At 41.9% G+C, this 144,179-nt stretch overlaps 2 protein-coding genes across 2 annotated transcripts; both read left to right on the forward strand.

Annotated features, from left to right (window-relative positions):
- The first annotated feature begins 1,746 nt into the window (after positions 1–1,746).
- RRP15 (ribosomal RNA processing 15 homolog) lies at positions 1,747–26,976 on the forward strand. The gene is made up of 5 exons (XM_049833802.1): positions 1,747–1,840; positions 5,024–5,298; positions 7,199–7,296; positions 8,141–8,342; positions 23,897–26,976. The coding sequence occupies exons 1-5, from the start codon at positions 1,777–1,779 to the stop codon at positions 24,047–24,049; spliced, it is 792 nt and encodes a 263-aa protein (XP_049689759.1). The 5' UTR covers positions 1,747–1,776; the 3' UTR covers positions 24,050–26,976.
- An 11,681-nt stretch (positions 26,977–38,657) lies between these two features.
- TGFB2 (transforming growth factor beta 2) lies at positions 38,658–104,612 on the forward strand. The gene is made up of 7 exons (XM_049833801.1): positions 38,658–39,396; positions 81,747–81,910; positions 95,565–95,697; positions 95,811–95,921; positions 98,261–98,435; positions 99,007–99,160; positions 101,066–104,612. The coding sequence occupies exons 1-7, from the start codon at positions 39,054–39,056 to the stop codon at positions 101,222–101,224; spliced, it is 1,239 nt and encodes a 412-aa protein (XP_049689758.1). The 5' UTR covers positions 38,658–39,053; the 3' UTR covers positions 101,225–104,612.
- The last annotated feature ends 39,567 nt before the right edge of the window (positions 104,613–144,179 follow it).

A 144,179-nucleotide genomic window follows, 5' to 3' on the forward strand; every position in this document is an offset into this window, starting at 1 on the left:
TATGACCACGCTTAATGATTATGACCTAAGACAGCAAGTGTTTTGGGCAAATCTTCTCAGATGCATTACTGGCTGTATTCCTATCTACAGACATACTTTTCAATGTCCAAGGTTATTTGTACTGCACCTTTAGGGCTCCAAGGAACCCTGCAGCTTCTGCCTACCAGCATATTTAATTGTTACAATAACAACAGTTCTTGATAACCAACTTTTGTTTGTTTAGTTTAGAGTGCTTTTAAGTAAGAAGTTGCCTAAAAAGATTTCCTTTTTTTACAGTTTTGGTGTTCTAGCTGGTGCTTTTTTCAAGACGTACTTAGAGATGCATCAAATTGAGTAACTGGATAACTGGTAGTGCTACAGTCTGGCCTTAAAATCTGTGTGTCCATTTACTGGTTATGAAGTGACAGAAATTCTCTAACTTTTTAAGTAAGAGACTTTTTTTTTTTTATCTACACATGGTGGACAGCCTGCTCTTCTGAACACCCAATGCTAAAAACAAATACTACCATTAAAAGAAAGGGATTTGAGTACATCAACAAAACAGGAGTTTGCAAAAATTTCTAGCGTACTAAGCTCTTAATCTGAAAAAAATGTAAAAGAATGTAAAGCACAGCCAGTGATTTAGGACTTAAACTACTCATGCTAAGCATTAGATCAATGTAGTTTGGGTGAATACAGTAACTGTCATGTGAAGGATAATACCTCAGAGGAGACTTGTGGTGGACCGTGTCCTTTTGGATACGCAGAACAAAAGCAGAATAGTTTACAGAGGGTCCAGGACTCACCCACCTATCTGGGGCCCATGTGCCCTTTGGTATCTGAGGGGGTTTGAGCCCATTGACCCCCCAGATATCAGCTAGCGCAGTTACTTTAAAGATTGAGAGCACCCTCCCATGAGTAGCCTCAGAGAACATCTCTAGCGTAGAAAAACCATATTCAAAAGAGCATGTGGAAGCATCAGTGTGCAAATGGTATATCTTCAAGAGGTTGTAATAAATGTTTGGGGTGGTTTGTTTCAATTTTTTAAATCTAGCTGAAAGAAAAGCCAACAGAAGATAATTACAGACTTTCATTCTTCTCCATGTTAAAAATTGTCCTCCTTTTGGTCCTTGACCTACGTTTTCTTAGGGCCGCCAGCACTGTGAAGGCAGGACTTCAAAATTCTTCTTCCCGCTCTGCAATCTACAGCAAACACGGCGTCAATTTATTTTTATCATTGCCATGTTCACTGCGGCTCCCAAAGGTGGAAGAGAGCAACCAGCAGAGAATAACCAGCCCGGGCTTTGCTGGGTTTGAGCTTTTGCGGGGGGTGCTCTCCACGCTTCGGCCGACACAGCCTTTCTCAGTGCACGGCAACGCGAGGCCCTGCGCCAGTGCCGGGGTGGTGGTGACCCCAAAATGGCGACGCTGAAGGCCTGAACAGCCGGCGGAGGAGAGGCCCGCAGGGTCTCGCTGGGCTTTGCCCACTCCTGGGAAGAGCAGCAGCCCAGTGCCCGAGACCCACGGACCTCCCCGGGCCTGAGGGAGAGGAGAAGCCCAGGCAGACCTCTCGGCTTTAGTTATTTATTTTTTATTATTATTTCTGTCGCTCGTTCAGTGAAAAAAACCCGCCAGACCCCCTCTCGTTTGCCGAGGTGCCTACGCGCCTCGCCGGGCCCGCGGCCCGCCCCGGAAGCCGCCGGCTCCGCTAGCCTGCCCGGAACCTTTGCACACGGAACGCAGATTCGCGGCGCGGGGGCCGGGCCGGGAGACGGTACTGGGTGGACCGTGGGGAAGATGGCGGCGGCCGTGGCGGGCCCACGTGGATGCGGCGCTGCGGTGGGCGAGGAGGCGGACAGCGGTAACGGGCGCCGCTGCCCCAACGGGAGCGGTTAGGGGTTTGGGTCCCTCTCTGCTCGGACGGGCTGCTGAGGCCTCCCCGGCCCCCCCCCCCCCCCCTCTCTGCCCCGTCCGAGCCCGCCGGTGGGCCTGAGCCCCTTCTCCCCTCCCTTGCCCCTCGGGAGTCTGGCCCGAGGGTTGGAGCCGGTTGTCGGGGACGGCGGGAGCTAAGGCCCCGGCCCAGCCGCCTGCCGAAGCCGCTTGCCGGCGGGGCGGAGGCCGCGGGGCGCGGGGTGCCCGCGGGGCTCCGTCGGGGTGGGTTTCCCGACTGTGTGTCTGTCTGTACGAGACGAGGATCGGCTTCCTGCTCCGGAGGAAACCCCCGAGATACGCCAATTACAGTAACCTACCAGGAGAGCACGGAGCATAAACACAGCACAAACGTACTCGTACTCCATCCTTTCTGCGTGGTTTTCTCCACTCGTTTTTGCTTCCTCGTGTGTTGTGAGGGGATACCGAACTAGTTGTGATCGCTTCTTAATTACATCATGGAACTGGATTATTATTTTTTTTAACTCTTTATTCTGGCAGGAATCAAGGTTGTGGCCATTGGAGCCGTAGTTCTCAGTGGTTCTGTTTGGTTTGAGGGTCAAAACTGAACTCAAGGGGAGGCCTTGTGTGAGAGCTTCTTTCAGAGCTCATTTCTGAACGATTGCTGGTTTTAACTGTATCTGTCTACACCTAGATCACCAGGCAAGTTTAGAAGAATGAAGTATGGCAATATATGTGTATATGTATCCCCCCCCAATTGGGACATTAAATCTATGCCAGGCTTCAATCTTTGCAATTCAGAATAGAGCCCCCAGCTCCTATTTCTGATAGAGTTAATCTAGTTTACTTTGAAATACCTCTGCTTTATGTCATGCTGTTGACAGATCCTCGGATGTATTAAAGAATAAGTCATGGCTGGTTTCTGTAATTGTTGAAAGCAAAATGTTGTTGGCATTATCCTCCTATTTTATTGCCAGAAAATATCAAGTAAAGGAGATTAATACGTGCTTTTGTACTTTCTTTTTTATAAGTCTGATCTGGTTTTTATAGCTAACTGTGGAAATTGGTCCTAAGCAGTGTGTGGAATTCAGGTTTGGACTTTTGTAGCTGTTAGCTTTTGTATGTATAAAAAGTTGCAAGTAGGGGTTAATTCCTTCTTTAAAAACTAGGTAGCAATATTCTATCATGGACAAGGCCTAGGGGTGAAAACTTGACAAATTGTTTTGCATGTAGGAACCAGGATGTGGTGATGCACTTCTTTACATGCAATAGTTTGAATTTTTTTTTTTAAATTTGGAAATCAGGATATGGAGACATACTGGTATCATAAAAAGGATGCCTTTAGTAGTTTCTGAATGCATTGAACAAATTTGCCACTTCTAAATCACCAATTTTAGTAAGGACTGTTGAAAAAACACCTGTAATTTATCCTGTGTGGAGTATGACACAACACTGTTCACCTTCGTGGTAGTAAAAATCATACTGATACAGATAATGAGCAAGTATTCAGTATTTCTCTTCCACATTTGTGATGTAAACATACAATCTTGCTTCTTTCCATGATGATAACTAAATGCTCTCAGTCTTTAAATATGCCTGGGCATTAGAGGCTTTGTTTAAAATTGGTTAACACCACTGTTTTGCTGCTACGTTGTTTTTTTTTTGCTGGTTCAAAAAGGCATGTAGAGAAGGCACAGTAAAGGGTTAGTCTGGCAACAGAGTGTATATTTATGTTTGTTAAGTAATTAAATAGGCAGTTGATTAATAAGGAATATTAACAGCTGTCTGCATGGTTTTACGGAAAATGGATCTGCTGAAGCAGTCCTGACTTCATCTTCTTAATAATTTGCTTGATGAAGGCAGATCACGGGATATAGTAATGCTTAAAAGAAAAGCACTTGGCTCTCTAGTACTTAACATTGTGATTTTAAAATACTTTTTTTAAAGTAGTGTGAGAGTAGTAGATGGATGAAAGCCAGTCAGCTGGTATCTCAGAGTTGGTGGGGAATTGTCCCCTTGCTGGTTGGACTTGCAGTGTCAGAGACCAGCCTCCTTCTGTCGAGCGCTTGATTTGCAGCCTTGAAAGTTGTATACAACATAATTTAAAACTTTTGAGTGGCATAAGTATTAGTGGAATGGTACTTAATAGTGGCAGCACACTTTTATGCTCTGCTCTTGATTATGTGATAAAGTGGGTCCACTGAAATAACCAAACATATTTTAGCAGACCCTAAACTTGCAGCCTGTTTCATTCTAGTTAGTCATCTGCACCGTTAAAGACTTTATTTGTGCTATTTGACCCACTGAACAGACTAATGAGGGAAGTGGTGTATTCTTCATGTGTTTGATTTGCTGTCTAGTTGGCTGTTCTCTCCTGTCTTGCTGTTGCTTGATTCCAAACTTCAGTATTTTAACTTTAATTCCTTCTTTTTTGTTTTGAAGGGGGCATAGGGTAAGGAAACTTGAAATTGGGGGTGTTTTATTTGTCTCAAAACCTTGAGCAGTTACTTATACCAGAAAAGCTCAGTGCTTCTGGTTTCTTTTGAAATACCCAACAACTGTCTTGATTCTATTTCACAAAGCAGTCTCCCCTCTGTGTTCATTATGCTTAGGTAATTGTATTTTTGCTGGCATTATTTTTCTTGAGCAGATTCTGCTTTCATGTAAGAAATGCTGCCCTACCTTCAATTTAATTCATGTGGCTGTTTGCATTTAAACACTAGATGTCACTGTTGCAGTTTGTGTATGAGTATGTACGTGCATACATAAATGCATACGTGTGTGTGTCCATATGCATTTATAAATTATAGGTTTTGAACTGGAAAACATAGGTTTTTTTCCCCAAACTTGCCACTCCTAAACGTCAAAGTATTCATTAATAATAAATTTTAAAGCCTGCCTTTTCCCTTTTACTCAACCTCTTAAATCACTTTAAATCATCACTGAGATGAGCAAGCATTTACACTGGATACTTTCTAATAAATTCGTTATGGTGGTGTGTGCCTGCTTGAGGAATTAATTTTAACAGCAAGTAGTACATGGCCCTGAACTCGGATAACATTTGCAAATGGAGCAAGTTAAACTAGTGATGGATCCTTACTAGAAACAGAACTCCTGATACTTTTTTTGTTCCTTTTTTTTTTTTAACCCCTAGATTCTGAGTTAAGCTCAGGACTTCCAGAAGACAGCTACTCTTCAGGAGGTGAAGCCCTGGATGGTGATGATGAAGATGAAACAGCAGCCCTTGGTGATGTGGTTGAAAAGGCAACAAGCTCCAAAGCTGGCCCAGGTGCAGGCTGGGCAGATGCCATGGCAAAAGTGCTCAACAAAAAGATTCCACAAAATAAGTCCACCATCTTGGCCAAGAATAAAAAACTGGAGGAGGAGAGAGAAAAGGAAAAACAAGAAAGGCTGGAGAAGAGAATGAAGGTGAGAAAAAGATGCAGTATCTTGTTGTACAATCAGTCAGATGGGGTACATGCAAGATCCCCTCAGGGTTGATTTGGGAGAGTGCTCTGAGACTTGTCTTCTGTTTCGGAATCTCTCCTCCACTGTGATGTGAAGTAGCTTCGATTTTTTTACTTTCCAGACAGTCATGCTGGAGGGCTTTTTCCTTCACTGCTTTTTCTGGGCCATCAAGCAGGCTGATCTTTGGCAGCAGGACTGTTCCAGTCTGTCAGCTTAAGATGTTTTGTTGTTGAGAGGGTGAAAGCAGCTGCTTTTCTAATTGCTTTTGTTAATTTGGGGTATAATTCACTTTGTCAGCATTACAAGTTGAAATAGTTCTCTCTCATTGAAAGTGAGAGGGAGAAGGAGAAAACTGCTTTCGTTTAAGTTCTGTTGTGACTTCCAAAATCAAAGGCCTCTAGGTTGAGATTGTAGTAATCATTGATGTGGTTGTGAATTGTTTGCTCCCCTCAGTGATTTTCCTGGTAGGAGTTTTTTTTTACAGTGTCTGTGCCTTAAATTGCTTTTGGTTCTGAAACTGCTATGAAGAGAACAAAACTATGTTGGCAGTTAAGTCATTTGTTTGTGTGTCTTTAGTGGAACTTTTAATTCCAGGCTGTGATTAATTTACCCTCAGGCTAAAAATACATTAATAGTTCTAATGTCTCATCTTACCAGTTCTGTTTCAATAGGATAACCAGGTTATCCACCTGACAGTCTGGGACATGCTGTTGTTAGGCCACGGCCTGCCTTTTAAATACAGAGCTTCAGTGCAGCATCTGCTTAGTTATGATTGTCCCAAATACCTGTTCTCATCCAGTAAATATGTGGCAGTACTGCAAAGCAGAGTTGGGCTGCAGGTCCCCAAACTGTCTTGTTTACCTTTGGAAAAACATGAGAACAGTCTGCCTTCTATTAATTTCGTGCTGGTGAAGGCTAGAATAGGACAGTTCTTTTGGTAAAAGGCCAAAACGTGGTCATAAACTCACAAATTCATGGTAGTCTGCCTGGAATTACAAAGATAAGGACTCTGAAATTCCGTGAAAGACTTCTTGCGTAAAACAGACTTAATGCAACATCACCGCACCTAGAACACTGTTAAATTGTTAAAAGGGGAAAAAAAATATTTCATTACCTTACTCTTGAAGCAGAGGCTGGGGAAATACAGTATTCTCCTATTGTAGCAGAAAAGAAGCTGGTGGTGGTGTGGCCCTTGGTAATGGGAAAATGTATCAGTTTGCTTTTGAAAGAGAGCACCTCAAAAAAAAAAAAAAAAAAAAAAAGGACAAAAATCAGTGTTGTGCACAGGAGTTGTTCTCCAGTGGGCGCTTGATGCTCTTCCGGGTGTTTGAATTCTGCCTCTTACAGACTGCCATGCGTTACTGTCTGTCACAAAGCTGTACCACAATTAATTCAGCTGGGGAAGTCAAATTCCCAAGGCTCAAAATGTGACATACCTGTCTTGATTGATCCAGGATTTTGTTATGTGTAAATTTCTCTGTGATCAACTTGTGAGTCTTGGAGTTGAAAGATGTCTTTGAATAATTTCCTTGTTTGTAGCAGTCAGTGTGAAAGCATTTGCATTTTTCTAGACTCCTTTTGCTTGTCTTGAGCCAGAGGCATCACACTGGTGCAACTTTTCTAGTTTTTGTTACTGAAGGCAAGTGACTCTTTGAGATTTGACTGTGGCCTCCGGTGTGTCAGTGCAAGAGACTTGCCTCAGACCTATTGTCCAGACCTATACTGGAACTCCCCTTAGCCTCAAACCAAACTTAGTTTTGTAGATTTATCTTTTTTTTTTACTCTTGCTACGTACTCTATCAGAGTATGCTGCATTCTCCAATGCTCCATGTTGTTTCACATAACAATATTTATAACGCAGCTTGATAAAAAGCGGGAGTGGGAAATGATGTGCCGAGTGAAGCCAGATGTTGTCAAAGACCGAGACAGAGAAAGAAATCTTCAGAGAATTGCCACAAGGTAAGAGTTTTTCTGAATGCTTTCCTTCAATATATGTATATTGAAAAAAGGAAGAAAAGGAGAAGAATTGGCCTGTGCAGGTAATCTGTTTCTAATCAGATTGAACTCTTAAGAGGTGACTAGCAGGAGCAGAGAGATTTATATACAGGTCTGCATTGTACAGTATCAAGTTCAACAAAAGATTTCAGAAGCTTTATGAAAGAGTAAAAATTTAGATGGGAATGTAATGTTTGCTTAACAGAAGTGCTTTGTTGGATCCCCTCATTTTGTTCATTTAATGGTTTAAAAATGCAGAACATTTGTTTCTACTACTGTTTTTTCCTTCTCCGCAGAGGATTCACCAGATCCACGTTTAAGTTCAGTTGCCTGTTCTGTGTTGCAGTAGTTTGGTTCACCTAGTTCCGTGACGTACCTTGATGTGCTGTCTGTATCTGTCTCCTTACTCATTCCTCTGCCTTGTCCCCTGCTTTAGCTGCTCTTAAGATCTTGCCTGAGGAATTTAATGGCTGATTGTAGATGAGTAACATGCTTCTGGGGATGAAACATGCTCTTGCACTGGTCTCAGTGCCATGTTACTTTGCTTAGGTTGGGGTCTGAATAGTTATTTGTGGATTTGTTAATTTCTGGATCCTAGCAATAAGTGCGAAGGAAAAGTGAAAATTTAAAGCCTGCTACATTATAATAAATGTTACTTCTTAACTGAAATGAGGTTCAAAGTAACCATTTTGGGGAGTTAGAAGCCATCCAGCATCTGCCCTGATTAGTTGCTTTGGTAGAGGGTTAATTTCTGTAAAGGGAACTTGAGTTAAAAACTTTGTTTTGTTGTTGTTTTTCGCCATCCTAGAGGTGTTGTACAATTATTTAATGCTGTCAGGACACACCAAAAGAATGTTGATGAGAAGGTGAAGAAAGCTGGGAGCTCTGACAGGCAGCGTGCTAAACTACTGTCATCTGTGTCAAAGAAAGATTTCATCAGTGTTTTAAGAAACATGGAGGGTGCTAAGGGAAGGAAGAATCCTGCTGGAAAGGCCACAAAAAGTAAACAGGTAGGCTTTGGCTGGGAGAAGAAATACATACAAGTTACCTTCTCAGTATAATTGCTGTCCATTAATGTGCCTGCTCTTCAGAGCACCTGTGGTCCAAGTGCCTGGGTTTCTTTGAAACAACTTACGAAGGGAGCAAGTAGCTCTTAGCCTGTTTTCCTTGTCTTTTTGAGTGTCAAGGTACAAAACACTGGAAGCTCTTCTGATAAGACATCAAACCTTGTGTACAAATAACTTGGCTTAGCTGTGTGTTTAAAAAAAGAATATGAAAAATTGGATTTTATCTTGGATTTTGCACCAACCACAGAACAAACTGCTAGATTTTAGTGGGTTGTGACATTCAGAATTTGGCCAATAGTTGTTAATCAGCTCTTTAAAATTGTTAAAGGTGTGGGGGCTTTTCATCTTACATGCTGTATTAAACTGTACTACTTTTGTGTACCCATAGTTTTGGACATTTCAAACTCGCTTCCTCTGGATGATTATGGTATATGGAACAGAAGGGCTTTGCCATGCAAGTGAATACCACAACAGAAAGAAACTGAGATGTACTAAACATTCTATGTAGGCTTTTCTTTCCCTAATTCTATGTGTGTGTGTTAAGCTGATGTGGCTTTATTGCTGTAATGATGTTTTGGAAAGAAGTATTTTAACACATTGCACTTTTTCCAAATGTGCTCAAGAGACACACAGCGTAGTTGGACTCGTGCTACTCTTTATCGGTTCTTTCAACTCACCAAGTAGCTCAGGGTTGAAAACAAGTTGCTCAGACATACTCTTTCTCATATTTCAGAAGCTGCACGTTTTTGAAGCGTATTTGTGTTCAGGTTTGAACTTTGTGCTTAGTAGTGGGTGGAATACTTCTGTTGGCTGAGACTCATAGCAGTTAACTAAGTGCTTTTCTGTGCCAGAAAGAAATACTTTAATCAGTTGGGAGACAACAGTTTGTCATATGTTTTTTGTTTGTGTGCACTTGGGGAGCATGCTGAAACACTGCCTGGCATGAACAGCTCATACAATTTTCATGCAAGTGTAATATTAAAGTGTTTTTTTTAAATTCTTCGGATAACGAGAACAATTTAGCTTGGTGCTGACACTTTATTTCTCCTTAAATAATTCCAGCTTGCTTGTTTGGGGGGGTGTGTGTGTGTGGTTCTTCTTTCCCCCACTTCCCCGCCCCCCTACCCTGGAATAGCAGAAGAGTGATAGCAGTAGCAGTGCCAACTACTATTGTAGTAGGCATTGAATCAACAGCTGAGAAAAAATTAGGACCCTTTTTTCTTTGTGTCAGATTGTAGCAGGGCAATTTTCTAATTACTAGGTCAGAAAATATAGATTACAAATGTTTCTATACTATAAAAAAAAAGTCATATTTTGGCAGCATCAGTAACAGCATATTTTCATTAAAGTGCTCTGGAGATGCTTTAGATGCTGGCTGGTTAGTGTTGATTTTGAGTATTGATACAGGTGCTGTTTTCACATTGCTCGTCAACAAAAACTTCAGATTTTGGAGTTTTTCATTAATATAAGTCTATACTTGTGGATTTGTTTTTTTTGTTTGGGAAGGGGGTTGGTTTTTTTTGATTAGCCGTCTGCCTGGGTAGACCACCCTCTTCCATCTCTCCCTTGTTGCATTTGCTTCAGTGACTCTCCATTCAGTACTGAAGCAAACTCTTTAATAACTCCTTTTTCAAGCTGTTCTTAATCTGTCTTATTTTCTCTTGAGAACATATCTTACACGTTTAGTGGGCTCCCATCCTTGTAGTTTGTTGATGCCTGAGGTTGAGGCCAAAATCTGATCTTCAGTCTCCTCCTCAGAATTACACAAATATTTAGCCACTGAACAGTACTGCTGGCCTCCACTGTCATATCTCTACTTGGTCTTTGAGGGTTTTTCAGAGAGTAGTAAGCAGGGATGAGGCTTTTGGGTGGTGAATTCCTTGCAGCAGGAGCTTGGTAGATTGTTTGTGCCACCTGAAAGCTTTTCTTTGTTAGTTTTGTGGGTTTGGATTTTTGGGTGGTTTTTTTGTGTTTTTGGTGGTTGTTTTTTTTTTCTAGCAGCCTCTTTTTTTTAGCAATTGAGAGTATGGCGTGTATTTCATTTTTAACAAACGGGGGGAAATACATTTATTTATCGCAACAAAAACAGTGGAAGAGATGCCAATCCCAAACTCCAGGCACTCTGCCATCAATTAAAATGCAGTCCAGAACAATAAAAACACTACCCCACCCACATAAAGCAAGCAGTCAGCAGGAAAAATAGCAGAATAAAGTTTTACCAGTGAAAGCAAACCTTTCTTGACTCAAGCCTTGCACCATAGAAGGAGACTTGACTCTGTTTGTGAGAATGGGCAAATGCTTTTTCTTATTCTACAGTGGATTTTGGATGCGAGGTTTGCTGCCGTATTTTTGAAAGCTTGGTGGCTTCTTCCAAATGTCAGGGGTTGTTGAAGAAACCCCTTGTAAAGCTTTGCTGTGGTTGACTATGTATACGTGTGCATGAGAAAAAGAGATTAAACGCTCTGTAAAGGCCAATCAGTAGCAGTGGGATTTCATGGTAGCATAACCACCTAAAAATGTTTGTTCTCTATCAGATTCATGCATGGATGGGAAGGACAGGTAAGCTGTGCCCTGTGAGAACATTGCTTATAGTCTTGTATACCTTCAGCCATTGGCCTAAATATTACTTGGTATACACCCACCCAATGTAGCTATGAAAAAAAGACTCTAAGGCTGTGAAATTTTTCCTGTGCCGTGTGAAACTGTAGCCCTTCTTGGGGTTTTGCGTACCCAGATGGGAGTAATTACTTTTCTGAGCTGGAGCCAAAAGCTTTGCCTTTCATATCATTAGCTGTTTATCAAGGTATTTCTTAATCCTTGCTGAGCCAGCTGACTTGTGTAATATTTTTCCCTGTTTTTTTTCTAAGGTACTGTACATGATGCTTGCCTCAGGGTAAGATCCTCTAATTTACTTCCCCTCACCACCTTATCTGAAAGCCTTGCAGCATGGGAGGAAAATGTAATATTTTTATTTTTTTAAAAAATCCCACTTGTTTGTTGTTTGGGTGATTTTGGGGGGAAGCATTTATTGGGAGATATGAAAGCTTTCAATCTTGTCCAACACAATCCTTCCAGACCAGATTTTTGTTTCAGTATGTGTTGGTTGTATTTTGCAGCTTCCCACCTATAGGATACTATAAGAAATGTTATTAAACTAGAGGTTTAAAAAAGGTACATATCAGAGATGCTGTCTTTCCAGCCCTAGAAGCTGAAGTCATCTTTATGTCTATAGAAGAAATACAGAAGTAGGTAGTGGTGGTAAAGGATTCCTTGCAGGAATCCTTTGTTTTCTTTAGGTCCTTAAGAAATTTCTGGGTGCTCTTAGGATTGTGGGTTAGGGAAGTAGTTTTGCTTGAAGGGTTGTGTGAAGTTTCTGTTCTCTTAGAGGTGCACAGACGTGTTGGCTGATGTAGTGAATTACATGAGGTCTTGAAATCTTAATGGTAGGAAGACAAAAAAATTCAGAGTTAACATTCCCAGAATAGCCTCAACTCTTCTCCCTTGCTGCATGTCAGTTACAACAGGGTCATTCAGTACCGGGAGCTCTGATCTTGACTTTGTCGCTTGTCATTTGTGCAAGTCCTTGTAAAGCATTACTGGGTGGTAAAACATTTTCTAGTGACATACAAATAACTGGCATGGAAGTTACAATCATTCTTCGTGATAAGCATAACCTGCACTCATTGACCTTTAATTTTGAATTAGGCCTTTGTGGCATGGTTTTCTGAATCACCTGTGTTTGCTCAAACTTGTAAGTTTTCTTACACCAGATCTGTTGCAGAGCATTTCAATGGTGGAAGTGAGAGCAGGATTTGCTGGTCTACTTAAGTAGCCATGATCCAAATTCTGCAAGGTAATTTTTCTGTAAACTGTGCTGACTACATGACTTGGAGGTACAATTTGCTTCCTGTGTCGTGACGGCATCTGGAAAAAATTGGTGTATTGGTCTCAAAATAGTACCTATTCTAAAATAATTCATTGGTGGGAAGGAAGATGAGCGGAGAAGGATACGAGCACTATTTCATATCAGCTATTGCTCATATGGGACTTGAAATAAAATGCTTTTCCAGAGAAGTTCCTTCTGCCTGCAGTGTATTTTATAAATGCTTCTAGTGTTTGGTAAGTAATTTGTAAACACAGTGGTTAGTCAGGTTTACTATAGATTTTTCTTTTGTTTGTAAGACACTTAATATTTATAAATACTTTAATTTTAAACAGTAGTTTGAGGATTGTTCAAGGGCAGGAGGAGTACTGTGCTTCTGACTTTGACTGCTGTTCTTGCTGGGACACAAGAAGTGGCATGGGGGCTTTCATTTTTCAAGTTAGATGGGGATATAAATGTGCTTTCCAGCTTAAAAATTAGATCTGTTTAAAGCCTGTTACAGTGACTGCTTTCTTCTTCTTGCAGCTGGGTTACTTACTGGCCATTGGCATATTCTGCTTTTTTCCACAATGTAGAAATGGGGAGGGGAAAAAAACCCAACAGATTATTTTCATCCATATACCTGTTTGGAGGGACAGTAGTCTGAACAATTGTTTCAACCAGCTGTAGGAAATAGTTTGTTTCTGATGTATGGGTGAAGGCATAGGTGACTTCTAGAAATTTGGTAAGGTGTATCAACACTTCTTTTAATCTTAAAAGGAAACTTTTTTTCTTAGGTGAGAATGACATTGCAGAGTAGCAGAAGTTTATTACTACAGCTGTTGTGTGCTGGTTTTACAGAACTAATTGAAGGAGTAACCAAGTGCGTATGTATTCAGCAGATTTGAGGGGGCAGCCAAGTATTAATTTAGTTCAGCTGCAGCCAGAGTAGATATGTTCTCCCAATTTTAATAAATGTCTTCCCATCACATGCACAGAAACTTTTAATTTGGATTCCTTTATAAATTGTGCATTTGTATCTGTTTTTCCCAAATATATGTACATTTTTGTGAAGGTCACCTCATATATGTTTGGAGCTGATGCTTTTAATGTAGTTTTTTGGTTTTGTACCAAAAGGTTGCTGACTACCTAATTGCATGCTGTATTCAGATTTTTATCCTGAGGGGTAAATGCAGTGCAGCCTGCCACCAGTTTGCTATATTCTAAATTTCTTAAATTCTTTAAGGTATAGGGTTGTTGTGCAGTATTAGAAGTTGTTTGATGGTGACATTTTTACTTTAAATCTGTTTACAGGAAGATATATTAACTTACCCGGTTTGGGTCGTCAGCAGGGTTAGGTTTTTAAGATGTACAAGCTCAGTTCACTATCTGTTGCCATAGCTGGTAACACACGTCTGTGTTAACATGGGAATGTAGGTCTTTGTCAATATTTAAATGTGTATTTGATTGATAGATGTCAAGAACTTGACACAGTGAGTTCAACTCCAGATAAGAGGATTAAGGGCTGTGTGACGGCTGTATTTCAGTAGGTTCCCCCTTTTTCCTATCCTAAGATTTCCTTTTCTGCTCTCTTTTTCAAATACTTGATCAGAAGTCAGGAAGGGAAAAAGATTGTGATTTTCGTACTCTGTGTCTGTCAATGTCTTTTTTTTAAATCTTCTTCATGTTTTATGTGTCTGACAAGTTCTTTCCCCCTGCACCTGAGGACCAAGCGTGCAGCCCAGCATCCTGGTGCCTAATGCGAGTGCAGCCCTGACAAGCACTCGCACAGAAAGACCAGTTCCCTGTTTGTCATCATGCGTCACGCATGGTCTGGTTTAATGCTGTCTTCTAAGATGTAGATAGTGTGTGATCGGGGAGGACAGATATTTTAAGAGAGTTTGGATCCTAAATGCCTATCGTATCTACTGAGGTGATGACCTCAGGTTTGGGGAGGGCAGTCCTCCAGATGTTTATTACTTGGCCAGATCCAGGAAAATGTTTGTGGAGATAGCAAAAGACATGTTCCCAGCTCCAAAATACATCTTTAACTGATTTTTAAGTTCAAAAAGAATGAATGATGCGAGGTTTTAATGGATGCCTGTAGGAAATGTCTCTTTCCTTCCTCCTTAGAGCTGTAGACAAAATTTTAAGTTCGTCTTTCTGTGAAAATGGATGAAGTGATTTTAGTTGAAACATAGTGAAAGCCTTCAGCATGAAGTAGTTGAAGTTTGGCAAATTTTGTAAATGAATATCAAAAGGGACTTGTGATTGAAATGTCAGGCAATACTGAGACAGCTCCATCTGTCGTATTTGAAACTAACTTGCCTTGCTATTTGATTATTAGTGCACAGGATACTATGATGGTATTGTTTTCCAGAAGATGTTGCAAGGCTTTTTTTCAGTAAAACTATGTCTAAAACAACCACATTTGAAAAACTTGTGGTATACATCTTCTTTGATCTTCCTGTAAGTATACAAAGCACAAAAAGTCAAATCCTATTAGACTTTTTATCTGGTAAATTGAGTTGGAAGCCTTACAAAAGCAGCTTTTCACTTTTGGCTTTGTTCATAACTCTTACAGGCAGGGCAGTGTACTTAGACAAAAATGTATCAAAAATGTATTTTTTAAAAAAATGTTCTCTGGAAGTAAGAAAGATTGGGTGGAGCTTGTCTGTCTTAACCAGTTTGTTTCCTCCATCTAAGCATTTTCTATTGGAAATTATCTTGAAAAGTGATTCCCTTACTTTGAAGTTGTATTAAGGTAAAAACCATTCTGACTTCCAGAGTGTTGAACTAGCAGATGTGTATTATAAATGACCTCTGTGGGCACCTACTCATACTCATCTGTTTATCTTGGTAGACTTCAGGAGTGGTGGGTCAAACTGCTTCTAGCTTGCAATGGTTAGAGGGTTGCTGAATTCAGTATTTTTTTTTCTATGGGAAAATCTGGCCAGTTTTTAATAAATGTTCCTGAAATTTGCCGAAATCTTAGCAAAATATACTTTTTTTTTTTTTCTTACCTACTGTTATTACAAGGGATACTAAAGCTGTCTTCCTGGGAAGATCTGACCTCTTTTTGGTTTGTTGCTGAACCCTGGACGGTGTTCTGCATGTGGTCTGAGTCATTTTTCCCTCTACCTGCGGGTGTTGGGAAAACCCATACAGAAACATAAAAGGAAATGGAAGGGTTGGAAATGGAGAGAAAAAGTAGCCAGATGGCTAAGACAAGGGATTGGGATCATGGCAGTTTACATATTCCCTCTTCAGGTTTAAACTGCTTCTAGAAAGCAGCCTAGGAGTGTTGAGGGGTATGGTCTGTTCCTTAATGAGTTTACCACTCACCCACGACAGTGTGAGGGAAATCACAGGAATATAAAATCAAAGAGACTTGGATTTGCAGACATTTAGGATATGTTGCAAAAGCCATTTAAGTAGGAGCAGGGGCAATGAGGGTAGGGAAGGTTTAGCCAGACAAGCTGCTTACTAGTCATAAAAACTTCAGTATTTCATACTTAGTAATAAAAAATACACAAAACCTAGTTCTTTGTGGGTTGTTGTTTTTTTTTTTTTTTGTTCTCCCCCTCCTGCCTTATACTTTTTTGGATCCCTATACTTGTTTTGGGACTCAAATGTAAGTGGAAGTCCTGAGACAGGAAGAGGAGGCTTTTTAATAGCCCCAGTTCTTCCTCATCAGCTACTCTGTGAGATGATTTCTTAAGTGCTGGAAGTGAAGGACTTGGTCATTAGTGTAGCCTTCGTTGTTTGAGACAACCTTTTGGGACTCACTTTGTTATGCCTCTTGCTGAATCATAATGAAAAACAGTGGATGATTTCAGCAAACAGCTGTGGGCCTGTGTGTTTCCTTACTGTGCCAACAGGCAAGCTTTTATGAAAACCTGCAGAAAATTCTAGGTACCCAGCTGAGACAGTGCATAAGTGTCTTGCATAAATGGGTGACATCTGAGAAAAATCTGTTGTGACTTGGAAATGTTTGTCTAAAGTAGACTGTTGAAAGACATTAGTACTTGACTTCTGAGGGATAGCACATTGAAGGCCTTAGTCTTGACCGGATGCTTCCTACTAGGCACTTTTGCTGTATCTGCATATTTTCCAGGTACAACTTGATGGTTTGGGAACTGTGCAACTTGCAACAGGGATGTTGTGCATCTGCGTAATGTTTAGGCTGATCTTTAAACTCTGTCATGTCTTCAGTACTGCAGGAAATACACATTAAGAAATGTAGGACCAGCTGGCAGAGAGAATTCTTTTTTATCACTTGTGAGAAGTTGTGTGGCATTTCTTTCAGGGTTGAAAGGCTAAGTATCTAGAAAAGTTCTTTCTTCCTTGAATTTGAATCCCATCCAAACAGGAAAAATTCCTGGTTCTTTATTTTCCTTTTAGGAGTAACGATGAAAGCTAGTAAGGAGACTTCCATGTAAGTTTGCTCTTGGTAATGAGCCAATATGCTTCCTGGTACAAAATGAACAATATTTTGCGGACTGCTTACCTGAGGCTCATAGCTAGCTAGCATGAAAAGCTATTCTTTCTGATGGACAGCATTGTCTTTTCCAAGTCAGAATTATGATTCAGCTACTTTGAATACCATAACTTGCTATACAAATTTTTGTCTGATAAGTAATTAAAGTATAACTTGTTGCTTTAAATAGAAGTCTGGATCATATGTTGTTTTCAGCCACAGTACTCATTGGGAGTTAATTGATCTTGGTGCTCTGCAGTCTTTGCTCTAAGGATCCTATCATTCAAGTGGATGAAATGTGAAAGTTGTGTGGAGACTTACAGATGAAGAAAGGGTAGGAATAACAGGTGAATACTGAGATAGTAGTAGCCAGTATGGTAGACAGTAATTTTACTGTCAGTAGTATAACTGCTGATAAACAGGCATTGCAGATGTGAAGGTAAAAGCATATAGATGAGGATAATGAAGCAGTTTTGTTTTTACAGTAGAAAAAAACAAACATGACTGAAAAAGAGCAGTGATGGCATACTGAAAGAGTATACTGTCTGGAAACTTTCTGTCCTGATGTGTTGCCTGATAACTTAATACAGGGAATGTGTTATTTCTCTCTTTCCAGGTATTTTCTCTGTAATAATTTGCAGTCTACTTTGAGCTAATTTTTATTTGGTACCTACTTAAAAATGCTTGCTTGTGGACTTTTTTTTTTTCCTTTTTATGTCAGTGGAGTGTTTTGGCCTGACAGTTGGAAAGACAGTGATGTAGTTACTCAATATTCACAACATTGTCATTTTTCCTTGTATTTTACAGAACATGAGTTACAAATTACGGAATATATCCCACAAGGAGAATTGTTAGTATGGGTAAAGGTAACAGTTCATATCTGTGTTGTAGCTTAACTCTAAGATCGTTTCATTAGGTGAGGCCTATTTTCAAGTGAGTTTTTATTTTACGAGCTTTTATTTTCTGTGAGTAGTTCCTGGGTGTTGTATGCCCATGCTGTTCATCCTGTCATTAAACTGTGTAAAGGGAATCTTGATGCCAGTATGGCCAGGCATTGTCTTGCAGCAGCGTGTGGTAAAATTCCTTGTGCAGCGGAAGGATTTCTGAGACAGCTGCTATTGGAGCTGGAGCACAGCACAGGCTTGAGGAGTTCCAGAGCGTCCTGTAGGCAGAAGGGCCCTGTGTTACGCTTGAATTCTTAAAATATTTTTGCTTTTTCTGACAGATACTGATTTATGAGGTTTCTGATGAACTAAGGCTGAGGAAATCTGTTCTCTCATAAGCTCTTTCTGTGATTCTTTGCAACTGAGCATTTAATAACAATGCTAATGATTTTACTTCTTTGCTTAAGTCCAGATGAATGCTTGTTTTTTGAAATTCTGTAGTTCAGTTCTGACCCCTCTAAGGTTGGGGCATGTTTAAGCCTCTCCGTGCCAACCCAAAGCATTCCTTCTCATTCATACATCCCCAGTTGTAGTAAACCCTAGAGGAGGATGTGAGGATGGGGAGATTCCTCATGCAGGTCATTAAGCTCTGGGTGGTCTTCTGGCTGTGCTCAAAAGGAAAATCAGTATTTGTTGTGCTTGTAGTAATAATTCCAGTGCGTTACTTGCAAAGAAGTTTGAATAGGAACAGCAGGTTTCAAAACACTGTAAAAAAAAAAAAAAAAATCATTCTTAGATTTATTTACTAGAAATGCCAGTGTAGATTCTGGTGTGCACAAGAGACCTTGTGCTCTAAGTAAATCTCCTGTGCCCCTGTTGATATCCACAGTATAGCATCAGTTCAGATACACTAAGGCAATTTAGTTCAGTTGCTCTAATTTCTCTTTCTGAGAGAGGATGCAAATGGGTATTGAATAATTCTCACCCTAAGGAATAAATGATTGTGCAGAATTATGCTGCAGTAGAATAGACTTCTGTTGTGCAGCTCATATGTTCTGCAAGCTTGAAAATGCTTCCCAAAGTGAGTTGCTGTGAGACTTCAGCTCAGAAGTTCAAGATTGTAGCAGTACAGGATATGCTCTTAATTTCCAGATCCGTGTGTTTTTGTCTGCTTGGCATCAGACGTACATAGGAACCTTATAGTCAAGAACTCACTGTAATTCAAATTAGATGAAGTGGCAAGTGGCACTGATGATTAAACCCAAGTGTCATTTGTCTGTTAAAAATAATTACATTATGTTTCTGCTTCTATTGCTGCTTTAGATACTTAAGCTGCAGTTTTCTTTATTTCTTCCTAGCCTAGAGGGAATTTACTGTCTTAGCCTGTGATCTTGGATATTCCTGAAAACGAATTAGGAGGAATGATTATGCTGGTGTTCTTTGTTTTCCATTTCCTCTCTCTGCTTCTGCCAAGTGATTTTTTTTCTTTTTTTTCTTTCTTTTTTTTTTTTTTTTAAATTTATATTTAACACACCTCAGTGTATACCTATCCTGGGTTTTTTTGAGCTAGGTTTAAACCAACTTGCTTGGGGATAAGAAACAGAATAGCAGCAGTTGTTCGGAGCAAGATGCAGGCTGGCAGGGAAGGTAATTGTCAGATGTATGCGACAATAGGTTTTGGCAGTTACTTTTTAACTTCTTTGTCATAAAGCCTCCCTGTATTTCAAGGTCTGAGATGTTTGTATTGAGCAAAATAGAGGAACCTGGGGAGGCAGTTCAAATTAATTAGACATGTTAGAATTGTTTTCTCAGGGCTTAAATTTGTTGTTTGAGAGATATTTATGTTAGAAATTCCTTCCCTGACAGGTACAAATAAACATTTATTGTATGTAATGGTAAAGAGAGATGCCCCTGCAAGCTCTGGCATTTCATCTTGTACACAGAGCAAAGGCGTGGGAGCCCAGTGTGCTGATTGTAATTCCTAGGTCTGAAAAATGTTCATTTGTTAATACCCTGCAGTTATTGTCTTCTGGATGCAGGCTGTAGGGGAATCTCTATGGTGATGTAGGCATGGTTGCTATTTTACAGATGCAGAAACTAGGGTATGTTCAAGTGACACGAGCTGGTGGAAAGCAGAGTGAAATGCTGTCTTTAATCTGTGGGCTCTGATTTCAAGACATATCTTTTAATGCTGTTACTTACCAGTAAGCATTATGGGACTTTGGTCTGCTTATGCGTAAGGTTCTGAAAAGCTCTGGCAAAATTTCTGGCTCTGGTTTTAGGATGTTGCTGTGCCAGTAAAGCAACAGATGAAAATGACAACATCCTGTGACTTAGGCAGACTGAACTTAATTCCCTTAAGCTTTCAAAGGAAGCAGCCTTTGAGCTAAGGCACTCATTTGCAGACTGAAGCAGCTATGCGCAGTTACAAGTATCCTGCTGCTGCTTCTGACTTCAGAAGGGGTAGACAGGATCGATCTCCCACCCGAGGGAGTGGCAGTGCAGTCTGCTGCAACTCCAGCATTGAGTTTGGCAGGGCTCACCTGAAAATACTTACTGTAACGTCGGTTATCAAGAGTGAATTATTTAACTCCAAATTTTTGCAGTGGTAAAGAAATGAACCAAATCAGGGAGATTTCTAACTTGATCTTGATCATATAGCTGCTGCTGGTGCCGCGAGGCTTTCATAGACGGCTTCCTCCCAAAGCATCCAGGAGGCAATTCCAGCCCAGATCCTGCAAGGGATGGCTGTTTGTTCTAGGTGACAGACCTAAGCTTTGTTGTTGGGTGGGTGGGTGGTTTTGTTAGGGCTTGGCTAAGAATTTCACTTCATCTTGTCCTGGTGCAGATTTTAGAGGGTATGTCTTCAAACCAGAATTCATTTGGGAAGTATGTCCCCACTACAGAGCCCTACTTGTGTCAGACTTGAGCTAATGCTGTGATAGCTTAGGTGGCATACCAAGCAGGGAAGATGGTGTTTGTTTTATTTATATGATCTCTTTTCAACTGGACTATCAGTCTGTCCCAGCAAATAAGTATCCGCACTAGAGTAACCACACTGCGCGTTTTGGTCTTACTTCAGCTCATGATAACAAGTGCATCACCATGTAACCAGTGACTCCTGAGATACTTTACTAACTGCTGCCTCTCAGACCTTTTGAAATAGGTTGCCACACCTTCAGGCAAAAAGCAAACCCATTCAAATGTATGTGTAAAAAAAAAAAAAAAAAAAAAAAAGGGGGGGGGGGAGAGGGGTAAAAAAGCAACACCAGAACTTTTCACTCCCCGCCTTACTGAAGGATCCACTTTATGTAGTGTTACACACTAATGTTTATATAGCCTGCTTTGTTTTCATTTGGGGATGTTCAAAGGGGACTTCAGTGTTTTAGTGATATGTGGGAGGTGTGGATGAACAGCTGATGGGAAGTACAAAAGCGGTTGTACAGAATGAAAGCTGGTTTATTTTCCATGTGCCAAGAATCAGGTTTGTTTTATTTAGATGAAACCAGATTATGGCATTGAAAAACCAAGTGTATTAACATTCTTACATAAAGCAAGTTGGGAAGCAATGTTACAGTTGAACTAATTGTTAATTATACAAATAGTCTTCCTGTGTAATTTCTTTACTCTGGCAATGTTTTGTGATACGATAGATTTGGGGAGTTTTTATTCTGAAAGGAAAATAGACCAGTAAATGAGTTAGGAATGAAGATACTAAACGTGGGGGTTTCTTCACTTGCGAGCATGCTTAAAATTGTTTAAATATTTGCTTTCGATCATTTAATCTCCATCTTTGAGGAATGGACATGCTACCTCTGTCTTTCTCTTTAGGGCTTGTTGTAAAACTATTCAAACCTTTTGTGGTGCCTTACATAGTCGGTAATGCTATGGAGGATCAGCATCCCTCTTTTGTTGAGGTCCTGCTTTTGTTCTGTTGTTCCCTTGACATAGCCAGAAAGAACAGCTAATGGTTGCTGAATAGTAGCTTGTGATGAATTTGAGCATTGGGCTTTTAAACCCGGAGCCTTTCACTGTCATTGCTGACAGTAATCTACTGCTTCTGTGGTGTTTAAAAAACAAACAAACAAAAAAATGCCTGTTCTGTGCATTTGGGGGGGGGGGGGGGGCGGGCTGGGGACACCTCTGTTGGTTTTATTATTATTGAAAAAAATAAGAAAATTGGATTGTTTTGTAAGAAAGGTGGGATCTTTCCATGTAGGTATTTCAAATTTTACTCTGTGGCATGTTCAAACAGTGCTTTATAAAAGGTCTGGGATTAAAAAAAAAAAGCTTGGTGACTTTTGTAATCTTTCTGACTTTTCTGTACTCTGCAAAGGTAAACATATAAAACAACTGAAAATACAGTTAAAAGGGCGGGGGGGGGGGGGGGGGGAAGCTACCCTCTCCTTGTGTCCCAGAACAGAGTAGCTGTGTTTGCACTAAAATAGATTATTCCCATGTGAACATCTTAAGGTCTGCCTAGGGATCTATCTAATCTGTAACTCTTTAATTCCAGGTAACTGATTACCCAGTCTGAGATATTTCAGGCTTTACTGGTATAGCATTTGAAGTAAATTGCTGCAAGAGTGGAAAGTGGATAGGACACACAACCCTGGGGAAAAGGGGGATTGTTGGGATGGGAGAGCTACTCTTAAGAGTAGGCATTAATGAGAGCAGCTGTGAAGACAAAAGAAAAAACCAAACAAAAAAAACCACACAAAAGAAAACACAGTGCAAACATCTTGAGGAACAGCTGTAGAGTTTCTCTTTTTTTGAACTGGGCCCTGAGAGATTCCTTTTGGGACTTGTTACCCTATTTTTGTGAGACTAGTCTTTGAAAAAGAACTGCAGAAGTCACACTTAGCACTTCTGCTTTGATTAGCTATTAAAAATACAAATCTTGTTTGGCAGACTTTTTGCACTCAGATAACTTCTGTTGGTGCGATATGATGTGTTAAATTTACAGTGATGGACCTGCATTCTCTATTCTTTATTTCCCCTGCTATTGAATTCTGTATGCTGCTCTCTCCCAAAGATTGCATGGACATCAGCTTATATATGCTATGATTCTATGTATCGCATATTCCTAGAGGCATGAACAAATGTCTACAGTGATCATACATTTACTACGGGTTTTGCATCTGGTAGGCAAATCTGCATCTCCAGAGGATGCTGTAAAGGATAACCACCATCCACTGTACAGTATCAGGAGGTGCTGGTTACTTAAACTAGGGTAAGTCAGTTGAGGTCTGTCCTTTTGAGCAGGGTAGTGAGAAAAGCACACCTCAGATGCCTGTATTAACTTTGTTTCAAGGACCCTGCAAAAGTAAATTACAGTTTTCAGTGTCCCTGATTCCGTTTTGGTAGGACAATTTTTTGCTTGCCTGCTGGACGCTGAGACATGTTGTTCCTCAGAAGTATTTTGCTACTAATTAAACCACTGAAATCCTTCTTCAGTATATTGAACAGTTTTTAGTATTTTCCTTCAGCAATAGCTTCAAGCTGTTCTTTAAAACTGTTGCCACAGGATGGGGCTGTTGCACTGCCCAAATATGAACAGTCACTGAGATGAACTGCATCCAAGTCCTGTTTTCAGTGCTAAACTAAAACTACACTCGTGTCACTTTATTATTCACCAGTTTGTGTAGTGTGGCCTCTGTTTATCCACTTTCAAGAGGTAGGAAATTTGGAGTAAGGTGTTGTTTGGCTTGCTGAGTGTAGATCAACTTTGTTTCTTGTAGAGGCAGCTTTGCACCATATGACAAGCCCAGGTAGTGAGGTAATAATCCACATAAAGGGGATTTGGTTCACGTATCACAGAATATGTTAAATATTAAGTTTGGGGGGTTTTAAGCTTTTATTAAATCCATATTTGTGTTTTAGAAATGTGCCAAAAAGTGTTCTAATGAAGCAGCACCTGGGGGTTAATAAATGATATCATGAATCCATTCTGATTGCCAAGAAAGATTTTAATAAAGGAAGCTGTGCCCAGGGTTGAGTGTTTCATCTATGAGGAATAATTGTTTTGTTTCTATATTTCTTTTATTCATTGGTTAAAACAAGTTTGCTTTTTAGCATCAAGTCACTTTTGATTGTCCCATGTTTTTCTGCATACCATTTACATAAAAAGCTAGCCCTCAGTAGGTCTGCAGATGCAAATTGTAAGAGTGAGAGGTGTTATCTGATTGCATGAAGAGCTTCCATCTTTTACTGCCTTTCACATTCATCTCATCTTCCTCTGTTCCCTCTTCTCCCCCACTCAAACATGCAGGGTGAAGTGAAGTCCGAGGAGGGGCCAGAATGGAATATACTGCGTGATGACTTCATGATGGGAGCATCTATGAAAGACTGGGACAAGGAAAGCGACGGAGAGGACAATACTGAACAAGGAGGTGGTCTGAAACAAGAAGATGACAGTGACTGAATGAAACTGAAAACCATTCAAGATAATGTTTTATCTTCTTAACTTTGTTTGGATAAAAAGTCAGCATTCTGTGAATGTACAACACTTGGAGGATATCTCTTTATTATTTTTTTTAAAAGACTTGCACAACTTCGGAGTGTTTTCTCCTCCATGTCAAACTTTTATTAAATATAGCTTCATTTGCTATATTGAAATCCTGAAATATTTTCCAAAACATGTATAATTTTCAAGATATTTCCAAAACATTTTGTACAGTCAAAATAGTGGCACCTGCCCAATGAAAGAAAGATTTTGCCAAGGTCATTAAAAGTTTATACATTAGTCATGGCAATTGATGTATTAATGTGCCTGCATTTCCAAATCAGTGTTGCACTTTGAAAAGTTGTTAGCGATTCGCAGTAGAAATGGCTTACAATAAACACAGAAATGCCGTCACCTTGTAAAGTTATCGGACTCCTATAGAGTCTTTACTACTTTGGCCAGAAAAGGTTTTGTAGATAATAAAGAAAAGTAACCATTAATGTGATAGTTCTGGTCTTGGAGGATTAGTTTGATTGGAGACAACTTTGGAAACATAACTGTAAAAAGAAAGACTTGACCCTACTGATTGGCTTTTATATTTTTATATGTACGTATGTATTTTTTCTGCAGTGCAAGTCTTAAATTGTATAAGTTAAGATACTTGTAAGAGAGGAAAGGACAGTCATTGCTGTTATTTTTGTTGCGGGAAGGAGGGCTTTTCTATCACTACTGCATAAAATCATATGCAGTGTTGCTTCATTTGCAGTTCTGGTGTTCTGGCCTTTTTCAGTAAGGAGCTGGACCTCTGACATACATCCTGTGGGTTTAGTCAGCTATAATGCTAATTCGTCAGGTCTGTAAAGGGTCAGACAAAAGCCTTTCCTCTTAGGTGCGTACTGGAACAGTACCAAATTTTGGAAGATGTCTGTCAGCATAACACTGTTGGCTTTGTTCAAGCTACAGCAATTTCTCCTAATTAGTTGTTGCTTGCAAAGGTGCAGAAGCTAACATACGTGATAAGAATATATTCTATATAAGCATATGCATACAGAAGGAAGTGCATTGTGATTAAGGTGTTCTAAATGAGAGGCTGGGACTGAATTCTGCTTCCTTCACTGTTCCAAACTGGCTGTCTAATGCCGTGTCATTTGTTTAACTTTGCTGTTGCATTTACCCATTTGCTATGTGAAGAAAATGCTTTGGGGCCTATTAATTGAAACTTAAAATACATAGTACTATTCTGTCTTACGTACAAACCTTTCTTCGTACCTGCTTATATGCCAGATAGGATTAGGAGCGACTTTCAGGTTTTCAGTCTTCAGCATTGAAATGTGTGGTACGACAGTGGATTCAGATTTTTGTAATGAAGGCGTTGAGAAGGGGAGGGGGTTTGAACTTTGTGTATGCTGCAGGATAAAAAATACGCATACAAAATGGCAGAGAAACCCATCCTAACAACTGGCAATGGTTGTGTTATCCCTAGCCTATTCATCTGGTATATATTGCAGCATAATTCTTTGAGGAGAACTCAAAGCTAACAGCAGAAATGTTTAGACTTTCAAGCTGTTTTGAGTGTTAAACATATTAGGTATCTGAGGAGACATTAGTTTGTGGCCTGATATTTATTATCACAAACGAAGGCATACACCCAAAATATCAAGTGGCAAAACCACAGAAGTTTGACATATGGTTATCCCGGCTTCTGAAGGCTAGACATCTGTATAGCTGTTCAGCAAGAGTTGGCATCTCATTAGTGCAGTACAAAAATATACTACATTGAATTTTCAGTCCATAAAGCAGCATAGTAGTCTAATCTGACATAGCTTGCTTTCTACAGAGTTCAGTTACTTTGTGTGGAAAAATTACATCAGCACCCTTAAATCTGTAGTCGTTCTTGAGTTTGATATCATCAATCTCTGAGATCAAACTTTTGGAAAAGTTTTTCTTAGGAACTATGACATATTGAGGTGATTATTAAAAATTTCAAAATCCTTTCAGAATGCTTTGAGAATACTTGTGTGTTTGAGTTTTATTTGTGCATTTTTGAAGTAATGTGTTGGTTAAAGCATTGAAGTGTCACTTGTGTATTTAAGAAAAACATGGAATATATGGATATTGCTAAAAATATCTTCAGCTTCCATCTCATTTAGAGTGCATAGCAGTACTTTTTGCCTATGAGTGGAGAGTGTTTCTTGCCTTTTAAGAAGTATAATACTCCAATTTTTATGTGTATTGGATAGGTTTTTAATTTTGATACTGTACCTTGTCTTTGCCTTGTCCTTTGATTGTGCCATGTGCAGAGAAACTCAGAATAACTTAAGTTGGTAATTACCTCCAAAGAGAAATAATAAGCTCAGGACTCTTATGGCAGGTGGGAGTGGTGTATTTTAATTTTGGGCATTTGGTGGCCGGTTTATTTCACAAGTTTTGTTTTAATTGACTAGCAGTTCAAAAGAAAAGCTAAACCCTGCTTGGCCCCAACACCTTCCAGTCTTCTCTCTCAGCTGTGGGATCAGCTGCCCTACTCGCCTGCCTACCTGCTTTTTCAGTAATGTTCTTCCTTTTCGATAGCTACCAAGAACAACCTTCATCGGCTTTTCCTAGCTGTCAGAGTACTCGGTCTGTTTTGCCTGCTCCCTTGAATATCTCTGCTTAAGCAAAGCTGCACTACTGCCCTTCATTCCAGAAAGCATGAATCATCTCAACTTTGTATATTTCTGTACCTATCTATATAAAGCCAATAAGGATGGGGTGGTTCCAGTTTTGTTAGGCTTCAAGCCAACTCCAGAGTATGTAGAGTTTAATATTCTATGGATTGCATGCAAAGAAACAAAGGGGTTTTTTAATAGGAGAAGGTACAGGGTCAGCTCTTCCCCATGTCTCTTACCCTCTGGTCTAATTTCTCTTCACATTAATCGTGCTAACTTTTTTCAGCAAGGAAAGCACGAGTTGGCCTATGGAGAGAAAAAAAAAAAAAAAAAAAGAACGAACCATCTTCCCCCTGCTTTTCTTCAGCCTGCTGTTAGGGAAACACTTTGGGAGTGGTGGTGGGATATCCTTGTTGTGCCTGATGCTACTGCAGCACAGCGTCTTCCCTGCTAAAATACGGTGGGAAGAGCTCCTACTTCTGCAGCTGTGAGGCAGGTTCTCCTGGGCTCACAAGTTAAGCAGAACAAAAGTGCTGGAAGCTACTTCCTAGTGGAGATAGGGCTTTTTTTGTGTGTGTTTTGTTTTGAAGAGAAAAATTAATTGTTTGGAGACCATAAAAGTGTTTTGACTATCTGATGCTTCCAGAAGAAGGTGGTCTGTAAAGCTGCATCTGTTCATAGCTGGCTCAGTAGCAGTCTCCAGGGAGGAAGGCAGAAGTCATCTGGCACAGAACACTCTGCACATCTTAAAATGACAAACTCCTCATTCTTATGAAATGAGTCCTGGCATAGTTAATATCCACACAGAGCAGTCATCAATGTTGTTCACTTCCAACCCCTGCAAATTGCTCAATGATTTCTTCAAGACTTGCTGAGGTAAGGGGTAAGAGAGCCAGGAGAAGCTTGAGGTAGTGAAGATTCTTAGGATCTTGTTAAATAGATAGGATCCTAGTGCTAAATAAGTTGTTAAACTTAGACTGTAGGACCTCAGTGGCAGACACTGGAGACCAAACAAGTCCTTGGGCAACAGGTGGTGGAAGACTCGATTTCATTTACTACTGTTCTAAAGCAGTGGCTTTTAAGCTCTTGTCAGTATGCAAACCTCAAAGGTTTCACCTCTGTAGATGCTCTCCAGGTAGAGCAGATAAGGGCTTTTCCTTGATCATGTTTTTTCAGACTGATAGGGGTGGCTGATACTTCTTAGACAAAGCACTTTGTTTTCAAATTCATGTTTTTAACTGCTTTTCTGTCTTAAGGAATATGTTGAAATAAAGCTCCAGTCAAACTGACTAGCTTCTACACCAGAGATGCTTGTGTTAGTGTAATGCTTCATCCTTTGGAATGATTTCGTTTAAATCCATGTGTAATCTGTTGGATATCAAATTGTAGAATGAATTGGGGCACTTTCGTCAAGCCTTCAGATGTGACCTCGTGTGCACAAATGGCTTCCAGGAGGCATTTTGGAAGGTGATTTTAGGAATACTCATGAAGAGCATTATTTCTTAACAGTGCCTCAGTCTTTTCAATAGCCCGTTCTCTCATGCCCGTGCGTGAACTTTTTGAGCATTATTTTGCAACATTTTCTTAGTGTTTCTTAATTCTTTTTTCAGTATATTTGGTTTTAATTGTGAACTGCTAACCAGGATCAGGCTTGCATTGAGGTTTGATATGACTAGGATTTCTTTGAAACATAAGTATTCTCAGAAGTAGCTAAATAATTAATAGAAATAGCTCGTTTAAAAGATAGACTGGTTACACCTCTTATCAGAAACTTAATGCGTAGTTTAACATACTATATATACTATTATATTACTTAAAATACTAATATACTACATATACATACTATTAATATAGCCACCATAAACATACATACAACCTGCTGATGTTACGTACTAATCTTGTCTTTAAATCACGTCTGTTATAGGCATGTGTGATCACAAGTAGAAGGTGGGAGGGTGGTTTGCCATAGTTTTAAAACCTGTTTGAATATTGAAGTACTTAAAGATTCCAGTAGCCATTTATGAGCCGTTTATTAACTGCATTATGAATGCAATCTTGGAGATTGTGACTGAGAGCCTGTGGCTATTCAGTCACTTTGTTGCTTTTAACTTGGTTTTTCTATCCCAGTAAAAGAGGACATTCCTATTCTTGTCGAGAACAGAAATACGAGTGTTGCTTGATCCGAGCAAAATGGTAGTGAAAAGCTTTCTTGATCATATGGACGTTGCATTGACTTTCAGGTTGTGTACAGTTTATTTACAGAGGATTTTGTTTTTCAAGCGATCCATAAATCGCAGTTTGTGGGCAATGATGTATTAGGAGAGTAAGGAAGTTGCCGGTAGGCGTAGAGGTATCAACAGTCCTGGGCTTCATTCCCAGCTCTGCCAATGGCAGAGATTTCTAAGAGTATGCTTTTGAAACAGCCTTGTACTGAGGGTACCCTACGTCCAGGGTCAAATACTGGTCTGCATCCATTTCAGGAAGGGTGCCTGAAGTCAGGTAGCTGAAGGAAAACTGCTACTGGAGGGCTGAGTACCTGAGCTTACTGCTTTTTGTAACTGAGACTTCGACGTACCTGCCTGTCACATCCATACAGTCACCCCCTCGCAGTGCTCCTTAGAGGTGAAGGGCGATCAAAACCACATTGTCAGCCTTTCCACCATTGTGTAGGTCTGCTTCCTCAGTTATCCCAGTGAGTTTCAAAAGAGCTTAAGGTTCATAAATAAAGGACGTCACACAGCTACGTGTTGGTAACAATAGTGTAGTTTTGTACACGGTTGCTTTTTAGTTGAGTGAAATGCTTGACAGTATCTGCTGAAATCTTATGTGCTTATGAAAGAATTTTTTTTTATTAAGCAAAGGCTTCATAAAATTCTCAAGTGGGTGTCAGTTCATGATAACAGAAAAAGACTATGAAGATTTTTCAGAACTGTCAAGCAAGATCCTCAGTTTAAGGACTCGTTACTCTGCCAAAACAATGTATCAGACCTAAGTATAAATATACTTCTAGTAAGCACATTGACCAAACAAAGCCAGCTTGGGGAGATGAAATATGGATATTCATTCTTGTGGACTACATTAGCAAAGGGACCAATTGGGCCTTGCAAGATGTTGAACGCCTTTCTGACGTTGTACCAGTACAAGCAGCAGGTCAGATCAGGATTGCCAGTGCCACTGCCGTTCTCTCCATCTGCTACGTTAGTTACTTTGTTGTCTTTTTTTTTTTTTTTTTTTAAAAACTGCTGGAGCATTGTTTTATTTTAAGTTTTGGTGTCATTGCCTAGAATTAAAGCAGAACTGAAATACATTTTCTGTAAAGAAGATGGTTCAAGTAAGAAGGGAAATTAATTACCATTGTGTCTTTCTATAATGTCAATATTATGCTTACTGGAGACAGACCATTGTCTTTGGTTCTCATTCAGTTCAGTTACTGTTGAAGCATATTGCTGGACCATCTGCCTTGTAACAAATTAATTTCTTTTAATTTCTTAAGAGATTGGAGTGATGGGTCTGTGGACTCAGGTCCTTTATGTGAGATGGTACTGGGTCTGGCATCTGCATTGTCAGCCACTGTGTAGGCTTTTCTAAGCTCTGACTTGCCTGTTAATAAGGTGGATGTTGAAATGACACTTATATTTGTGAGAGTAGGCATTTCAGCTGTCAGTCTATATCCATGATGGAGAAGTCTAGAAGTTAATGTCTGAGGGGCAGATTGGGCTTTGATACGTTTAATGAAGATAGTTCTCTCATTCTTGGTATCTTTTGTTTGTAAATCTTGTTTGCACAATAGCTTTCTCTTGTTTTTCTAGAAAATATAGGACTCTTAAATTTATGGAAAACCACAGCAATTCTTTCAATCTTCCTTACGGTTTTAAAGATCTTTCTCCTTAACCCAGAGCCTGGCTTGGATGATAGGGGAGGTGCTCTTAGGTGGTCCTCCTGGAGAACACTTCACTGAGCACACTCCCAAGGCAAACAGGGTGTTGCATGAATTTTTCATGTGGTGTATGGCCGGACGGGGCACTGTGCTCAGGCCCATGGTGGGATGTGCAGGTGGAGCTGCTCCTCAGCTTCCCGGGGGCAGCCTGGACCTAAGCTGGTGCCTCTGGGTGGCACAAGTCAGGAAAGTACAGAGCATCTCTGTCTGGGTACAGGGCTTGGAAGCCCTGCTGCTGGGAAAGCCGAGCAGTTGCGTAAATCTTGTAGCCCACTGGGTCTGCAGGGCCCAGCTAAAAACCAGGAGAGTAGGTGTCTTTAACTGCAATCCCATCTAAAAGATCGTCGATTCAGAAGTAGACATTGAACACCTTTGCCACTCCATATAGGTGCCTGTTCTAGATCTGGCTCTAAAATTGAGTTCTGGCTCAGAATTACCACTATCACAGAAATGGATCTTTCTGTTCTTATTTCTAGATTGAGTCGCCAAGCTGAAACCATCTGGCTGGAAGGATGTAGTTTGTTCAGCCATTCAAGAATACTGCTTTCATTGATTTCAGTAGCCAGGCATAGAAAACAGGTTTAAAAATGTGTAAGGCTGAGAGGCAACACAAAGACCTTCTCCAGAGCTAGTTTGGTGAGTGCAGCACAAAAGCTTGGTATTGCATGAGTTTTTTGGGTTTTGGTTTTGGTTTTTTTTTCCCCGAGGTAATGTAAAACAATGCATTGCTTTCTGTAAACTCGCTAGGATTATCTTGAAAATGTGTTGCTTAAATACCATTAGGAAAAAAACATTTCTGAAGCTTCATTAGCTTATCAGAGGTTTTCTTCTGTCCAGACTGCACAGGCAACTTGTGAAGAAGACAGGACTCTGGACCCAGGGCTGTTTGTTTTTTGTAGCTGCAGAATATGACTTAAAACGTGGCATTACTGGCTGGCCCACTTTTGAAGTTGCTGCCAATTAATCTTGCTCTATATGTAATCTTATTAAAACTTCAGCAGTGCAGTCTGGGTGCATATTCTAAATTGAGTTACGTAATTTTAATTTGTTGAATAAGCTCCTATAGATGCTCTGTTAGGAATACAATATTTATAGATATCATTTGTGTGTTACTTAATGAGGCATAACCCAAATCATCACTGAGCAGTTTAGAAATAGAAGGCAACAGCTGTAATACTGAGAAAGAGATGCAGGTCAGGAGTTCAAACACTGAGATTAAAGGGATGACTTCACTGTCTTTACTTTGTCATGCTTGCTATAAGTGCATGTCAAGACCCTCTGGTATAGAAACCACTGCACTTATAATCCCCCCCGCCCTTTTTTTTTAATTATTTATTTTTAGTTAGTGAATCTGATCATTTTCCTCTTCTGATACTTAAGTCTTACTGACTTTAGTGGAAACAGGATTTCCTGTGGTGATTAAAACCACAGGTGCTAGGATTAAGGAAAACCTGTTTTTTGGTGGTACATAGACTAAAACTGGAATGATACAGAGAAGATTAGTGTGGCATCCTCAGGGCTGACAAGCAGATTTGGAAGAGCACATGAGGGGATCAAACTCTGGGAGGTGTAACCATGGGGGAACTTCTCTGGCATACACAAAATTTTTATCAAGACTTCAGTCTTAACCGATTTAAAGATGGGAATTGGCCGTTGGAAGTAGAAACCTCTTTGGATGCAGCACTGATGTGTGCAGCCTTTGTAGAAAAAGTGTGTATTTTTAGGATAGGCGGCTTGGACCATTGATCGTTGCATTGCTTCCCTAGACCCCCTAATGTCCAGCTGTGCTCTCTGGAGAGAGAAGGCAACTTCACTACAGGGAAGCTATTTTCTGGGTTGTTAAATCCAAGCCATGTAAGATGTGAATAATAACTCTAGCACTGAAATGCAGGCTAATGGTCACATTCCTTTTTCTTATCCATAAGGTCTCTTTTTTTTTTGGGGGGGGGGGGGGGGGGGCGGGGGGCGGGGAGTTATTCTAAGGGACAGCTATAATAACTCAGCACCTCCTGAACATTGCCCTTTCCTTCAAATTTTAGTCATTCTGGCTTGAGGTGCCTTGGGATCAGGGTCCTGTCTAAAGTTCCTTTTTGTTTGTTTGTAATTGCATTCTAGGTGTCTTTTTGTTAAGGTACAGTTTTAAACACACGGACTATATATGCTGCAGTGGGGACATTACAGCTTGCTGCAGTACTGTGTTCCCACTCGGTGGTGAAGGTGGTGCCATTCTGTAAGATCACGGAGGTGACACATGAATGGCTTTTTGAACCAGATCCTGTTGATTACTGTCTTGGGAGTCTTTCCGCTGAAGTTATTGAATCTATTTGTAAGAACAAGAACTTTTATTTTATATATATATGTGTGTGTGTATAAAATATATATTTAGAAAATACATAAAATTGTGTGTGTATATCTATAGATATATATAATACATATATAAAAAAAAGTTTTCATTCCTACTATATATAATATATATTACATATTTGTTTCTCTCTATATAAAATACATAAAAAATTAAAAGTTCTCATTCCTACAAATAGGTTTTCCCTCTCTCTATATATATATCAGAAACAAACCTTTTGATTTGCAAGTTGACAAGTAGTTAACATATGTGTATGTATATATGGATAGCAGTCTTGCGTGTCAAACAGCATGTTCCATAAAGTAGCCTTTATCTTCTGGAACATGAGCGTTGCAGGAGTGGGCTGGAGTTGTGTGAAATGCAATCCTAGGGGCAGTGGGGCTGCTTGTATTAGTAAGGTTAGCAGGATTTGCTCTCAAATTCATCCAGGCATTAGTGTGCACACTAATGAAATGTGCAGCACAGAAGTATGGACTTCTACTTCACTAAGGATAATAAACAGTACAATCTAAGGTTTTATTATGGTATATATTACAATTTTCCATTATTTGTCATCTCCTCTTTGCCTCGCCTTTATTAGGTGTCACCTTGGCTCTATGAGTTGAACCTTCGTACGTGTATTTTCATAAAAGGGAGAATTCAAAAGTTTTTTCCCTAGCACCCTGCATCAGAATAACTGAGATTCTACACGAGCACTGTTACGGCTGCAGACTTCTGTGCGTGCCACAAAGAATTAATTGTGCAATCATCCTGCACTCGTCATCAGTGTGTGAGTTTACAAAAGTCACCTCTTAACTTTAAAAAGTTATTCCTCTTCCAACAATGTTCTTTAGTTTGTGAAATGTGGCCAGCCACCTTACTTAATGACCTGGTCGTCAGCAGTTTTAGAAAGATTATTGCCTTTGTATTTCGCACAGCACATTTGCGTATAACCAAAACAATCTAAAAAGAAACCACAAATTGTAAAATCCTGACCACGTAATTTTTAAGTTAATAGGAAACATGAAACCTTTACGTTTAGTGAAGTAACTTTCCAGGTGTCCCTGTTTTTCTAATAAACAGTTACTGTTTATTAAAAAAAAATATCAATATATAAAAAGACAGTATTGTGTTGAATTAAAAGCTCCAAAACAGATAAGTTCTGTTCTTTCCTTGTATACACGCTAAGTTCCTGCTTTTTGACTTACAAAGGTTCCACTGACAGCAGCCCCACAGGGTAAGTCCGTTTCATAAAGGCCCAGGGAACAGATAAGTGTAAGTTGAGTTTAACTTTAGTGTCTGATAATCCCAGCAGCTAACTAACAGGTAATCGTTAAATAAAAACTATTTCAGAACGAATAAAAAGTAAAAAGCTTTTTAGGCTAAAATACAAAGCCATAATTGGGATGATTTTGACAGACATATCAGTCCTGAAAATTAAAGGTAGAATGTGCAAGCTGGATTACTTGTGCAGAAGGGCATGTGATTATTGAATTCTGATGATATTACTCTTTATCCAGCTTTGTAGAGCGCACACGGTTTGGCTTTTGTCATTTCTGACAATTTTTGATTGCCTTTTCTGTGCGTTGCTCACTTTGGCGAGGTAGAAATGGCTCCTGTTTAGAGTCTAGTTTGCAGGACTTTTACAGCAAAGAAAAACCCTTTAAATGTGCAGGGGAGGGATTTTAGAAATAAGATCGGGTATTTCATGGTGTACATCATGACGTATATGCTCCAGATATTTTCCATTTACAAAATGGAAAGTTGGTGTTCATGAATGTTGATGTATATTTGAATGATTTGGCTAGCAGGTAGGTGTCCCTTCCCGGGCTGAAGTGGAGCTGCTCAGGCATGTGTGATGGGCTTTCTGCAGCTGCTGGGGATTTAGCTCAAGTGGCCGGGGCTTTTGGGACAGAGAAGCCGAAGCCTGTCTCTTCTGCTGCGCCTGGGAAGTTCTGCCTGGCAAAACCAGCACAATGGTGATACCAGAAAGTTTTAGGGAATCGAGCTTTGTCGCAGCAGTGAGGCAAAACAGAGGCCTGCACCTGGATAAGCCTGACAGTCGGTGTCACACTAAAAGGGTCAGAAGAGAAGCAAACGGGTTGTCAAGAATGAGAACAAACCCAAGATTTACTGTAATTCTTTTTTTTTGTTATCCTTTTTTTTTTTTCCTAGCTGGTCTGAAAGGCTCTGAGGAAACATTGCCAAATCAGAAGGAATCTCAGCAACTTTCAAAATCTAGTTGGACTGGTTTGCTGTCAGCCTGGCTGGATCCGTGGCGGCTTACGCGGAGTGCCCCTCTGGAGCTTGGACCTCCAGCACCTGGGGCTGTGTGGGCTGCCTGGCCGGCCAGGCACCGAGCACGTGGGGTCTGACAGCCCCCAGCAGGGCATCTCTAAAGCTCAAGGATTTGTGAAAGTCACTGCAAAGTTTGTTTTTTGTTTTTTTTCCCTCTAAATTGGAAAAAAAATAAACTTACAAGACTCAAAACACTTGGCGAGATCTGGCAGGGCTATGTCTGCGGAGGTCTCCTTAGAGATGGGGGAAGTTTCCTACAGACGGAGGGTGTTGACCACTGGTCCCTATGGCTGCTCTGAAGCCCCCAAGGCAAGTGGCGGGCAGTGCATTTCCAGCAGCAAAGTGTTACAGGGCCATAGATGCTGTGTAAGGAATTTCTCCATGGTTTCAGCTGTAGCTTTTGGAGGAAATAATTTAATAACCCTTTTCTTTAGAAGTATTTGTGGTTGAGGTACCTCGTGTAACAGAGCTGATTCCTCAGCTGGTTAGCAGCGGCAGCAGAGCTGTGAGATGTAACAGCTCAAGGAACCGTCCCACTGGTTTTGTACAGGTGTGTTGCAGAAGTGAAACCAGCTGAGTCTACATGTTGAGCTTGCTTGTTTATTTGAGTAATTTTGGAAACTTTGCCATTCCTGACACTGCAGCTGTGTTTTTGAGGTCAGTAGGAGCAGGACGTTGACATGTACAGCAGTAAAAGCATGATGCTGCGGCAGAGATGTTTAATCTGGCCTTGCAGGAATTCATAGATTTAAGTGGAAAGCACCTTTAACTCTTGCATCAGGAGGGCGCAGCCTTGGTTGTGTCTGCAGTGCTGTGCATACCCACGCACTTTTAAAGAATGAAGAGTAAGTTTATTTTCAGAGTCTGTGCGTGTGTGTGCGTACCTGTAAATAAGATACTGTCTTCGCTCCTTCCTCTCTCAGAGATCTCATCTTTGCTGGTACTCACAGCAGCACTAGGTTAGCTGGCCGTGCTGGTGCAAGATTCCCCTACAGCAGAGCCCTGCCAATGCAAACAGCACGCAGCAGCTCCGTGCTGCCGGGTGCCTCCCTCACCCCAGCGCACAGCCACGGCTGCTCGGAGGAAGCACTCTCCTTTGCAGACGTGCTGGGAAGGAAAAACTCTCTTTTGATTTTGGGGCTGCCATTCTCGAGCTTCAGAAAAACATCCGAACGTTTTGCAGAAGGAAGGTGGTTCCCGAGACGCGGTCAGCCAGAGAGAGTCTTTGGTGGTGTTGGGCTGGTTTATGTCTTGCGTGATTCTCATTGTGCTTTCAGATAGATCCCAGACATCCTATCTCACTTCTGGTCTGTGTGTTTACCTGTAATACCGTGGGCAGTGGCCCAGCTGTGCTTCTGAATGCCTGTGGCCCGGCCCTTCAGCTACCTCTGCTACGTGTTTCTTCATCTCCGGAAACAAAGCAGAGGTTCCTCAGAAACAGCCTTGTCCTACCTAGGAGGGTGTGATCGGAAACTCCTGGCAAGTAAAACCTCTGACGACTTCATTCGGAAGGGAATATAGGGCTACAGGGGGTGAGGGTAAGGAAAAAGGCTACTTGATCGCTTTATAAAGCTGATGCTGATGTACAGGGGTGATAAATGGACTGTGAAAGGAAAGCTTTACGGCATAACATCGAGGGCTGCCTAGCGTACTGTAGGGTAAGTTCCCTGGGGCAGAGGAGGGCGGCTGTCCCGCGGAGGTCAAGGCACGAGGCGTTCCCCATCGCCACGCGCTGGAGCAGGCAGGGATGGAGCCTGTGAAGTCTGTCGTGGCCAAAAGAGGCAGCGGAAAAATCGAATTACAGGCGCAGCCTGAGCCTTCGGGGTTTGAGAGTTTCTGTCAAGTGCAGACGAGGACGTATTTGCACGCTTCCGACGGGAGAGGAGACCTCGGCGAAGGAGCAAATCCTCCTCCTCCTCCTCCTCTCTCATCCCCTCCCTGCTCGGCGGGTAGCACCCGTTACCAGGCGGCCCGTCCGCGGGGAGCGAGGAGACTTGCCCGGGGCGCGCTTGGAAGCGAAACCTTAGGAGCAAGGCGAGGGGCAGCGCGAAGCCTGAAGCCCTCCGGCTGCCGGAGCTCCTCAGCCCCGCGCCCTTGAGCAGAAACGCATCCCAGCGCTTCCCGAGCGGCACGCAGCTCTTCCTCTGAAGCCGGGGCGGTAGCCGGCCCCCAGACTTTAGTAATAGGGGCAAGAGAGGTGAAGTTAGAGCCTTCCTTTTCACAAGTAATAATAAAAAAAGCTGGGAAAAAGCCTGCCTGCCTGCCGGGAGGTGCCTTTTCTTCTCGGCCCCGGGCCGCCTTCCCCCCCCCCCCCGGCCGGGGGTGAGGCACCGAGTCCCCCGCCGGTTGCGCGGCGGGGAATAAATAGCGGGGCGGCGGCGCGGCCGGCGGAGCCCTCCGCTCCCCGCAGCCCCCTCCACGTCACTTCGCGGCGAGGCGAGCACGTGGGGCGGGCGGGGAGACCTTATAAATCTCCCTCTCCCTGCGCGGCCGTGATGTTATCTGCTGGCACCCGTCCCCTCCGCGCAGGGAGAGCCGAGGGGCCGGGGGCGGCGGGCGGGGGGCGCCGGGCGGAGCGCTAGATCCGCCGGGAGCCGCGCGGCCGCGCCGCTCCGCTCCGCTCCGCACCGCCGGGGCCAGCCCCAGCCCCAGCCTCCGCGGGGGGACAGCCCGGGGGTGGGTGGGTGGGGGGGGCGGGGGCGGGCGGGCGGAGAGCGGCGCCGCGGCCAGCGGCGGGCGGCCGCTCCGCGCCTGCGACCCGCGGGGAGGCTGTCGGGGCGGCGGCGGCGCTGCCTCGCTGACTGCGGCGTGTGGGGTTGGCGTTTCGGAAGGAGGAGGAAGAGGAGGGAGCTGGAAGCAGCTCTGCAGCACAGCGCAGCCGGCGCGGGCGGGGGTGGGTCGGTGCATGCGGCGCGGGGCGCACGCAGCAGCCTGCGGGACGCGGCCGGACGGAGGATCAGCGCCGCCGCCGCCGCTCGCCGCCGCCGCGGGGGCAAGGCGCCGCCGCCGGGCCGCCGCCGCCGCCGCCTGCCGCTCCGCCCGGCCGCGGGGACCGGGGCTCGGCGCAGCCGGGCGCACACGTGCGCGCCTCTGCCGGCGCCGCCGCGGGGGCTGAGCGCCGCCGGGAGCGGGAGCGGCAGCGGGAGCGGGAGCGGGAGCGGGGCGGTGCCGCTGCCCGCCGGGAGCCGCCGGGCGCCGCGGGCGCACGGCGGGGCTCAGCGCCGCGCCGGCACCCGCTCCCCCGCCGGCTGCGGCAGCGCCCTGTAATAGCCATCGCTGCGCGTTCTCCCCCTCCTTTTTTTTTTTTTTTTTTTTTTTTTTTTTTTCCTTCTTTCCCTTCTTCTCCCTCCCTTCAATTTTTGGTTTCCAGCCTGCTCCGCCAGCGCGCTGAGAACAGTCTCTCTTCCATTTACTTGATTCGCAGGTTTGTTTTATCTCCTTGGGGTTTTTTCCCTCCCCTCTTTTTGCTGCCCGGCTCACTCCACCCCCGAATTTTACCTAGTTGTGGTGGCAGCTCGCTTCGTTTATTTTTAATGGTTATTGGTGTTTTTTTTCACTGACGCCTCCCGCGCGTTCTTCGATTGCGAGTCGTCCTTGCAGTCCGGTTTTTAACTGCATTTTGTCTGCAGATCTTCCCTTTGTTTGCACACATCCCCTTTTGATTTTTAATTTTTTTTTTTTATTTTTTTTTTTTTCGTTGTTGTTGTTCGTTGTTAAAGTCACTCTTCTTTTGGGGGGCGCTGTATTTAAACACTTAAAATGCACTGCTATCTCCTGAGCGTGTTTCTCACCGTGGATCTGGCCACCGTGGCTTTCAGCCTGTCTACCTGCAGCACCCTCGACATGGATCAGTTTATGCGCAAGAGGATCGAGGCGATCCGGGGGCAGATCTTGAGCAAACTGAAGCTCACCAGCCCCCCGGACGAGTACCCCGAGCCCGAGGAGGTGCCCCCGGAGGTCATCTCCATCTACAACAGCACCAGGGACCTGCTGCAGGAGAAAGCCAACCACAGAGCCGCCACTTGCGAAAGGGAGAGGAGCGACGAGGAGTATTATGCCAAAGAAGTTTACAAAATAGACATGCAGCCTTTTTATCCCGAAAGTAAGTCCGCTGTGTTTGTGCATGTGCGTGTAATTTCGCCCCCGAGGCTTGGCAGTGCCCGGCGCCTCCAAATACCAGCCCCATGCATCATAAGCTGCCGCCTTTGCTCGGTCCGCTCTTCCCCTCAGCATCTCAGGTGGTGGCTTCGAGGGTTTCGTTTAGGTGGCGGGGCATACGTATGCCGGGGTGGGTGGGTGGGTGGGTGGGGGTGCCAGCTGTCCCCCCCCTCCCAGCCGCGAGAGGTTTCCGATCCCCTTGGAAGTCACCCAGGAGTCCCTCCAGGTGCCTCTGAAATCCACCACCATGTACCTGAGCAAAGCTCTCTTCCCCCCGCCCAGGATCCCACTCCCTCCCCAGCACTGGGTTTAGCTCCCCCGCAGCCCCCTGTGCAGCCTCCAAAAAGAGCCGATATCTTTCCACTGCTGTTGTTTCCCTTGGAGTGTCTGGATCGGGCAGGTTTCCATCTCTCCATAACTGAAAAGAAAAGGAGGTCTTTAAAAAAAAAAAAAAAAAAGAGTCACCGGCTCCTCTTCTATCTGTGCCCCTCCAGAACATTGTCCCGCAGACCGCTATTCAGATTGGTGCTCAGGGAGGACAGACGCACAGACATCCTCCCTCCTCTTCCCACTTTAACTAGCCTCTCGTTTCAGTTCATGGGCGCTTTCATTTCAGGTACAGAAAAAGTTTTCCCTTCTGGGTAGCCTCGGTTCTTGGAACCTGCCTCAGCCCGTCTGCCTTTTGCTGTTTTTAACGACCTTCTGGTGATCCACGCCACGTTTTGCACAAAAAAAAAAAAAAAAAAAGCGGTACAAATGCTCTGTGCTGACGAAATCCACTTAGAATGATTAATAATCATAACGATGTGCCTTTTTGTTTTGGTAGGGAAGTTTAAGTGTATAGGAAAAAAAAAAAAAAGGCACCGCACTCCCTTAAAAGAATCTAGATCATCATTATACTGAGGAAAGTGAAATACCAGAAGCAGAAAATAACTTCACTGTTCACATATCCAAACCCTAGTCCCTACTCTTTTCATTTAGCTCGCTTTTCTCTCTCTTCCCTCCCCCGCCACTTGATGCCCTATATACTTGCTGTCTGTTTTTGAAAAGCACATACCTCTTGCTTAAATAGATAATGCAGCCATCTTGGTAACTTTATCCTAGAGTTTCTAATTGCATTTTCCCCTTATTTATTTTTAGTTTAGCAAGTTGTAGCTTTGGGGCTTGCTCCATCTTGCGTGCGATAGTCCTAGGATGCCAGCCAAGGTATCCGAACCCCACGCTCGGTGCAGCTGCCTCCCTTTCTTCCTTTCTTCTTACATGACAGCATCAGGTACAGGACATCCTGGCAGTCAGAGCCATTTTATTGTTGTAATAATGGCACCATCCATAATAGCCATGATAAATACACTCCACCCTTGTCACCCTCGGGGAAGAAATACTTTTTTTTTTTTTTTTTTTTTTAATGTATATTTGGAGCCAAGTGGGTATGAGCAGAGAGGTTCAGTATAATTCATAGCCGTAGCGAGAACACAGAAATCATGCCCGTTTTCCACGTTGGTATACTGTAGTATTTTGCCGGTGGTTTTGGTGTTCGTCAGCACTTTGTTTTGAGACCTATCAGGTCCTGCCCTGAGCAGAGGAATGAGCACCTATGGGCAAAGGTTAGGAAGACAGATAGCAGTGCCTTGGCTTGTGGAGTTGACCCTGTAACAGAGAGTCTCTGAGAATTGTAAAATGCATCCGTCCTGAGCACATCTGTCCTTTTTCCTCGCATGAGCAAACTACGAAGAACCGATAGTCCAAACTGAAGGCGCATACTTTCCAGAAAATTAAAATATCTGTGGCGTGCAACTTGGATGGTGTTGACAAAAGAGGATCTATTTTTAAAATGTTGTCAGAGGCCAGATTTGTACTGAAGTATCGATAGAGGTTTTGGAAGAGCAAAGGAGATTGCAGGTATCTACCAACAGAGTGCATCAGACGTTTGGAATCGGAGGGCCAGTTAGCAGCAGATCCAGTACTACTGTGCAAGGGCTGTCGCTAACATCAGAGTAAGTAGGTTAACTGTTTTTCCACTGCTCTCTAGTTATGCTGGATGGAGCGAACTTTTCCAAAAAAGACAGAAAGGAAGAAATCGCTCCACCATATTTTAAAGGAAGAAATTGAAAGCGCAGCTCTGGTGGCTGCGGGCGCTTTCTCCTGAACGTCTCGGAGTGAATTTTTTTAACTCTACAGTTTCTGCTGCGTCGGAGGGAGGCAGGAGGGAGAAGGGGATCAGTGTGAACACGCTGGAGGTCAAAAGCTGCTGGAAGGAAGGCATGGGAAAGATCAGTGGTTCAGTTTTTACCACAAGTTGTTAGCGTTCAGTAACTGACTACAACCCAAGTATTACAAATATGCTCTAATTATACTCATAGTCAGCAATATATCACTACAGATCGCTGATAGGTCTTTGTGGGGCATTTTGTAAAGTTCAGACTAAATATTTTTAGCAATGAGGAGATTTAAAAGGAAAACTATAAGAGATATTGTATATACCCTAAGGCATATTTTGTCTTAAATATTATCCTTGGCCAACTGTACTGTATAAATACAGTAAATATGAATAGAACTGGCAAGATGCCAATCTCCTGGGATGAATTTTAGTCAAGAAGGTATTTATGGGATATAAATAATACTGTGTCAACATTTAAAGAAGGGATCTGATTAGTTTTGAATTTATTCATATTAATCTTTTCACATGCTGTTAGTTTAAGGCTCAAAGTAAAGTTATGCTAAGGTTTACTGATAGTTTGCACTGAGGAAGTAAGGGGGCATCTGGCATCTGGCTTGACAGTCCACTTGAGGTTAAAGACACATCAAGTCAGAATATATGTGGAAATTCGGCGAGTCAGGGACTGCCAGACCTAAAACCAACAGATGTGAAAAGTAGTGGCAGAAAAAAATGCTACAAAGAGGTTTGGAAAAACCAAAAAGCTTTTGTCTGTCAAGCACGCCTGCCTGCGTTGTGCTCGCGACAGTGTGGATTAGATACTGAAAGTCTGAATCTCTCCTAAGTCCGGTTGGCAGGTGGAAATCGAGTTGTTTGACGGAGCAGTTTAAAGAGGGAGGTGGGATATGGAAGCTGAGCACAACGTCAGAGAGAGTTCTTGTGAATTCTGTGCCTAGGCAAAGTTACCCGAGTAGAGGCTTAATACGAATTTCTGTGAAAGCTGAATCACGTTATAAGTTTATTACTTACCAGTTCTTCATTGGTTACCTAGGGCCTGCTACTTGAGCTAGTTCTTTATTTGAGGCTGGGTGGTAATTGCCGTTGCACTGATAATAAACAGAAGTTCAATGCCAGCGCAGTTAAGGATTATGAATTGTAATACTAATGCATAACTGGGGTACTTGAGAAAAACAGACAACACGTGTTATGCAGGAGCTGGGGCCCAATTCTGTCACCTTCATTCATGGCAATTTTTAATCACAGTCAATGAGCTAGTCGGTACAGGTGGCTTAAGGCTAACGCAGGTTAAATTTTTAAGTTTTCTGCGTTCTTGGGGCTAGGTCTGTAAGTACTCAGTAGCCTAAGAAATCACGGTTCTGGGTTTGGGCCTGGTTTTGCATGGATTTTAAACTACTTTCGTATGAAGGAGCCTCCATGGGTTCCAGCCTGCACTGGGTGGTAGGATTAGTCTTCTCAGGAGCTCTGTACCATGAATATTGCTTTACAGAGGCCGTCATTCTGCTGAATATTCACCTCATGAAAGACAACATTATAAACTGGCAGGGCACAATGACGTGCTTCTACTTTATCAACAAGGACTTGATTTACCAGCAATTATAGGTATGTGGGCTCCTTGTCTTCAGGGCACCAGAATTACTTGCGCAGCCGCGGCCGTGCTCCGCGTGTGCCGGCGCTGACTGCGTCGTTACCACGATGTTAACAGCTACAGCTGCATGGCTCACGTGTGTTTGCATTTAACAGAACACAGAACTCAATCTTGCAGAATTTCCTATGTTAATGATACGGAAACGGTCTCAGAAGCAATACCTTATTTTAAAACCTTCTAGCTATGCTGTGCCTGTGGTCGTGCTCTGGAGCACCTCTTGTAGGAGGCGTTTGCCGGGCTTACTCTCTGGTTTGCAGAGAGGACCTGAAGCAATGCGAAGGCTTCCCCGAGGAGAGACATGGGAGGAACAGTTCCTCGCTCCTTGTTCACGAATGGCACTTACTGCAGTCTTCCTAGGTGTTGATGAAAAAACCCAGGAAATTGCAATGGCTTTAAAAAGGGGCCGGGTAATTTTCTGGACAGCAGCAGTCCTCTACATACTAAGAGGAATAATAAAATAACACAGTCTGGTGCACTAACCAAGGGCAGCTGAAATCAGAGCGCTCTCTTCTTCCACTCCCACTCATATGGAGTGGATAGCGGGGTGCACCATGTGTGTCTCCTGCCTGCCTTCTGAATCACCAGGGACCTGCTGTAAGCAGGGTGCCACGCTGGGAGAGGGGCAGGTCCACAAACGAGTCTGGCATGGTATGTGGTCCCTGCGTTTCTTCCAGAGGAAGGAGCGGGGAAGCAAAACACCCATGAACCCCCTCTTTAACGCTGCAAGGTTAGAAGACCTGCAAGACAGAAATGTAGGGCTATATTCCTGAGTCCTTTCTGTAACCCTCCTTGAGTTTATCTCTGGTGTCTGTTTTCAAGAGGCGCTTCCACTCTGATTTGGTGAGTGAAAAGGTTAGATGTGCATCACTGCCCCTGCTACTACTCCCCAGCCCGTTGGCAGTGTGAATATTTTACAGTCCCAGAGACCTGTCTGGAAATGTGCCCTTGCCTTCTGCTCGTGGCTGGATATGTGCAGGGAGCGCCCAGGGCTCATGCCACTCTTGCTGGCTCCGCTGAATTGCAGGACTAGGTGTTAGTAGGTGATCGTGTGCAGAAAGCAGAGCATCATCTTCATTCGCTGCTGCTTTTAGCCTTGCTCACCCTTGGTGCACTGTGTGAGAACAGTAATGGTCACCAGGATGGCTGTGTTACTTTGAAGTTACTACTTCCAGTGTTTTGCTGTCAGTTTGACATTCCTGCCTGCACCAGAGCTGAGCAAAAAGATGAATGAGAACTCCTGGCTGTCGTCCTCGGTGAGCTTCTTCAGCACGGTTCTGAAACATGTGCGGAGCTTCACACACATGAATGGACTCATTAACATTAAGGCTCTGTGTATGCCTAATTAGCTTCCTGAACTGGGGCCTGGTTTATGGCACATTTGCAGAGATGAACAAAGCCAGACAGTTCAAATCCCTCTTGCTGCGTTGAAACCTGTCATTTGGGCATCGGAGCCCAGTGAGAAGGAAATGCTTTACAGGATTTTTTAGAGTGAAAAGAAGAGGCTCTTCAGTACTCCCGTGATCCTGAAGAAGGCTGACCCTGTTGGGCAGCTGGCTTCTTTTGCCTTTGCGCTCTCTGTGCTAGACTGCTCCTGTATTACAGATAAAGAGAGGAACCCCAGGGTAAGGTGACAAAACAAGTCACGAGTGAAGACACGAATGTTTCCGTTCCTGTTGTGAAACCACATGCTGCATGTTTTCAAGCAGGCAGTTTTTAGCTTGAGGATGATACGCTCCCCAGGTTTTATTTAATGTAATACTGTGTTACGGATGTTTCTGCTGATTTGTTTAGACTAAAAGGTTTGTTTTGGTCATTTGTTTAGGGAAAGTTTGCATCCTGCCTTCAGCCACAAGCTGTTGCTTGTTTCCATTTCAACCTGTGGTGTGAACGAGTAGGTGCCTAGCTCCAGCATCACTGTCAGTTGGCTTCCTGTAGTAGTCTGAAGCAGCTATGTTTCTTCTTAAAACAGCTCCCCATGCTTGTCCTCACTGTCCTTGCTGCTCTGAAGTGATTGCAGGTGGGCACCCAACTGTACAAGACATACAGCTGCAAGGTGTAGAGAAACTCCAAGGTTTGTCTGTGAGAAGAAGATGAGGAGTTGAAAAAAACCAACGAACCAATTTAGTGTGAAGGGTTGTGTTTTATCTCCTTCCAGTGTGACCAGTTGTTTTTGAACTTATGAATGACTCATGACCCTGTTTAGTACTGTGGTTCTCTTAGCTCAAATGGCTCAGGATTGGCCCTGGAGAAATGAAGTGCTAGACCTGGCTTCATTAGACCTGTCTGATGAGCAGGTTTTTACATGTTTTTGGTGCTCTGCAAGTTGGTCCAGAGTAGAGAAGTTGCCTCTTTGGGTACCATAGCATTCTCTGAATCAGCCAGGTTTTCCAAAGGGAAACACATGCAGTTAATGCATGCTGCTTGGAAAGCTCTTGGCTCCTTGTGGAGGAGATCAGGTGGGATGAGTTTAGGCAGCAGCGCAAAGAGTCTGCTCGTTCACTGTGGAAAGACAGACTCCACTGAAATACATCTTGTGTTGCTGTTTGGGTTGTCTGCCATCCACATTTGGTTTCCAGGAGATGCTACATCTCACAGGCATCCGGGCAGCAGATTTATGGCTGGGAGTGTGGAAGGGATCTTTAGAACATCTCTCCCTCATTCAGGTTTTAATTTGGACGATGAGCAAGGGTTCCTTTTAATTTCATGTGTGATGCTCATTGACATATTCAGGATCTTCATTGTAGAGCTGAGCTTTTTCGCACCAAAACCCCCTCAGGGCAGGAGCCTCTTTTTCTTGTTATAGAAGACCTAGCACAGTGTGATGCTGACTTCAGGTTATTATAAATAACTATAAAGTATGAATTATAAGTTGGCCTCATAGTTGACCCTGCTTTGAGCTGGAGGTTGGACTAGATGTCCCTTCCAACATGAGTTAACCTGTGATCCTTGTAATATTACATTTTAATACAAGAAAAACAATGTGTTGTGTTTGAATTTTCATAGGGTGGTCTTGATTCAAGTATCACCAAATTTCTAGAAATGTGCTGTTTTCTGTCAGTCTTGGATTTGTCCCTCTGTTGTAGCTTTCTTGTGTCAAAATGTTCCTGTTCCCCGCCTCTGCACCCATTTTTCTTTTACTTTTCTTGTGTGAATATTGCTTTTCAAATAAGCATGGTAGGTTGCATGAAAATAGACTACTGTACTACACTTCAGCAAAAGCTCTGGCATCGTTTTAGGCAAACTGGGTGGGGGGAAGGGAAATGTTGTGATACTGACCTTTCACTTTGCTTGTTTGGCTCCTTCCCACCATATCTAACCCACGCTGCACTGACAAATACCGCATCTGTCTTGACAGGCGAGTTCACAAATAACCATTCATTCATAACTTGGAGCTGCTGTAAGACTCCTTATGGGTTGCTTAATCTGACAGTTGTGCATTTGAGCAGAGACTTTGAAGAAAAGACTTTGCAGAATGACCATAAGTTCAGTCTGACTTTGTGAAAACTAAGAGGGAGGTCTTGCGTGAAAGAGGATACTGTACTTAAGTATATGTGTGCGTGTGTGCATGCGTGCACACACGCGCATGCATATATTTAAGAGCATTAAAACATCTGTTGTTGCCAAAGCCCAAATTGGAATGTTCTGGGAAAGATAATTTAATTTTTAGCTTCTGGATTCATTTCAGTGATGGTAATTTCAACACTTCCTGGGGAGAGTCTATCAGTGGTTATGTGCATCAAATGCAGCAGTAAATCTGTCATTCTTTCCATTTCAGTTTTTCAGGCTTACAACTTCGTTATTTTTCCCTCTTTGGCTGGTGTTAGTATCCAGTGTTTTCCCTGGCTTCATCTCTTTTAAACCCCTGCCTTGAATTTTAAAAAGCGAGCTAAGCCTGTTGAAGTTCCTTCTCTTGTTTTTATTTACGTACAGCATTTGCGATTCAGCAGCTAGCTCAGCTGAAATAGTGATGGTAACTTATCTTTACCATAGTGATGATTGAAAGATAGGAATCAGAACATGTTGGTTTTCATTCCTTGGGGTAGAAAAAAACCCCCAAGCAACCCACAAAAAACCCCAACCCTGTGGGTGGACTTTGTACTGAGGAGGCTGAAAAACTAATAGATCTTAGCAGCACTGACTCTCCTGAAGTGGCCAGAGAGTACCTAGCAATCCCATACTTGATGAAGGCTTCTGCATAATAGTACTTACTAATCCTGAGCCCGCAGCTGTGTTGACAGATGATCTCCAATATCCCAGATTGAACAGAGATAGTCCTTGCTTATTTGAGTGGGTGTTGTCCAATATGTATAAAGTGACTTTCGGGGGGCTTTGGGCAAACAGTCATCAAGATCTTCTCTACGACTGCCAAGATGTATGCTAGGAAGAAGAACACCTGCAGAACTTTCCATCTTCCAAGTGACATGTAAAAACAAGGCAGCAAATTTACCTTCTTCAGATGCAGCAGTGGGTTGGAATAATGGCAGGAGTGGCTGGCAGGCACAGCGTGGTCAGGGTCTAGCATTCACCAGAGCCTGTGGCAGGCTGCTGCTCCTTGTCCCACCTCTGCTTGGTCCCGGTGGTGGCCGCAGTTATCAAAGCTGAGCGATGCCTTTGCTCCCCTGTAGGTGTGACGATAGAGGGGCAGCTCTGCCCTTTGCATCGCAGTTCCAGGCCTTCATGCTTTGAGGGTTTGATGCAGGAATCGATCCAGTTGACGGGATAATACCAAAACAGAGCATTTAATTAATACCTAGTAAGCAAAAATTATGGATACCAAGGGTCAGGTCCACTGACACATGTAATACCGACCAGTTCATTTCTTCATCCAGATGCCTACAGGGGGTAGAGGGAATGTTTGACCTTGGGGAAGGATAAGTGATACATTGTATTCTCCAACATGATAGGATATTTTAAACAGCCTGGAGATGTGTTGGATCAATGCAGATCCTTGGTGTTCTCATCTCGCCCAATCTCTGAGAGATCCAGCCCAGTTTTCTTGGCTGTTGTAGTTGGCTCCGGGCCTCCCTGGCAGAGCAAGGGCTGCATATGTCTTGTGCCAATCACTGCTCTCTATTCAAATTTTTCCTGATGCACACTTTGGAAGTGAAGTAGCCACATTTCAACGTTGAGGTACGCTGAAAGATGTCTGTGTGTTTCATTTGTTGGGCTTGTTGCGTGTTTACCTAGTGTATAATGGCAGGCTATGGCAGCAGACATACATATATCTTTAGGTTTGCGAGTGAGAAACAAGTTCCAGCTTTCTTGAAAATAAATCTGCTGTTCTGATCTGGTGGTGTGATAGGAACTGAGAGGCTCCCTGCCAGGATATACAGTTTGGAAAACAAGGGAGCTAAGCGAGCCTCTTCGTCCCAGTTAGGATGGACTCGGATCAGATTGTTGGGGGTCTGAACTTTCTCTCCCTCTGAATTTGGATTCCCCTATCCCAGCTTGCATTTCTCCCTGATGCTAGGAGCCATGTATTTGGAAATTTCACATTCCCTTTGCTAATCAGGGAAGAAAAGAGCCCCAAAAGTATCTAGAAAAAGAGATCTTTATAAAGGTGGCCAGAGACTGAGTTACAACAATATCGTGTGTCTAAAGGAACCTACCTCCTTCCAAGTTGGAGTCCTATTATTTACCCACTTTATTGGGAGACTTAATTTTCTCTGGCTGGAAGTGTATTTGTTGAGGTAGAGTCTGGAAAGGAATCTGCCTCATGCACACTTGCCACACGGCCAGCTATACATGTGATACAGTCAAACCTTTCAATTTTTCTGCCTTTTGAGAGTGTGTTCACCAGATTAAGGGCCCTGGTCCAAAGCCTGCTGAAAACACTGGAAGTCTTTCCATTGACTGCAAAAGCCTTTGGATCAGGTATTAAGTGTTGTTCCTTTGTTTCAGGGAACAGCCACATCTTCAAGATATATTGGGATGTATTACTGTAATGTGGTGCTTTCCCTTTTATTGAGTTGCCACTGGAGATGTTCTTCTGCCTAAGGCTTTGCCAAAAAAAAAAAAAATCCCTTTTAAAAATAAACACCTTAGTAGCTTATTGATAGAAGCATTTGATGGCAGATGTCATCTGGCAACAGCATATGGCAGCAATATGGCAGGAATTGCAGAATGCAGAGAAGGAGGCATGAGTTCATGTCCTGTACTTCTTAGGTATTCCACACCTCCCCCTGTCTAAAATAAATGACCATCTGACTGCAAAGGTCTTGGCAAATAAACATGCCGTAATATATCTCTATCATCCTCCCTACAGCGAGTTTTTGTCTAGAAGCTCATCACTCCACATCCAGAGGCTTCTTATAAACATGTGCAAAATCAGACCTAAGCGCCCAGAGCAGGGAAGAATCTAAAGGCTGTGAATAAGAATGCGGCAAATCTCTGTGCAGTGGACTGTAAAGAAAGGTCAGGGCTAAGCCAGCAAGGTGTTTTTATGTTATCAATAAAAACCTTAAAAGTCAGTTCTGAGTAGAGCTGGAGCCGGGAGAACAACTTCTGAAAGTCAATTTGCTGCATGATATATGCCGAGTTTACAAGCTGGAAAGCCAAGGAGTTTGGGAACAGGAGCTGTGCTTATAGCATGAAGGTGCGTGTGGTTTTACATAAAGCCTCTCTGACTTGATATGTCTCAAAGTGGCTCATGAAATAACGAGTTAACTTTTGAGGTACATTTTTTTGCGTGGATGAAAAGTTGGAGCAATTTAATTTGAGTCAGTAAAGCCACTCCAGATTTTTCCTTCTGTTGAAACTGGAGTCTGTGCAGTAATTGTTTAGGCAAGCAGAAAAGTCACTGTAGCCGGGGTTTTAAGCAGCACCTAAAGCAATGGTTCCTTTGTAGCCTTTGAGAATCCCAGCCTTTTATTCAGATGAAGCCTGAGTCAGGTAAATCTGCTTTGCTGATTAGAAATGTCACTGCTGTTTCGTATCATGTTTGTGCTACTACTACTACATACTTTTCAAAGCCTGGGAGGACTTGACATCCACCACAGGCTGTTGGGTTTTTGTTTGTTTGTTTTGAAAAAGAGAAAAGAAAAAAACTTGGTTTATATTTTATCTAGGTGGTACTTCCTATGTCCTGTTGGGATGAGATTTGATCCCAAGCCATTTGATGCGGGATATGAAACCAAAGGGCTTTGTTCTTGTTTGATCTAAGGCAATATTACAGTGTCATAAAGTGCCTTAATGACGGCCAGACCTGCAAGCAGGTTTCTGATGGAACATGAATGTTGCCTTATACCTGAAGGAGATACTCATCTCAGCAGGGATGAGATGTTCTTCTCAGAGTATAATGTTCCACGTCTGTTCGCACTCATAGCTAATGACCAATTGATATCATACTGTACTTGAGAAAGGATGAGACTGACATTGCCCTGGGAGGCTTTGAGTTATGGTAGAATGGACACTTACAGAGAAAAAAGCTGGAAGCCATCATGATGGTCTTCTGGTCTCCCTACCTGCATTTTCCAGGCCATGGAATTCAGCAAAACTCATTTTTGAAAGGGCGTTCACACCACACTTGGTAAATTATTCCAGTGAATAACTACATTCACTAGAAACAAGCATCTTTGTGGTTTAAGTTGTTTAGCTTCAAGTTCTAGCATTTGAATCTGGTTTAAACCTTCACTTGCTATTTTGAAGACCCATTACCAAATTCGTGGGCATTGTGTAGGCACCTGCAGAAGTAAGTTTTACAGCCAGGAACTGATCCGGCTTGAGAGCAAGCTGGCATGGCTGCTGGAAGACCCTGCAATGAGGCAGCCAGGAGTTCAGTATGGGCTGTTTTACCCAACTTCGAGCATGGTTCAGATCCATAGACTGTGATCGAGCCACAGGTCTTTTAAGTTTAATATGCTGTGCTCCTTGAGGTACTTCCTAGCCTTTTCAATTGTTCTCACAGTTTCCCTCTGAAACTCCTCTCCTTTATTCATGTACTGCTGAGATTGTAGACAACAGTATTGGAGACAGTATTTCAACAGTGGCTGTGCCGTTACTGAGTACATGCATGTTGCAGACTCTGCTGTAATTCAGTATTACACAGTTTATGCAGCTGATTTCGGCAGTAACTTTGCCAGGAGCGCTACAAGGAGAAATAAAAATTCATTCTTGAGTGATTATCCACCAGGCTCCTCCACTCCCAAAGTTCTTTTCAGAGGTGCTGACTCTCAGGATGGAGTTCCCTACTCTGTAAGTATGGTCTAGTTTTCTCTGTCCTGGAGTTGTCTTTTCGTACTGATTCTACTGACATTTACATCTTGATAATTCAAGATTCAAGTCACTGTATTTGTGATGCATCTTCTTCATTATTTGTCATATCCATATCATTATTTCATCTGCAGTTGGTTAATAATGGTTTAGTATCCATCCAGGTGATGGATAAAAATATTAGATAGTAGCGTACAGTAAAATGAGCCTTATGGGACCTTGTTAGAAGCTTGTCTCTCAATAATGGTTTCCTGTCTACCATTGTATTTTGAGTCTCATAAAAATGCAAGGCTTTGATTCATTTACTGCCTGGCCATGTTGGTGTCCTGTTGTTCCTGTTTCCTAATGAAATCATTATGTAGCACCAGCTTAAATGTCTTGCAGCTACCCAAGTACATTATATTAAAACAGTTGTCTTACCAACAGGACTACCGGTGTCAGTCGCTAAGATCCTGGACCAGTGAGATCTGTTTTCTTTGAGCTGGTGTTGATTATACTACATTAGTTCCTCTGAGCTGATTCTCATTCCTGCGCTTTGTGTATTTTTTCTGGGATCAGTATTAGGCTGACTGTATATGTGAGATAGCATGGGTTGCCCTGTTTAGGCATTGCATATTAGCAAATATGTTCTGCCTCAAATCCTTAAGATATTTTCCAGTATTTGGGATTTATTGAAAGCCAGTTTTAATAATTTAGATAGTTCCTTGGAAAGCTTTTTAAAAAGTCTTGATGCAAGTTATCTGGTCTTTCTTGTTTTACAACGTCTGATTGTAGTAGCTATTGTTTGAAGACCTTCTGAGTTTCTGCTGGAATAAAAAAAATCATCATCTTTTCATCTTATGATTGCCTGGCTTTTTTATCTGCAGAAATGTATTTCATATTTCTGTGTTATTATTTCAATAGTTTTTATGTTGTAATGGATGAATATCACTGTTAAGCTTCCCTAGTACTTAAGGAAGTCTCATCTTTGAGTTTCTTGGCCATGAAGCTTGTACGCCTATTTGATTTTTTCATCTGTTATCTGCAGTTCTTATTTTCTGAGGTATAGTAGTTCTCCGCAGCTATTACTTCTACTTCTGTTTGTAATATATAGTTGCATTTTTTAGTTTTATCTTCTTATCGTTGCATTCGATTTCGGTCACAGACAGTTTTCTGACCTGAGTGGTCTTATTTGTTGATCGTGAAACTGTGTAATTTCTATCCGTCCAGCAAACTAAGCGTACATCTGTTATCCTTTCCAGTTTTCTCTGTAAAACGCTTTTGTCCAATCAATTGAGCTCATCATTGTATTCATCTTCGTATGACTGTCTCCTTCGTAATACTAAACCTGAATGTGTGCAATTCTTTCGGACTCCTTGATTTTGTGCAGAAAATGAGGTGGTCACTTCTATGTAAGGTATGGAACTTTCCTGTCACATCTGGATAACCAAAACACCTCAGTTCCGTCTTCAAAGTAAACCGGTACCTACATCTGGCTCCTTGAAGGTGCTTAATTGTTGAAGTGCCAGGGGCCTAAAATAAGGAGTCTGTAGAAACCAGCTGATCAGAGAGTTGCCATGTCACAGCAGGAACCAGATAGAATGGCGTGGCCTGAACAAGTTAGTTGCCCCTGTGCTGGTGAGAGCAGTGCCACCTCCAGCTCCTAACTACAGAGGACGAAGTAGGTGCCGTTGGGTTATCTAGTGCTCGTGCAGCTGGCAGCTCTTCCCTCAGAGAAGCAAGGGGCCAGACACACCAGCTGTGAGGTTAGTTCTGTTGCCAGAAACCATAATTTTGGAAGGCAAATAATGTTTTGGGGTTTCTTTTCCACGTCCAATAGCACAAGACATGGGAGACCTCCAAGTCACTGACTCGGTGACCCCATGTTGCAAAGTAGTTAGTGGAGGTGTTCTTCCTACCCCACCCAGAGGTCTGAGCCCTTAACCTATGAACTTCACTTGCGTTAAAAATAGCATAGAGGGCATGATGGATCATAACTCATCCTAGTAATTGGGACTTAGTAAAAGGACCTTGGAATTAGGAATATCTGTACTTAATGAGAGTTGATACTCTTATTGAGTCTGTCCTCCTAACACTAAATTGGAGCTAATTCTAGCAAGTATTTTCAGGGAGCAATCTGGTTTTGACAATTTACTATATAAAAGAGAATGACCAGATATTCAACATAAATATTCTCTGATAGCCATGATTTGATAACATGATTTGGGGCTAGCTCTACGTGAAGCTCTGCAGGTGAGCTCCTCCAAGTTTTGTTGTACCGTACTCTTTGTTCTGCAACTCTTAATCCTTCCATGTCCATCTCCGTAGTAGTCTCTGGGCTAAGTAAGCAGCCACATTTTCCATGCAGTCCATGAAGCATTTTAGGGATCTTCAGAAGCAAGCTGTCTGGGAGCTTCCGGGGCCAGTTGGGGTGAAAAGTAGAGGAGGGAGTTGAAAGCTGAGCACCTCCACGTGGGCAGGCAGGTGTCCATCTCTTGCATGCAGGCAGCTAGTGGCACTAAATTCTACTGGCTGGAGAGTTTTCCCTAAGAGAGATTTACAATCTCTGTGCTTTTCTGTTCCTGATTTATGGTGGACCAGGGTGTAAATCATTTTAATTGTAATTACTGCTATGAAGCAGGAAAGATTGCATGATTTTAATGTGGTTAAAAACTTTCACTTCCCTCTGCCTCTAACATTCATCTATTAGCCACTGTATTTATCTTAATCATTAAAAGATGTGTTGCCTATGTTTTGAGTCTGTGAATCTTGACTTGTCTGTAACACAAAAAAAGTCGTTTTCTTTTGCCTTTCCTTCTCCATTACACTTTTACTTCTTCTGCAATTCCTTTTTTTCTTTTTTTTTTCCTCCCCAGAGTGAAAGGGTTGGACAATCCAACCTGCTTTTCTTGAAAATGACTTGCTTTCATTTCCTCCTCCAGCCAGGGAATAGTTTGGAAAGGCTGTTCTCTGGACCCTTGGCTGAGCAGGAGAAGGCAGCCAGCTGCACCGCTTGCCAGGGGAACAGGAGCGCTTCCTGGCAGAGGTGGGGCGAGAGGAACAGAGCCTGTGCCGTGGGACTCGCTTTCATCTCCTCCCCTCTCTGCAAGGCAGTCCTGAAATTTCCTGACCGCTTTTAAATCTTCCAGTTAGAATAGCTGAGCAGTGAGGCCCACTCGTTTTTAAAAAAAAAGAGGAGGAGAGAGCAACTTGCTCTTATAAATAGCAATGGTTTAAAAATACTAGTCTGTGCTGGGCAATCCAGTGCAAGTTTCTCTGTGTGCAATTTTGAATACCCAGTAAAGGAAGATGGGTGCTCCCACATGCCTGGCCACCATCGCTATCACCCTGTATGAATCCCCTTTTTGTATAATCGTCCACATGTGATTCTTCTGTTAAGAGTAGGTTCTAGGTCTATGGTGTATCCTGTTCTGTTATATATAGTATATTTAGGGTTGGATGCAAGCTGTAACATTCTGATTCCTGGGGCGGGGTTGTGGGGGGGTGTAGGTTTTTGGTTTTTTTTTTTTTGTCATTTTCAAAGTTCTGGGTATGTTTGGATTTGTGGGTCTGGTTTTCGAGCCCTGAGCGCTGCAGAGTACTTGAACGCCATTGCTGAGGTGAAGTGTTGGGCAGGAGGAGTGCTTCAGCATTGCATTCTGGCTTTGGGGACCTGCAGACAAGTTGCTGTCAGCAACACTGCAAATGCTTTACTTTATGGAGTATTCTTTGAGATGAAATTTTGCAGGTTTTATGGAAAAACATAATTAAACTTCATTCCTTGGTCTCCATTGTTGAGGCCTTTATCAGAAATACATGAGTGAGAAGACTTCTCTTCTAAGTCTCTGAGAAGTTTGGAAGCATCTATCCTCTTTCATGGTTTCATCACAGACATGTTTCAGAAGAGATCCTAGTATGAAAATGACTGCCGTGGAGAAGGCTTTGTTAGTTGCCTCCAAGTCTGACATGCCTAAATCTGTCACTGTTCTCTTGCCTTCCTAAGGCATTTCAGAGATATCTGGAGATGCCATGGATTCTCATGCCACCTTTGTAAGTGATATATTTCTCTGTATCTCTACTGGTTCAGCTTTTACCATGAACCTTGAGTGAAGTCGGCAAATGATCAGGCGTTCCTGGCTTGACCTGAAGTCACAGCTGACACAAAAGGTAACTCATCTGAGGTACTGATTGCTACACTTGCACCACCAGTGATGGGAAACCTCAAAGCGATATGAAGCCACGGTGTCATGATGAAACTTCTCTCATGCTCCCATGCAGTTTTCCAAGGTGGAAGAAACAATTTATTCGACATATGGAAGAGGCTTTGTTTTACCTGCTTTTGTGAAAGTCTGGGTATGGTGAGAAGAGCTTTACGAAATTCTAGTTTGGATTGTTGCAATTCATGCTCCTCAGGTTGGATGCAAAAATTGCTGGTGGCTGACTTGGCTAAAAGCTGCCAATACCACCAAAAGCAAATACATCATGTGTGCTGCGCAAATGGCATTTGCTCCTTCAGAGTCTTTCTGGTAAGAATTCATGTTTCTGACTGGAAGTTGGAAAGCCTGTGAGAGCCTGGGATCCTTCTGCCTTAGAGACTTTGTTAACCTCCAGTAAATACCAAAATAGCCAGCTTAATTTTAGTGTTATGAAGCAGTGGTACCATTTCCCGGTACTGACAGCTAAGCCGGTAGGCATGAGCACACTTTGATCGAAGGCGTTGGCAACTATTCTGTGTTGTTTATAATTTTTTCATCACTTTTGACAAGGAGCTTTAAACTTTTGTTGATGTCACCAAAGAAAAAAATCTATGTGAAAGCAGTCTTGTTCCCCTCTGCCAGAAAAATTGAAAAAAGAGAAAGAAGTTCACTCTGGATATTCCTTCCTCACCCCCCTCTTCTTATTCATCTTATTGAGAGGTGCTAAGTAAAACATCCATGGGTAGGAACAGTCCAGCTGGGGAGGCTGTAACTGCCCACGTTTAGTGAGTCAGGGCTCTCCACAGCTCCTGTAACAGAGACCCTTTTCTTTGCTCCCATTCTGGTCCTGCTAGTGCATCAGCCAACTTTCACCCCGTATTGCAGCTGCTGACAGAGAGGTTTTCTGATGTGTGGAGCCAAGGGCCAACCACAATTTGTCCATGTATTTACAGGGATCATTTCACTCCAGTAGAAGCGCGGCCAAATATTTCTTGATAGAAACATGCTGCATCCATCTAACAACACTATCCAATTGAGGCAAAGTGAAGAATGCTGTAATATTTGTATTACAGTAGTTGCTCAAACCCCAGTGAGAGATCAGGACCCTGTTGCGTGAGGCGCTGTTGATCTCACAGTACTTCTCCCAGCCCTACGGACCTTCCCGTCTAAACTGACAAGCCAGATAATGATGCTCCATGGTATGATCAGTTACACTGCAAAAAGCACGTGTGCTCGAAACCAGAGACTCATGTGATCTAAAGTATTTCTTCATGTGATAGTGTTCATCTCGCGGCTGCGCTAGTCCAGCATGCTTATCTAGGAAGTGATCGTACGTGAGAAATGGAGAAACTTCATGTGTCATTCAGTGCTACTGGTGGTTTTTTTGTTTTGGTTTGGGTTTTTTTGCAGGGCCAGACATTAATCTTGGCCTTACAGCCCCAATAACTATTATTTCTCAGCAGCAGCATGGTGAGTCTGAAAAGAGAAGTCAGAGTCAAGAGGATATTTTCCCAGAAGATTACTACAGTTATAATGGAGGTCAAACTTTTGGCTTCAGCTATTGGACTGTTTCACTTTAAACTTGAAATGCATGTCAGTGAAAGCAGCAAGTTCAAAGTTTAGCATGAAATAATGCCAAAGACTAAGGGAAAAAAAAAAAAGCATATCACAGTAATTTTACTAAAACTTCGCCATCACTCTTCACACTGAATCTAACTTTTCAAGCAATATAACAAGCAATCCCAAGATAATGAATCAGCAGTGGAGGAAAGCACTGTATGACATAGCATCCTAGTTTGGGGAATTCAAGACCAGGGGATGGAGTATCAGTTATAATTATTTATTGTGTTGTTTTAAGCATGAGCTTGATAATAATACCACAGAGAATTTACTCATTATACTTGCATTATTATACATTTCAAATATCCTGGTATAAATTCCTTTAACACAGGGCTTATCTCTTTAACTTAAGGAGCTCTCATGGTTTATTGGATAGTTGCAGCAGACTTTGAAGTGCATCACCCAGGAATGCTTCGAAGAAACATTGTTAATTTTTAAGTTAATCTGTCTGTATGTCTGTAATTAATAGCATGTAGAAATCATTCCCACAGAGGAAGGGTTTTAGAAGCCTGTTGCTCACTCTGGCTGCAGTGGAAGCTTTGTGTGCATGGCAGCTTCAGCTCTGCTCCCAGCTCTTAATACCTTGCTGCGTACTGGGCACAGCTCTGGCTGGCTGGAGGGCAGGTCTGTTGATGTTAGTAGAGTTCACATATTGATGTGCACCCTCTGGGACCTGACCTAATGACATACGTTCCAAATTACTTTGTAGAAATATGTCTGACGCATGCAGGTGTCAGTAGATCTATTAATAAAGCTTGTTCGGGAAGGCGACCTGTTTGCCAACAGCCAGTTAATCACAGAGAAAACACTGAGCTGGAGGGACTTCAAGAGGCTGCTCCATTGGTCCTGCATTAGAAGAGGGTGTACACTGTAGCCATGATATTCCAGATAGGTATTTGTGTAACCTTTTCTTAAAGGCTTCCAGTCACCATCGTAGCCTCTCTGTGCAACCTGTTCTAGTGCATCATTGTTATCCTTGATATCTAAAGGTTTTTGTGAGATCTGGCACAAACCTTCCTTGCTGCAGCTCAGAACTACTCATGATTTATCCATCGTGGACATGGAAAAATGGATCATTCCCCTGCTTTTTGTGGCAGCTGTTTACATACCTGAAGGTTGTTTTTATGTAGCACCTTCAGTAGTCTGTTTTGGCTGAGCAACCTAAATTTACTTGTTAGTCCATGTTTTATAGCTCTGTAGTAATCTCATTCCTCTGCAGTACCTAGTTGGGTAGATGCTTCTATTTTAACTAGGAACCACTGATAACTGCTTTCTCAGGGCAGTTTTCCAGTCTTGCAGCTTACCTACTGTGGTTTTTTGTCTAGACCATATCTCCCTCATTTGCTAATGGGCGCGTCAGTGTCCAACTTACTGAAGTAAAGATAAATGCCATCTGTGGTTCCTCCTCTATTTGCAAAGCTTGCTATCCAGTCCTGAAGGCACTTCAGGTTGTTCAGACAGTAATTGCTTCTGACAAGTCCGTGTGAGCTGTTACTCAACTCCTTGTTTTCTTCCAGGTGCTAACAAATAATTTGTTTGAATATTTTTCCACTCTTGTTCTGTCTTTAATTCCTCACTACTTCTTAATCCCCTCACCACCACCACCCCCTTTTTGGGGGTTGCTCTATAGGTTGCTCTATTCCAACCTTCTAGTACTACGTACTTGACACTACATTTAAAACTGTCTTTTCTTACATGTAATTGCTACTAGAAGCAATAAGGAACAGTAAATTAGATAAAGAGTAATGTATTAATTTGTGGCAGGCCTTTTAAAAAGTTCAGGTAAGTGTAGAAAAATGTGCAGATGTCCATAGTCCTTTGCAGCCAAGGCTGTGCATTAGACCTGCATTGCTTGTATAAGAAGGGTAGAAGAATGGAGAGAGGGACTGTATGCATCTGTGTCTGGGTCTGTGCCTCTAATCATGGTCTGTGTCGGGGTTTTTTACATTGTGCTGTGGCCCTTGTCCACTAGCTGGTCAATTAATTGGTTTGTAGCTTGCCATGTACTTGGAGAAGTGAGATAGACTTAGGGAATCCCTTCTGTCGAAATATATTGCAAACACCGAACTGAGTTGCTGGCTGTGTGTCAAAGTCACTTGTCAGATTTGGACAGTGTCACGATCGTACCTTTTTTTGTTTTAAAAATCAATCCGAGGGATGATGAGTAGCATTCCGTAGTATCTTCTATTCAGGGGTCTCCACAAATGCCTACAGTAGGCTATCAAATGAGAAGAATAGAGCTCAGCTCTGACCCTCCCCATCTTACATTGTTATTGCTGTTCCTTTTTTCAGATGGAATTAGGATTTGATGCCCTTTCAAAAAATAGAAGCTATGAAAAGAGTGGAGAAATAATTTCTAAGCATTTTCGCTCAGGTCTCTATTTGGAAATAACCAAATGAATTAAGAAGTAACTTTTCCATACTCTTTTCAAGAAATCAAAACAAAGCCATATCATCTTTCCGACTGAGTGTACAACTTTGGCTAGGTTTGCTATTCCAGAGCATACAATTGATATTTATGAGAAACATAATATTCTGGGTTCTTTGGGCTTTGTTTCTTTGGATAGGGACTACTCAAGTTTCATGCCAGCACAGTACCTGGCCCAGGTCTAGGACAGTGGTGCTTCATCTCCTCTGATTATTAGTGATTTCTGAGCATCATTTTTTTCCAGTGGCCTATATTTGATCCCATGGATTATGTTACTTTGCACATGAGCTCATCTTTTCTTACCTTTCCTCTCTCTTCCCTTTTGCTTTAAGTCTCAGTGGCTCCCTTGCTGTATCCAGGTGTCCTTCCCTCCACCCTTGGGGTAGCTGGCAGGGGAGAAGGGACATTATGTGTTTGCAATGGTTTAGGCAAGCGGTGCCACAGTTTAACTGGAGATGTGGTTTATCATAAGTAGATGCTGTTCACCTAATCATTAGTTTAGCACTTTGGTAACTTATTTTCAAAATGAACTATATGTTGATGAACAGGATCCTTAGCTGCCAAAACTTGAAGCAGTTGTGTCTGCTGCAGGGGGAACTGCCCTGATTTATTCCAGCTGAGCTGAGAGCAGAGTCTGTTTCTGATGTTCTTGCATTGTATTTCTTTTAATTCCTTTTGAAGTAAACTGCAAAGTTTTAATTTTTATAAGTGGCAAATCTGGAGGGCAGGTGTGCCATATTTAATCTCCAAAAAACTTGTTGGTGTTCTATGTGAGAAGTCATTGCTTACTCTTTCCCCAAGAGCTCAGCTATATACATGGTGGGGTAGAAGATGAGGTTACAAAGGATCTGCTTCGCAAGTGGTCTGTTTCCCCACCATTGCTGGTGTGTCCTTTTTCATTTAGTCTACTTTTAAAGGCCAAGTGTAGAAGTTTTTGGAAGTTGCCATTTGCACTACTTGTAGAGGCCACCTGGGTTATTGCTTTAAAATAGATACTTAACAGCCAGCTACAGTTAGGTGAAATATGGAACCATGTCAAACCAAATAGAAAACTACACTTAATATCACAGTCTAAAAAGATGCTAATTAATTTTGGGGGGTGGTTGTGATTTTTTCAGTTCTTCACTTTACTTTTTCTGGTCCATTCAGTTGTCTGCTCAATTTTTATCATCCTGTGGCCAGGAGTACCTAAAAAAGTAATGCAGCAGTTCCGTAACTTCTCTTAGTGAGCAAGGTGGACTCCCAAGGTAATATTACTGCCCTAAAAATTGCTGTCACTTTTTGATGATTACATGCTTCAGATGTCTCTGCGTGGTTGAGTTTTGACCCATTCCATTACTTTTCATACAGGTATTCAGTCTTTGTTGTCTTTCCTCAGACTCTGGAGCCGCTAGATATCCTTGCTTAGCTCTGACTTCTCTTCATTTTGACACTATCCTAATGAAAAGAGATGTCCAGCACTGAAAGGACGATTATTTTTGTGTGTGTGATCCCAGTTAATTTCTGTAGTAAAAGACTTATTTTCACCTTTCCTTGCAGTCTAAGAGCGCATTGCTGCAGTGTTGCAGTGAGAACTCATTTACCTGCCATACACTATCAACCCTCGTCTTGCTGTGTCCTTGCAGTTGAACCAGGTTTTTTTTATTTTTCTCAGTCATTTTAATATTTGCAATTACTTCTTATTATGGTTTTGCACCTCCTAGGTTCCAGTAATGCTTTTGTATATGTAAAATAGCCTATTGTTGTGTAGATTTGAAAATGACAAATATTTGTTCTTTGTAATTTGGCATGACTATAGGGTGGTTAGCTGGTGTCCCATACTTCTCATTTGAATTTGTGATCCTGTAGTGTTACGGTATCTGTGTATCAAATATACAAAGCCAGGAAAAAGGCATCACCTCCTCATTAGAGATGTAATTCGCATGTGCGTTTTGAAGATGCCTTCACTGTGAATTCGGAAGTTCCACCTCTGAAATGTGGAGCCTTTCCTTTTGATAGTAGGTCAGCTTTAGATTGGGTAGAGCTAGAGTAGTCCTGAAGCATACTGTGTTTTGTGTAGATATGTATGGTATTTCACTGTCACGCGTTCTTTTGTATCAGTGTTTAGAAGGACTCTGCCTCTAGGGTGTGCAACCAGTACTTCAAACAAAACACCCAACTCAACAAGGCTCTCTGGACAGTTCCCTGTTTCACAGCCTACCTTCCAGTGTGATGTTCCTTCCCTCTGAATATGGTTCTTAAGAAGCTTAAGTATCCTGTGTAATTTGTGCGAGTGTCGTATGACTAAAGCAGTAAAGACTATTTCTGGAGCCCTGCTTCTGTAGGCACAGGTCAGTGGAATACCTGCAGAGCCCCACCAGTAGGAAGTATGACTAATAATGCATGTAGAGCAGAAAATTTAAAACTTTCTGGGAAGAGCCACAATAGTTTTCATGCTCCGTTGAACTAATGTGTTTTCAAATCATTCTTTAGGTTATTCTGAGAAGCCACTGATGCATTCCTAGTCTGTTTTGTTCTTTAAGAAATGCAGACATTGATTCTGTAATTGCTATCCATATTCATTATCACAGTCATGGTGTTGTATGATGCAATTTGTGGAGCTCTTTCACTGAGTGTGATCTCTGTCTGGAGTCTGCGTTAGTTTTGGATCCCTCTGAATCATAAATGGTCAGAACATCTTTTTCTAATATTTAGTTGGATATCATCTTGTTAGTCTGAAATATATATTCTTTTGTATTTTTGGTTTCTTCATGTGCATATATGTGTGTGTTTGTATGCACGCCTCTTTCTCTAGCAAATTTTGTCTCAAACATTTATGCATGCCCAAAAAAAGCAAAAAGTAAGTTGCTTGCAAATATGAAGCCAATTTTTTTTGCAATTATTGAAAAAAAATGTAAAACAAAATAGGTGAAACTTCAGGTAGAGGTAAAGGGTTGAAATTAGTTAAGCAAAAATTGCCATTAAAAATAACAGGCAAAAAGTCATCTGTTGTTAAGCTCAGGTGTAGTTCCATTGTCTTGGCAATTCTGTGGGCCTGCTTGTGGTGTGTGTCTGTACCCCTGTTGCTCAGGTACCTCTTCTGCAGAGCTGTTCTGCATCATGGTTTTGTTATCATGATGTCTTCTGTGGTCTGTGATAAAACTCACCAATGAAAAGGAATCAGAAACTCAGTCTTGTTGATGTTTATCTAAAAGCCAATCCTCTGCAGATGAATCTGAAGCAGGTGGCCATACTTGGAGTGATTGATATGTGTAGTGTCTCGGGGAAAGACGTTTATCTTGCACTTTGGAAAATCCAACTGGATCCATCTAGCTGTTTTATTTGGACACGGGAAAACTAGTCTAGCTTTGTAAACGTGAACACTCAGCTATGAATAGCACAGAAAAGAACTGAGTGCCCACTATGGTGAATTTCTGCCATTTCCTCATGTGTTAACCTGTCACAAGGAGGGGCCACACTATAAAATAACAGTTGAGTGTCTGTAATGCCTTCTATTACCTTGTGTATTGTGAAAAGAGAGTATGTACCTGCAGCAGCAGTCGTTGCAGTGAACTGTACCTTCCTCTGTTTGTTCTTATTCCTCAACTCTCCTCTTCTGTTCCAGACACTAGAAGGTTAAAATATAAAAAGTGCTTATATTGTAAAAAAAACCCTTAATCCTTTTTCAATCTGTATATGATTTTACTCCAGACAAGGCACCTTTCCAGATTTACATTAACCAATATTTGAAATGGGATGGTTTTAAAACTTGGAAAGCTGTCTAGGACATCTTACTATGTTAGCCTGAAATGTTTCAGAAAAATTATCTTCTTTTTCTTCTTCCTCTTTTTAAAGAATATCAGAAACAGCAAAGTTTTGTAATAGCTATAACAAATATTAGAACTTGAAAAGCTCAAACTCTTGACTATAGTTTTTTGGCACTGCATTTTTTATTTTTTTTTTTTAATCGTATCACTGTTCTGGAGCGAGCTGGGGAGGCTCTCACTTGCTCACAACAGCATTCACTCTTAATGTGCTTGGACCAGTAAAGGTTGGAGACCACAATTTTAGATCAGAGTGGAAAAGGGTGGGTTTGAGTAAAAAGTGGACTGTTGGAATAAACAAATTCTAGTAATCAGTATCTAGAACATTTCTAGCATTGGGTTATAAAAATGTTTGACTGGAACAACAGGGTCTGAGAAGCAGTGGTCTTCCCACATCTTGCCACTAGTCAGAGGTTCTTGCATCATCATCTGTGCTGAGTATTGGTGTCTTTTTTGATTCAAAGGGATTTTGCTTGTTTCTGCTTTGTATTTTGAGAGGTAAAACCTCCATTTCGGTCCAGGGCAACACAGTTCCAGATCTGCTATCAACAAGGAGAGACTGAAGTGCATCCAGTAGTTAACAATATGCTATGTTTCTGTCACGTCTAACGTTGATCTGAGGTCTGTCTATAGCCTTGGCCATCTCTCCTCACAGCAGAAGGTGGGAATCTTTTTGCACTTCCCTGCCGGTGGCTGTAGCAGACCATGGAGAGAGACTTCCTCTGCACACATGGCAATCTCTCCTTATCTGCCAGAAGAGTCTCATCACCTGTGAGCAGTTTGGGTGGCCAGGCTTAATAGTAAAAGAATTCTTCAGCTGGTGGTTGTGTGGGGTGTATGGGCTTTTTTTAGTATTCTGTTAGCTTTACTGCAGCTGTTCTACAGGCATGTCATTATGGAGTAGTCCTCTTTCCTTAGCTTTGGTAGAGAAATGCACCCCTCACACGTGAGGAGGAGGGTGGGCTTTCATGCTTCTGAGGATTAGGTTAGCAAGGCATAACTTTCTGCCTCGAGGTATGTCAGCACCATATAGTGTATGTGTAGATTAGTGAAGTAAACTTACTATCACTGAGTAAGATGACTTCTGTTATTAAAATCACCCCTCAGAGGAAATATTGGACACCTCTACTCTCCGTGTATTGTGTAGATGTCTTAGTTGGGCCTTCTTTGCTCCTTTCACAGATACTACTAATTCAACAGTGTTACAGCTTCAGCCAGGTAAACCATTTAGGTGGACAGTTCTGTAATTTGCAATAGGAGGAAAATCTATTTACGTTTAGTTATAGTGCCACTGAGAAGGTTCTGAGACCATTGACTGCTCTGGAAGGAGGAGAGAGATGGGTTTATTTCTTACCTATGTTTTGAATTCTACACACTGTATTATCATTTTTCCCCATCCTGATAAAGAAATGCTTCTTGAAATGCATCTCACTTAAACAAGTCTTTACAGTGTAGCCAGCTATACCATTCAGAGCTACATACCTGTTGGTTACGTAGACATGGCCAGCCATTGCGTTCACACGGGAGAGAAGTTTTTAAGCCGAGAATCCTGTCTCTTCCTAACTTGTTTTGCTGGACATGAAGCATCTAATCCATGCAGTTAAGTCAGTAGGAGCAAACATTAAATTCAGAAGAACTCTTCCAGCCTTAGAGGGTCTTGCAGTTCTGAACAGATCACTTGGAAGTTAGCGTTTGTCAATCCTGAGCCTGTATGGACACAGCCCTGGGTTAGCAGGTGAGAAATGCTTGAAGTTTTCCTTCCCAAGGCATGCTGTGTGGTGCCATTCAATAATGCTTGATTATAAAGAGAATTTGAACTTAATTGTGGCTTTATGTCTCTATTCTTATTCTTCAATATCAGCAGTATCTTTTGTGTGTAAGGAGAAGGCCAAGTAAACGCATTCTCTTCTGCATTCATAGCTGTGGAAGATAGCTTTGAGCAGATGCCTTCAGTCTGGCTTCCCTAATTCATTCAGTGGTAGGGCTAATTATGTATAAGCAGGGCAGTGGTCAAAAGTGTGCCAGAGCTTCCATCTGGCAAAGGCCTTCAGCTGGCTCTTGGTGCTGTTCTGTAAACCTTGTTACAAAACGTCAGAGGTTTGCATGCATTAGTTCATGCTGTTCTGCAGATGGTAATGTCACAGGGAAGGCTCCTATATGAGGATAAAGCATGACAAACCAGCCTTTATCTTCTTTCTCTTGCCTTTCATTTATGAATGATGATAACAAAAATTTAGGCATATATTCAAGATTGAAAGGTTTATTTAAGACACTGTGCTTTTCGGGGACTGTAAAAAGGCAAGTAGCACCTTCCCTTAGGAAGGCATTTCTCTTAACTATGGTTTTGATTGGTAAATGATGTTTATACAGTCCTGGGACTTAATATCTTCATTTGAATTGAATAAAGCCAGTCGAATACTGTTTGGCACTAGGCAACAAAGTACATATGTTAAGATGCCAAGAAGAGACTCTGCTGAGCTCTAGATGCTTCACATTCCAGACCTGTTACCTTGTAAGTGTAATATTTACTGGATTTCAGTCCAGCTGGAAATGAAGAGCAGGCCTGTGGAGGAGAGGAGAGTTAGGGAGATTTTAAGCTTGAGGAAGAAAAGCTTGAATGAGCTGGTACAGCATGCTAAATTCTTCCCGGGAAACTGATTTACATGAAGACATGTAAAGAACAGTCACTCATGGGCAGTTTATTCAGGCTAAAATCAACGTGCATGGCAGTAAAATTAAAACAGAAAAAGGAAGGGGGGTGGGGGGGGGAGAATGAAAGGTCTACTCTAGCCGTGGATGAAAAGCCCTAAGCTTTTGTGTTTGTAAACATGAATGGATTCTTACACGGGCACAAGAGCAGTTTTAACACTTTTGCTCCTGTGCACACTTTGCTTTTGTACCCAGATGGCTTTGTCTACTCAGAGGACTTCTCCTTTTAGAAGAGATCGTGGTCCACAGTTCAATCGGTGCTTGCAGTCTCTGTTTAAAAACAGCTGGTAAATGAGCAAAGCTGAATTACTGGAACTCATAAACATTTTTAATCTGTGCAAATCATAAAGTCCAAAGCCTGAGAAGAAATGAGGAAGCTTTGCAAAATCACCCCGATATTGCATGTTTCAGTCCCATGTGAGCGCTGCTGGAGAACGATTTCAGATTCTTGTCTACCAAACCAAAATATCAGGGAGAAGCTGGATCCGGTTCAGTTGGACTTTATTGGATTATGCCTTCATGCTATTGTAGCTGAAAAAAATGCTACGATTCCAAATATGATGTGTAACAATTGTGCAAATTCCTTAATCCTGTTTTCCATTCATTTATGTAGTAATTAAAACCATAGACCTGGAAAGTATTTTCACAGGCAACTTTCATTTGCAGAGGCCTATTTAATTTCATGTATTTTATGACTGTATATTCAATTTTACTCTCTTCCCCTTCCAGAAGAGAGTGAAACCTGATGGTGTTACCTTCATTATCAATCTGTGTATTGGCTCAGTTTCTTACAAGTTGTACGTTACTCTATGGCACAGAACGTGACAGTGTAATTGGGGTGGGGCGAGGGGTATTTCATTTTGTTCTCTTTAGAGGGCACCATAAAATGCTCTAATGAAAGAATAATCATAAGCTTAAGAGGAAGGAAAGTTTTAAGGGACTAATTGAAGAGGGGAAATGGCTGAGTGGTTTAAAGGAATGACATGATGGGAGAGCTCCAAGTGAGATGAGGCAGCAAAAGTAAAAGAGCTACTACCAACTGCGATGAGTGATAGCCGTACACTTAAAAACTGTGGTCATAGGGCTGTATAAGTATGTAGACAGAGGGAGGAAAAGGATAGTTCATGGTTTGTTCAGGAGACAGCAGTTCAAAGGTGCATCGCCTTATGTGCGGTAGTCTGCAGCCATAGGTAACAGACAGTACTTTGTGCTCCAGACCTGCAGCAGTAGGACCCTACCCCTTCTAGGTCCATGTAACAGGAAAAGCAACTTAGAGCACTGTTTATAGTATACTCTTATGCAGTACAGTCATCCATGACAGAGCAAAGACCGCTGCCCTACTGGGTTCTGTGGGATGCACTATTTAATTTGATCTCTGTGCAAGGATCTACGTTAACCAAATTCTGTCAGTTCAAACTGTACTCTCTTCCAATTTTAAAAAGAAAAGGGGTTTTGGGAGACTGGATGGCTCTATCTAGACTGGAATTTAATCTAGGCTGGGGAGGCCTGGAGAGCATTAGTGGCAGGTGGCTGTCCTTTGGCCAGTTTGAGATGAACAGGATGAGCTCAGCCTAGCAAGTAAATCTCTGCATGCTCACAGAAAATTGACACTCGTTTTCATCTCTGTCACCAGGAGTTTGAACTGGAAGGCCACTAACAGCATAGGCATGAAAGGTATCACCCACTATTGCTCCTGCACAGAGGAGCCCTCTCCAAAACACAGGTTTGGGTAGGTTGGGAAAGCAGTAACAAAAATCACATTGCAGTGTGCGGTGCATGAAGGATTTGGTCCTGTGAGCTCTCCTTAGTCTGAGGAGTTTCATGAGGACTGGATTCGTCCCGTTCTCCCTCCCAGCTAGGGGCTCTGAGGCAGGAAAGCTTCTAAGTTTTGGCTGCATAGGAAAGCTCATAGGATGACTTCAGCAGGATTGTGTTTAAAGTGAAGCCAATGCCTATGCTGTTTCTCTGAAGCGGAGTGGTAGGCTTCTTGCCCTGTTATTCTAAATATTCAGACTGATTTTACCACTTATCTCGCATACATTTACTTCCAGTTGGTTGAACCACCCTGCAGATGAATAAGAGGGGAAGTAAAATGTTTGACTTCAAAACAAGAGAAACGATGTTTGGGTTATTCTGTGCTAAGGTAGAGAGACACATAAACACAGCAGTATGAACAGCTTAAACTGAATTGTGAAATAGCCTGAGAATGTCTTTTCACTGCCATTTCCTTGATTTCAACACCACCGAGTTTGTCATGTATGACGGCTTTGTGGTTGTTGTGACACTGTTGGAGAAAATTGGATTTGGGGAAAGTTTTCTTAGTTCTTTAAATAATTCAAAATGTTTTCCAGTTGTGTTTTTTTCTCTCCAGTGCAGCTTTGTTCTGCAGTGGTACATTTTTTGTAAAGTAGATTTTTGTATAGTGTTGCGTCGCCGTGGCAGTGCATAATCCTCAGGATATATCCAAGGGATTTCCAGCCATCCTATTGGATTTCATAACAATAGTTGCGATTAGAAGCCCTTCTACATGGAAAATTAAAATGCAGATGCGTATTCATGGGCTTAGAACACAGCTCAAGTCATCCAGCACTAAAGGCACAAGTCGGAGCCTGTGATGACTGTGTTTGCTGTCAGAGTGCAAGCTGTACCGAACTGACATTTAGTGAATGGCCTAATTTTACAGAAGTAGACGTATGACGGGTAACCACAGCTTCCCTTAAAAGAAGTATTAAGTCCGTTTCCTTGGTTAGCCTTATACACATACTAGCCTGATTTCTAGCATTGAAAGTGTATGCCTGTGCTCTGATCCAAGGAACAGGCTTAATCACAGTCCTCACCGGAGCTGCCTTCTGGAGTCCCAAAAAGACCAACCTGGTCCCCAAGTCTGGGGGAACCTAATGCGGGTTGTCCCTGGAGGACCGCTCTCCTGTGGCTCTCACCGGTCGCCTGACCCTGTGGGCTGGCTGCCTTCTCTGCCTTTGGTGTTGCTGGAGGAGCACCGCTTTCTTCGCCCAACTTGCGCAGCACGTGTGGGCACAGGGAAGTCCTGCCCGTGGGCGGCATGCCGGGGTTGCAGGATGCCTCCGTCTGACCTGTCACCTCAGCTTTGGTGCCTGCAGAAACGCTGGAGCTGGGAGGAGGGAGAGATGCGGCGCATGCGCTGCTGGGTGCAGGCGTGCCAAGCTCGTCTTGTATGCTGATGGGAAGAATAGATTTATAACAGAAGTAATTTTTTTTTGGTGAGTCTGATGGATTCAGTAAAAGTATGTCTGCACAATTTATATTTTTTAAATATAGCTCATTAGGAAATTGGCACTGAGATAACACCATGAAGCCAGTTTTAATCCTGCTGGCTGGGCTGTCAGTGCAAGTGAAATTCATGAGGAAGGTGCCAGGTAGAGGAAGGACTTTTAAGGAAATAATAAACATACATAGACTTTCTCAAACACATGCACATACAACTAACCTTACACCTAATCTGCCGTTGAGAAGGTAGAATGTTTTCTTAGATAAAAATTATTCAAGGTTACTTGGGTTTTGGGGCTATGATGACTGCTTAGGGGTTTTTAGGCACTGCAGTCAGCATCCCAATGTCTCTGTGTAAAGCAATATGATATACAAGTAATACAGCTGGACTTGTGATCATGCCTGCCTCTTCAGCCCGCCAGTGGAGAGGTCTCTTGTTACAGATTGCTTCTGAAGATATCTTCAGAATCAGATCGCTTCAGTAGCATGCAGCCAGTAGAAGGTTGGGAAATGAAAGAAAAAAGCTCTTTGTTACAAGGAAAACTGTTGGTCAGTCTTGCAAATGTCTGATCTGTTTTAAGTCACTGAGCTCATTCCAGCCATAAAAACTCAGCTGAACAGTGCCAGTGAGTCAGGTCTTACTTTGCCATTGAGAAAAGTTTGTGTTCCTGGGTTAGGTTTTTTCTTTTTGCCCCCTCTTCTCCTTCTCTCTTTTCTCTCTTCTCTCTTTTCTCTCTTCTCTCTTTTCTCTCTTCTCTCTTTTCTCTCTTCTCTCTTCTCTTTATTCTTCTCTTTTTTCGTCTCTTTTTTCGTCTCTTTTTTTCTTCTCTTCTTTTCCTTTCTCCTCTCCTCTCCTCTCCTCTGATAGGCAATTGTACTTGCAATTATTGCTTATGATTCCTAGCTGAAAGAGGAGCAGCCGTTCATGGAGAGAGATGAAAGACACTAGGAGTATTTTTCTTACATTCCACTGTAGGCAGAATAGCAAAGTACATACCTGAGAAGTTTCCAAACACAACACACATCTATTTACATATTTGATTTCAGTGGTGATACATGATAACCTGGGATTTCATTCAAAGGATCCTGATGTGGATTTGAAAGGAGTTGTTCTTCCCTGAATGTTCACAAAATAACTGCTGAAAGCTGAAGGACCTTTTGTTGGCAAACTAAATTCACGGATAACAGGAGGCAGAGAGGCTGGAGACAGTTTTCTTGTGCTGAAAATCCTCTCTGTGCTTACAAGTGTGGGGGTAAATTCCTGGCCCTTTTGAAAGCAATGGGAATGTTTTGTCGGTGACTTCAATGGGACCAAAACTTCACTCAGGTTTCAGAGGGGCTTTGGTAACTCTATAACTTGTTCTAATTCCTGTTGATGGACACAGCAGCTTTCCTGTTAGCTTGTCGCATGTCTTCCCAGCAGAAAAGGATCTGTCAGCTCCTGTTGGGAATGCATGGTCATGGGCTTGCTATGATGGTATCCAACCCAGGAGCAAGGGACACATCTGAAGATGCGTTTTTCTCTTTCACTATTAAAACTGTAGTGTTGCATAAGCAGAGGTGAGATTATAGGAGGATTATGTGTGAGAGGGAGTGAGCTGTTGTGCTCTTTCTTTATCCTGTGTGTTTTAACCTGCCGCAAGATTAAGATTTCTTTGTTGAGAAACAAAGATAGCAGTGTGGTTTGTATTTACGTTCCTTCTTGGCTCCTTTGCATGACAGGTGATGTGTAAATAGGACTTTGAGAAGAGGAGAGTTGAGGTCAGACCTTTCAGACTTTCTAAAATGTGTAGAGATTTGTATATGCTGAAAGATGGTCCAGATTGGAAAAATCAGGATTTGCTGCTCTCCAGAATACTCCTGAGTAATTAGGTTACTCCAATTAAGCATTGCTCAACAGCTCAAAATTTAGACCTGAAAATAGCTCTCGTGATCCATCAGTGTTGTTCACATTATCCAATGCCTGCATTTCAGCATGGATGAGGGAAAACAAGCCAATAGCCTGGAAAGCTTTAAAGGCAAGCAGAGAGGAGGGTCTGGTGAGTTTATGTGAGGGAATTTTTCTTCAGGAGATCCATCTTCAAGCAGCTGTAAACTCAGGGGCAGAAAGCGTCCACTGAGCACCATGCACCTGAGGGGGACTCGCAGGTGTTGCCATGCGAGGTGCTAGTTTACCCCTGTTTCCAGTTACTCCAGTTTTTGCAAATAGGCAAATAGCCTTTCTTGCTGGGAGAGAAAGATCAGGCGTGAGGCTCTGCTACACATGCTGCTTTGTCCCAAGAGGGGCCATCCCCTGGGAGGGACTCCACGCTCCTTTTTAAGAAATAGGAGAATTTGGCACTAGGCACACCAAGTCTGCCTGGGTTGGAGTTTTGTTTTTGTTTTCCTGAAAGGGACTGAACAGCTTCCCCCTTTCATTTTAGCCAAAGGTTTCAGTGATTTCAACTGGCTTTTGATCCTCCTCCAGCTTCAGAGGTTTGGATCCGGGTAGTTGATTCAAGGCTTAGTGCTCAGTCTGATTCTTCTATAAGTTAATACTCAGAGCATTTTGTTTTATAGCAGAAATGGTCTTCTGGGCAGTCCTCGCTTTCTTCAGAGTTGCAAAAGAAAAGTGTACTTTCTTAGAGGAATTCAGTCTTATTCAACAGAACACACTCTCAGGACAGGAGAGTTTGTAAAGGACCAGGATTGTGGCTTGTAATTGCCTCAGCACTGCCCTGTGGCTGTGAAGTGGTAATAACACAAGTTTTTGCAATCTCTGTGCTGATTTACCTTATCATACACTTGAAGATGTAAACTCATGCACACGGTCTGTACTTCTTACTTTCAGGTGTCGTCCTATATGTTCCACAAGTGTTGTCTTTTTGTTCAGGACAGCCTGCAGAGGCAACTGATTTCTTCCAAACTAAATTGTGTAGCTTGTCTGGAAGGAGTATGTATGTTTTTCTTAAGTATTTTTCTCCCGTTCCTGAAACACATTCAGATTTTCTAATCTTTGCGAGTGAGTAGTGATGGGGGACAGGGAAGGTGTAGAGAAGGTTACACTAGCATTGCTCAGGCAATACACCACAGTGCTTACAGCCTGTCCCTAAAGAAGGTTATTCTATGAGCATTGGTTTTTCATCACACACTGGTTGGTTCTTGCTGCCTCTGCTCTCGCAGGACGGCAGTTTTGTGGGGTATTTGTTCTTTAATCGTCCAGTCAAGGAAAACATAGGAGCTGATGACACTGACACCCAGCACTGACCAGTGGACCAGTACTGTATGGACCAGTTAGGTGAAGGCTGGAGGTGATATGCAATATCAAAAGAAAGAGCAGGAGAGGAAAGATGCATAGGGGATTTTTCTGACTTTCCTGCTTTTTTGGTAGATTTTGGGGTTTTCTCTGTAGCTAAGTGACTTGGCCTCTAATCCTGCAGATATGTTTTTGAATTTTTTTAATCATTGATATTTTCTACATATGTGGCTACATTCCAGCTCGCAGAGACTGACAGAGAATTTTTGCTTTAGGTTTTAGGCAAGGTGAGGAGGCAAGATTTAAGGTGAAGGTTTTCTGTAAGTGTCAGCACCCACAGCTGGGGCTAGCTGGCCAAGAGAGATCCAGCTCCATTTCAGTGCCAAAACCCCAAACTGATGTTCAAAAGATCACAAGAACAGTTAGGCTCTTTGAAAATCAAGCCAGAAACATCCAGTTGGAAGACTTCATTCTAGGGACATTTGAAAAAATTTAAAAACCACCAACAACAATAAAAGCCTCAAAATACTGGGTGCTAAATACTTGAAAATCTGGTCTAGTCTTTAGAGCCTGGCTTAAAGCACAAAAGAGGTTAAACCCTTTCTGCTTGCTGTACATTAGCATTCACAGCATGGTCTGGGAAGGGAAGCTGGGTCTTCCTGTGGGAGCCTGTGCCCACATTAAATCTCCGTCCCGTTGCAGCAGCAATGTGTGAGGCAGTAATGCCTCTGCCTCTCTGTTGTCCACAGGAGAATGATCACATGGACTTTGAGGCTTTTGATCATCTCGGATAAAGCAAAATGCTCCTGCAATTTTTCTCTTTGGTGTTAAATTTTACTCTCCTTTGCCTTTTGGGTGATGGAATAGCTGCAAACCTTTTTTTTCCAAGAAGGGTTCATTTGGGGGATCTGTCATAGCCCAGACTTCTTGGTTGTTGGTGTTGCACCTCATAGGAGGTGAACAAACGTATGTGATGTTGGCCCAGCACTTCTCCTTTATACGGTACCTGCAGGAGAGGGAGGAAAGAAGAAGCCATAGCTGATTGTTCAAAACAGGTATTTTATCTTCCTTCCTTCTAGCTGGTGTGAGTAGTATGGATTTTTTTCAGGCTAAACAGTGTTTCGGACTGAGCCTACAAAGACTGGTAGCTTCATGAGAATAATTGTGAAAGGGTGGCCGAGAGAGAAAGTCCAGTGGAAAAAAGGATTTAAATGAGGTCTTTCTGGCTGATAAGATTCACTTAAATCAGACAGTTCAGTGGTACAGGTAAACTACAGCCCTTCTTACAATGGTCTCCAGGCCAAATTAAGGAACATCCAAAGTCAGTTTCAGCTGCAGCATGTAAATACATTTGAGGTTGAACTGGCAACATGATTTGGCCCAGCCCAGGGAGATCAATTACAACAACAACAACAAAAAGGAAAGTTTAAAATGGGTTGTATTGTTACAGCCTTAAAACAGCAGTGGTAGCTTTTCTTGGCAGGGTTTGATGCCCAATGTAGGACTCCTATCCAGCTCCAATGTGCTAGTGGAGATGAAGTGACACAAATTAGGGAGTATGTAATGAGATGCCCTTCTCTTTGCATCTCTAAAATGTCCCACAAAGCCAAGACTTAACTTGTTTTGTACCAAGAATCCCATGCAGCAACTTTACTACGACAACACCAATGATTTGAGTTTTATTTTACTACTTGTCTTTGTGAGAACTTACCCTAAAGTTTCACTTAACTCTATGATTCTCCAGTGGCTAATTACACTGTCTCAGTGTCCTTACTATGCCAGCTGCATTTTGACGCAAAGATGACTGCAGGATGTTTTTCACCATTACAGAAATCAAAGTACAAAAGACAATTATTTAAGAGTGTCAAAGTCCATCAAACTCCAGAGCAATAGGAGTACCTTGAAGGAATTAATTATTTGGGTAACTGGAAACAAGACTACCATATCACCGTGCTATTGAGGTCATAGCTTTGGCTAGTCATCTTTTGATTCAGGCCTGGTGAAGCAATGAGGAAGCAGCCGCAGAACCAAAGGCCCTCGTCAGGTTTTAAGTAAGGAATGCATAATTTCGTAAACATATCTTCAGAAAATTCCATATTTGCCTCACTGTACCTATCTCTTCAATCTGGCGGACATCCTGGGGTTGTTTGCTTTTCATATATTGTCATAGACCTTAGTGTGTTTTAAAAGAGGATTAGCAAATGGTTCAACAGTGGAAAATATGTCACAAAATCTGGTAATTATGTAATTATTCTTTTCCAAACCTAGACCTTCACTGGTGTATATTTTTAGGTCATGTGGAGCTTTAGAGAGATAGTGTAGGTAGAAAAAATAACCCATGCATTTGTGCTATGTGAGCACTGCTAAGTGTCTTTGATCTGAGCACTCTAGAGTCTGCTAGTGACATTTATTGAGTCTTCATAGCCAGGTTATGGCATAATAATTACACATATGGATTCCCTGCTGCATATGAGGAGCTCTGTGTGTCATCATTCCAAAGAAAGGAAAAGTTAACTAATATAAGAAGTTACTGAAATAAGAAAACATCTTCAGAATTGGCTTCTGTTTGTGTAACTGGTGAAAGAAAGTCCCTGTAGGAGTGAGGTTTTGTTTCTTTGGGTTTTCTCCAGGAGAATCACCTCAGGGCTCTGACTGAGGCTTCCCCGTGTGACTGCAGGGACAGGTCCAGGGGTCAGCATTAGTGGTAAAAGAGGGAAGTGGTTTCAGATTTCAGTCTTTGGTTGTTCTGATGCTCAGAAGGGTCATCCAGCAATTGGATCACCAACCTCCTCTCTGTCTGTCTTTCATGAAGAAAGCTCTGTCTTCCTTTATATATGCCTCTCTGTTTCTCTTGTTAAGTGTTGGCATACCTGCGTGCAGTAAATACCAAGACTGAAGTTATTGGGGAATGTGGAATTGTGAACCATCCACATCACTTTGCCATGGATAAATTATCTATAAGCTGAAGATTCCTAGTGGCCAGGTTCTGGCATGGGTTCTTCACCAAAAAAGGTGCAATAACAGGCCTTGTGTCTTAACATTGCACTGTAGGTGCACGCATACCCTGTTCTGTGAGAAGAGCTGCTCCAGAGCCGTTGGGTCTTAGCTGAAAGCCTGATCCACTGTGTTCCCAGCAGGTTTTTTTCTGACTTTCAGTGCAGTGGCCCCCCTCAACAGCTGATGGTTGATGACAGATAAAGGTAATAATTCATTGGCAGCTTTGTAGGTAAAAATGAATACTGGAGTGAGGTTCTTACACTGCTTTTGTACTCTAACTTTGAACCCTTGCTGCAAGAGGCTGGAAGCAATGTCTGAGTGGAGAGCAGCACAAGTATTTCTGTCCAAGAGCACTGATTAGCTAATGGATGTACTCATAACTTAATGTCATAGCAGGATAGAGTTTCAGAGCTAATGGAAAGCTGATGTACAACTGATCTACCTCTGAGGGCCAATCCCAGTGTCCAAATATAACCTGTAGGCCTCTAATTTGGTTCACTGTATTTACATACCGCCTTTCATTGCAGAGAGGCAGTTTCCAGCAGGATTCTGCAGTCACGTCAGGGTCAGGAGGGGTGAGCAGAGTAATTATCCGTGGGCTTTGGGAGCCCAGATGCATTAAACAAGTTTCTGATTTCTTGGAGAGACTTTCCCCTGGAAAAGAGGAGAAGATTTGTGACCCAAGTGTGCCTGAGAGGAAGGATGGGATCCTGCTGGAAAGATGTGCCATTACAGCTGACGAGCTGCCCATCCTTCCAGCAGTCTTGTGCATGTTGCTTCACTTACCACGTCTGGATGTCCTTTAAGGCAGCCTGACCCGGCTCGTGGCAGGAACTCGGATGCTGAGCAGAGAGTAAAATTCACACGGGGGAGAAACGATGTCACATTATGCTGCTCGTTACAAAAAAAATGTAGGATTTGCTATCAGTGAGCTGAAATCTAAACAGCCTAAATGGTCCTAATAGTTAGAGGGGTTAGGGAAGCTTGCCAGAGCGTGGAAAGCATAACAACTGCATTTAATAACAATCAAGCTACTCTTATAAATATTTGCATGTGCTGCTTCAAAGCCTACTACATGGTCATTCATGTACTGCAGTTAGAAAGAGGAGGAGGGGAAAAAAAAAAAAAAGAGGGCGAGAAGAAAAGGGCACTCCATGTTTTGTAGCTGCCGTAATAAAGAATGGGCAAAGCACCAGAAAGAAAAGAAAAAGGAAAAGAAACCCTCCAAAGTTTAATAAACACAAAAGGGAATAAAAATAAATCTTTGGAGCATTTATTATAAGCCCTTGATGGAAGGATTAGATTGAAGCTCTCAGCCTTTCCAGTGTGGGTGTATGTGTGAAGTCGGCCTGTCTGGCCTCTTCCAACGAGAAGAGAAAAGTTGTTTACATTTCCTAACTTGGGCTGTGCATATAATTGATTTTTTTGTTTCAATAACAGAAATGAAAATTCAGAGGGGGAAAAAAAGCCTCGTTTGGATATGTTTGAATTTAGGTCTTTTTCCTCGCCAGAACAAAAGCCCAGCTCTCAGAAGAGCTGTGTCAGAGTGTTTTGTTTCTCCTGAAATGTCAGTACACACAGTACTTGCGAAGAAAGCTGTGGAAATGCAGGGCTTAGTTCATCAAACACAACTGTGGAAGGCAAAAGTGTCATCCTTTTCTGCAGGAGATTCCTGATGTGGGGAGTATGTCCAGCATGAAACAAACTCCTTCCATTCCCACTTTTGGTTTAAGGGAACTTGACTCCATCTCGCTCTCCTCCCAGGAGCAATGCCTGGGGGTCTACGTGCTGTTTTGGATGGTCGGTCAGGGGATGTGTTCAGTCTCTCCTGTCGACGATGCTCCAACCTGGAGCAATACTGCATCCTGTTGAGTATTTTGGGATAGGTCTGCAGCCATCCCATCAGTGCTTTTCTGCTTTGTCAGAGCAGGGCTGCTTTCTGTCCTAGTTGCTGGCACAGGAGCTTAGAGGATGCTGGAAAGTGAACAAAGTCAGTAAGAAGCACAGAAACCACAGTGTCCTTATGCACTTAAACACCCACATACCAGAATACGTTTTAACCTGGCAGTTTGGACTGTCCGGTGTAAAGCAGCTGATGAAGTTTCAGCTTGTTCAAGAAAAAAAAACAAAACAAGAATAAAAACCCTAAACTTGTGATGCTCGGTGTTCAGCAGGCTAGAGGGAGGAGGGAGGGATGCTGCCTTCACCTTCTCCAACTGTGGTTTATAACTCTTGTCTCAACTGTACTGTGATGATTGTGATTATGGTTATTACAGCTGGAAGTCTTCAGTTTTTTGAGGGTTGAATTAATAATTTAAAGATGATAAAAATGGAATCTTTCATTGCATTTACTATTACCTCTCTCCAGAACAAAAGAAATCTGTGTTTTCCTAGCTACAGGAAACATACTGATTTAATTCCACTCATTAATGATAATGGTTCAAAGAATACTTAAGGAGTGTAGTCTGCAGCAGGGTAACTGTGTTTGCAGACTAACTTGGTCAGAGTCATTCTGGCGTCTACTGGAGTCATTGGGCCAAAACCAGAGGGGAGTCCAGAGGTATCCAACTGAGTCCGAATTGATACAACTGTCAGGTTAAGGTGGAGTCACAAAGAGAGATAAATTGCAGCATCTGAGATCACTTAAAGGCTAATCCAAAACCTTGCAGACTCCATAGAATTCTTTCCATTCCCTTAAAGAGAGTTGCAAGTCTCAATTCTCAGTCTTGATTAGTTTTCACGTAAACCCCAATTCTGCAGTCAGCCATTATTTTTCAGAAGAAGGGTTCCAGCTAGTAAAAAACCCTATTTTTTTTCAGCTGTCCATTAGTAACGCCTTTTCCTGAATTGACTTCCTATGGATACTGTCGTGAATGATAGAATAAAGAAATCAAATTTCTTATGTGGGCTTTTTCAAGGTATAAAGCTATCTTATAAGAGAGACGAAACTTCTGTAAGGCAAGAATTCATTCTTATTCATGGTGGGTGTCCCACGTCTGCCTTCCAGTAGAAGGTAAATACTTGTTCGCTGTCTATAAAAATGCACATATGCAAACACAAAAACATGCACGCTGAAAGAGTATTCCTTCTCTATCTTCCTTCTGTATGAAAGAGAGAAAAAATGTAAATGCACAAATGGTTCAGGAAAATCCGTTCAGATACATAGTCACAGATTTGTAATATACAGTATCAAAAATATAGAAACGGAAAAGAAAGACTACAAATATAGCATAAGAAAGTTCTAGAAATAAGTTAGAAGCTAAATATAAATCAAACTGACAGTTAAATAGGACTTTTCAATCTGAAATAAAGTCAAGATGGACAGGGTTTGTCTGTGCCAGGGTGAGCGGTTGGCTGTTAGTTTGGCTTGTCCACAGGGAATGAAATGGTAGGTTGATGCCTCAGATAAATGACAGGGAAGGACAACTTACAACTCGTCCTGGAAGCATCAATCTTACATATACATACTATTATGCCAAATTATATTCCTAGTAGGATTAGGTTTGGCTGAAGAACAGTAGTAGTCTCGGAGTTCCCTGTAACAGAAAAACAAGTTGAAGATATTATGTCTCTCTTAAATGAGGATATAATCTCTGAACTGAGTAGCTTTTATAAGAATTTGCAAAACATATCAAAATTAAGATCATTGTTACATAAAGTTAAGCTTTTCTCAGAAGACCCTCATTTGGTATTTTGAGGACGACCAGCACTAATGTGTTGCTCATGGGAGAGAGGAGCAGTTCTGGTGCGGGGGTAATTTACATCTGTTTTTCTTTGAGTTCTCACTATAAGATTGTAGCAGTTTTCTGTCAATGTGCCTGGTAGGCAAGAATACTGATCGTGATGCTTTGGGGTTTATTTTTGAGCATGGCAGATGTGAAAATTTGAGAACCTTTTTTTTGTTTCTTTAATTAAATGGGATCATAAGGAAGCCTGGGGCTTCCTGTTTGTATTTTACCTCTTACCCACTTGCCATATTGAGAGTCTGCTTTAGGAAGTATTCTTTCAGAGGATTTTTTTTAAGTATTTTGAGAACATGAGAGTCATCTCTCACTTGCAACACATTTACAGTTGAGGTCAAGATTATTTCTTTATTGTCAAAGATATTCTCATAGATAGGATTGTTTTTAGGAGTTTTTACCTCTGATCTTTAAAAAAGAGATTTTGGCTGAATTATGTAGAGGATGTGTGTTTGTGAATTTTGTGAAGACAAATTTGGTTTATTCCTCCTGTGGCTGACTTGTACTTGGTGTTTATTCTGTAGTCAGTTTGAATTTAGAATTATTCAAAGAGCTACAACAAATCGGTTATTAAATGTGTAACTGCGAGTGGTGTTGCCTTGTGTAGCCGGGAGCTGCTACGTTGCTCAGAAGTTCTGGTAGTAGCAGCCAGTCTAGAAACACTAAGTAATTGGAAGAAGGTCTTTAAGTTATTAATATGTCTTACTGATGAGAATAAACATTAAGGATTTATTCCAACTATCTTTAATCATTAGTAGTTAGAAATAATGGTAAACCTACTGGACTTGGCTTCTCCCATCTCTTTACACAGAAGTGACAACTTGTGTGTATTATATCTATTAAGAATTAGGTATCTTCCAGAAGAAGGTACTTTATTCAGTTGATAGATGCCTGGATTAATGGCCTGGATAGCCAGGGGAGGCTGCGGAGCAGGAGGCCTCGCTGGGATTTTGGGCAAGGCCTGCTGGGTCTTTCACAGGCGCTGAACTGCTCACCTCCCTAATGGTGAGGCTGTCATCTCCTGCCACTGCATGACAAATCCTGAGCTACGTGACTAGAGGGAAAACTTTGCATTTTGCAATTATTACCTGAAGTCTTCCTGCTGGCGTGGCCCCAGGGAGGCCTGTGAGCTTTGCTTCCTCAGCTGAAAATCCCCCCCCTTGCCCCCTAAATACAATCTTCTTCTTTCCTTTTTTTCCTCTCTCCACTTCAGTTTTCACACTGTAAGAGAAGAGGAAACCTTTCCCTGGGTTTGAACGGAGTTTTTTACCGCCTTTGAGTCATTTCGACTCCTCTCCGAGTTTGGCTCTGCAGTGTGAGGAGAGCCCCAGCAGGCAGCAGGGCGAGGAGGGTGCCGGGCACGCAGGGAGGGTGGTCGGGACACCGGGAACACAGGGAGGGTGGTCGGGATGCCGGTGCCGGTTTCTCCTGGTGCTGCTGGCCGGGACGGGGTGGGAAGGCCTCAGATGATCGCTGAACCCTGTAGGGTGACCCAGGTTGTGCAGAAGTGCCTTGCTGCTCAGGCTCAGTCAGGACTGACAGCTGAGAAGGAGGAAGAGACTGTTTTGAAACCTAAACTGGTATGTTTAACACTGTTACTGAAGATTTGAGTCCATTTTTCTGTTTTTTTTCTGCTTTCTCCCTGATACATAGTGAGGAGGGGGTTGCATTTATGGCTTTTACTGCTTCCAAGTGGTCAAAATTCATGTAATTCTGCTTATAATGTCTACTATCTGCTTGCCTTTTCCCTCCCTTTCTCCTTCCTCTTCTCTTCCTGCCCTTGTCACTATAATCAGAATGAATATTTTGTTCCAATAAAACTCTTTAATAACTAAATGTGAAACAAACTGAAGCTGGCTAATTTATGCTCCATATTCTGGGGGGGAAAGGGCTTCAGAGAACATACAGAATCAGATGAGTTGCTGTTACTTGTTGTCTTAGCAGATCCCTGTGAACTCTGTGCAAGTGTGAAGGCATTTTCCAGATACCAACTGCTGTGTTTTTTTCCCAGTTTATAAGCATCTGGGATTTTCCACCAGTATGTTGAAAGAGGGGAGGTTTAAATGCATGACCTGAAATAGAGTTGGAAATAGTTGTTAATCTCTGTTAATATGGTATTCCTATAATCAAACACATGTGGGGTTGGTTTGGGTTTTTTTTATTAAATTGTTAATAATATTAAATTCACCATTGGAAACTGAATCATGCTACAGAATTTCCCCTTACTGAGGCTGTCTTGTATTACACTGTTTGAGGGAACAATGTATACTATCATTACAAAAAAATAAAATCACGCTGCCTTCTTGCAGATGCCATCCCACCGAGCTATTACAGCCTCTACTTCCGAATCGTCAGATTTGACGTCTCAGCGATGGAGAAAAATGCCTCCAACTTGGTGAAGGCCGAGTTTAGGGTCTTCCGCCTGCAGAACTCGAAGGCGCGGGTCTCAGAGCAGCGGATAGAGCTGTACCAGGTACGGTGGCACTTTGCACGCGTCAGCTCCCCGTCTTTCTGCAGCAAACCCGCCTTGTACCCATCTAGCAGGTGGAAGAAACCACAGGGAGAAGCGGTTGAGTCCCATCTTTCCAAAGTAGCCTCATATTTCCTGTGCCTTTCCTACAAAGGACTTCATTCAAAATCATACGAAGCTGAAATGTGCAAACTTTTTCTAGCAAACTTTTTCTAGAAAAAACACCCTTTTCTGTGCACTGGACTGTTCAGACATTGCTTAAATGTAGGAAAAGCGTGATTCCCAGTTGAATGCAGTTCAGGTCCACAGGTGGTCACTGGGTGCTTGGCTTCATGACTGCGGTCTGGCTGCCTTCCCTCCAAAGGACAGGCTGGCAGAAAAGTTGCCTAAATAGCGTGTCATTTGTTGAAGGCTAGGAATCTTTAATGAGAGTTGCTGGTGTCGTCTATATGTAACAGCCATCGCAGAGAATTACACAAGTCCCTGTGACACTGCCGCACCAGCCTGTTGAAACAATTGTATGTTCTGGCTTGACCTCACTGTTCAGACATCCTAAAAGGAGTTGATGGCATCTCTGGGCTTTCTGTTGTTCTACTTTTGAGAGCTGTTAGTCAGCCACCTGAAAGGAGTACAGCTGTGGTTGCCTGAGCTCAGTTCATTGCCTTTCTGTGTTTAAGGAACATGGGACACAAAGGGTTCAGCGGAGGTAGAGAAAAAAGTGCCTTTGCTTGGCTGGGATTTTGCCTTGTGATGAGAAACAGCTGGAGCTTATTTGAGAGAGCCTGACTTCAGCAAGCCTGTGCCCATAGAAATGACTGGCACCTGTGTCCAGGGCAGGTACCCGGGTCCTTTAGATAAATATATAGCTGGTGAGTAAGGCAGTTTCTTTTTTAGGCTGGGTGGGGCATATTGAGTGAAGTGTTAGGTGAATAATGAGTGCAGGTTATTGTAGGATTAGGTCTTTCCTCCACCAAGTAACAAGCAAGCCAAAGGCAGAGAGCTCTGAGTGTGTGTGCCAGGTGTATTTTAGGCATGTTACTTTGCTGCTTGGCCTGTAGAGAGGCAAGATGTCTCTGGTGCGTTTTGCTTGCAGAGCACCTATTAAAATGATAAAAGCTGCCTGCTAGTTCCTCTCTCTGCTTTACTTCTTACAAGCTCCTATAGCCTTTTCTGTTGGTTGTTTTTCCCCTGCTTTGGTCATACTTATTTCTTGCAATCTTGTATGCAGCTCTCCCCAAAACCTTGTGTAGAGGTATTATTTTAGCTCTGTGATGGCCAGTCTGAACTGCCTGAGTTCCTTGGCAGCAGATCTACTGCAGGAGCATGAGACTCCCTAAATACCACTGCATCTAATCTCCATCACAACGTGAGGTTAGCATGCAGTGTTTAACAGGAAAAGCAAAAGCAGGTAAAAATTGAAGAGGAGAGAAACATGATCCTTGTGGGTCCCTTCCAACTTCAGATATTCTATGATTCTATGATGTATTGTATGATTTATTGTGCTATAGAAAGCATCCTAAAACTTGGTATATAGATATTAGAGATTAGAAAGAAGAAAATCTTAAGGAGCTGAAGGTGAGGAAGGATGGGTAGGAGGCATTGGTGCCACAGTGATGCTAGAGGAGCTCCAGGGCTGTGTAACGATAGATGGATAGTGCAGATAGGGTTGTCTAGCATGGATGAAGGTACAAACATGGGAGGTAAAAGGGGAGAATGAGGAAGATGCTCATTTCAGTGGAAGTGGGAGAGGCAAAAACATTCTGTAGGCTGAAGACTTCTTCGGGTATCTTTGCTTCCAGCATGAAAAGCCATGCATGGAGAGCAAGCCTTGCAGAGGAGATTGCTGGTGGAGTTGGCATGTACAGCCACACTCCTCCTCCGTGCATAAGCACTACTTCCTGTCTTGTGAGATATGTGCTAGACTTGCCAGGGCTGTTGTGCCCAGAAGGAACAATGTGGTTTTTCATCTTGCATAAGGAACATTTAATTATTAGGTTTTGGGTTTTTTTTCCTCCTGCCAAGTTTCAGGTTGCCTAGTGTTTTGCTTTGCTGAGGAGATCTTCTTGATGAGGGTTTTTGAAATTCCTGTCATACCTGCAGTTTCAGGTAATGGTTGTTCCTGTGTCCCCTTGTCTTTTTTGGTCAAGCAGGAAGAGAGGGGCAGAAGTCTTCTGGAGAGTGAGAGCTCTCTTGTCGTGGTTCGCTGGGAAAGTAACTGTCCCTGAACACATGGAAGTCTCCTAACTGCACTCCAAGAGCTCTCTGACTAGTCCGGTGGCAGTGCAGTAGTAGTATATATACCACTGGTGCAGAAGGGACAATGTTACTCTGAGGGACTATATTAGGAACAGCTAGAGACAGATGTGCGGGGTAAATGGAAAAAAATAAGCAAGCAGAATATAAATATTTTGTTTCGCCTCCTGATTCTTTCTTTGTGTGGTCCTCTGACCTTACAGATCTACCCCTTAAAATGAAAAGAGAAATGCAAGACTGCACCTTTTCAGCTAAGCTTTCCTCGGGCTATACTTGGCTCCCTTTTCCAAACCACATCAGAAAAGGACTTAGTGTTTTCCTGCAGCCCTTGTTTGCACTGACTCCAGGAAGGCAGTCTGGGGCTGCTTGGCGTGGCGAGTCAGGGCTGTAGCCCCTTGCTCCCAGCCCCCAGTGCAGCAGCAGCAGGACCCCGTTCCTGCTTCAGAGGCATGGTTGGAGCAGAGAGCACCCTATTGTATTTATGCTGGGAGCGAGTGGTTGTGGATCTGTTTGCAGGCCTGCTGCCCCCCAGGTTTTTTCGGACAGTAGGTCCTGGAGATTAATTCTCATGGAGGTGCTCTGGATGCGTCTGCAAAGCCAGTGGGCAAGTGGTAATCCCTCAGAGCAGAAACAGTTTCTTTAATGTCTGTTTTCCCCCAGAATACTTCTCTAGGTATTTAAGGATTAATCAGCCACATCTGTGTGTTCCTGTGCAGATGAGAAGCACAGTGCACATATTAAGTGATCTTCGGATGGAAAATAATAAAAACTCATAGAAGTAGTTACTAGAAGTAGTAAGAGGAATTAAGTTTCTGTTATAAGGCTGGTATAAAAGCTTCTGTCTCTTCTTGGCTCTGATTAAGTGAAGCCACAGAGAATTAAATTCTTTAAAGGCGCTATCTTTTCTGTTGTTTCCTCTGCCCAAAAGTGAGGGTTAATCTGCTGGTGGTGCTGCTGATCATCAGCACGTTGGAGAGTGGGAAGCTGGAGGGAAGGAAGGAAGGAAGGAAGCAACACGACCTCAGACACAGGGAGCGCTCTCCCGTGCTTCTCCTCCCGTCCTTCCACTGCGCCACATGTGCTCGATGCGCTTCTCAATGTGCACCAAGACTTCAGAAAATACTAAGAGGATAAAGTACTTTTGGGGGAGAGAGGAGGAATAATATTAAACAAACAAGTTTTAGCATCCTCCAGTGGCCCTTGCTATGTTTTTAAAGATTTATGCCAAATGCAGGCTTTATTGGAATTTGATCAGATAATGCTCAGTTGTTATGGGAATGTCTTTGTTCATCAGTTTTCTTGCCTGCTTTGAAGACTTCATCACATCTTTCTTTTATTAAGGTGCTTCTGTATTTCTGAATAAAGTCCCTGCACCCTTCAAAAAAAAGCTTGTCTTTTATGAATAAGCATTCCAAAAAATAAATAGGCACCACCGCAAAGCTGGATGAGTGGAAACCCTCACAGGGTGAAAAGCTGTCCTTCAGAGAGCGTTGTGGTATTGTTTTTAAGGTATTTTTATTATGTACAGACGGTCAAACAATAACAAGTAATAATTACTTCCTATGGAAGCGGTGCCTTGTTTTGTTAACACATCATAAAGCATCACGAAAAATGCAGCCAAAGTGCTGTTTTTTATCGTCATCATTATCCAAGGCTGCTGGGGGTGGAGGTGCCCGTGAGGCTGCGGATGGCAGGGGGGGACATATCACAGGATGTATCAGAGCACAGGCTTGGAGCAAATGAATGGTGCCAGGTTAGAGCCCGGGGGGTGCATAGGTTTGCAATGAAGAATTTGAAGCAAGCAGGAGCAGACCTTTGGTCCTTCTGTGTCAGGGAGGGCCCAGTCCATGCTGAGGGCTCCTGTTGAGCTTGGTCGGGGTCTAGGAAGAACCGTCTGCCCTCCAGACAGTGGTAACCCCCGTTTCTTTAAGGGCCTCTCTCCCTGCTTGGAGGTAAGAGGAGGAAGATGCTGTGGAACATATTACCCCATTATGAGTCAGATTTAAATTTAAACCACAGTCGGTTGTTCAAATACTTCCAATTCAGACAGTGTTTTGTCTTGTTTTTCAGTTAGGGAATACATTTAGAGCGAGCTACTATAGACTTGGGCCAAATCTCCACGGTGCAAATCTGAGGCAATTTACACTGACTGCAACAGAGCTACTCCAGACTGATCGCCATATAATCAGGAGCAGAGGGGCCTTGCTCTCTTTTCTTGCCAAAAAGTGCCGTCTCTAATGCCACGGAAGAAAATACCAGGAAGCAGGATTTGTGGCTGTGAGCTGGCGCAGGATGTCTGTATTACAAATATCACCTGGGGCATTTGATTTTAATTGACTGCTGTTGCTGTGACCCACATCTAAAGTAGTATATTTGGATCTCACAATTTATGTATTGCTGTCCTGAAACCAGACTCTTGCGATCTGAAAGGTTACAAGGTTATGTTCAATAGCAAACGTACAGTGCTCTTTGAAGTACCAAACTCGGTATAAAGTGTAGTCCTAATAACTTTCTGCTCTGCCAACCTCCTCCTCCTTCTCCAGCCCCCTCAGCTAACAGCTCAGGACCAGAGGAAGTTAATTTGTAGAATATTTCAGTCAAATTGCTGCTTTCTCCTTTTTCCAGAATCCTTTTTTGTTGTTGTTCAGAATACTGTATCCCCTACAAAAAAAAAAGTCAGTACGCTGGAGACCATGTATAGAGTACCTTTGGCAACTAATCTGTGAGTGTGGGTGAGGGGAAATATTTCTCGCTGTGTCATATGGACTGCGATTTGAGAGCTTATCTCAGATGCAGCCACCTCTTGCCAGGAACAGGGCAGTTATTGAAGATGACTTGAAGTGTATAATATCCCCATTAGCTACGGGCACCAGCTGTCACATACTGCCAGCTCAACACTGCCATAGGTAGAAAAGTGGGGCACTGAGCTGCTAGATTAATTGCCATTTGCAGTGCATGTACATTATAAGGACAGTAGGAATGCGGGACATGGGTCAGAAACCAGCTGCTAGGTTTGGGTTCCTGCTCTTTGGGCTGCAGTCTGGTGGGGTAGCCAAGCCCACATTACGCTGAGACATGAGCAAGTTTTAACCAAGCCCTGCAGCATGGGAGTTACTGGGCTGAGGAAAATCAGGGTGGCTTGCTGGCCTTGTGCTATTGTGGCCTTGTAATATTGCTGGTTTGGGGAGGTGTAGGAAGCAATGTGAAGCATTGCTGGAGAGAAGCCTATGTGAAGGAGGACAGATGGTGGAAGAAAATGGAGGAGGATGGGAGCAGTTTGGGTGGAAGCCTGTAGGTGATGGGAAGAGAAAACCACAAGGAGAATCGTGACTTAGGGAGAACAATGCAGGCAAAAGGAAGGGAAGAAAGAGGAGTGACTTGCAGAAGAAGGCAGCATCTTAGAAGAAGCAGTAAGTCCAAATAGTCAGATAGCAAAGAAACTTGCATGCTAGAATGTTGCAGTAAAATCCATGTGAACATGAGATACGGCTGTCAAGGACAGGACTGAGGAAGAGGAAGGGTTTGGGAGACTGGTGCGTAAAGGGGAGATGAACACAGGAGTACTCTGCAGGATCTAGGGGATTTGGCTAGAAGACAGGAGAACCCACTCTGTTTTTGTTGACTTTGGCTCCTCTTTATTGATATTTTAATAAAACATAATGTGCCTCTGGCAAGTTAAAGCTAAATGCTAGATAAGTTTACAGGATTTTTTTGTTTTGCTTCATTTTATATAAAATCTTTCTTTGGAACTATCTTAAAATCTCCTAAATGACAGGAAATTGCACTCAATATTTCGGAGTCTTCCAGGAGAAGGACCCCAGACCCTCCGTTCTTGTTTATTGCTTATACAACGCAGAGTCTTCCTGCCTGCTTAAGCATAAATCAGACTGAACGGCCTCAGGGCTGTATCCCCAACTTATACTGCAGATGTATTTTCAGTGGCAGGAGGAAGGCCCTGCTTGGGGAACAAATGGAGAGGAAATCCTTTCTCGGGATCCATTCTCTTCCCGGAGCTCATCCCCTCACCACAGGGCGATTCAATGAGTCAGTCATGGCAATTCCATGACATACTTGACTTCCTCTCCCTTTTTGACCTGCTTTAGCCGCTCATCTCTTTATCCCCCTCGCACTTCACCCTTAGTTACCTTCAAGCGAGTAGCAGCCAACACTAAGAGAATCCTACTGCAGCTGTAGACCATCCAGATATAAAAGGGGTTGGGTTATGTGCGCAATATGTTCTTTTTATTTGCAAGTTTGCATGAAGAACGTGTCTGGCAAGTTCTGAGCAGATGGATCAGAGCGCTATGATTTTTTTAAAAAACTTTGGCAAGTACTGCATACCTTTGTGTTTTGGCAGGAGCTCTGCATCTCATATACTAGTCTCTAAAGATTCTACCCTCTGTTTAAGCCTGATTCAGAGACCTTTGCAAGTAATGGAAAGACTTCCATTGATAAGCAGGGGGGCTGTAAAGCCCTTTTAAATCCATAGCACTGAAGGCAGAGTCTGAATTGCTCTACTGCAGAAGTGGTTACAAGAAGAGCTTGAAAATTCACACTGAGAATTTTTGAAAAAAATACAGTCTCTTGCACTAGTGGTGATAAGCTAAGATTTTGATAGCGAGTAGATTCCCAGCTATCGGCAAAAGGTACTGTATGGAAGCTTTGCACTTTACAACACATGTTTTCACATACAATGAGTAAGAGATCAGAGAGGTTTGCAACAAAATTGAGGGTTTGCTTGTCCTTGTGTCCAAGACAGGATCAAAGACCTCAAACTCAAACACGGAGTGAGAAAGGACTGAGAATTAGCATGGTCATTTAACTTTAAGCTTCAGAAAGGGCTAGAAGAAGTCCCTGAGAGCTGTCTCAGGAGACTTTTGAAATCTGGAACCAGACAGCGAGTGAATCTTTCAGTAGGGTGAATAGTACATAAGAATTTGGAACCCACAGGTGGCTGCATATGCAGACCTTGGGAATCTGGTTATTCCACTGCAGAGGGTTAGGCTGGAGTCCCCTGCAGGTTTCTTCTAGTTCAGAAGAGGTTATCCTAAATGGCAGTTTTCAGCCATGGTGTTGTACATAGCTGAACTTATCTCTGATGTCAGCCAGCATTAGCACATCATTTACCACTGGATCTCATTGTTTGGGCTTATTTACTTTGAGCTTACAAGTACATGTCAGGTTATTTCCATTATTTTAAAAGGCCCTTGAAGTTCCAATGGAAACCATGGATAATGACTGATAAGTAAGAGAAAGATTAGTGAGCCTGCCAAGATGTTGTAATACACAAGAACATCGCAGGAGTCTGAAATGACAGAGAAGAGAAGGGAAGGAAGGAAGTTATCAGGGAGCCAAAAGCATCTGGAGGGAGGAGATCAGACAGTCCAGAATGAATGGAGAGGAAAAACAGATTAATAGCAGGTTTTTACAAGATAATGCCATATTTACTGCTATTCAGTGATTGCAGAACCCACGCTGGCTGACAGCAGTGATGATCCTGAGTTCCAGGGCAATGCAGCAGGCAGGACAGATATTTTTTAAGTGGTCATATGATCTTATTATTATGTTTTGAAAGTTCACCAACTTGTTTTAAGAAACTGTATGTCGCCAAAAATCTTTCCTAACAGTTGGTGACTGTAATTCTCAAACCCAGCTATAAAATGCCCTTGTTGTTGCTAAAGCTTGGCCTTTGATGTGTGCCTAGGGTTTTCTTGGCTGTAGCAGATGTATGTCGTTGATGCATCAGCCTGTGTATCATCACTGCTGAACCACATTCAGTTTTTTGTTTGTTTGTTTGTTTGCTTGCTGGGGAGGTGATGAATTTATTAGCCCAAACTATTCCAGTGTAAATCATACTTAACTCTAATTTTCCTATTCTTCTGCATCTGATTGTGGTAACTACAGAAGACTAGAAGTAGTTATGGGCCAGACTATCAAATCTGAAATGAACTAAACAAGTTGCTGTTCTGGAGCTCCAGTTATTTGAAAGAACCAGTGTGTCTTTCTATCAAATTTTTTCTTTTTATATGTGTAATGAGTCATGAAGACAGGCTGTTCTGGTGTCTGCTCTTGGTGGTTACTGTCTAGAATACATACACTAATGTGTTCATTCAGTTATCCCCTGCTTTAGCTGCCTATGTATATCACAAGGGGAGTAGGCAAAGGAAAATTTGAGCAAAATAATTACTTTTCTATTAACAGAGTCTTGGGGTTTGGAGGTTTTTTAGGGTTTTTTTTGAACCAGTATAATTAAACTGACACCAAGTGCTGCTGCTCTGCTTATATCAGCCTCTGATATGCCCCATTTTTTAAAGAAGCCATATTTCTTCTAATTTTGCAAACATTCTGCTTTGTTTGTTATCATGAATTATAATAGTGTTCTCAGTGTACTTTACACAAAATACAGACTAAGACAATCCTTGTCCTTACTTTTATACTCAGAACTGTGTGATAGTTACTTGAGAGTATAAACATGTGTGCATATAAATAAATAGTTTCATCCTCCAGTATTTTATTGAAGATTTCAGCTGCTTGATACTTAAATTGTAAAATATATATCAGCTAATGCTCTCCAGTTGATTGAAAAATAAGCATAGCAGGTGGCAGAAGTAATTTAGAGATCAGTATTTTCTGGAAACTCACTTGTCATTCTTCTGAAACCAGTTTGTGATGAAACTAAAGGTTTTCACTGCTGAGTGCCATGGTCATGGTGATTTGGGATACACTTCCAAGATGGCATCATCGTCCAGCCTCCTCTAATGGAGGAGAAGGAGCACAGACAAATCCCTGTCAGCGGAGCAAAGGGTCTCCCCCTGAAGACTGAGCAGAATGCCATTGCAGAACCAATGAAGAGTAGATTTCACAGGATTTATGAAATACCAGAAATCTGGCAGGCCTGATGAGGGTGGCATGTGAGTGCTGTCGTCACCCAGATCCCCGACTGGGCTTCCTAAATATGTGTAGCTGCACAAGCAAAAGCAATGCTTTATTTGCATCTGGCTGCTACATGAGCCCTTTCCTGCAATTAACTGCATTATTCGTATATTCACGTTTGTTTTGCCTTGATCTGCTGGCAGTAGCTGCATGTATGTGATATCTAGAGATCCTTCATGGGTATTTGTAAGATAATTTTTTCCCCAGGTGTTTTTAAAAAAGGTCAAAATAGAAAAAAAAATGATGAGGGGAAGCTTAGCAGTGCCCATAGAAAAAGATAGCTGAAAGGCAGGGCTTAAGTGTACAAGATACTTTGTCAAGAAGAGATTAACAAGCATTTTGGCTAACTCTTTGATTTCCTGTGAATGGGAGGAATCCTGAACAAAAAGAGGGTAGGCAAAACCAAATTTTTCTTATAATTTAGAACATTGCTACTGAATGAAAATTAGTCTGCATACTGGGCTAGAAGTCTGCTGGATAACCTTTTGGTAACACTTCTACCTATTTAGCTCATCCTCACATGATGTGATCATACAGATATGTTCCTTGCATAATCTTTTGTTAGAAAAGGCAGTGTTGCATTATCACTCTGTTGAAAGCAAGACCAAATAAACAGATACACCTGGAAGAACATCCCCATGTTCAGGAGCTGCAGAGATTTTGCACAACCTGAATTTTGAGTTTGTTGATTTTGAGCTTTCACTCACACGTGTGTGAAGGTGTGCGTGCTCACACCTGCACACATGCAGTTGTTGTGCATCATCGGCTGCTTGTGCATGCAGGTGTTTACATGTGTAACTCATGAGGGAGGTGAGGTTGTGTGTGTGGAAACTCTGTCTCTTACTCATGCAAGTGATTGAAACTGTCATCTCTACACACAGGTGGTGATGCACAGTACTCCCCCCAACCCGAAAGCCCTAGCCATCCATGTCATGACCCACAGACATACCAAACTCTTTCTGCCTCTTTAAGAGGGAGTGTTTAGACAAGCTGCCAGAAGGAAATGAGGAAGGATTAAAGGGGAAGTTTAACTCAGTATTCCTTCTCTCCCGTGCTGGTTTGGGGTTTTTTCCCCATGTCTTCTGTTAATATTTTTAGTGCACTGAAAACTCTTTTGCACAAAGGCGTACTTTTTGTGTCTTTAGCTCCTGCAGATACAAGTTGTGCAGCAACATTTCTGATAAAAGTGTTTGATGTGGTTGCGATGGGCTGAGCATAAAGGTAAGGCTGTGTTTATAGACAAGGCAAGGCAATGTTTATAGGTAAAGGTAATATCTTTTCTAAGACCAATCCGTATAGTTGGCAGAAGTAGATAGGCTTTCAAGCACTAAAGCTGCAAGGCACAGAAGAAACTTTTCTTCTTTTTTGCAACTAAACTAGTTGATCTAGTGGGACGAAAGTATTGGTAATACTGAAAGAGAAGTTTTTCAACGGGAACATAGGCTTAAGGATGTATTGGAAGAAAAAGGTGTATTGGAAGAAAAAGTTGTGTTGCTGATGGGAAGGGTAAGACCAGAAATGTAGTGCAAAGTACAAAGAAGAAAACCACAGGGGGAAATTGGCAGAGAAAATGTAAAATGCTTATCTCATGCAATAATTTCTGGAAGACTCATTTGAAGAACATACTGTAGCTGTAAAAATTTCTGATAGGTCCCTACAAAGAGGCCACTTTGTTTACCACAATGTAGAGTGCAATTGCTTCAGTGTGGATGGAAACATAGAATGCAGTGTAGGAAAAGAAGTGGAGAGTCCTTCATCAGGTTATTTTGTGGGAGGAAATGGATTCTGAGGATCCAGCCTAGGATTTTATCATCTGTTAGCTTTCCACACCTTAACGATGTAACAGAAAAAGAAGGAAAAAATGGAAATGGTGAGGCTGGAAGGTAATTCTTGCTTACAGGCAATCAGGTTGTTAAGATCATATATCACCCTAATGCTTTAAAGATACTTAGTCAGCCCAGGAGAAGGAGATTGAAGCAGATGTGCTAGTTTCACTAAGTATGGCACTCATCACACTTAACAGCCTTTTGCTTAAAACCCACTACTGCCCGTTTAACCCACGATGTCAATTGTGGAAGTTATGGCATACTTAGTTTGTGACTTTTCAGCTTATTCTTCATATTTTTCTTCCTGAACATGCAGCATAAACAACATAGAGAGAAGCCTTACTTTCAGATATCATAGATACCATAGCATGGATAATATCTTGCTCTTTCAATCCATAGTGTTCATCTTGTCTCACAGTGTCCTACAGTTTTGAAACCTGCAAACACTTGTCATTCAATTCATCAATGAGGATAGATGTTCTTTGTACCACTGGATACGTGCAGTGATGATTTCTTGTACTTTTACAAATGCCTTGCATGCCAGGTACACACTGCCAGCCCTCAACTGTGTCTTTTGGTAGCAATGGGATTGGGATAAAGACATTTTATTTTGGCTACCAAGGCACAGCTGAATCTTCAGAACGTATCTAAGACCAATTATAGTTAATATCAGGAGATTGCTTTTGGCACATTACTTACTTTTAGATCCTTACATCACTGCCAAAACTGAGGTATGCAGTTTCTGGAGTCTTTGGAAAGATATGACTGTGCAGAAAGGAAGAGAAATGAGCCAAGTTCTTATGTCCCATTTGCCTCACCCCCCCCCCCCCCCCCCCCCCACCCCACCCCATCTTTGCAGAATGACAGCTGCATTACATCCTCAGAAACACTTGAGTTGACCTGATAAACACCAAAGGGAAGGCAAAGTTATATTTGTACTTCTCTGGGACTTTCCCAGCATTGATTACTGGTTCTGTCATCCCTCTGGCACTTCTGAGCAATGGTAGTCCCCTTGCTGCTGCCAGACTCTCTGTAAACAGTTGTTCAAACACTTTGTTTGAACATTGCCTCATAAGAAGGAGTCCCAATGTTCCATGTTTGAGTGCCCTCAGCTTCTACTGGAGAACTCAGCATCACCTACTAGGGGCACTTAGTAATTTTCTGGACTTGGACCAACATCTTCTCGTGTCTTTTTGCTAAATGTGTTGATCAGAAAGAAGGCAAAGAGCTTGTCATGCAGCTGTCCTTCTCATAAGGCAAATGTTATTGTGGGAAATGCACTGTAGGCCTTGAGAGGTCTGGCACTCCCTTGAAATAAATAGGGAGACTCTATATGTTGGACAGAATCTGGCCTTTTCAAGCCTGCTTTTCTGTTTAATTATGAAAAGCCTAATATTATCATGATGACATAATTTCACACCTCTCTTGAAATATTTGTCTTTACATGTGTTACACAGTTTCACCATTTTTTTTGTTCCAGCAGTGTTTGGTAGATGTCAGGTTGGTCTGGGCTGAGAAAATAGGAGGAAACAATGAGACATTGTCAGTTATTCGTTTGGAGATGGACTTGGATGGTTAAAGAGAGAAAGAACCCAAAACAATATATAAAGTTGCACAGCTGGCATGCCAAAAGTTACAAAGTGATGTTATCATGTGGTATCTTGATTGGAGTTGACAATGTTGCATGGCATTCCAGCTTCCTGCATCGCAAAACTGTCAACATAGTAATAACCAGGAAACCAGAAACCTGTTAGCAGCCAAAAGTCCCGTTGTTTTCGTCCTAGAGTTAGGGTAAATAATAGGAGGCTATGCTTGTACGTGGGAAGGCACTCTCTGAGTTGCTTAGGTAGGAGGAAGACTGTGGGCACTTGAAATTCTAGGCATGTAGTGCTGTGTCTTGAAAGGGAGGGGCTGGGTTTCTTTTGTACAGGTATTTTTTTATTGCATGCTCAGCAGCAAGCTTTGCTGAAACTTTTGACACAAATGCAAATACATCTGGCATCAAAGTTTGGGTGGAAGCAGTATCTCTTGTTGCACAAATCCATGTGGGGCCATGATTCACACCAGGTTAGCTCTGCATGCCCCCAGGCTACCCATATGGACGATAACTTTTCTTCTGTTTAATGTATGACTAGTACCTGAAGTCAGAGGGAAGGCTGGAAGCATGAATAAGGCAATACCATACAGATTAGTTATGGGTGAGCAATATAACATCTTCAGTATACAGACTACATTGTACAGGCTTTACCTTAGCATCTGATGTTATGCTCTAACCAGTGTAAGTATTACGGAAGAAGGTAAAATAGCCTCTTCTGGTGTTCCAGTTACTATGATCTCTTTACCACTTGTGTTGCAGGACAAATTTTCAAGGCAGTCTTTCTGTGTGATTTCTCTTAGGAAAGAATATGCGATGGTATGTTTTGCTTGGGAGCATAAGCTGATTTCATTAGGGTGTTTTTATATCACCTTTCTCTCCCCACACACCCTAAGAAAATTCTTTCTGAAAACGTGCCTGATTGTACATCTGCTGCATAGAGGTTTAAGCCGTAATAGTTTCTTCTGCTATTTTATAATGTTGGTGGTCCATTTTAATAAAAACCAGTAAATGTTAACCTGTAGGCAATCATATTTGTTGTTTCTTGCAGGTTCTAAAATCTAAAGAATTATCATCACCAGGACAGCGCTACATCGACAGCAAAGTAGTTAAAACAAGAGCTGAAGGAGAATGGTTGTCTTTTGATGTCACTGAGGCTGTACATGAGTGGCTCCATCACAGAGGTGACAACAAGTGCTCTTTGCCTTCAAACCTGCCCCAACTGCTCCTCCATTAACTCAGCAGTATTTCAGGGTCATTCCATGTGTAAAACTCTGCTTACTTTTCTGTTTTACAGACAGGAACCTTGGATTTAAGATAAGCTTACATTGTCCATGCTGCACCTTCGTGCCTTCCAATAATTATATCATCCCAAATAAAAGTGAGGAGCTTGAAGCAAGATTTGCAGGTAATGAAAGAAAAAAAACTTTTTAAAATGTTGTGTTACTTATTAATTGATGAGGGAAACAAAGAGCCATTACTGCCTCTCTAAATGGTATTCAGCTGATGCAAAACTTGCTCATTTGAGAATGTTGATTCTCAGCTGGTAGGAAATGGTATTGAAGGCACAAGGGTAAAACAGTATCAGCTGAACTACTCTAAAACCAGATGGCATGAATAAGCCATCTCATTCCACGTGTGCAGCTTCAATGCCCGTAAGTGTCTGTGTTACAGTTTGCAGCATGCACGCTGGATGTCCATACAATTTTAGATGTAGGGAAGGCTGTTGCACAGTAGGCCATGCACTGTTGCATAGTCATGAGAAAACTTGCTGAATATTTTCAAAATAAACCCTTTGACTGCTGTCCATCCTAGCACTGTAATGGTTCAGGTTTAGCAGAGAAGGCTACTGCTGGGAAGTAGAATTAGGATGGTGTTTGCAGCTGAGGATCGTTAGGATGTAAGCTGCTTGCAGTAGATGTATGTGTGAGCATAGTGTGTTTTATAAGTGTCAAACAATACTTGTGGCAAATTTCTAAAGTATAGGTAAGGCAACAGTTGGCTGCTTTGCTTACAGAAGCATTTTCCTTTGTCCTCAGTGTGTATAGAGGGTCTTTGTAAGTACCTGCACACGTACTTCCAGCTTTTCAGGCACACTAAATATGTCCAGCTACTCTGGTGGTTTTTTTTTTTTTCTTTTTTTCTGGTCATATCAGTAATATTTTAAATTACTCTGAGCAGTGGCATCAGTCGCTTTGGGAAGAGCTGAACAATAGGTGACAGACTTGTCCTACAGTGTTTTACTGCCAGTGTGTTGTGGGTTGAAGAAACAGCAATGGTTTGCCTGTCTATGTGCTGCTACTTCCAGCAGTGGAAGTCTGTTTCTCAGGTGAAGTCAACAGAACTACAGTAGTTAACATTGATTATCTCTATATATCTACATTGACATGTAGAATTTATTGTAACATATTTGTATATTAGTTACACAAAGTATTTTTTATGCTGACAGCTTGGTAAAAACTTAAAGATTGGATTGAGAGGGCATTAAAAAATAAACAACAGTGTGTAGTTAGGGTTATGGATATATGTACTTCTTATGGACAGCAGACAAGGTGATACAGACTAAATGTATCAAGGTCACATAAGCTCCCTTGTGTTTTTAAGCCATTAAATTTTCAGTTTCAAAAAGCGAAATATTATTTAATGGACTGCGCTATAGTTATCATTCACAAGTATATACAAAACTATGGCTATATTAGAACCAACCCAAATTCTGTTCATACAGTTCTCATTTATTAAAGTACATCATGATATGGTTCATTTGTTTTCCAAGGATTTGGCTAGTATTGTCAAGTATTAAGTTTTTCTAACCGTTGTTTCACTGCATTGGAATTTTTTCTCTAAGTAAATACAGGTACTGTACATATGATTAAGCCATTGTGTGTATTTAAAAAATTGTTAGTATGATATTTGGTTGCTGTAATTGCAAACATTATGAAAAGTGTATCTTTTTCTCTTTAGATAGTATTATCTGGTTCAAGTATTATCTTGTTAATTTTCAAAAGCATCTTAGCAACAGGCATAACATGAGCTGTTTGGACTCCTAGGAAAGGCTAATACCTTCAGTCTTTTGCCTACGCTATTGCCACGATAAGAAGCTAGTAAGGCAGTTAGTGTTTCAAGAGAAAATACAAAACATGAGGTCATTGATTGCTGCTTCAAGAAGTATTTTAATCAATGTCCTTGCCATGCCCATGCAAAAGAAGGGGCTAGAATAACTGACTTTCTGGGAAAAATTAAAAGACTTAAATAAACTGGCAATGGGAGACAGAGAATTTACAAGCATTAGAAAGAGGTAAATGTGATAGAGAAAACAAATGGGGTAGGTGGAAGCAGTGGGAAATCCAGGTGAAGTATCCAGAGCAGCTTTACTGGTGTTTCAAGGTTTTTAAGGGTACATAGCTGTTAAAAGATGGGAATACAGCCCTGAGTGTAGTGACAAAAGCACCGCTGCTTGGGGCATTTGAAACTAAGCAATGCAGATGCAGTGACTGAAGTAATCTCTGTTACTCATTTCAACAGTTCTGGTAAATTTACTGAAATGCCATTAAATGGCTGTGAATGTGGGAGGGCTGATATAATAGATAACATGAGAACTGTGAATATCTTAGGGATCTTGGGTTGAAATTTGCCCTCACTTCCCCAGTAAACATGCTCAGCTGACACCAGTTTTTTTAAAGAGATGGTTTATTTAATTTGTGAAGAAAAAGCAACACAATGTTTATCACCAAAATGTATTTTTTGAAGGTATTGATGACTACACATATTCCAGTGGTGATGTGAAAGCTTTAAAGTCCAATAGGAAAAAATACAGTGGGAAGACCCCACATCTTCTGCTAATGTTATTACCCTCCTACAGACTTGAGTCGCAACAGCCCAGTCGGCGGAAGAAGCGTGCTCTAGATGCTGCCTATTGTTTTAGGTAACTATGCATCCGTATTCAGTATACTTACATAGTAGTACCAGCCTGTGAGGTGTAATGCAGTTGCTTATCGTGCTTCTTTAGGTTGACATTTATACAGAGCACGGACCCTCATTTGCAGACCCACGGGGTCTGTGTGCAGCAGGTATCTGCCCAATAGTCTCCGATCTCACAGAGACAGTGGCAGATGAGGAAGGTTGTAGCCTTAGAAAGCAGAAGCCGAGTTCTATCCGGGATGACTCCCAGACCCATCACCCCATAATTGTAGCCAAATTATCACCTCCACTGTGCTCACCTACACAGAGAGGCCACTCGGTAGGACCTGGAGAAAAATACTTACTAGTCCTTCAGGGAAACCATTAGCTTTGTCTGTGTAAGCAAGTCCTGCCATGTCTAAGCATCTGATTTCAGCTGCAGTATAAGCTACTATTGATGTGATTTGGTTGTGAATTTTTGGGACTTGGACTTGCCTTCCTGTAAACATCATTCAGGGAGCAAGCAACTAGACTATTTTTATTCCCTGTGTTGTCATTGTTATGACCGATGTGTTTGTCTGTATTTTCTTTCCCAGGAACGTGCAGGATAATTGCTGTCTGCGTCCTCTTTATATTGACTTCAAGAGGGATCTTGGCTGGAAATGGATTCATGAACCTAAAGGATATCATGCTAATTTCTGTGCAGGAGCCTGCCCATATTTATGGAGCTCAGATACTCAGCACAGCAGGGTAAGTAATGATTTTGCTAATTTTCAGCTTCTATTTTATAACTGCGGGGTAAAATATGTTTCTGGGACTGACATCAGCACGAATGCCCAAAGCTTGTATTTATTATCTCTAATAACTAATGATGATGAAATGTGGCCCTATAGAGGGACTCGCGCGTGGCCTCAAGCTAGTGTTGAAGCAGTAAGAATGTATTGGCCCAGAGATTTTTCTTTTAATGTGTTCATCAATATGACATACGGATAGATGGAATGTTTTTTATGAGTATGAGCTTGGTGTAGCTTTGGGAGGCTGCCTGGGAAGGGACCTTTCATTACAGAGCCCAAGTGGAAGATGGCACAATTAGTTCGGTCAGCAAAGACACTGAGGGAGGCACTATCAAAGTAACAAAAGGCCTGAGTTGTACCACCTGATTATCACCTACTTTTATGACCTGCCATTTTTCATTTTTTGTTGTTAACTGATATGCTACCATCCTGAATTTCATGAAAATGTACTGATAGATGTGCTTCTTTTACTTCAAAAGATGTATTCATTCTTGTACTTTGAAAATTTATATGCAAAGGAGCAACGTTGTGTCTGGGATGCCAAAGGACTGATAGTTGTCTGAGATGGTACTTTTTATTTTAGGGATTAGATGTGCTATTTTAGCCAACTGCTTTAGGGTGAGTAGTATTCTGCTGTAAAGTGCTTGTTCCTCTCAACTGCCAATAAGGATGTCTAGACAGTAAATGTAAGAGGTGGACGTTTGCATCACAGTTGTCATAAAGTAAGAATTTCGCCCTCAGGTCCATACTAAGAATGATGTCTCCCCGTTTTCAAGTCTCCCTTAAAATACCAGATCAGTGTTAGCCAGCAGGCAGAACTCTTAGTGTCCGAGGGGCAGCTTGCTTTCCCTTTGGTCTGTAAAGCCATGACAGTGTGTTCTTCCTGAACTTACAGACCCAGGTAGAGGTATCTTTAGTAGCTGTCAGCAGCTGTGTCATGGTACTGTTAGCAATGTCAGCAGGCAGAGGTATAAATAAGGTAAGTATGTTTCCGTGCTGGTGTGGAGTAGTAGTGTACACGTTTTGGAGCAGCACTTGTTTTTAAAGGAAAAAGGAAGAATAACTGTCATGGTCACAAATATGTGGTTTGGATAGTTGCCCAAGGAGTCAGAAATTGCTCAATAAAGTAGTTAGTGTTGCTGTCCTGAACAGATCTTCTGTCTCTCTAAGCTGCAAATGTTGTGTTGAAGTTCTAGGAAAAGGTCACTTGGTGTTTGGCTAACACATTAATGGCATCCTCAGAAATACCTATGCATCATCAGCGGGTAACCCTACATACTTCCCTTGCAGAGAACCATGCATATGAATCCAACGTGACATAAAGCACCAGCGCTGCCAACTTCACCGTAGCTGTTTCTCAACAGGAGTAGCTGCAGCTTGACTCCTGGTGCTTGCAGGGTGACATTAATAGACTTAGTGAGATGTAGCCAGAGAGGAAAAGCAGAGGAGTGCTTATGCTCTGAAGGGCTCTCTTCCTTTGGTGCACTTGTAAAGCCAAAATCCTGTAACAGCAAATGGCAATCTGAAGACACAGATAAAAACCTTTCGTTTCTTCTTTGCATACCTATACAGTGTGCATGTTGATTCAAAGGGCTATGCTTTCAAGGCAGGCTCCAGGCATGTACCTATTTTGAGGTTTAAGACTGTACGGATAAAACCTTAGGAAACTCAGGCAGGTTGTGACACCAGGTTGAACTGCAGAGGTATGAAAAATACTAAAATCCAGGAATCTTCATACTGCTTTCAGTGGGCTTGCTCTCAGGTGCTGTGGGAGGAAGCAATGCAGAAGGGAATTTACACTGCAGTGGCCGGAAGGCAGAGGTAGCTGTTTTAATCTCTCATTTTTCCTTTCTCCTTCTAGGTACTCAGCTTGTATAACACCATAAATCCAGAAGCTTCTGCCTCTCCGTGCTGTGTGTCCCAGGATTTGGAACCCCTCACTATCCTCTACTACATTGGCAAAACACCCAAAATTGAACAGCTGTCCAACATGATCGTAAAGTCTTGCAAGTGCAGCTAAAGGATACCCCTGAAACAGCATGACGTGTGTGTATTAAAATAAAAAAACCCAAGGAAAAAAAGAAAGAGAGAGCGAGAAGGAAAGAAAGAAAAATGAAAATCCAGGTTCATCAGTGTTAAAAGAAAAAAAAAAAAGAAGAAAAAAAGCGGTACTAGTCTGAACTGTTTGAAAGTTTGCTTTGTTTTTTTTTTTTAAACTGGCATCTGAAGCAAAACATTGAAGGCCTTTATCCTACATTTCACCTACACATAGTGTGAGATAGACAAGAAGCAAAGTTAAAGAAAAAAAAAAAAACCTTTTAAAAAATAAACACTGGAAGAAATTTGTTAGTGTTACTATGTGAAAGGAAAAAAACAGGAAAATCCCATGAAGTGGAGTTGCTGTATCTGTCCCGTGCCTTACTTGATCTCTCTGTATTGTTACGCAATAGGCATCCTACCCATTCCTCTTAGTTGTAGAGTTAACAGTGCATTATTTATTTGTGTGTAAAAACTATCAAATGAACATTTCCATATCGCCATTGGAAAAAAAGAAAACCAGCCAATGTGGACAAAGTGGAGACCAAATAAGCTGCCAGAAATACATATAAAGCCTAAAGGAATACAAGCTCAAAAGAATCAGAAAAGTAATGGTTAGTTTAGTTTGATTAAAATAGAAATCAGTTATTACATTATTGAGAAACTCTGCCTTTAAAATACCTTCTTTTTCATGCCAGCTGCCTAGAGAGGCTTCTTGTAAGGTCTCAAACCCTTGTTTTAAGTACTGAATAATTTACTAATAAAGGACACTCTGTTTCAGTCTCAAAGACAGTCTATAAGATTTTTTTTTTTTACTGTAAATGATTTAAAATGTCAGTTTAGTAAACCAGTGAAATATTTAACATGTACTGGTCTAATCTTCAGACCTTAATATGTTGCTGTATAGCTATGCTATGGGATTTTTTTGTTCTTTTGGTATATGTAACCATACCTAGAGTATTACAATAGGTGGGTAGTAAAAGCCAGCTTAATTGGAAACATATCTGTAGATCTCTATTTGTAAACTATTAAAAAATTAAGTACTTTATGTGTAATGTGTAAATTTTCACCATATTTTTGTACTCTGTAATACTGTCAGCTCTCATGAGTTTGAATTTGAATTTGGGGCTCTTTTTGATCACTCAGAATCATGTGTTTCCCTCTAGCTGGCCAGTATGAGTAGAGTCCCTATATTTTGACTTGCACTACAAATACATGTTTTATAATAATTGCTATACATGTGCTTTGTATATTGTTCATCATTATGACATAAGCTACCTGACTCCATTTGTTTTTCTGTTTTATAAAAAGGATGGATTAAAGCGATCTCTCCCCCCGACCCCCCCCCCCCCCCCCTTCCTCCTCAGTTGCCCCCGTTTGTAACGCTTGAATGGTGATGCGGTTCGGATTCCTAGACCTTTTTATTTCCTTTCGGCTACAGACATTCAAACAGATGGGCAGGGAGCAAGGTGTTGCAAGAAGAGATATCGCAGCCTGGCTGAGGCGAGGCAAACCCTTGCAGAGAATGACATTCACCACTGTGCAGAAGACTGGTAGGAAGCACCTGCTGCGGCAATGCCCCAGATGCGGCGTGAGCGGCATCGGTTTGCGGTCAGAGGCCGTGCACCGGCCCAGCGAGCCGCAGGGTCTTGCCCCTGCAGTTAGTCCCTGGGACCGATCCTGCTCCTACTGCAGGTAACAGAGGTTTGCCTTTAACTTCTGCAGTGGCGCGGCAGGCCCCTTTAGGGTATCGGGGTGTGTGTAAGGATATGCAGGATCAGACCCGTGATCTTTGTGAGTTTGCCAAATTTTTTTCAATTGAGTTCACGTTAAAGCTTCTTTTCAGAAAAGAAAAGGAAAAAGCAACGTGGGGTTCCTAGGATTTTGTTGTTGTTAGACATGTTTAAATATTATAGAGGGAGTAAAAAAGAAATTCCACGTCACGTACTTCATTTAAAAAAAAGCCCCAACCTAAATTAGCAAAAAAAAAATCACGAAGAAAGCGCATTCAGTTCTTTTCATATGATGAATGGTTTTGCACAGCAAAGCTGGAAAACTACGTTAGAAACACACTGCTTGGACAAGAAGGACATTTTCTGTCATTGACCTGAGTGGTGTCGGGAGGACGCTCCTGAGCTTGATGTTGTCAGCTCCAGTTTTAAGATGTGCAATTTCTTTGGCTTCAGCAGAACACTGATACAAAACTGAAGTACCGCAGCGGCTTGCTCATGCAGCTCCTCGGGACTTCAGTAGAGCCTGTGCTTATTACCTAGATGGAAATGTAGCCCCACAGATGATCTAATCCCACCCGTTGACTCAGCGCAGAGGAGGAGGTATGTTAGACTTCTGATTTATTTAGTGAGTTGAGATGAACAAGTGAAAAATCTGTCCTGCTAACACTTGCTTGAGCCAGACTTACTCCAGTGAGAAGATGCACTGAACTCAGTGAAACTCCTCAGGGTAGTAAATACTCTGGATTTTGCTGTATATGGCAGCAAAATTAGTTTTATCAGGTTCAGTATGAGAACTGTATTTTTGTTGGACAGGAAAGGAGACGAGGATGAACACATTTTACAAAACTTAAATATGTTTCTGCAATTCTCTGCTATGGGAATGCAGCTCAAAACTGGTTTTGAAGCTTTGAAAAAGTGGAATAGGAGATGGCAATAGTTGTCCAACTATACTCACTATGCGCTGGACGCAGCTGAAAATTTCGGTTTGGGTTTGGAGTTTTTCTCTAAATTTAAGTATAGAACCTTATTTCTGTAAATCATTACCCCAAGAGCGAATACTTTTTTTTTTTTTTTTTACTTTTTTTTTTTCCTCAAAATGCACTGATAGTAATTGAAATACTCTGTTATAAAGCTCCTACAATTTTTTTTTGTATGTTTATTAGGCATGTATTTCCCTTTAATTACCAAGGATGTTAGGCCTGATCCTACAATGTGCAGAACTCATGGGTGAACTTCCCCTCTATAGAGTGGGGTCATGTGAGTCCTAAGCACGCTCAGGTCTGATATAAGTCCCCCTCAAATGATGTTTAGATGGGTCTGCAACAGCTCAAGGACTTTGTGCCAGAGGCCTTATTACAACGAGGTAATTGCCACTGAGCAAAGTCCCTGAGAAGTGGTGGGAAATGTTCAGCACCTTGAAAGATCGGACCCAAGGGGCTGACTGGGGCTGAGGGGGAATCTTAGCACTTAGCTGGGTGGGGTAGGACAGCATTTTTAATGTGTTTAGCATCAATACAATTGTATGGTTGGCATGGTTTAAAGGAGAAAAAAAAAAGGAACTTAAAGGACAGCTGTGTTGTACTCTGGTGATCGATTACTCTGTATTTTAACACATTGTATGTCTGTTTTTGTGGTGCTCTAGTGGTAAATAAATTATTTCAACTATATGCTGGTGTTGCTTTCGTACAGCAGTGTTCTGGCGTAGCTCAGCCCTGGCTCAGCTTAATCCTTGCAAAGCCTGATTAGGCGTGTGATTTTAGCGTGCGTGACCTTGATGCAGTCCGGCACAGGCTGAGGTGAAGAACAACCATCCAGGGTGAGCGTGAATCAACGTCTGCCCCCAGGATTGCTTTCCCTTCCTCCACTGCAGTATACGTCTTGCTCTGTAGACAAGAAGTGGCTTCTGGCTGACTGCTCTGAGCAGCAGCGTGGTCCCAGGTGTGTGCAGGACAGGTACTGCCCTGGGCAGGAGCGGTGCTACCCCACAGCCCCACTGTGCCCGCTCCCTCGCCAGAACCATGCCTTGGCGGTCCCGTCACTGCAGGCACCAGTTTTAGGGGCTTTCCTCTCTGGTAGAGGATATCAAAGTAGTTTCTTCCTTATTTCTGTAGTGCGGTGGGAGGTGAGAAGGTGATCTGTTTCACGACGCCCATACATTAAATGGTCCCACACCATTGCGTCCTTCAGCAGAGCTCAGTGAAACTGTTGGGTTTGTGTGTTGTACGAAATAGTCTACAATGGGATGAGGTGGGGTGTTGGGGGAGAGGCAACAGACACAAGTTGGAACATGGCAAATTCTGGCTTTGTGAAAGGAAAATATTTTTACAGTGGAGGTGGCCAACCTGTGGAACAGGTTGCCCAGGGAGGGCATGACATCTCCATCCTTGGAGCTGCTCAAAACCGGCTGGGCATGGCTCCACTGCTCTGAACAGGAGGTTGGGCTGGAACCCCCGCAGACCCTTGCCCACCCCCGTGAGTCTACAAACAGCCATGGTCCAACCCAACCGCTATTTCTGTCACTGGCTAAAAGAGCGCGAGAAATGCTGGTGATCAACTGCCTCGGCTATTTCAGTTTGTCAGCAGCAGCCACGTACCCATGTGGAAGTGGGGGTTTTTTGACAGAAAATAGGATTCTCTAGTTTGTTGTCTCTCTCCATACACTCTGCAATATGCAGTTGCATTATCTAAGCAAATAAGAATCAAGGAGCCTGGTATTGCAGCTTTTCTTTATCAGACTCTGCAGCTCTAGTCACTTCAATAAATAAAACTGATGGGAGGAAGGGCTCCAGGACTGAATCATTACTTTTAAAGTTGATAAAATCATATATGAAAATGCTTCCAAACCAGGGACGGATGATGCGAAGGCGTGAACATCTGCTCTTCCTGGTGCCTTCTCTGGGATCTAAGGGGTGCATAGCGTTTTCTGGCATGAATGAAAGAGTATGTTTATGCCAGATTTTTTTAGTGTTGTGATAAATTATAACAAATGGACCCTGTGGTCTGTGAATATGTGTTTAAGAATGCAACTTGGGATGAGCATTAAAAACAATCTTAGGGGCCATTTCACCACAGTTATGCTTCAGCCTTGTAGTGTTCTGCCTTAATTGATTTCAGTGAGTTTATACTAGCATAAAACTATGGTCCTGCAAAAATTGCCAGATACCAATTTTCATTCTATCTATTTTTAGTTACCCAGCTATGTGCTCTGACATGAATGTAATCTGCCAGCCCCATTCTTATCCAAGGTAGCCCTCACACAGTGATGTGAGAATACTTTGCAGTACTGTCTGCTTTATTTCTCAAGTCAGTGAAGAACAGGAGGGTTTGAGGAGGAATGTTGACTGAAAATTTTAGATGGGAAAGTGGTTGTGGTGCCTGTAACGAAAGAGGAACAAAGTGGAGGGAACACAGTGTGCTAAGAGAGATTTTATAGCATGGGACTGAAAAGATGGAAGCTCTCCCACGATAATGAGATTTATGCAGAATATTTTGATGCTGGGCTTGTCTTTTCCTTTCGCTAACACAGCCTCTCCAGACTGTATCAGTGAAGCCCTTGCTTCTCTGCTTGAATCAAACTGTAGTTAATAAATGTGGAATATTCAATATAGGAAAAAACCCAAACCATGTAAATGTCTTGAAAACCATTTTTTAGGCCAAAATCTGCCTCTTAGATCAGACGGAACAGATTCTATGAGGAGCCATGAGTTCTGGAAGAAAATAAACCAAGAGGTTATGTAATTATATGTGGTTATAAAGTAGATGTGAAGTAATGTAGTTGGCTTGTCAGTGGGTATGGGTGTAACAGTAATTTCTTCATCTGTATAAAAATAAAATTAAATGGAACAGAAAGCTGATGAGAACTTCCAATCAAATTTGATATGCTCATTTAATGAAGTAACCTGCTGCAATCTAATACAGAACCCCTGGGGTATAAACCTTTCTTAAAACATATGGTGGTCCTAGAAACAAATATTTCCTTTGAATGGGGTGGTTTAGAGCCAAACCAAGATGATGGCAGGAGTGGAGGGTCAGTGGTCACTGATCTCTGGGTCTTGGCACTGTTTGCACATGCTGTAGGCAGGTCCCAATTAAAAGATTCACGCAACTCATACCAAAAACATTTGCCACAAGAAAGGGAACAACGAAGATCAAAATGGCAAATTGGACCCAAGTCTCTTTTTGTTCAGTGAAATACACCGTGAGGCTCAGAAAGGAGGTCTTACATGCTATTTGATCCAGCTAATTAGAGATGGGTCAAACCAAAACATTAACAAGCGAGTACACATTTTACCAAAGTTAAAAAATCAAGTGTTTGGGGCTCTGATGTCATGTTCAAACCTGAACCACTTTTACAAAATTCACTAAGGTCCAATCCCTGCAACTAGTTTGTAACCAAACTTTAAAAACTTTAATCACCAAATTCACTGCTGGGGTGCGTAAGGCTTTTAGCTTAAGATGCCAGAAGTTCTTGCACTTGAATAGCTCTGAGTGTGCCAGATGCAAGTCTCACAGAACAGTCTTATATTTTTTTTCCCAAGCACAAAGATGTATAAATCTAATTGCCATTCATAGTAATGGCAGTCAGAGACAGTCAAAGTGTCCCTTCACATCAAGGTGATTCCCAGAGAATCGGCAGTGGGACAACACACTAGGTCACCTCATTCTTCAGTGATTAAAAGACGAGCATTATGGGACTATGTGATGGGGTTTTTTGCCATCTGATGGAACCCATGTGAAACAAATTAATGGCTTCATTCCAGTTCCTAGTGTAAACTTGTTGGCAGTCTCCAAGGACATGCAGACTAATTTCATCCATCAAAAGCAGAAAATATCTTTATCCGGAAAAACCTGCTTTTTTTTTCCATTGGAAAAATGTAAATACAAAGGACAAAATATGCAGCAGTTCATGGGCAAGTTATGCATTCCTCTGCAGTGTGTAACCTGTTCTCAAAGAGGTGGTCTGGATCAATTTGTGAACATTTGGGAGGGAAAGCTGGATTTGGAGATACTCTGAAATATGTCGTTTCCTCTGCTTCTTCTATGAAACACTCAATTACAAAAAAGGCAAAAGACTATAAATGAGAATATGAGCTGACTATTTTTTTCACATTGATATCCAGCTATGATGGATAACACAGGAGGTGAATCACTGCAGACCTCGAGTGTCAAATACAGCCAATTGATGTATGCAAAGTTGGGTTACAGAAAGTGGAGCAGGAAAGATGAACACAACAGAAGGTTTATGTCAGCATAAAGGATAGGCCTTACATAAAGCCACAGGAAAACCGGACTGGTTTTTGTTGTATTTTTTGCTTTGGATTTGGCTGTGCTTCCGTAGCACAAAGGGCTGTTCCCATTTCTCATCCTTCGTCTTGGAATAGGGGCATCTTTAGGGAGGTAGGAATTTACCTAGGAATAATTGAAAGTTACTGATACATTTTGAGATCATTGGCAGTCAGGAGACATAATTTAAATGAGCTGTTAACAAAACCTTAATTAACTTTCCCTGTAGCGAAGCACCCCTAACTGGTCTCCTGGCCTCTAGATCTTATTTTAGTATTAAAAGTTCCTCCACTGCCTTGTGGTCGCAGCTGGTCTCTGTTGGGTAGTTGAAATCTCAGCAAGTATGCCAAGGACCAAGGAAGAGATCTCAAGCATTAAACCCCTGGGTTTCTCTGGTGCCAGGTCCCTTGAAGGAGGGCTGTAACACACCAGGTTCTCTGCAGGCTGAGCACAAAGCAGGACCTCAAACACACTCTCAGCAGTGGGCTGTCCATGTAAATAATGCAAAACTATTGTGTCTTGGTCTCTACAAGACCCTTATGGACTCATTCACCCAACTATCTCACTGATCAGACTTCCTCCCCCCTTGTAAGGAATCAGTGACTCTCACCCATTCAAGGGAAATCTATCCTCAGAAGCTGATGAATATGTATATGCAAAAATATGTCACAGGTTGCAGATCTGAAAACCCCATCTACACACCTGCAAGCAAGAATGCACGTAGCAAGAAAGGAAAGAGGCAATTCATGCTTGATCCATTTCTGTGTTATGCATAGATTAAAGTGGTGCATATAAATTTAAAAACCTCTTTAAAATTTGCATTGGACTGCAATGTTTATATAGTTTTTTCTGTATTTGTAAGCCTCTCCCTCTATTTACTAAGTATCTTTGCATTTTCTGGACAGCTTCTCTAGCTATATTCTTAGCAGTCGTATTGTATGGCCCGCAGGAGGAAAAAAGGAAATTTCAGAGACTGTTTCACTTCTGGGTTACTCCAGCCATAGCCAGTTGTTTTTGTAACTTGTGTTGCTGGATGCAGGAAATTACTTTTTGAACTGACTGGTCTTATTCCCAGCTCTCTTACTTTAGCTTTACTCCAGCACAACTGTTTCAACAGGGGACAAACCAGGCTTTAAAGTCATTTGTCTAAGAACAGTCAGGCTCAGTTTGCCATTTTAGTCTTGGCTTCACACAAAGCACGTGTGTTTGTAAAGTGTTTGAACACTGATTGCCACAGTAGCCTACATGAAAGTATCTATATTACACATTTGAAATTTATTTTATTATTTATTATAATATTATTTATATTTTATAAATATTATTTATATTTTATATAAATTTATTCAAATTTATATTTGAAATCTAGAAAAATTAAGAATGTGAAGAAGAAGAAGAAGAATTTTCTGGAGAAGGAAATTGATCTTATTATCACTTAAATTGGTATATTTTACAAGTTGTTGCTGTCATTTTTATCTCATCCAACAGTACTGGAAATAACATTCTTTAATGCTGGAGTCAATTCTTGTGCTGTATTTATTGCATGGGTATATTATATGACTATAGGTAGGGGAAACTATCCTTTTCAGTTGCTTACAGCTTTCTCAAATAGTTTTCAGGCTGAACCTTTGATATGGGAATTCAGCCCAGAGACAAATTTATCTGCAAAGTTTATCAGACTTTGTTGAGCTATCTTTGACTTCTGAGAGAACAGGTAAGTGTATTTGCCTTACAGTCTCCAATCAGAAATGCTGTGCACTCATAGTTCAGCTTGAGAGCAGAATTCAGTCATTCACACTCTAGGTTGTTGGGGTCATATAGTCAGATTAGTGTATCAGTTTTCATTTCAAACATGAAAGCAAATTTCCACTGTTCCTGACTGTAAAGAAATCCTTGAAACCAGGAGCTATGTTAACTTAACATGGCGACATCTACTTGAGTCTGCAGAATTACCGCAAGAGAGCACTGAGTGAAGTTGTGCTCATTGCGGCTTTTCAATGGAGAATATAGTCTCTTCAGAGGAATGGCCTCTCCCCCATGCCTCCAGCATACAGCAGAAACATCTCCCAAGTGAAACAGTCATTGTCTTCTTTCTCTGGTCCTTAAGAAACAAGAATGAAAATGTCAGGATTGCAGGTTCTTGTTGAGAAAAAAAAGTCTGAGGAAAAAGAAATAGCTAATCATCTAAACTGTTTTCAGCCTTGACAATATTCTCTCCAGAAATAAAAAAAATTATGTATTTTTAGCATGAACTGGTCCACCTGTGTAAGTGTCCTAATGAGAAGCTTCTCCAGAAACAACCCAGTCCTCTCCTGTCTGTGATAAGAGGGCGAAGCACCTCAGCGCCAATACTCTTCACCAGCTAATGGGAAGGAAAAGCAAACACCTCTTAAAGGAGTTTTTAGCTGCGCTTCTCACTTGCGGTTTGGGCTTTTATTCACTGCCAAGTAGTGGCAACCTAGCAAAAGAATAAAGTTATGATGGCCCTTTGAGATAAGGTAGATCTCAGCAGAAGGCAAACTGCGTTCAGACACATCTTGATGTTCAACCACTGCCCGACCTAAGAGAAAATCTAAGCGCGAAGGAATTTCATTCAGCAAAAAATGACCACAAAGAACAAGAACTGTAAGCTGCATCTTCAGAGACAAACAGGCAGAATGAGAAGGGTTTATACCAAACAAAGACCTGCTTAGGAAAGTGCAGTGACTATCTCTATCAAGGCACTAAAAAAACGATGACACATCCCTAAGCTGGCCAGGCACTGTGTGGGAGTAGCCTCATCACAGTCTGGTTTCAGCTTCATCATGAACTTGTGTTACTTGCTGGTATGCGTCTGTCTCTGCATCTTGATCTATTCCTTTGAAATCTTTTCAAGAGTAATCTGCCACAGAATGTGTTTGTATAAAGGGATGAAAAGTTACAAATGTCCAAATAAAAAATAAAGGTTAATCAGACTCTTTCTGTGTGAATCATCATTGCACCCATATTTCCTGCAGGACTAATAACAGGATTTTTTTAGAAGACTCTGATTCTTCTGCTTTATTCCAAATCTGTTGTAAATTACTTACTAGAGGTTGCATACTCAATATCTTTGTACTAAAATAATTCCTAATCCATACAAAAAAAGTTCGATTTGCTTTAAGGGAGCTGCTTCCAGAGGCTAAAGGACTAATCTGATTCTTTTATCTCTTCCTTCTCCAGCCTGTCTTCTGAGGTTTGGCTGTATCAGTGCCATGAGTGTATGGTGTTGATTTTCTTGTATCTGATGTGGACATCTCTTGAAAAAGAGTACGGCATTGAACTGCATCCATCAGTTTTCCATATAGACCATCGATAGCTAGGAGGCATATATGTGACTTTGAGGAAAGTGGGTTGGCTTGAAGCTGGGTTTGTCAAAGTGAGAGAAGCCCCTCAATCTCCTAAACTTGGAGTTGCGTTCTCCAAAGTACTTCTTAGTTTCCCAGTTGCAGTCACCCCTCCACAAGTCTGCCTACCAGAAACCAAACAGACCAGTGAAGGCACCTTTCATGATGGAAACAGAGTGGGAAGGCCAGAAAGCTCTTAGATCTTTTTATAGACTTGGCAGTCTAAATATATTCACAGCTAAGGAATACTTATATGAATACAAGTAACCATATGTAGTGATCAAGCAGGGCAAAACTATTCTTGTCTCAAAAAAGCAAAGACATCTCTGCAGCAACTACATGAAAGAGGCTTGTTAAAAGGGCGACAAAAACGTTAGCTCCAAGTAAATCATAAAGTTGACACTGCTGAAAAGCTATTGAATGTCCACTGTTCAATTAATATCTTATTTATTTGATTATTGTATTTCTGTTTTTTTTAAGATAAAATTTGGTGCATTCACTCAGCCTTCAAAACCAGCACTGGTTCCCTGCTTAAATGAGAAATATTGTGTTTTTATGTTACTAGTTTAATGCAGCAAGCAAACTGAGATCAAAGTATCTTGAGAACTACATTTAATTATAATCACCGCCACAAATGCCAGAGCAAGATGTGGCTCTTTCATAAAAGAAAACACAGTAAAACAATATTATGCAGTTTACAAATTCCATCAAACCACTGTACAAATAAACAATGCTACTGAATCACACAACAAATCATCTTACAATTAGGCCACACAAGACCATCTGGTTTACAAACCAGCCTATGAGCCAAAGAGGAAAACTTTGAAGATAAATATTGCCATATGTGGAAGCCCAGGAAAAATATTACTTACTAGCACGGAGCATCATTTTGAAATGTAATTCTCCGTGGGAATTGAAGATCTCTTACTGAGGCTAATATGTTTTGCAAGAAACCTCACAAAATGGAAGCATAAGGTATTACAGATAGGCCCAGAGACTGTGAAGGAATGAAAGCACTTTTAAAGCAGCTGGGTTTAGCCCATCTGCTGGTTGAGTACCTAACTTAATTTGGAAGTTTTAACATTTTCTTTGTCCAGGACATTTCTCTAGTTGCATAAGGGAAACTTCTTGTTATTTCTCAATCAACATGTATTGATAATGGTAAAAAGTAGAATTTGGTCTACATGAGCTAATGGCTAAAGTAGAATTATTTTAACACTCTTTATTATACCAACAGTCAGAGGTTCTTAGCATACTGATGGACAGCTTTGCAAAACTCCAGGACTAAAGAGCAAGATTTACCAAAGCACACAGATATTTGGAAAGTCCGTCTTCGAGTCACATAATGGTTGTGTAGTAGACTGGAATTCAGCATTTTCAAAAACCAAGGCACTGTAGGACACCTAAAAACAGACACCAACAATCAAGATGTCTAAAATAATCTTTTGAATATGTTTACCAACAAACATATTCTTTCCAAAGAAGTCAGTGGTAAGTTCTTCCTTAATACCGGTGATGCAGGGTCAGGTCCTGAAGCACAATGGTCAAAAAAAGGAGAATACAAAAAAGCAGCAAATCATAAAAAGCACAAAACCAACATCAGTTGCTTATCCATCTGAACAAATTTTGATTAAAATAAAAAATACAGAAGTGTTTCATTTGTTTGAACTTTACAATCTCTGTGCAGTTCTGCTGGTTTGTTCCCAATTTGTTTTGCCTTATGCCATGAAAGACCATGAACATGTGAAGAGGGTTTACCTTTCATGCTCTGAAACAAATGAAAAAAAGTTGAAATATTAAAAAGGATAGTTTAGGACATTTATAGAATGATAAAATACCCTTTAAACTATATTGGTTTATATGCATTATATAGGGTATAAAATTACTTGAAAGCTCGTAATTGACATCTCTGGCTCATTAAATGTTTTCTTTCTGTCACAGGTATTTCTCATAAAGTTGATCAAAGGTTTGGATTCTCCCGAAAATGGCTCATATGTTAAGAATAACTCAGCAGTGCTGAAGTCACAGTTTTATTCTTGCAAGCTTCTTAGTGAAATCTGTACTCTTAGAACTGAGGTTTCAGAGATGGGTTTAGGCAATGTTTTTACAAACTAAGAAAATACCTTTCAAAATGCAGCCCCTGCCCCCAGTTTTTGGCTTCAAGGCAAGTGTAACATCCCTACAGTTGACCTGCTTTAATTTTTTTCCTATCTGTTGTGTCCAGTGCATCATCCTTTAAAGAAATTATATAAAAGTAATTTGAGGTTTGGGAGCTTTTGCTTCAGTTCACTAAGATGTGAAGTTACTCATGACTGTATCACATCTCAAACTGTCCTGATGCACGCTGCACCTTCACGCTGTGTCTCCATTTGCTGCATTAGTTCAGTCCAGTGTTTTCAAGGGAGGTCTGATCTAGGTCAGTGCAAGTCTGAGCCACCCTTGATAAACCGGAATGAATAACAAAAGTGTTTTTGGCCTGACTTTGGGTACTACTAGCTTTGGGGCACCAGAGTATTTAATCACATATTCAATAGATGCTGCATTTCCCAGGGAACACTACCGTGCTTTGCGTATATTACTAGCTCATGAGAGCATCTCACTCTCTGAAGTTTCTCTAAAGGTTCCTTAGATCACAGGGTGGAAAAAACATGGCCTTCTCTAATCCAAAGTATAACAATTGAGTCTTTTCTCATGTTTGCTGGCTGATTTCTTACTTAGTTTGAGGTGCAGTTCCTGCATTTGCAGGCTGTCTGGACCGAATGGGAGATCTCTCCTTTTGGCACCACTGGGAAGCAGTTTTCAGAGATTCAAAAGTCGATATACAAAGGTCTGCCAGCTGACATCATATGTAGATCCCCATTTTGTTAGAGTTCTGTTGATGCTGTGGATTAAAATGGTGAGCAAGCAGGCTGTGCAGAGTTTCAACTCACGATCTTTGCATCACTTACAGCTTTTTTACTTGAGAAAGCAGCAGTTATTTTGCAGGCATTGACAGTAGCCCTAGACCTACACAGAGCATGGAGAAAGACCCAATCTTTGCCCTTTCACTGCAAGATAGATAGCTGAAGCTGTGGAGAAAACCAAGACAAAGTTTCTCACTTAAAAGGGTTTTCTCACCAGATGACGTTGATCTCAGGCTTCTTTGACAGAGCTATGCCGGTTTACACTGGCTGAAGATCTGCTTGTGGCTAGGCATCAGCACTGACCCTGAGACAGCTTAAAACATCTGTGAGTCACAGAAAGGAGAGTTTTGGATGGGAAATTTGGAAGGGATGTGCCTGGGTAGGGCAGGGCAGGGCAGGCAGGAAGGGTGCCCATGGCTGGGAAAGAAGAGCACTTATGGTTCTGCATTTTACTTCTGTATTTCTTGCCCTGCTGTCTCTCTGTCTCCTGGTATTTCCACTACAACACAGGCTGCAGCCCTTAGCATGCAAACAAATGAGCAGAAAGAAGTCTTCTCCCAAGTGCCAGATTTTGGCTGAAATGTGAGCAAGAGATGAAATCTCTCTCGTCCTTGCAGAGGCCTGTCTCTCTGCAGCTGATGTTGAACGGCACTGAGTCACGGTGAAAGACAACATTAACTCCCCGAGGCCAAAGAAGCCCTTGCCAGCACCCAAAAGGGGATTCCCAGCCACCTCACTCATCCGCAGCACCTCTGGTATTCGGTGGTTTGCCCGGCTTTATTTATTTATTTGTTTTATTCACCTCTGTTTTGTCTGGAAGAGACTTATCTATTTCTCCTCCCGTGGCTCAGGTCTTTCAGTTCCTGCCAAATCCCAGAGCCATGTGTTTTGGGTGCCTCTTTGGAGGAGGAACTTACCCACGTCCCTTGGCCGGCTGGCCAGTGGCCAGCTTGTGGGAGGTGACCAGGAGCTGCGAGGAGAAGGATGGGGTGCCGCGGCCGAAGGGCGAGATGGCAGCCTGGAGCTGTGGTGTCTGGCAGCCCGCAAAGTCTGTGGGGTTGCTGGTTCCTCCTGGGATGTAGCTTCAGCCCTGGGCTGGGCTTCCAGCAGGGACGTGGCCTCCTCTCATGTGGGTGTGATGGGAAGGGCAGATAGGACGGAGGGAGATGGAAAAAGGATGCTCAGTGGCACTGGGAAACTTTACCAGGCAATAAAGATGACCCCCAGCACCTTGCACACACATGCCAAGTGCTGTCCCAGAAAACCTCTTTCCCCTTTGCTCGCTTGGGCAGATGCAACACTAGCGGGTGCCATTCTGGCTGGGACAAGAGTCTCAGCTGCGGCTACAGCTGGGCCACTGGCGCCCATGGAAATACACCAGATTGCTCCATCTCTGTATTTTTATCTGTGCCTTGCTTAGAAAGCTGCCTGACTCGTGTCCCCAGCGAGACAGGCCGCCTGCATGCGCATCCCCCGCAGCCAGGCTGCGGCAGGGTGGAGGGAGCGGACCCTTCCTCCATTTTGGGGGCAGCTCAGCTCGGCTTGGGCCTGGCAGAGCTCCCGCCACAAGGCTCAGCCCTGCAGGGTGCGGGGAGAGCACCGTCAGCACCACTGAGGTGCAAGGCCCTTCACAGTGGCAGCACGAACAGCGCTGTCCTGACGTTAAATAAATAGTAATAAAAAAGAGACGGAGAAAGGGAGATAGAGGGAGCAAGTGAAACGTACACCCTCCATTTCACACAGTGTCCAGAAAGCCTGGCTGTCAGCATCCCGCTGGACTCCCTCCAGGCAGGTATTCATTACATAGATTTGACTTTTTAAATACGATAGAAATGAGAACTGCAAACTTAATATGTTTTTCTTCTTGGGAGATGAGGGGGCAGCAGGGAGGGGAGTACCGTTTACCTCATAATTTCCCTTTCTCTTCCCCCCTCTGTGTAAGCCACATTATTCTTTCTGCAAAGGTACTTGGGGAAACTTGCTAAAATTTTCCCTCATGCTTGAAATTTACTTACCCTGGGTAACAGGAAATGTGGAGTCTTGTGATGTAGATTGTTATACCAGATGGTAATCTTAGCACATGCTATTTGTGTAGATCTGCGGTGCAAGTGAGTCATCATTCGTAGCTGACCTTCACTGCTGTGAAAATACTTCTTTCAATAATAACAATAACAATAACAATAACAAACAACGTTTCACCACGGTTCGGCTCCACCTGGCATGAAGACAAGGGCACGCTGTGCAGCCAGTGAAGGTGGGTCCTGGGTTCCCCGTGGAGAATGGTTACAATCCCTCCAGAGTGGGATCCAAGGATCATTACGAGTCTTTCCATCAGCTCCGCTGAGCTCTGGATCAGGCCCAGCTCATGTTGCATCACATTTCTTTACAGCCTCCTTACATTCCCCTCTCTGCACTCCTCCATTGACAGAAAGCACTTGCCCATTTTCTGCTGTGTAGGAAGAGGCACAGTCACGTAATCAGACCCCAAAAATGGGACCGGTTTGCTGCTCTTTCCAAATTCCCTGCATCACGCTGAATTTGGGAGAGAGAGAAGACTGTGAGATGCATTAGCCCTGAATCGCAATTATGCTTGCAATTTCCACACCTGAAAAAGGAGAGTTTTCACCTGAGCCAGGTAGCAAAACCCCTTGATATTTTGATGGGGGCATCAACTTTTGCTGGAGCCTCCCACAACACTTGTACCAGCTCAGCCTTCCTTATCCCTTTCCATTGTCTGCACAGATAATTCTGAACACCGGTTCCTGCCTTGGCAAATCTTCAGATCTAAGCCCAGACCCTGCAAAGACTCTATTTGTGCAGGATTGAGCCCATAAATTGAAATTAGAGTTGTTATTTGTAGTGCCACTGCAGTCCTGTAGAAATCCAGACACAGAATTTGACTTCAGTGTTTCCTGCAGCAACGAATTCCACTCTAGGAAGAAGCATTTCCTTTCATTTTCCTGAAGTTGTCCTTGTACTGTGGGATTTCAGACAAAGATTCATTTTTCTTTCCATTAAAATTAAAATACTGAATGCTAGCACAAAGTGATTTCTGGCCCTTTGTAACTATCAAAACCTCATCCCTTACTAGCAGCGATAGCTTCCCAGAGCTGTTCTTCTGGTCATTTCAGCACCTACTTCACTGTGTCATAGGAAAAAGGGTGAGAGTTTCAGGCCAGGTTACCTATTGTGCTTAGAAAGTTGTCTGATAAAATAAATAAAGCATTTAAGTTGAGGAGAACCCAGAAGCCTATCATATGTCAAACTTTTCAAAACCAATTACAACTCACATCTGATAGAGTGAAAATCACACTGGCAATTAGATCAAGAATGGCTGATTAAATTCCTCAGGCTTCCCCAATCACAACGCTAGTATTTGTTTCAAAGACCTTATAATTACTGTATTTAAAAGGCTGTTATTCAATACTCTCCTCTAAATTGCTTCTGATGTCAACTCAAGGTACATGAAATACTGTCTGTGGCATATGCTATAGCCGATCAGTGAATATGACCTTCATGGCAACGTGTATCTATTTTGCTTTGTACTTCTCTTTGAAAGATCAGAGTAGATGGATGTTGTAGAAGAGGCAGTAGGCCTGATTAAAAGCCTATTAACTCAGTGGAAAAACTTCCATCTTCTGTGGATGTTAATGGACTTTGGATCAGGTCCCTTGTGACTGATTTTACTGGATCACTGTCGCAATAAAAATGCCTATTTTCTAACCCTGAACTGTACTTACCTCCCAACCAGGGGAGTACAAGTGACACAGACATTCATCTTAACCTAATCCACGGTTTTCAGCTGCTTTGATGTCTTTAGATGAGAGGATCCGACAAAGCAGGAATTAGTTGCAAAGCAAAAAAAAGACTTTGGAGTGCTGTGAAATTATATATTTCTTCAGCAGCCTGTCTCGTTCAAGAGAATGTCGTATTTGTTACACTGTCCTGCTGGTAGCAGTGATAAAGTGTTTTAAAACTGAAGTCCATTTTCTTGCTCTCACATCCAATATATGCAGCCCTTGTAAAAAGCAGAAAAATTCCTGATGTTTGAAAAAGTTGCTTTTGGTGCCAAAGCAGACAGAAAACGTCTATGCTCCTGTAGAAATGCAAGGGGAATAAAGCTGTTTCTAAGGGGATAAATGTCTCTCCTATTTCCTATTCCCTGTTACTTTGGTTACTGTTACTTTTAAACATTCCTAGCATTTTGCACGTAATAAAAAAAATGGCAAAATCCCTGTTCATTTCTAGACACTGTTTTTGAACCAAAGCTGCTTGTGTCGAAGAAAGGTGTAAACACCAAAGTCCAATCCCACTCCGGTATAGTGACCCATCCTAGGTGGAGCCCTTGCCACCCTGCTTGTTGAAGGAAGGAGATACAGAAAAAAAAAGAGAATAAAAATTAAGCATGCATGAGGATTTGCAAAACATAATCACAAGACCCAGAGATCTGCCCATTGTCTTTGGGCTTATGATCACCATCGACTGCATTTCTTTCTTCTGTGGTTTAATCCATGACACAGGTTTTCCATATGATCATGCTATACATTACATATAGTCCTCAGCTGTGGACAGTGCATAAATGTGACTGTCACAGGACTTATTCTTGCAAAGTACTCTACTAAGGAGTTTGGTCCTGATGAAGACAAAATAATGTATTATAGCCTGTCCCTTGCATCCAGTTATCATCATCTATTACCTTCTACTGCAACTTTTTCCTCCAAAACTGTTCTTCAGAGGAAGCAAACAGCAGGCAGCCCCACTACCCATCTCCTCACCAGAGACACAACCCATCGCGTCCACATCAGGACAAAGAGTTTACCACTAGGAACATAGGTTGCTGCCCTGTAACTTGTGTTTCTTTTATTTATTTAGGAATCTATTTCAGCTTCGTACTTAATTCTGCTAATGAGGAGAGCAGTGCAGCCACTGGGCTGTGATCTGGGTTTAGTTCCACCCAGCAGGTTACAGATAACGAAGGAAAACTGAGCTCCAATTTCCCACTAGCTTGAGACCTTCTTCGTGTTTTCCTGCAGGACTACATGAAAGATAGCTGCTGCCATGCTGTAATTTCTAGGCTGAAAGGCTAGTTGGACTATGAAATGCAAAACTGAGTGGGGTTATCTGCACACAACCTGACCTGCCTGTTAGAAGGCTTCACATACACCCTCGGAGCATGAAGCTGGGCTGGGTGGGGGTTAGGGCCTTGGGACAGTCACCGTCGTTTCCCGTCTGGCTCCTCAGAGGCTCTTTCCACCAATTCCTTTCCTCTGTCTGTGTGAGAGTGGGCTGGCATCTGCCTCTTCGTAGGTTGTGTAGAACATCCGTTTACTGGGCAGCTGAAATACTTTCTTTCCATAAGCATTGCCCATGAGTGGCCCTAGTTTTGTGCCTTGCAAGATAGACTGCACCGGATTTCATTTGTGCTTTTATAGTCTATTAAAACAACTGAGAGTTACCACTACAGGTTTTCTGTTTCTGAAAGCATTTTAGCTTTCATTTAACAGGAGCATCTGTCTTTGCACTGTGGCTTTTTTTTCTTAAAAGTATAATGAAACTCATTATTTATTTTCCTCCAAGCGTTACATAAAGTAGCATCCCCGGCTGAAGTATCTATAAATATGGCAGTCTCTGATGTTCCTCATTTGTCTGTCATTAGTAATATCCTTTAGTAACCTCTGGCTAAGGCATTTTTCAGATATGCAGTTCTTCTGGTAACTTATTTACTCAGGACAGTTTAATTCAGAGGCAACATCTGGATTTCCATGGAAGCCAGTCTTACAGCTTAGCTGACTGAGGTACCACAGAGGTCAAGTGAACTGCCTGTGGTGATACTTTAGCTGCCATTGAACTTAGGACCTTCCTGCCTCCAAAACACTGTGTTGTAACTGTTAGACTCTCCTCTCTCCTCAAAAATCATATTCCCAGGGATGATCTTCTTTCCTCAGGCCCTGATTATATCCTTCCTTTTTCATGTTCATTTTTAGGCCAATTTTATCTGTTCATTGTATCAGCCCTGTAGGACTGTCTTAAGAAAACACTGCTTGACCTCCTAGCTTTGGCTCTTCATTTGTTTCCAAATCACACTTCAGTGCAAAACTTTTATTGTTTTGTTCAGACCACAGACAAGGCTTGAAAGTGTCCTTAAAGCTCATGAAAAATGGTTTTCTGTCCCTTACAAATTTCTGAGATGCACAGATATTTCATCATCTGTGACTGTCTTGTGAAACCACGTCCTGTTAAGAGGCTTTTGAAGCCATGAAAATCCATACAAAAACAAAACTGTATTGTCTTCAGCTATTGTAACTGTGCTAATTAAACATCTTTCTGAACAAACAGATTCAGGATCGTGTAAACTGTCTAATAAACTTGTAATGACAGAAATATTCAAAGCCTCAGTGATTAATGAGCAGATGTTAACAGGCAGTGCAAACTTATGGGAACCCATTTCTAATAGTGATGTCAACAGAGAACAATTCACAGACATAATTACTAAAAAAATTATCAGAGACTTCCTTGTCAAGTATTTTGTATGTTTATAAAGCTGTTGGTGACTCATTTTAAGCAGTCTGGGAGACTTATTTGATTTGGAATCGGTGTTTTATTGTAGCTTAGCTGTTATGTAATGGTTTACTCAGACGAAATGGTCAGCTATTCTTCCATCTCAGCATCGTCCTTATGTGTGCACTGAGATTCCTTGTAATTCTCTCAGCAAATCATATCTAAATACTTTTCCATACTTTCAAACCTTGGAATACAGTTCTCGTTAAAGCTGAGTAGTAGAACAGCCCTTTGCTTAATTACCCATTAGATTGCCTGCCATCCGCTATAAAGTTCAAACGCTGTAGTACTAGCCACCTTGTGCAGTTCAGTTCCCTGTGCCATGTGGAGCAAGTCTCTCTGACATGCAAGCAGCCTCAGTAAATTTTGTCTATGTTTGTTTTAGAGGTAATTTCATAGCAGGCAGAGCGCTGCCATTTATGCAAGGCAGGTGCATTCACTAATTTCTTAGGTTATAGCACAAACTGCAATTAATGTTGCCTGTCTCTCCAGTGTCATTAACATTCAAGCGAAGTAATCTGGATGTAATTTTCGCACTGGCACTAAAATGACATTTCAGTGATTCCATGAGTTTCTTTTTCCAAGACATTCCAGTACAATCAGCTATAGAATTACCCATCTTTTTCTTTGATTGCTTACTGTCATTCCTTCAGGCGAACTCCAAAACCCAAACTCGGAATTTTAAAAAAGACAAGCACAGCTGTCCTCCACTCCCAGCTCTTCTCCGGGAGGCTTTGAGCATTTTATGTAGCTGAGATGTGGCTAGTATTTGTAGAAAGCACTGAGATTTTTGGGTGTTAGTACAGGTTTGTTTTGATTTCTGTGTCATATATCATGGTAGCGACAAGCTGTGGCAGATAAATAATGCCCACCAATATTATATTTAGACTTGCACTACCAAAGCATGCGTGGCATTACCAGCAAACCATAATAGTTTTGGGTTGCCACTCTGAGAACTCTCTGTAGCAGACTGTTGGTACTCCTTTGCATACTTTCATGTTTTCTCATCTGCAAAGGTTATTTACATTAAATTTAAATTACCAGCTGCAGTCAAACCTCAACACAATTTCCTGGAGAACTATTTTGCTGTACCAACACGAAAGCTTATCAGTACAAATAGGTTTTGTAAAGCACTTCTCACTCAGACTGTAATTGTTTGGGGGTAGAAATAGCCTACATTTTTAATATGCATAGCCAACATCTTGTATACCAGCAAACTGCTTCTAGTGCAGATGTGGCCCTAGAGCACACTCTTAGCCTGCAAGGAGCTTCAGAAAGAGTTGTTAGAAAAGACATCTTCCTAGTGATAGCACTAGCACTCGTCCAATACTCTAGATGTCAGAGAACTCAACAGCACGCAGGGAGGGACTATTACAACAGGGAGAAGAGATGTCAGAGTTTGTTCCACTCCTACTTGGTATACAACCCCTGCTGGATTACCCCACGGTGTCCTAGAGAAGAAATGTCTCAAGGAGTTTGGCTTCCAAGGGTCCCTAGAAGCCAGTAGGAGCCAGGTGCCTAAAACCTGCTTTGCAAACTCTAGTCCTGCTCTGGCAACAGGAATAAGCAAAGGACTTCTGTGGCCAGAGCTTTTAAGGGAACTGCGGCTTTCCAGAAAATGATGGAAGCGTTTTTAATCAGGAAGCCAGTGGGTGAAATGCTGTTCAGACATACAGGTAGATCTGAAATGACTCTTCTGGTATTGGGACACCTGATCTTGTGCTTTTCTCTTGCCCTTTTGCACCTCTACTGCAGCCTATGTGGCTCAGTCTTGGGAAGATCTCTTCTGATGGAGGAATTTTTTGAAAGCGGATGCAAAAATAGAGGTTTTCTGATCACCTTGGTGACCTTCCACTGCTGCAGCACTTATCCGGATCACGGCTTATGAGGGGTGGTTCGAAAACTGGGGGCTGGAAAGAACCAGTTACATCCCTCTCTGCTGAGCTTTGGCAAGTGCTTTTTTGGTCAAAACTGACAAGGTGCCCATGTGTAGCTACTCTGAGTCCACCACAGCCACATCAGCATCTGTGAAAGACTTATTGCCACACTACAGAGACAGGTCAGTCTTCCCTGCTAGGAAGCGTTTGGTACGTGGCATGAACCCTTACACCAGCAATGCAGCCACGAAGTAAAGGTCCTGTGTGAAAATGTCCTTCCCCTAAGTGTCCAGTCAGACTCTAAATGCACCTCATTACATGGAAAATTTAAAAGTGAGGGGAAACAATATTGATTTGCTTTGAGTGTAGCCTTCTTGCATTTCACACCAAAAACACAGCCTCTGTAGAAGTTGTGGATTACATATTAGTGATGAACAGGGTTTCCCCATCACCTTGTCTCTGTGCACAGAGCATGTCATGCTGTGAAGGGCAGGAGAGGCAGAGAATGAAGCAACACTGGACCACCTCAACCCCACCTTGTCCCTGGCTCCGGACCCTAGACAGCTCCCACATGCCAAGGAGAGGGTTTCTGCCAAAAGCACACCATGCGAGGTAGTTGCTGGCTCCTTTTTGTCTGCAGATAGTTTGCTTCAGCACGGTAGCATGCCAAGCAGCACTTTGGGCTTGTGTCTGCATTTAACACTGTACTTTTGTAAATATATCAGCGTCATAATGCAATAGAATAGCAGAGACATACTACAGCTTTTTCTCTTTGTGACTGCTTTTGTGGAGTTACTGGGGAGCTGTTCATCTGAAGAACACCTATCCTGGAAAACAGGATCATGACAGTGTGGGCCATCAACCTGGAAAAACTAGCACAGTGCGGAGAAAGCGTGACCCCTTTTCAGTTCCCATCAGCACGGGGGACTTGCAAGGACTGAGGAGGGTGTCCAGAAATGTTCATGTTCCCTAAAGAAGTGCCTCAAAAATTTGAATAAATGACTGCAAACGATAAGACTTACAAGACTGGGAGACTTTTTGCTTTTGCTATTGCATTCAGCTGTGGAGGTCCCTTTCCTGGGCTGCAGGCCACGTGCGGTGGCAAGATGGCCTTTGCAATGGCAGTGGCAAAACAGAAGCATTGAGGGGGTGAAACTCATCCTTTGCAGAGGTCCCTCCTTAACGCCCCCCTTGAATGTCCCAGAGCAGAGCTGAGTGGGAATTTAGCAGTGGGAAAACCTCGTTCATTAAGAGCAAGTCCAGGCCATGCACCGTGGTGGGAAGGGGCATGTTGCCCAGCTTGAGGTGGGTTATTGCAGGAGCTGAAGTGCCCCAGCTGGGCAGCCCCAGGGACTTAACGTACCCAGCTCTGTGTCCTTCAATAGCAATACTGCCTAAGAGATGGAAAATTTGAAATGGACAAGGGCTTTTAAAGGGTAAAACGTTATTTTAAGCACACTGTTTTCTAAACTATTTACGTATCTAAGCTATACTCATTTATGGCATGACCAAGCAAGGTACTAAAGCCTGTATTTAAGCATGCAAGCACTCTAATCAACTTCCTATTACATGCTCAGAATTGAGTCTCATCATGAAATGCTTTCCTCAATTCATGCTTTTAACTGGCTTTGAAAAGCTCGTCTCTACACTGCTGAATCGCATGTGAGTCATTTAATTCAGCCTTAGTCTCAAGTCAGCAAGCTTAAGCCTGTAATATTCATTTGAATAGTAATTATCATCTCCAATAGATCTTTCAATTACAAAAATGTTCTGCTTTTTTATGGAAAAGGCGTAAACAGTGTGCAACTTGGTAAACGGTAACAGCAGAAATATTTAGGGGTATAAAAGAGGTGGAGAGAATGACTCATGGATGTATAGCTCTGAACACCATATTTTTTGAAATGACTTCTAGATAAGAAAGTTAAAATTGTTACCAAAAAAATAAAATTCAGGGCTGTTTTTATTTTGCAAAACAGTGAATTAACTGCCTTTTATATATTTACGTATTTTTTAATCTTTAGTAAGATCTTTTGTAAAGTTAACATCCACATTTTTTAAAGTTATTTTCAGTTGTTATCTGTCAGAGAAATTTTGTTGACCTATAAGAGTGTATGTGTAAAATAAGCAGTCATAAAATAATACTGTAGAATACAAAAAATCCTGAGCAGCAGGTACTTTCCAGGAGTGTTTTTTGTTACTTTTTCTAAGATATGCTTGGAGGAGAAATGAATGATGCAGTGACCAAATGGTTAAAAAAGCAGATCCAGTAAATAAACTGTGTTTTGGACTGTTTGTATCTAGCTGGAGACCAGAGAGCAGAGAAGGGAGGTGCTCTGCACAGGGGCTGCTTGAACTTTGTAAAAGAGAAAAGAAGCTTTGGGGGTATCCTGTGCCATAGAAAGAAACGTGTGTCAGAGCTGTATGTGTCTGTATATTTATGTGGTGTGTGTGGGTGAGAGAGAGGGTCCTGGAAGCAAACACTAAATGAGGGATGTGGTCCTGGAAAGAGAAAACTAGAGAAAGGCCAAAGAGCATTGCTGAGCTGGATCCAGCCCTGGGACATCACTCCAGCCAAGGAAGCTGTGAGTTAGATTATTTTTTTTTTTTTTACATGTACATTTTTATTACATTCTGAGTAATTTCCCACAACATTCCACATTTTTAAAGCCTTTTCAGAAGGGGAAAGGGAGGGAGGCTTGAGAAACATCAGAACGTTTTCTTTTTTTTTTTTTTTTTTTTTGAGAAATTCCAGATCTCTTGAGAGCATAAAGCATTTTTAAGGTTCTTTACCCGTATTTGAAAAGCTTATGATGACATAACCAAATAGACTATAAAGGAGCAGCAGCTGCTCAGTGAGAGGAAAATCATAGGGGGCAGATCCTTAGCTGGCAGTCACTGGCAAAATCAGAGGCAGCCTGACAGATGTTAGCAGCTGATCGCTCACAGAGATCAATAAAGGCTACAAATACTCGTTTTTCTGCTGGGCATTTCATACACACCACTGTAAATTGAGCCGAGAGCCGGTAAAGAGAGCGTGCCTTGCTTTACGCAGAAAGGAACCTGGGGCCAGCTGAGTCACTAAGATCTCACAGCAAGTATGTGGTGGAGGCAGGGATAAAACATATCCTCCTGCTAAAAGCACTGGGCCAGCCTCCCTGCTGCCGCTTAGTCCTGCCTGCACACAGACTTGGGTGAATCCTTGCAAACTACTCTTGGTGGCTCCCCTGTGCCCAAGTCGGTGAGGTCAAGCTGTTCACAAAGCACACAGAAGCAATGGCCATTTCTGTGATCCGTTTGGGTCTTTTTTGCTGCCTATGATAATTGTTGCTAGTATTTGTCATTGTTATGGTCTGTTTTTAAGTTTATTCTTACTGTCTTCACTTCGCAGAAGAGCTGGGAAATGGTTACAGCCTGGGGGTGATGATGGTAAAACTCACTAAATAATTTCTGAGTACTGTGGGAGATACATCCTCCCATCATAACATTTTTATGGCAAGTTTAATGTTCGGCTCATCTGGAATAAGCTGTGAGAGCCACACTACAGGAAGCTGTCAGGGTTACTGATGATTTTTTATTCTCTTTGGAGAAGAAGAAAACACAGGCTTCTGTCCTCAGTGGATTCTGTGATTTGTGAAGCACTGAAAGAGATCAGATTTCTGCAGAAAAGGAATATCCAATGGGTAACTATTTGTGCCAATTCCAGTTCAAACATAAGCCTTTCTTATACAAATAGTTCATGGCAGAGCAAGAGGTATTAAGAGGGATGTGAGCTGTAACCAGAGTGGAGGGAATGCTAATATTTCGTCCGGACTGGGGTTTGGGAGGTGGGTTTATTACTGTTTAGAATAAGAATCGAGAAATTCTGGAACAGCGCTATGCTTTATTTTTGTTCTGTTGTGAAATTCCATCCTTACAGCACAGCTCTGTCTTTCTGGCCACTCAGGAAAACCATTTTCTTTTCCAAATGGGCTAGACTCCGTGTTTTATATGCTACCCCACGTTGTGGGCACTGCAAAACCGTACCAATCCGGGAAGCGGCAGCGCAAAGCTACACCGCCCCACCCTTCACAAGCGAGCTACTGATGGGGGGAAAAGGTGGAGAGGAATTTACTACTTCTTTTTAAGTGGTGCAGCCACTCTCTTCTGCCACATGGAGCACAGGAGGGGGTAGAGACATACTTCTGTGTCCCCCCCCCAACCTGCTCCCCCTTCCCTGCCTCCTCTCTGAAGACTTGCTCCTGTGTTCCCTTGAGCAAAGAGGCTGTGATTCTTGGCAGACTTCATGTCAGCTACACAGGTCAGGGGGAAGTCATTACTTCCTCCTCCCACACTGCTCAGTCATGTTAGGTTAGGACAAGACTTTGCAAGATGTTGCCCAATATTTGCAATGTGTCTTTCCCATAAAGTAAAGGAAGAAGCTGAAATGGGCCATAAACCTTAAAATTCCGGAAAATGAGGCTGCTTGGTTGATAGGTGAAAATGTACCAAAAAATATTAAAGAGGGAAATTGAATATAGTTGTGGTTATGGCTCTGATCTGAGGATGAGGGGAACTTGCATTCTGTTCTTGACCGTGCCCCAAACTTCTTTAGTCTTTTGATTAGGCTACTGAGATGCTGTCTGTCTTTGTTGTTGTTATTGCCCTTACATTTCAGTACCTTCTCGGCAGTTAGCTCCCTTTGTCAGTAGATTTGAAAACCTTTGACAAAAGAAGGGCCTTTATTTTCCCAGCTGAAAAGAGATTATCCACCTGGGAAGGAGGAGTGGGAGAAGGCTCTCCTGCAGTAGGGGAGTATTGTGTGCCTTTGCTGTAAAGCAGTCTGAGGCAGCGAATAAAAGGCAAGCTAGAACATTGCATAAACCCTCACTATTGTTGTAAGGATTTATTTATCAAATACAGTTAGCAGTAAGACTACAACGATAGCAGTAAGACTACAATGAGGATCTTTTGTCACAGGGATAACATTGGGATCTAGGTTGCCATATTTAAAGGCAAAGAGACAAGTAGGCAGACTAGTGGAAACGTTACTGAGCCTTCTATCCCAAACCTACCATTATCACTGTAGAATTCAGTAGTGTAACAGTCTTTCATTCCTTATCACTATTAAGAGTAATGCCATCCCCACAAGGATGGACAAGCACAAGAGCACACAGCGCTCAGCTAGGGAAACATGGGCTGTCTGCTGTGGAAAGGGAACTCTGTATTGGCATCATGATCACTGGTGATGATGCTTTCCTCTTAAAAAGATAGCCCCCATCTTATCAGTCAATAAAATTTTATAAACTGGGGAATTTCACCACTTACCTGCTCTATCCGTAGAAAGTATTGAAAGCCAAACAGGCTTTACTGTACGGTGGCCTAAATTCCCTCTCCCTAAATTCCCCCCTCCCTCGTCACAATCTTACAGGAAAATTCTGGGTCTTAATATACTAGCAGACAGCAGACAGCTAAGAAACCACCTAGCTGCAGAGAATCCCTAGTGGCAGTGCCTGCTCTGAAGGAGTTACCATCGAAGTCTTGCTCTCATTTTTCCTGCAAGCAAGGCACCCCAAAGCTGACTTATGCCTAGAGATCATTCCTGTTGATAATACTGCCATACCTTTTCAGAGCTTTCCAATTAGAAGCAATTGCATGGGGACATGTCTGCATGTCACTCACAGCTTTCCGTTTGGGATACTCTGTCTTTCCCAGGTTATAAAGATCGTGCGTGCCGATGCTGTTCTTAAATGCCTGGAGGAGCTGGATGCCATATCTGATGGTATGCCCTTGCAATGGCACTGCAGCAGACTGAACTAAGCTTCCAATAATAAGCACTGACACTAACATAAATATTTGTGGTTATGCTTTCCATTTTTTCCTTATAGGAAACAAGTTAAAATTTTGAAATACTTCAGTGATGTGATCAGTGGACAGTAGTGGGAAAGAATTTCTCCAAAACTTGAATTGTGATCAAAATAAGGAAGGAAGATCTGAAAGACCAGAAAATATTTTTGTTAATCAGGATATGGCACTTTCCAACATCTGGATGTCAAAACAAGTGTTTTGAATTCAATACTGTTAACATGTGTCACTTAAATGAATTTTTTCCTTCAGAGACGATTGGGTGCTTACAATTTTTGGCAATGGTTTTGTAGTCTGTTGCTTACATTACCTGACCCATGGTCTGTTTGCCTTACAATGTCTGTGGGAAAACAAAACAAAACAAAACACCATCTCTCCCCTTCCCCCCCGCCCAGCCCTGAAAATAGCTCAGGACCCAGAAAGGAGCTCTAAGACTGAGTCTCATCCTCTCAGTGAACTGTTTTGACCGGAGGGTAACCTCATGGGATTTATGCTGCTTTTGCCTATGACATCATGTAACACCAAACGAAAAAGTATCTGATTCTTCTGAATATCAGAGAGACATGATTAAACAGAATATAATAGCCTGGGAATGTAAAAAAGAAGTTTGAATAAAAGGTCAGAGAAAGATCAGGCATCAGCTCTCGCTCTCTCCAAAATGATAAAACTAACAGGGAGTAGTGACTCAGCTTCCCCTGATCAAAAAGCTCCTTTCTTTGCAGTGTAAACAACTGCAGTCGGTGTTCTTGAGATCCCAGACTGAAACATCAACCAGCACTGGAAAATAAGATTCCCAGAATGCCTTCCCTATCCTAGGCATAGCCTGTCACTGATATTTCTGGGGATTTTATTCCCTGTGACTGGGATTCACAAAAGAGGCTGCTGTATGAGTAAAAGGGAAAAAAGTCTTGTGTGTGGACTGTGACCTCAAGAGTGTGAAACAAGTATTCTGTTTCAAATCATCTTTTAAACCATTTCAGCAGTAAATTGAGTGACCGGTATTATAAACCGGGAAAAAAGTAGGGAATTGTGGCTTTGGAGGAATGAATAAAAAATGAACCTAACAAAGAATAACTCTTCCAAGCTAAAGCTTGGTGTCTAATTTTTTGCTGAATAACTTGTTTTGAAGAATAAGAGAATCTTGCTCTTGCCAGGTCCCTGCAGCTAGGTTTTATAGCTACAATGAACAAGTATGCATCTGTGTAAATGCTCTTTAATTTTCTTTTTACATCATATTTACACTGCTCAGACAGTAAAACTGCTGAATGTTTTAATTAGCACTCCCATGGCTATGAAATTGTTTGAAATTTTCAGGCGATGTGAAAAGGCTGGCACACAAATAAAGGCTGTAGTCGCTAGATGCTCACAAAGGGGGCGAGATGTTTGAAGTGCACCAATTGTATTTGTTTTGGGCTTGGGACCGACCGTACAGCGGATCGTGTGTGCTGGGTGCCAGATTCCTCAGCCCTTACACACAGCACACGCAGACCTGACCCACAGCATGGGCAGTGTACTTTGGACTCGCGCTGGCTTCGACAAAATGACTCTAAGGAGCAAGCACTGCTCAGCATGAGGTCAGGGTTGCAAAGTCAGGCATGGTGAGAGCTGCAGCCTGTTCCTGCTAGAGGGTTATTTCGCCAGCATTTGTCACCTGCTGAAGCAGAAGTGGGGAAAGTTTTGTTCTCAACATTTTCAGAAATTCCCCAGTGAGGCTATTAAGAAGAAATCAAGTCATTTGAACAAAATGAAAGCTTTCTATGGAATTCTTGTTTTTTTCTAATGTAATTTTAATGTAATTTTCATAGACTCATAGAATAAATGAGGCTGGAAAAGACCTAAGGAGGTCATATACTCCAACCTCATTAAGAACAGTATTTTGCATGCAAATGTGGAGCTGGCAAAACCCACCAGCTGCAAAGTATCTCTTGTCTTTGTTTATTCATACAACTGTGCAAACAGTCTAACACTGGCCTGTCAATTCGTTTCAGACATAATCCAACCCTTGGGGAGGACAGCAGCTCCTCTGTGGTGTTTGGCCTCTGTGTTGACTCTATCAACACAGTTGCTAATTATCAGAGAACCATACCACTGGAAGAGGACTGCAAGACATGATCTAATGCAACCACTGTATTGAGGCAGGACCAAGAATCTTAATGCTATGTGGGCTTGCTGTGTTTCCAATGTAGACATTTGTCTCCAAAGACCTAAAATGAAACCATGAATGGAGCTGTGGCTTTTTATAATGTTCCTGGAACTTTCACAGCTTAGATTGTAATCTGACAACAAGTGATTGCCCTTAGTTTAGGCTCAGCGTCCTGTAAAGACCAAGGCAGTGGTCTTTCACTTGGTGTTGGAGAGAAAAGGAAAATGTTGGGACACAGCAAGTAAATATGCTCAGGGACTTGAGAAGGCTGTTTAAAATTATGAGAATTTATTAAATTCAAAGTTCAGGAGAGAGCTAGAAAAAGTATGGCATGAAATTTAAAAAAAAAAAAAAACAACAGAGGAAAAGTGGAGGTGAAAGAAACTAAGACAACAAGTGGTGACAGAGAAAAAAGACTTTGCCCGTGCTTCTTCAAACAAAGAATCAGATAAATAATAGGGCACAGAGGAGATTGTACTGCAGAGGGTATTTGTGTGTGATGTGTTGTAAAGATCAGATTTTGTCTGAAAAAACACAGGCCAAAGAGCAAAGAAAAAACCAGAAATCTTCTGAAACAACCTCCAGTTTCATTAGCGTTATATTTTTGGTAGTTTGGATCTTCAAATTTTAGAGTAATCTCATTTTTCTAGCTGAATTCTGGTTTGAGGTCAGTTTCTGATTCTTGCCATCTTGTGGCGTGGTGCTGCACTGCGACCATCCTTCAGTTCCTCCTCCTCTGCAGATACAGCAGCTGTAAAAAAGTGCACTTTCATAAAGGTCTCACAAAAGATGGTTTCTTTGATGATTCCTTTCTATAATTTGCAGGTTTTCCTGGGTTGGGGGCTTCATTTAATTTCTGTTTCTCTTTTTGTTTCCCCAGTTCTTAGCAGTCTGCACCCTGAGACTGACAGAGAGGACTTCTTGCCAAGTCTTTCTAGCCTGATCTCTTGGGCCATTTTCTACTTGCACAGGCACAGTCTCCAGATTCTTCTTGAAGCTGTACTTGGATTTGAAAAAAAATCCAGTTCATGATAGTCTTCACTCTCTATCAGACACTTCTTTGACAATGCCAAGACCATTTTGTAATAGTCCTTTATGGGTAGATGTACAGCTCAAGTTCCTGTCCGCCTGCCTCTTTTGTTTTCCCCTTCCTATTCTTCCCAGGACTATACACTTTTAAGCAGGGGATACTCTGAGACAGAGATAGCAGACCTCTGGATTCCACAGGCTTTAAAGGGAACCGCTGTACCGTTGCAATTATTTTATTGCAGCAGTTTACATATAGGAGCCAAGTCCCACGGAGTTACCTCAGGTGTTTCCTATATTTTCTATTCTAAACATGGGCCATGTGTGTTAATGGGGACATGCTATTGTGCTTCAAGGCGCTGGAAAATGATTAATGCATATGGGTGTCTACTTGACAGCTGCTGATCCAAGTTTACTGGCTTTCAGTAAACTGGTTAGGAGAAAGTCTCTTGCACTAGTTCTGTCTCAGCAATCTTCCTCACTGGGAGGTCTCCACAGAAGACATCTGAGGCTTTGCTGACTCAGTTCATCTCAGACTTTTCCAATCCTAGTAAGAGCTGAGCTTTATTGATATTAGCGTCCTCTCTCTCCCAGTTTGCCAGAAAGATGAATTCATTCTGAGCTTGAAGAACTTGGAGGTCAGTCAAAAAGATGTCTTGCTAACTGGTTTACCTAAGGCTGGCCACCTGTGGCTGTCCTTTCTAACTGATAAGCCTGCAATCTAGTGAGGAAGAACCTGAGCGTAACAAGTCTGCAGAGAGGCAGTAGTCCTATTTAATAGGATTCCAATAATTAGTTTAGGCTTTCTTCTCCCAGTTGTACTGTGAGAATAAAAAATATCCTCAGATGTCTTAGTTTATTGACCTGGTTGGAAAAAGGTACAACAGAGGGAAAAATGAAAGAGATGAGTTAAACTAAGAAGAAAAAGAAAAAAGTATTTTCCAACTCAAAGTTCATGTCAAGGTCTTGTTTGTTTGTTTGCTTGCTTGGGTTTTTTTTTTGTTGTGTTTCATTTGGGGTTTTTTGTTTGTTTGTTTGTTTGTTTTTTAAAAACCCACAAAACTGAGAACCAGGTGAAACCATGAATAAAGAAGAGGCTTTTTGCTCTATGATTTTGATCAAAATCCATAAGCTATGTCAGGACACCTGAATTTTGTGCATCTGTGTGTCTCCTTAGGATGATTTAAGAAAGCTTGTACTGTTTGTAGTTGAACATGGATTATATTGCACTTTGCACTGTCTCATGTGTGACGAAAAACTTGAGTGCTAGTAGGTCACCTGAGGAGAATTTAACCAAGTTTCACCAAAATTTTTGTGTTCAGGAAATTTAAATTTTTTTGCACTTGTTATGAATTTTAGATTTGGTGAGTGCTTCATCTATTCAGGAAAAAGTTTGGTTTTGAATAACAATAGCATTTCTAAGTTAAAATGTACAGTGCAAAAGTGAAGCATTGAAATACCAGCTCTCTCCTGCCAGTGGCTAGCACACCATGAGCTCTGTGCTGATTGGAGCCATACAGAGAGCAGGAGGTGCACAGACTACGACTGTAATGAAGAGTTAAGGCTTTGTGCCTGCCAAAGGGAAGGCCTGGTTCCAGAAGGACCGTGGGTTGTCTTCCCATCATGTCGAGAGCTGCACTAGACAGCCACAAGGACTAAAAGCGCTTCACGCTTGCAGCCTGCCTACATACACATATAGGATGTTCAGTACTGCCTGTCCCCTTTCCACTTCCATCTAGAAGTGCAAGCATCTAACATATAGCACTATATAAAGTGATTGCGTAGAGTGGTTGATGCAACAAACTGCAGCAGTGCATGCAGTAGTTGCTCTGTGTATAGGGACAGGAAGGAATTCCTGCTGTTTAATGCTGTCCCATATTTGTTTTTCTTTTTTCCACAGTGTCTGTAAATGTTTGCTCCTAGAGAAGACTCCTTGAGCTAGAGAAAGGCAAGGACCGAGTATGAGAAATGGTGAAGTAAAATCCCTCCTTACTCAGGTTTACCACAGACAAGACACAGCTGCTTAATAATACATGCTAGGAATCTGAATCATCATACACACACACAAAAGAAACCCCAAATGAAACAAAACACAAAAACAAAACAAAAACCAGAAAGAAAATAGTGGCTACATACCAAAATGTGAAAGAGTCAGAGACAGAAAAGAGGCTAACAAAAAGGAAAACAGACACCATGTTAAAAACTGGTTTCCTTTCAGAGTTTTGACTAATATCTGGGGGCCAACAATGAGGGTACCACATCAGAGACCCTTTTCACCTTGCCCAAAGTCATGAGCTCATGTTTGCAGATCCTCTACCACTTTGTTTTCAAGCCAAAAGTATCAGATTTACACTAGAGTAACAAATTGTTACAATGTGGGAAGAGGTTATGGACAAAGTACAAATCTGTGGGATGCTTTAACCATCCATGATTGTGTCTGTTAGATTGTGCAATAGAAAAGAGCTGATCCCATGGGCCATAGCTCCTAACAGGCGGAAGATGCAATGGTGCAGGGCCATTCATCCCCTCATACTTCAAGATATTTCACTAATGCAGAGTAACGATACATGAATTTAAAAACACCTTCGGCGATCTCATATGCTTTGTGGAGTTTCTCATTTTAAACAGAAGTAAGCATAGTTTTGAATGTTGTTTTGACTGTGGGGAAAAAAATATGCTGGGTAACTTCTTCCAAAATGAATATTTGCCTCCTCTAGTCCTTGGTTAGATGAAGTACTGGAAACAAGCTCCAGCAGCCCAGCTGCTGCCTTCTTTGCAGGCAGGGGTCTGTGGATGTGGCTCATGAATGTATGTGTGTTTTCCCTGTTCATCCTACTCATTTACTCTCATCTGCTTGCTTCATTCTCTAGTTGTCTGCTAAACCTTGTCAGAGTTAGATTAAAGGAGCACTTGGACTTAAATAAAGACTATTAAGTTGTTTCAAGATAGACCAGCTTTTAGTAGATCCTATTTGAAATTCAGCATTCACTTCCTACATATATCTTCAGTAACTACCTAAGAGCAAGAGTCACTATTGAGTCTCCAAGGAACACTTTGAAAATTTCAAGAATATATTTTAGGTATGAACTGTGACATGAAAAGCTCTCTCCCTGTCTTCTACCTTGGCAAGCATGGTAAGTATTTTGAAGCAAATTGAATTAATTGACTTAGCATCTGTTTCTGCAAATACTTTTTGCTATACAGTTGAGAGCTTTTAGGGACACTGCTTCCCTGTGTACTGAGACTCCATCCTTCCCCCGTTTTATTTTAATTACTGATTGGACAAGATTGCTGCAAATACATGAAAACCAGACTCACTTTCTTCATTTTATAGTTTGAAAAATCGATCTCTAATGCTGGCTCAGAAAAACTTAAAAGATAGTTCTTTTGTTTTGAGTGTTTAGGCATTGGAAAAAGTTTAAAACAATGCTCCTTCCTCTCTCTCTCCCCTCCCACCCCCTTGCTCACTTTCTCTCTTGATATCTTATTGAACAGGAAAAGGGAGGGGAAAAAAATGCAGGGCTTGAAGGAAAGTCTCAAAGTCATGAGGTACAAATCCTCTTTCCATATTCTTTCCCTGTTTCCATTCCCCCAGGGTCCTTGAAGGCAAAGATAAAAGTATCTCAGATGGCCAACAAAGTGTCTCTGCTTGATTTTACTGAAAGGGAGAACATGAGACTAAACAGACCCCAGTGTGGTTGCCATTTAAATTAGCTATAGAAAAGTGTGATGACAGTCCCAGCTAATTAATAAATCATTATTACAATTTCATACATTAATATTGTGACTACAAGGAAAACTCTACATGTCTTTGAGAATACTGCACAAGCCAAAACCTGCTTTTTTATAAGTCATTCAACAGATGATTTCCTTCTGCTAACAATATTCTTCAGAAGACAATTTAAAGCCTCAGAGGAAAAAAATATGTATTTCTACAGCCCTGCCATAAAGAACAGAATTTGGGAAGATTTCCTGAGTTTAGCTTCTTTGCTGCAGGTTCAGAAGGCTTTTTTCATTTCTCAAATGAATTGACTCAGTGACTCTTCTGAGCAGTTTAAGAGAGCAGTGACTATTGTTATTTATTTTTTATGTTCAGTGCTATGTACATAATACTTGCCTTAAGGAGTTAGTGAGAGAAGCATGATACTCCTCATATTCACCCAGTGAAACACCCTCATTGTCCTGCTTTTACTGACCTTCCTCTTACAGAACCTCTACCTTCTACTGTCTCATGCACTTCCCTCTCACTCTCTAGTAAAATCCCTTTGCAGTTTTGTCTGGCTTCAAAGAGTTGCTTGAGGTGAGAAAGGCTTTGGATTGAGCTGGGTGTCTCCACGATAGGAATTCCTTGCTACTGATGATGTATTTTGATGATGTGCGAATCACACACAAAAAATAAGAAAAAGAAATTTGGAGTCCATTGGAAATATTTTATGTAACTTGAAATTAAGTGTTCCAATAAATTTTCAGATTCTTAAAATGTAAGCAAATAAATAAGTGACAAGTGAAAAAAAAAAAAAAAAAAAAAAGTTAAAAAATTCCAGAAAGAAATATTTTGGATTCTTCAAAATTTCCTCCTGGTTTATTTTGTTAAAATTGTTTATCAACAGAAACATGAATTTGAAGGTGGTTTTGAATCCCCTGAAACTCAGCATTTTATTACCTTTCTGGTTTGCACACTGCTGTCTTTAGGTAAGCTGCTGAAACCTGGAACATGTTTTCAAAGTTCTAAGTAAGTGAGCAAAACATTTACCACAATCTTAAAATGCTCCATTTAATTGCAGTTGCAAAACGTTCTGTAGTTCCAGGTACCAGATAATAAAGAGAAGTTGATAACCCCAGCTTCTTTCAGATGTGAATTAGCCTGTACCATGCAGCATGCTGTTCTGACTAGACTACTTCTGGTACCTGAGATGATAATTTAATTGAAGCTACCTTAAGTATCTCCATAGTCCACCAAGCAAAAATATTTGAGGATCAGGCTGAGACCTAATCCTCTTCTCTTACTCCTGGAATAATTTGGAAAATCTTCCACTGAAATTAGTACAGTAAAACTAGTGTGCAATATCTTCTATCAGGAAAAATAACTGACCCAAGTTTTCTGCAGTCTTTGGGTAAAGTTTCAAAGTGAAGGGCACCATATGTATCTAATATTATTTGGTGAAATGCAAATATATCACTGCTGTGGCACTCAGCACTTCGATCACAGCTCCTTATAATAATATGCCAGGAGGCAGTGGAAGGCAGGCAGCCCTTTCAAGAACACATTTCATCCCTAATCCTGAATCTCCCTGCTTTCCCTCTTCATTGCCTCAGCTGTTTGAGTGAGTTGTAGCCTCGACAAAGAGCACGTTGGGATCATCATTGTTAGCTGAATGCTCTCAAACAGTTTTATAATATCATCAGGCTAATAAATTTGCCACCACTAAGAGACTTTTCCAAACAAACATTTCTCAGGATGACATAAAAGTCTTGAGGATTAGTGGCAAAAACCCTAGTATTTTCTAAAGGGGGAAAAAGAAAGAAAAATTAATCCAGAAATTTGTTAGGGGAAAAAAAAGGACATTTTGAATAGACTCCTACTATATGCAGAACAAATTGAACCGCAAAGTTGTTTCAGGGAAAAATAAGGCCTGTATCATAAAGCCACTGGAAATACTGACCTAACAAAGAGAAATGATTCCTATTTTGTTCTGTCAATAATAAAATAACATCACATGAGTTATTATCAGCATGTAACTTTATCCACATGATGCCTCTGCTTTTGTTCTTGCATGGTCTCTGACTGTATAGACTTCACTGTTCCTCTGGGACAAAACAACAAAAGCACAAGCTTTGTACTTTTTTCAGCTATTAAAAAAACTACTTGACTTCTCTTTTCTTTTTTTTTTTTTTTTTTGCTCAGTCAGGCCATGAGTGCCTTCTGTTCTTAACCCTGCAAAAGAACTCCAGGGATACCCACACTTTCCTCTTTTGCATGGAAAAAAAGACTGTTTTCAACCCCAAGAAGCTCACACGTATGATGAAGATTTCATATGAGAATAACTTAAACTATAGCACCTTCCTCATTCTCAGGTGGTATGTGTGCAAGCAGGTTGTATGCCAATGATTTCTTTACTGAGAAGTAAACTTCAGGTCATCTGTCTCCAAGAGAGAATACTTCAGATTGACAATATTAAATTTCTCTAAGAGGTGAAACAAAATACATGGACTTACAGAAGGATTAGAAAATTATATCCCAGATGGAAAATTTTATGGGTACAGAAAAAATTGTGTGAGTGAAATACCAGTATCATAAAATAAATAACAGGAAATATGGTAATTTATGTGATAGAGAAAATTGTCACTTTCAGAATTGCCAGAAAGTCAACAGCATCTCACCCATTTGACTTCAGAAGTGAACTTAGACCTCAGAGGCTTAAAAATATATGAAGACAAGTGAAATGAAATAACAACTCATGAATCCAAAAGGGATTTCTGAAGAAGAAAGCAATCTGTGCAAAAAGAGTTTTATAGAATTTGGGAATGCATGTAATCAGCTTTTAACTTATTCCTGGAAAGTGATTTAGAATATGCCAAATAAATTAAATTCCATTCTGCAAGATGAGCAATTAATGGGGCTCCTAATTTAGAAAGCATCACAATTCAGAAATGTCCTTTAAGCCTGTTTAACCCTAAGCACATGTTGAAAACCCACTGAATTCAGCTGGAGATGGAAAGTAAACACAGAAAACAATAGAAGGTCGAGCATGTCTACTTGGTAATTTGCATTTCTAATACTTTATACTTCTGGAGTTCCTCTCATCTCATGAGAAAAAAGTGCTTCACAAATATTGATGACTAACCGGTCCTCTGACACTACAGTTTCCATCTGACAGGCAGCAGAGTTACAAAAGGAGAAGCAGGGATGCAAATTTCTGCGACAGCGTAAGCGCAGCTACCTCCTCCCTGTTGCAGTGGATGTGGAACAAAGCAGCCATCTCGCATCGAATGACCTTGCAATGGCCAGTAATTGTTACCCACCCTCAGACCATAAGAATGAACCTACCGCTGCTAATTTCTATTTTAAGTGCAGTGGAATGCTGCGGTCACGCTGATACCGCTCTGTAGACGCTGTTGGCAAGTGATAGCATAACATTTAATGGCAATTACTGCATGTATAGAAATGATACTTGCCACTGGGAAGCAGTTGTTGTAGGAATGTTGCTCCTGCTCTCGCAGTTGCTGTAAAGCCTATTAGAAACTGCTTTTCCCATTTTTATCCCGACATTTGTGTAATTTTAGCTTCTATATTTTGGCAAATACCGCCCTATATTTTTGGCTCACCCCTAAGTTATCTGAAGCAGAGCAGTGTGATTCCAAGGGAGAAGAAGGCAGAATTGTCTCAGAATAACAAGCAGATTTTTTTAATGCAGTGCAAATGGTTCATACATTATTTTTGCATGAATCAGACATTTATTTTCTAAAGAGAGACAGAGGTGGGGGAGGGCAAAATCTTTTACTTAAATCCTCTCATAGTTCATTGCTGAGTATCAACTTCTAGCGACAAGCCAATGTATGCTAGGCTTCTTGGTTATTGTGCTTTTGGAGATTAGCTGTTTTGAGTCATGAGGGTGTGTTACCTCACCCCAATTACAGAGCTCCAGTAGAAATGGTAAAAACAGGCAGCATGAAGGAAGAAAGGGAACTTTTCTAGCATTCACGGGACATTCACATGAGCTGCATGGGCAGGATGAAGTCATGCAATTGCCAAGAAACAAAAGCAAGTAGTAGAAAATGAACAATTATGAAATAAAAGGAGTCCTACAAGTGCTAGGAGATGGGGACTGACTTGCTTTTGTGCTGTGACCTTTCTTTGTGTTGCACTTTCAACCGTAGAGCTCTACAGACAAGATGGCACCAATGAAGCTAAAAAATGACTAACTGCCAAGATAATTCAAAGAATAATGAGGCTACAACAACTGCAAAAATGCAAAGAAAACTGATGTCAGTTATCTCTTCACAGAGCTCAGTGAGAAGGAATCAAACGCTTAGTCTTTAAAATGAATGGGTCTAAAACCTGAGATCACAGCTCTGCTTATCAGGACGTGCCGATGTGCTGGATTATGCAGAAGTCACATGGATGAGTCTTTGCTTATGTTTAATTTTGTAAAATTAGTTCCTTTGTTCTGCAGCACATTGTATCACTTTTACACTAAAGGGAGAAAATTTGTCATTTGCAGACAACTATTTGAATTAAACTTCTAAAGTAAAAGGAATGTCAGTAATAAGTTCAGCTTTCTAATAAGACAACTCTTGGGACTCGGTTGTGACTTGGACTGAAAGACTGCAGGAGGAAGAAAAATTAGGAAATCTCCTTACTACACTGCACGTGTTAAACAGGCCTTGGACCCTGACTGCAGGGAGCGGACTTCTTCTCAGAGCAGATGTGCAAGAGGGTCAGGGAATGGGTGTAGGCTTGGCTCCCACCCAACCGCTGGCTGTCGTGACTGATCCTAGAAAGGTCAAGAACTACCAGTATATGTTGATTTTAAAGGGCTGCCCTTACAGAGGAGGAAAAGAACAGCACATGCCAGTGGCACCTCAGAGAAATATCCCCTTTGCATACATCCCTGGGGACTGCAGTTCACGTATGCTGCTGTGGCAGTCCTAGCTCTCACAGTGGAGTCCTAATGAAATTGTTCTGTCCCTGGCTGAATATTGATGAAGGTCAATCCCCACCTGTATTGCTTTGTTTCCTACTCAGTTTTATCTGGAGTCTCATGACACTGACTCTTTCTCCAGGTGCTGGAATCATGGTGTCGCATGAAAACCTTTGCTTTCATTTCAAGGACAGTATTATATTCATTTGCATAACCCATAGGCTATACAAAACACTGTGCCATTGAATGAGGGTGTGGATCACAAACATGAAGTATCTTAAGGGGAGACTGTTAGAACCACCTCTTGCACTTCTGGAATAAGCCTCAGTTTCTCTCATCTTCTTCGGGAGCTCTTCTACACACACGTGCCCAGCTGCTGAAGCAGACAGGAATCTCTTCTCATGTGTGCTTTGAAATCCCACTTCCTGGCATCCTGGCAAACTCAGTACCTGCCAGGGAGAAGAGCATGGAAGGGGTGTCTGATCTCCAGCGGTGGCACTGCGGAAACTGGGGATGGAAAGCAGAGGCTGCTGTGATGAAGTGGATGCCTGAGCAGTCTGCTTGGGTGATGATTTGCTGTAACAATAGCCTTTGTCCCTTACCAGCCTACTTTACGTCTTGAGCTCTGCTTCATGCATATTATATTATAGGCAGAAAAACACATTGAGCCGAGTATTTTTGGGAGGCATGGGGAAAGCAGTTGTCTGAAAAAGTAATTTTAAAATCTCAAAAACCAAGGCATCAAACACAATGAACCCAACCATATTATTAACATACAGACAAAAGCCCATGTAATTTCCACACTGATCTCATGACTTTTTGGGCTCAACTCATAATTTTCAGGTTTTTTAAAGTTGACAGTATATATTCTTTCACTATGTACCCAGACATTTTCTCCCGTGGGTTATTCCCCTGGGTGCTTGTACAAGAACAAATCCAATATACTGATTACAGTACCAAGCTTTCAAATATGGAGCAGAAAAGAGAGAGACAAAGAGGAGCTAGTGAAAATATGAATTCCTCTCTTTACCCTTCATTACCAACTTGACCAACACTCTTCACAGCCCTTACATTTGAGTGTCTCTTCGTCAGGGTCATGATTGGATCAGGGGTGGAGAAATGACACTAGCTCATCAAGCAAGTCCTGGACCTATGCCTACTGTTAGAGCAACACTACCTTGACTCCTAGCCAATGGTTAGAAGAGGCAGTAACAACAACAACAACAAATTGGACTGGTCTACCTGTACTGTCTGTCAGCAGTTTATGAACACCATACTATCCCTGAACCTTATAACCCCTTATTGTATTACAGTTCAACCCAGTGGCTTAGTATGTACGATATCCTAAAAAAAAAGTCACACAGAATAATACTATTTAACGAGATACAGCCTAAACCACGTAATCCATAGATAGCCATATGTCTGGGGAGATGACAGGTTTAACTGATGAGTCTTGTTGCATGTATACACCATTCCTCGGGAACCTATCACTTTGATTTAAAAGGTACGGTGTAGTTGACTTGTGCCTTCCAACATGCATTAATGTTCTGTGTGTTTTGCTGTGATAGATTACTTAGCAATTCATACTAATGTTTTGGAGGCAAATTGCTTTCCCATGTTTTATATTATAAACACTTGTTCGGGTCTGGTTCTACGAGGAACTGTGTACTTTCAACTGCCAATTAAAACCATGATAATGGAAGGCACGCTACGTCTCACAGATGTGCAGTGCTATTGCAGGATCGGTCCCCTGATGTAGACAGTGTGGATACTCTCTGAATGTGGAGCTAATACCAATGACCCATTAGAGGCACTGCACCACATTGTTAGAGCACATAGGAGTAGCGATTTGTTTTGTCAGGAACCACACTGAAAAGCTATAGACTTATTATTTATTTGGCTGTGCACAGCCTAATTCCTGTCTCTTTCTTAGTAACAACAAGGAAAATGTTTAGGTCTCAGCTTTTCTAGTGCTCACACAATATGTATTTAAGACTCTGGAATTTACTGTACTCATAAGACATCATCTTCCTCATTCACTACTTATTTTTATTATCCCTGTATTGATGGGATGCTGTATTTTACTACTTATTAAAGTGTTTTATTTTGGTAATGTTTAAGCAAAGTTTTGAACTCCACATCAGCGCTATGTGTGCATGTGTAGGTGCATGAGCATCTCAGTGTTTGCAGTGGCCGTAAACAGGCAAGTCTGTTTGCTTTCATACATGGGCAAACATCTCCCTTCCTGTCTCGCACCAGCTAATGCATATGCTAGGCTACATATTTGCAATTACCGAAGTGTGTATCTGAAGACCAAGGCCTTTGTGCCCCCTGAAAGCCTTTATAAGTCTCTTAAGTCGGGACTGTTCACTTAAGTATAAGATATTGCTACTAGTTGTTTACCATCCATTGCATATTTAAAGGAGAGAATTGAACTCAGACCCAAGGGAAGTAGGTACAATTCCATGGTACTCCATGTATTGGTGGCTTTTGTCCCAGGCTGCTCTGGATCCAGTAATTAAGAAATAAGTACTCAAGAAGGAAAGCACTCTGCAATGATCTAATTAAGTAATTTGTAAATAGATTCATGATGACTTGTCCTTGCTCTGGGTTAGCATTTGGAGATGCCATGCACTAAAAGAATTTAAGGTTTTTTAGGTTTGTGGAACTTAACTAATGTCATAGAAAAGTCCTTGTTCTGCTATTTTGTGCTGCTCTTTGGACCTTGTAGTGTCTCCAAAAGGAAAACTATTTTTCTTTCACCATCACTACTTATATGTTGCAACTGCCATTACCATGAAACAATGAGACTTATTTGGGCTCAGTTCCAGTGAAGAAACCTAAGAGCTACCTGGGGAAGCAGCTAGCTGTGTTGAAAATAAATTAAAGTCATTATTTGAATGGCTTGTTGCTGGATCACTCTTTCCGCCCAAGAGCCGAAAGACAAGATGAAAAAAAATGGAGAACAACACCTGGCAGGTACAGTCACTTGGTTATGGTGCAAACCTTTGCAAAGGTAATATATGAACAGATAGTAGTTCACCAAAAAGAGGCTGAAGAATGATTTCTTTATGCTTGATAAATAAAAGGATGCCAAGAGCTCAAATAAGCAGTAAATAAAACTGTTAGACATGGATGGTAATTTATCCACTATGCACTAATTATCCACATATTTCACTTTTTACATGAAAGGAAGTTAGACTTTGATGTAGGTAAACAGAAATGTTGTTGACTATGTAGTGCCACAATGTAGACCCTCATCAGACTCTTGCATTGATTTTTAATGCATAGATATTATGGAAGGCTAAATGGATCATTCCTATCCTGTAGTAATATGTCACACCTTTCCCTCCAAGAAATTTAAAGCATGATTGAATACTTCTGCCTGAAACTAATCATTCTTTTCTGAACCATCTAACTCTGTAATCTCTGTTTCTAGCTAGGGTTAACAGTCCTATTAAACAGAATTATTGAAATTTCATAAGAAAGGGTAGCCTGGAGATATTTTTGTACAGTTATTAAGAAACTTCCACCTTAGTTTCACAAGTCCAAGGAATGTTGGAGTTTTAT

Source organism: Accipiter gentilis, chromosome 30, assembly GCF_929443795.1.
Source record: "Accipiter gentilis chromosome 30, bAccGen1.1, whole genome shotgun sequence".
Lineage (NCBI taxonomy): Eukaryota > Metazoa > Chordata > Aves > Accipitriformes > Accipitridae > Astur > Astur gentilis.

Bases quoted from the DNA above. Each gene is read 5' to 3' on its own strand.
- RRP15 (XM_049833802.1), top strand. From the start codon at position 1,777: ATGGCGGCGGCCGTGGCGGGCCCACGTGGATGCGGCGCTGCGGTGGGC. The intron at 5,299-7,198 runs GTGAGAAAAAGA...TTTATAACGCAG, and splicing joins GGCTGGAGAAGAGAATGAAG to CTTGATAAAAAGCGGGAGTG. The intron at 7,297-8,140 runs GTAAGAGTTTTT...TCGCCATCCTAG, and splicing joins CTTCAGAGAATTGCCACAAG to AGGTGTTGTACAATTATTTA.
- TGFB2 (XM_049833801.1), top strand. From the start codon at position 39,054: ATGCACTGCTATCTCCTGAGCGTGTTTCTCACCGTGGATCTGGCCACC. The intron at 81,911-95,564 runs GTACGGTGGCAC...TGTTTCTTGCAG, and splicing joins AGCGGATAGAGCTGTACCAG to GTTCTAAAATCTAAAGAATT. The intron at 98,436-99,006 runs GTAACTATGCAT...TTTCTTTCCCAG, and splicing joins GATGCTGCCTATTGTTTTAG to GAACGTGCAGGATAATTGCT.